This window comes from Pseudochaenichthys georgianus, chromosome 21 (genome assembly GCF_902827115.2).
Source record: "Pseudochaenichthys georgianus chromosome 21, fPseGeo1.2, whole genome shotgun sequence".
Taxonomy (NCBI): Eukaryota; Metazoa; Chordata; class Actinopteri; order Perciformes; family Channichthyidae; genus Pseudochaenichthys; species Pseudochaenichthys georgianus.
Genome location: NC_047523.1, coordinates 23,607,149 through 23,726,887, shown reverse-complemented (window position 1 = coordinate 23,726,887; position 119,739 = coordinate 23,607,149). Strand labels below are relative to the sequence as shown.

The 119,739-nt window shown below is 40.1% G+C and overlaps 6 protein-coding genes across 6 annotated transcripts; 2 read left to right on the top strand and 4 right to left on the bottom strand.

The window, feature by feature from the left end:
* The first annotated feature begins 12,026 nt into the window (after positions 1–12,026).
* Positions 12,027–16,347, top strand: tbr1b (T-box brain transcription factor 1b). Its single transcript, XM_034110333.1, has 6 exons — positions 12,027–12,735; positions 12,931–13,085; positions 13,290–13,411; positions 13,694–13,852; positions 14,100–14,161; positions 14,808–16,347. Exons 1-6 carry the CDS (start codon positions 12,044–12,046, stop codon positions 15,649–15,651), a joined length of 2,034 nt encoding a protein of 677 aa, XP_033966224.1. The 5' UTR covers positions 12,027–12,043; the 3' UTR covers positions 15,652–16,347.
* Positions 16,348–18,441: 2,094 nt separating this feature from the next.
* Positions 18,442–47,263, top strand: slc4a10b (solute carrier family 4 member 10b). Its single transcript, XM_034110184.2, has 25 exons — positions 18,442–18,702; positions 31,149–31,230; positions 32,919–33,071; positions 33,215–33,353; positions 33,775–33,935; positions 34,655–34,810; positions 35,861–35,949; positions 37,186–37,343; positions 37,438–37,525; positions 38,187–38,333; positions 38,440–38,543; positions 39,343–39,517; positions 39,650–39,783; positions 40,013–40,258; positions 40,387–40,492; positions 40,850–41,011; positions 41,253–41,366; positions 41,476–41,637; positions 41,724–41,975; positions 42,121–42,189; positions 43,889–44,062; positions 44,465–44,584; positions 44,668–44,732; positions 44,835–44,929; positions 45,882–47,263. The coding sequence occupies exons 1-24, from the start codon at positions 18,655–18,657 to the stop codon at positions 44,917–44,919; spliced, it is 3,189 nt and encodes a 1,062-aa protein (XP_033966075.1). The 5' UTR covers positions 18,442–18,654; the 3' UTR covers positions 44,920–44,929; positions 45,882–47,263.
* Positions 47,264–48,488: 1,225 nt separating this feature from the next.
* On the bottom strand, positions 48,489–49,938 carry gcgb (glucagon b). Its single transcript, XM_034110652.2, has 3 exons — positions 49,833–49,938; positions 48,784–48,939; positions 48,489–48,609 (listed from the first exon to the last, which is right to left on the bottom strand). The coding sequence occupies exons 1-3, from the start codon at positions 49,925–49,927 to the stop codon at positions 48,489–48,491; spliced, it is 372 nt and encodes a 123-aa protein (XP_033966543.1). The 5' UTR covers positions 49,928–49,938.
* A 983-nt stretch (positions 49,939–50,921) lies between these two features.
* On the bottom strand, positions 50,922–59,274 carry fap (fibroblast activation protein, alpha). The gene is made up of 26 exons (XM_034109620.2): positions 58,920–59,274; positions 58,656–58,737; positions 57,418–57,507; positions 57,202–57,296; positions 57,017–57,091; positions 56,814–56,866; positions 56,611–56,683; positions 56,276–56,396; positions 56,036–56,190; positions 55,293–55,390; positions 55,052–55,181; positions 54,911–54,949; positions 54,736–54,834; positions 54,569–54,639; positions 54,419–54,472; positions 54,196–54,320; positions 53,984–54,034; positions 53,473–53,571; positions 52,924–52,993; positions 52,649–52,843; positions 52,402–52,456; positions 52,215–52,314; positions 51,796–51,854; positions 51,637–51,709; positions 51,409–51,482; positions 50,922–51,287 (listed from the first exon to the last, which is right to left on the bottom strand). Exons 1-26 carry the CDS (start codon positions 58,920–58,922, stop codon positions 51,186–51,188), a joined length of 2,241 nt encoding a protein of 746 aa, XP_033965511.1. The 5' UTR covers positions 58,923–59,274; the 3' UTR covers positions 50,922–51,185.
* A 77-nt stretch (positions 59,275–59,351) lies between these two features.
* ifih1 (interferon induced with helicase C domain 1) lies at positions 59,352–77,607 on the bottom strand. Its single transcript, XM_034109619.1, has 16 exons — positions 77,073–77,607; positions 76,541–76,712; positions 76,293–76,409; positions 75,906–75,971; positions 73,918–74,135; positions 73,120–73,330; positions 71,605–71,822; positions 62,930–63,031; positions 62,721–62,844; positions 62,397–62,612; positions 61,847–62,103; positions 61,599–61,748; positions 61,282–61,443; positions 60,817–61,004; positions 60,572–60,671; positions 59,352–60,153 (listed from the first exon to the last, which is right to left on the bottom strand). Exons 1-16 carry the CDS (start codon positions 77,508–77,510, stop codon positions 59,959–59,961), a joined length of 2,934 nt encoding a protein of 977 aa, XP_033965510.1. The 5' UTR covers positions 77,511–77,607; the 3' UTR covers positions 59,352–59,958.
* A 590-nt stretch (positions 77,608–78,197) lies between these two features.
* LOC117466241 (voltage-gated inwardly rectifying potassium channel KCNH7) lies at positions 78,198–114,301 on the bottom strand. Its single transcript, XM_034109382.2, has 15 exons — positions 113,935–114,301; positions 113,321–113,551; positions 104,549–104,704; positions 100,223–100,657; positions 98,733–98,944; positions 96,303–96,728; positions 93,676–94,075; positions 93,114–93,313; positions 90,059–90,311; positions 87,812–88,017; positions 87,304–87,391; positions 87,001–87,159; positions 85,830–85,986; positions 83,510–83,690; positions 78,198–82,582 (listed from the first exon to the last, which is right to left on the bottom strand). Exons 1-15 carry the CDS (start codon positions 114,008–114,010, stop codon positions 82,289–82,291), a joined length of 3,474 nt encoding a protein of 1,157 aa, XP_033965273.1. The 5' UTR covers positions 114,011–114,301; the 3' UTR covers positions 78,198–82,288.
* Between the last annotated feature and the right edge of the window lie 5,438 nt (positions 114,302–119,739).

Here is a 119,739-nt window from a genome sequence, read left to right as displayed (position 1 = left end):
AGACAGGAGAGTCACCGGCTTCAGGGGACCAGCCGACAAGAGAGGGGGGGGAAGGATGCACAGTACGGCTGTCTGCGCTTATTTGACTTTCTAGTTTATCCGATGCATCGATTGATCTATGTGGCCTGTGTCATCCGCTTGGAGGATTAATGCCACTAAAAGTTTAAATCAGTAAAATAGAAATAAATAGTATACATGTTAGGATTTCAGACAGTGACAATGTTATTTAAATGCCGATACAACACAATGTCTATGAGACTCAATAAATGCACATTCAGTCTATATACACAAATTACATTTAAATGTATGAAAATGAAAAATAAGGAAAAAGGAGATGGAAAAGTAGTAGTCAATAAAATGACACAAGAACAGGCTAGATAAACCAAGAAAATAATTCACTACTTTATTGTGAGTACTGCAGAAATAATTGATGAAACAATTCAAATCAGAGTCATCATTATAATTTCATAAAATACACATAAAACAAAGGTTGCAACACATTACTGATGGTGTCCCTTTCTTTGTCAATTTGTTCAGCTGTACTGAGTTCTGTGTTCGTGTAACAATGGTGTTCAAAAACTGATAAAAACAGCTTTGTGTTCCTGAAGAAATCTACACTCATTATCCTAGTGTGCACATAAGCATATAGCCACAGCAATCACACGTTTTCTAATGCGTGATGAAGGTGTGTTAGTGATTGTTTACAAAGCATGCTTTTATTTTGGGGTTAGCAAAATAGTATTATGCTTATTAGGGTGGTCCTTGTTATGCTTTTTACACCTATTGACAGTTTTCATTAATATACAAAAAGTACTTTTCCTTCTTAAATTACCTTCAATAGTGCCTGTATTCATATATTATTATGAATAGTGATTGTATTCATCACTTCTGTTTATGACTGGTTTGTGACAACAGGCTTAATAGATATCAAGACATTTGTGCTTGATATAAAATATTCAAACAACAATAATATTTAGAATTTTTGCCAGTAATTGGATCATAATTGCAGTAGTAAAGAGACAGATGAAGTCTTTTTTTCAACAATTACCCTTCTTAATATTCAAACAATGGTTATCAGATCGTGCCATTGCCAAGAAGGTCCAACACGAATGGGGGGGAAAAAAGGTGATTGTTAAAGGGGTTTCATCAGATCGTAAAACAAAACAAAGAGATGGCAAGTGGACTAAGGTCACCTGACTAGAATGGCCTCTTCACATCAATGTCATTTAGATAATTAACAACTTTGGAGAGAAGCATATTCAACTGTCTGTTCACTGGTCACCGTTGGCATGAGAGACTGCCAACTCTCATGGCGTTGGGAGCTGAGAGTATCACCTCACAGTTGCCTTGCCATGCGTTGGGCTGCTCGTGCTCTCTGTGCAGCAGTGGCGGAGCCGACTTTGGTTTCGATTAAATGTGTTGAAGCCATCGCTGCCTGTGCAAAGTCTCAGAACGGCCTCCCCTCTCCATTGTGTTTGTCTCAGTGCTGGTCTGAGAGCCCTGCTTTCTGGAGCAGAGATTTGGCAGTCACAGCAAGTGATGACAGAGGCAGTGGTGAGATCGCACCCAGAACCCCAGAGGAGGCTCACATTTCAGGGGGATGAGAGGCTTGTTCAATACACAGAACACAAAGGCACTGATCAGAGGAGTCTGAGAATACTATTGTTCTGCAAATCACATTGTTCAGCATCCACTACTTTTTTGTTTACTTGTGGATGGTGGGAGTGTTGGACATTTGTTAACTTCTGAACTTTTTAAAGACACTTGGCTGCCAATTGGAAATAACAGTACGACTGAAAGTCTGGATCTCAAGATGGCATCCTCTTGTTATCTTATTGTCTCTTTTAAATCAGTGCAGGTTGTTTTTTTCTCTCTTCTTGACACATGGGGGTGGGATGGAGCATGGCGATGTTTGCAGAATGGTAACTTGCAATTCAAGGGTTAAGGCAGCATGAAAGAATCCATTCTCGGTTTAATGACCTAGCCTTGCTGGGCGAGGACGACAGGGAACATGCTCTTGACTTGTACTGAATTTGCCAATTAACACCTCTGATAGCAGGCTGCCTCTGAACATCACCAATGTAGAGGGAGGAGGAGCAACTCTCATGCACTTTGTTTTTCAGCCCCTGATCCTGTAAGGATAAGGTCTGCAATTTCTTCATACTCTGAAAATTATTTTGCCTTGTTCACGGCTTGGTAAATTCTCTTTCATAGTAGAAGGCTTTGAAATAAATCCTCCCTTCATGTGCTGTGTAGTCACCGACTGGCAATGATATTGGAAATATTTTATTTTTCCACGTGCTGCTCGAATCCTTATGTAGTTGTTGGACATTCTATTTTTCGCACATGCCCATATGGCCATGTGCAGCTTCAATTAGACACATGGCTGGTATCTAAGATACACCGTGCTTGATTGGCTTTGTCCCTTCTTATTGTTGAAATCGAAAACACAAAACAACAGCGCTGTCCTTGATAGATATATGTCTAAAAAGATATATAAGGTTCCCGATTGCATTCACCCCTCTGGTTTCACACATGCTTATCAGACTCCCAAACAACACCTAGTACAGGTGTGAATATCAAATTCCCCAGTGAAAATCACAGTGGGTACTCGTGTGTTGTCCTCAGGGTCTTTTTACATGCAGCAGTGGTTTGCATTTGGGCCAAGATGCTGCCGGCTAACGGCAACTGCAGAAACACCTTTGGCTAAGTGCAAGGTGGACATCCTTACACCAAATGGGCTTAATGACTGAAAAAAAAATGCCACCCAGATCTAATTGAAAAAGGCGATGTACAGTAACTGGTTTTGCCCAGTAGAATCACACCATAACACAGTAGTTTCACAATTCATTAGCAGGTACTTTAACAATATACAATAATTGAAAGATGGCTGCATAATTGATAGCAGTTCACACCATGGGGAAAGTGCAGCGATCCATCTAATGATAGCAATAAAGTGTAGTGGGTTATGAAGAAGAAGTTAACACTTGAGGTGTGAGCACTGTACAGTTGTGACGAAAAAAGGCCTCGTTCTAACACTTTGTCAACATAACAGATACAAACACTGCGAAAATGTTAGTCATATTGATATCTGAACAGTTTCACAATGCTCAGAGTTATCATAGCTCTCATGTCCTCATGCTGACCACCTTCATGCCATGAGCAGGGATGCTCGTATGTAAGAGATGCTGCTTACAAATCAATTCATATATTCAGTGTTGAGAAACCATCTGGCTTGATTAGAGCTGAAAGTCATCCTGGCAGGCCAGTTTCCTGACTGACACCTCATAGAATTAGTGGGAGGACGGCTTCATTTATCGTCCTTGACCAGCTCAAAATACGCAATTTATCATCTTGCCATATTCAAAACTCAAATTTAAACCGGAAAGTCTTCCACCAGCTCCGCTTACCTCGAGTCTTTGTTACAGTATTAAACAGATTCAGCATATTCGGGTTGTTGTTTATTCGACGTAGACAGTGAGATATAACACTTTTTGTGTTCTCTTTGTGGAAGCTGTGAAAATGGCACGCCATATGTAATACACTTGCTTGCTGTTGGTCTTGCCAATTCCCCCAAGATCAGTCATTTCTGTGCCAACGCTCACACTCTCTCTTTGTCCTTGTGATTCGATTGAGCTTTGTGGATTGGATGGCTTTCTTCTTAAAGCTGTGTCGGGTGTTGTCAAGTTGTTGATTTGATGTCACTCGGGCTCATTTAAAAAATAACAATCTGAACCAGAACATACGTGTTCAGATGCAAACCTACGAGCACATTTCATATAATCAGTCAAAGATAGTTAAAGCACCCAGAAATAGGAAGGAAAAAGCCTGAAGTACACATCGTAAACAGGAAGCAGATGAGAGACAGGTAGGGATAAACCAAATCAGGCTCCTGCGATGTTTTTCCCCCTTCTAATTCTGCACCAAACAAATTGGCTGCATATTTTGTTCACACCTTTTGTAACCTGGGGATAACAAGCGCACTTCTCCCCCGTCATACCTGTGACAACAACCTGCAAAGTGCTCCCAGTGCCCTAATCTGAGTCCTGCTGCTGCGGCTGCATGTAGATGTTGTTTTCATCTTCATAAGCAGCTTGTCCCTGTTTTTTTTTTTACATTTACCACCCACCAGAATCACACAAGGTAAAAGAGAATATGCGAGTGTCTCACAAGCTACCAATTTTTTTTCACGAAAACATGGTCGCGCTCGGTAGAAGGCAAAAAAGGCATACTGATGGTGTTTGATTTAGAAATGGCAGTCAGACCATGATTTTAGCATCAACAGATGGCCAGTAGCTTGGTTTAAATGAGTAACACCACTGCCTGCTTTAGAGTTGGCTCAAGTAGTAGAGTAGTGTACTACCGTCTGATCATATCTCCCTGTGTGAATGATGATGTCACCATGATAGATGCTACTCAAGTGGGATCAGACCTACTCAGTGATGCCTGTAGAGACCAGCTCTGGGAGATCCCTGTCTGGCTGCATTATTCAACAATACTCCTTACCTCTCCTAGGGAAAAGGGACTGTTGAATATTTGAAAGATAGAATTTTATTTTTTATTTAAGTGTTTAGATGTTGATGGGAGAGAAGGGGGGAAAAATAGAGATAGTGCCAGTCGGTGCAGCCTGGATGGTCACCAAGGCAACTTGCCGAGATTTTCTTACTGATCTACGGGACTTCTTGGCCGTCTCACTTGGGGGACGTTTTGGAAAAGTAAGCTTTCTCGAGCGCCTTTTGACAGCGACTACGAGTTGCTGGATCATTGATCATTTTAGTCTCATAATTATGGACACCAATTAGTTTGGATTTCTGATGAAACCTTCTTGCAAAGAGATTTGTAGTCACCTGCATGCATGTCTATATTTTTCTGGCATTTGCTACTCCCTTTACACTTTGTCGACGAGGGCTCAAACTGTAGCTTAAGTGAACTTTTTTCTAAAATCTTAAAAATAGTAAAAGGTTCTGAGTCTCCTCTCGACTCCTGGGGTGTTTGGTGAAATTGACTATATCAATATTTCAGCTGCAACATAAGAAAGGAAATCTGGTCATTGATAACATACCAGACATTGTGCCAGACAGTTATGGCCTATTTTCAGAATGACAGCGTAAAACAAACAACAAGAAAAAACATGGCTGCAGAACCACTGCTCCAAGTTCCTGACGAGCCACGCTGAGTATCGATCCATCTGGCTCCGAAGACACTGTCATGTCACCTTTGCATTTAAGTGTTATGGTGTCAGCTTCAAATGATCTAGCTGTCAGATCTGGAAAAAGCCGGCCTGTGTGATGATGCTTTGTCTTTAAGTCCAGCTGTTACAACAATCTGCGAGATCAGCGATAGATTTGTTATAGTATTTTTACCTTTAATCTCTATATTGGATGTTTTTCTAAATATTTTTTTTATTGTTTTGTATATTAAACGTAATTTTAACATAAATTCAACATTGGTTCTCGACTTCACAGCTTCAGTCACTCTTTATTTTCCTTGGTGTCACCCACTCCTTCTCATTACTAAAAAATGTTACCAGAAGCTAAAAATGAGTGCATATTGCTTCAAATTGGATTCTTACTGCAGATGTAACTGATTGCTAAAGGTTGGGAATTCAGCTTTGTGATGAAAGGGCACAGTCTTTCAACCAAGGTGTGGTAACAGGGTGAGAATTTGAAAGCAACTCCCTGCTAATGTTGGTCATATCACCCCTAATGACAACACACCCACTGCATTGCACTTACCTTTTCCTATTTTCACTACTAATCACTGCGAACACTTTCAATCGGTGTGTGATTTATCTTCTCCTTTTTTTCTTATCTTTACTAATACACAAATCAGTGTGTGGTTTCTAATTCAGTCCCTGTAGGCGGCTTGGTTTGCTGGTCATTTAGAGAGCCAATCACTTCCTGCAGGTGTGGAGATGCTGCGGGCCGGAGAGCGTTTCATCTGCTATGAGGGCAGCAGTAGGACACCAGCCAGGGGTTCACACTTGTTGGAGCACACTGGAGAGGCTCTGGAGACGTATATCTTCATGACTATACGACACTGTGTGTAATTCTCATCATTCTCATCAGTGTGAAATGATGTCACTGTGTGATATATTCTTTTCTCTCAGCCACTGCTCAAACATGAAATGTCTTGTAGCACCTGTGCAGATGTATGGATTACACGTTGATAATGCTAAAGAAAGAAAGAAAAAAAGAGCAAATGAATCACTGCATTGATTACCATTGTTAAAGTTTGTGAAGAAAAGATAAACTGGTTTCCATATGTTTGTTTGTGACAGCCTGGATGTGAGCGGTGGAGACAAATCATGTCACATTTATTTTTCCTCTCAACTTGGAACATGGTTGTCTTCCCTGTAGAATTCAGAACTGATCATTAACCTTTGCTTTAGCTCCTTCCCTTGCCTGGTCACATTTCCTCTCTATTTGGTTCCTGGCCCCATATGCCACTTTCCTATTTCCTGCCTGCAGACAGCAGGGAGTAGCTCTATTATCACCTTCCTAGAGCTGTCTTTGAATGTGAGAGGCAATTCCATTTCACTCAGCCATGGGGAGGAGGAGGAGGAGGAGAAGGAGGAGGAGGAGGAAAAAACACACACTACAGAGCACACAGAAATTGGTTTAAGATACTTCTTAAAGTTGAATGTAAGACTATGTTGCTTTTTCTGCTCGTACTGCCAATATCTAAGGATTATTCGATAGTTTGCTGTGGAGGTGCACTTTTTTGTAGAATACTTCAAAATCAGAGCAAAGGTTAAGTGCTGTGTATCATGTCTTGTTGTTGCGGGAACACTTTATCGTCAGGTCCATTTAGAAGTCATCTTTTGAAATATTTACAGTCCGAAAGCAGCTATATTACTGTTGTGAAGCTGTGCTAAACATATCAAACATGTCTCTAATGCTTCCACTCTCGAGTCTGTTCTCTCCATTTTGCGACATTTTACTCGATGCCTGTGTTCTTTTTGGGTTTCCCTGTGTCTTATTCCAGCTTTTCTCCGCCTCTAGTTCCTAGGAATGGTAGGGCTCTTGACAATATTGCTCCTGGATAAATTAAACATGAGTTACGCAGAGTGATAATCTGTGGGCCTCTCTTTTCACGCTGCATTCCCAATGAGCTGTGTGTTGGCCTGGTGGTGTTGCCTGTGATTTTAATGAAGATTATTCTTGTAACACGACAGTCGCCTGTTTGCTCCGATTGTGCCCCAAAATATTTGTCTTCAACCGGAGAATTTTGTTTATTTTTTGAAGACATCTGTGCAGCATTTGTATTTTATTTGAAAAAGTATTTTGGTAAATCACCCGTTAGATATAATGAAGAATATTTATGTAACACATTGTGTTGATCTATCAGATAACAGGTTTCTAAGTTGTTGTTTATAGATAATTCATCATCATGTCAAGCTAGTTATTGATAACAAAATTAACTGGCAGACACAGCAGTGACTGGGTCTTTATTTTCATCCTGTTTAAGCAATGCAGTTTAGCATAAAAGCTTCAGTCACTGGATTTGCAGTCTTCTTTCTTTTGTTTGACATATCAGTGTTCAGCTTTAGGCTGATATAGTGCTCGAATGAAAACCTCAGAGGATGCTCAAAGGAGTAAGTGCACACTTCATGGCATGGCCATTCTCTTAAAATGGAACTGATGTTTTATAAATAATTTCAATGTTACAAACATCAGCCTCACAATCACAGCGATTCAATGATATTCATTTGGCATAAGTCAGTTTAATTTCTGTGTGCTTTTCATCAGAAATGCCTTCAAAAGTAGAGTTAGTCTGCATTTTTCATGCCTTGGGCTTACTGGGGACAGGGGCCATGTTCTTCGCTTGCAGACGTCTGACAGTGCATGGCAGCAGAAATAACAAAATGGTCACAAACCCCAACTGCACTCCTCGGGTCACACAGGCTCTTTAACATGTAAAGAGACTAGCAACAAACCAAACAGTTGATAACAGGTCACTCGCAGGTGATACAATAAGTTTTCGTAGTGACATTAGCCCTTCCACTAACTTTGTGATTCCTGACATTATATCCTCACCCTTTGTTAAGCATAATATTACGCATCAGAGAGCATGAGATTCGGCACTGCTCTCTCAGGGTGTGCAGCACCCAGAGGATTATTATATTTCACAAGTGTCATTTGCTACAAAATAGGTATGAAATAAAATTCACACATTTATAATTATGCATTAATTTTCCCGTCATCTCTAGTCTATTTTTCCAAAGGGGAGGTCTCAATTGAGCGCTGAGTTGAGAGCTCATGGTGCATTCTTTCATAAAGAGTAGTAGTATTATTTCCATAGGAGTGTTAATTGCCACACTGTCACTGTCCGGTTATGTAAAAAACGACTAACACAAATAAAGACAGAAGATAAAAATAACTAACAACATCTGGTTTATCCTTTTCCTTAATCAAGAGATAAACACATGTGGTGCAGGAATATTGAAAAGCATAGTGCTGATCTTTTACACAAGACTGTGGTTAGAGAAGACCTTGCAACTAAAAAATGTACTGAATTTAATTTAAGTAGTGCATTGTCATGTCATAAATCAATAAAGTGAATTTAATTACCTGAAATAATACAGTTTGAGTATTATTCTTTCATTTTTATTTTTGTAAAACTTGATTTGCATAGAATACACGGTGAACTGATCAGAAACTAAGTAGTATAGCTAAATACATCAACAATAGAGAGATCAATAATATTATTAAAATAGAATCTCTGTTATCTTGCATTGTTCTCTGTTCCAGACAAATCAGCAAATGTATAAATATTTGTTTTGGGTGAATAATCTCTAGAGAGCAGGCTCAGGTATTAGCACAGGAGCCATGTCACTTGTGCTTCCAGTGAACATCACGATCACCTGTCCTGAGGTTAATTTGCTGTGAGCTTTGTGGTAAGGTCCGGACATCAATAATGAGCAGGTGTAGGAGTGCACTTCTGCGTAGACGCGTGTCTTGTTGTGTCCAGGGAGGACAGATAATAAGGGTTTAAAAGCCACAAATGTCCACTCCGCCCCTTAGCAGGCCTCCAGCTGTCTTTCCTGTCAAAGAGCACCCTGATTCCCTCTGACAGAGCAGATCACTGATGGCAGGAAACCACAGGGGGCAATAGTTCTGTTAGCAAAACACAAAGCACCCCCACACTTGATCAGATTGGTCATGCTAGGTAATTAAACAACTAAGGTAAATACAGCTATTGCCTGTTTTCCTAAAAAATCTAAGAGCCTTGAAGAAAGGAAGTAATACTTCACTTTGATTTATTGATGGAAATTGCAATGTGACGTCTGGCAAACAACATATAAATAACTTAAAGGCCATCTTAAATGCATTCCCATGAAATTTTTAGTGCCGCTGTAATATAAGCCACTACCTGTCATGAATCCCAAATAACCTTGGCTCTATCCTCTTAGTTCAGCCCAGTGTGCCTCATTCCTTATTACTGGCCTGACAAGGAAATGTTTACCCATCCGACAAGAGACAAGCCATTTCATAGTCGGAAAAAGCAATTTCACCTGACTGGAGTAGCACACTATGTCCCCATATCCTTGCTGGCTATAATTTTGTTGTCATTTTGTGTGCTGTGATCATATCATTGAAGTGACAGTGCTGGGCATTAGGTAAAGTCCCTGAGCCGGTGCTCACTTTCAGGCTTTTTCTCTCCTTGTCATTCACATTGATTAGATTAGACCCAGGTGGCAAGCAGATTTTTTTGGCACAACAATAAAAAATGGTGATACAGCGGCCTGGAAAAAAAACACACACGCTGTGTTATGCTCAATTTAACATTGTTAACCAGAACTGATTTTATTTAAAAAGAGCCTTTTTTGAGTTATTTCTAATGATCTTTCAAATCGTTTTGTTACAATTGTGTTTAGGCTTTAGTATTATACCCTATCTGCATTAACAAATTGAAAATGTGGACATGGATTATGAGAATTAAAGTTAAAAGGTGATTTTAGAGTAGATAAAGCATAAATACTGTACATAGGGACCCAGTGAATTAAGCTCAGCTGGTCAATGGAGGGGTTGGTACAAGACAGGGGGAAGAGATCCTAATCTGCACTATGCCATCTTCCCCAGGGACAAGGCTGGCCACCAGCATAACAAATCAGCCCCCCCCCCCCTAACCCTCCCCTTCTTTGGTTATGTCCACTAGCTGGCTGAGCCAATAGAAATACAGGACTTAGTCTGATAAATAGGCACCAGAGCACCTGGGGAGACAAAGTGTGTTGCTGCACGGGTGATTCAACAATTGGTTGGTTCAGGGGGTGGGGGGTGTGTGTGTGTGTGTGTGTGTGTGTGTGTGTGTGTGTGTGGGGGGGGGGGGGCAGCCCATTTTGCTTATTAAAGATCAGTGATGGAAGCGAACCATAATCCTGTAATGAGCAGAGCAGAGAGTGGCCTCTTTACGTGGGCACAGACAAGCCTGTGCTTGCATTTTTCACAGGAATAGATTGCTGGACCCTATAGCCCGACTGTAATGACCCCTCTTGTTAGCTTCAGAGATTCATGGCAGTTCCTCAGAGAGACAAACTCGTGGATGTACCGAGAAATAGACCCTGATTGGTCTTCTTACCATCATCTGGTCCAGATAGTGCTGTGCAAGTTAATGACACCGTAGCAAACCAAAAGTTATTTAGTGAAGGGAAAATAATCAGTTATTGGCCACATCTTCACTACTTTTTATTTAAAGTTTCTGTTTGGTCTACCCCAATTTACACACACGAGAAGAACCTTTTAATAGAATGCAATTGAATACAACCACAAAACTAACAGTTAAGAGTTCAACACCTGCCTGACTGGCTTTATAAAGGTTATATTGAGTTACATTATTGTTCAGGTGTACAATGCACTAGAAGTGTAAAAATCAGAATGAAATGATTATCACCAATTTAAAAAAGGTCTTACAACCATTAAATAAACTCTAAGCACCTTCCCCTGAAAAACAGTTTGTGTAAATAACCATCAAGAAGACTGCAGCTGTTCTAGGATTTTAGTGTAATATTCATACATTTATTGAATCCTTATCAACATCCTGACAATAATTCATTAAATGACGTGAGGTCTTCAGGTACTTTTGGAAAGATGATATTAAAAATGTTTTGTTGTTTTGCTTTGCTCTCTTTTATTTTCATTTCGATGACAAATGACAAGTTATCAGAGATGTGCTTCATGCTGACATTTAATTAATCCTTTCAAATATTATTTAGTGGAAAATGCTTCATTAAGTGCGACCAATCAGACTTAATGTGAGTTAATGAGCCTCTAACTCGTACATAACTTCTCCAAAAGACAGAAAAAAGGAAGTGATTGTATTAAATAAAATGTAATTCTAACCATTTTGAGGTTTTCTTTTACTATCTGAGATGTATTTACCCAAGCAGCCCTGTTATCAGTCCACGGGTTCATAACTTTAGGGCATTACATATTTATCAGCACTGGGACTCATAAACACATCTTCAGTGGGACGCCATGATTTCACGCTATACCACAAACATTTTAAGGCATCAGATGCACTGCCTGTCATGGACTGTCATTTTTGGTGTGTTAATAATATATCTTGGTTTCCTCGGCAGACATACTTTGGCACTTTGGCGCATAAATAGGTAAATAACGTGGACAAATAGGTAAATGACGCAGCTGACGCGAGAGCTGTCAGTAGAAAACAATATTTAGAACCGTTATACTTTTATTTTTCCTGCTCATACTACATCAGAAACAGTCGGGGTCCATTTATTCTAATCAAATAGGCCCATGTCACACTACAAACAAATCACTATGCTCACAGCGCGGCTCAGATTGTTCTAATTAAGAGCTGTCTAATTAAATTACAGCCTTGAGTTAACCAATGACAATACTTGTTTCATTAGCAAAGCAGGGAGCCTGACGGGTAGAAAATCCGTTCCGTTCGCAGGATGGTGTCAATTGGCTAATTTGCTGCCTTCAGTAGCACAAGGCGTTTTCATAATGTTATATTAGGAAAGCGCGTTTAAAAGCTTGTGATATAGGTTGAGCTAATAGTGGTTTCATATTGAGCAATGCAGGTCGAGAATTGCATCTCGCCAGCGAGTGATCTCTCCAATAAATTTATGAATGTGGGCAGTGGCTTCTCGAGCTCCGATGGATCAGAGCTTTCGTTGCAGGACCATCCTATTATATCGGCAAGTGACAACCTGGAGAGAAGTTCACCTCTTAAAAAAAACTCTGGGGAGATGACGAATCAGTCAGAGGCAGACAATTTTCCCGACTCCAAGGACGCATCAGGGGACGTCCAGAGGGGCAAACTCTCTCCTGGTCTACACGGAGTCTCTGACATCCGTCATAATTTCGATGGATCTGCAGGAGAAAGGTGCATCTTTTCTCCATCTACCCAGCCACAGTCAATCTCAGCAGCTCCCAGTGCCATGTTCCCTTACCCGACGCAGCATGGACCAGCGCACCCGGCATTTTCTATCGGAAGTCCCAGCCGGTATATGGCCCATCACCCGGTCATCACTAATGGAGCTTACAACAGCCTTCTGACCAACACTTCTCCTCAAGGCTATCCGGCAGCGGGCTACCCGTACGCGCAACAGTATGGACACACTTACCAAGGAGGGGCTTTTTACCAGTTCTCCACGGCGCAAGCAGGACTGGTTCCGGGGAAAGCGCAGGTGTATCTGTGCAACAGGGCCCTGTGGCTGAAGTTCCACAGGCACCAGACAGAGATGATCATCACAAAGCAAGGACGGTACGTGGTGAAGGTTTAAATACATTACTTACAAGCGTTTATTTCCAAAGTTAAAACAAATGTTTTGATAAGCCTATCATCAACACATCGTTCCATAAATAAAAAAGCATGGTGGAGGAATCTTACCTATTTTATGTCCATTTTTTGTCATGGCAGGCGTTTTCTAAATCTGTGTTTTTTCTTTATTTTCCACAGACGAATGTTTCCATTTTTAAGCTTCAACATCTCTGGCCTTGACCCAACTGCTCACTACAATATATTTGTGGATGTAATACTTGCTGATCCAAATCACTGGCGATTTCAGGGAGGCAAGTGGGTGCCATGTGGGAAAGCAGACACAAATGTTACAGGTAATACAAATAATAAATTCCTACATTTATTGTACAATTAACATTTGTTATTCCATATTCAAATTGTTTGGGATTTTTTTTATTGTACAGTTGCACTGTGTAGTTTGACAACATTCAGATACAAAAATAAAATCCTGGCCATGTTTTTCTTATTATTATTTTTTTTTAATTAACCCCGTTTTGATTTTGCGTGTTCTTTTATAGGAAATAGGGTTTATATGCACCCGGACTCACCAAATACCGGAGCTCATTGGATGCGTCAAGAAATATCATTTGGAAAGCTAAAGCTTACAAACAACAAAGGTGCCTCCAACAACACGGGACAGGTAATGCAACATGTTTGATAACAAACTTTTAAAAAAAAATTATTTACGTAATAAAAGTTGTACAAATAAAAACATGTTTTCCCTTCCTATCTTTTGCATTTCAGATTATTATTTTTAATCTAGGTGTTTTAGTTGTGTTTTTTTACAGTGCAATTTCACTAGTAATGCGTTATAAAAATAAGTATAGAATAAAAGAGCTAAATCAGATCAGCATGCTGCTTTAATCATCTATCCAACGTTTGGAGCTGAGTTTCTGACGCGCGTCTTTAATTGGATCTCCAGATGGTGGTTCTGCAGTCTCTCCACAAGTACCAGCCCAGGCTCCATGTGGTGGAAGTAAGCGAGGATGGGACAGAAGACACCAGCCAACCTGGAAGAGTCCAGACTTTCACCTTCACAGAAACGCAATTCATCGCAGTCACAGCCTACCAGAATACCGACGTAAGACCACTTCATATCCCACACAACCCTGAAATTGTTCCCCCAAACGAGGCTCATATTAATTTGTTCAATGTTGTTGAAAATAAACCGAATTTTCTGCATTTTCAAATTATAGTTATGTTAAGCTCGTTGGTTTGTAACAATTATGTGGATTTTAATAAGCATAACACGTATAAGAAATATTATTTTTCACATTGAAAGAGCTGTAGTCCGCATATTTCTTAATCATGGCGTTATTTCTCCACAGATTACGCAACTGAAAATTGACCACAATCCGTTTGCTAAAGGATTTCGGGACAACTATGACACGTAAGGTTTTCCTTATTATTTTTACAATACTTTTATTCAATGTAATTTTATTTGGTATTGTCTCTTTGTTTGAATAAATCCATAAAACTCCTAAATCAAGAACCAGATAATATCTTAATACAATTGTTTAATGCAACTCTAAAATGCAGCTATAGGATAGGTTAAAGGGTTATAAGATTTAAGAAAAATCGAGAAAATAAAAACATGGGTTTTTGTACTTTTAAATTGATTATAGATGAACCGAGGAAATTGCAAACAATTTAATTTGAGCTTGGCCTATCTGGTTTTGAAAATATAAGCTAATTAAACACTTGCAATATTAAACTTGTAAAAGTAGTTGTAAAACAACTGAAACAATACGTTTGTGGCAATGCAACTTTGCATAGATCAATGTTTTAATAATTTGTATAAAGCTGAGGGCCTATTTGGAAACACTTTACATGCGTAAAGATATGGGTGTGTTGCCAAAAATGTTTCAAACGTATGCAATTGAGGGGAATTTTATCCCTCATAAGATATTATAATCTAGCCATACTAAATACAGCATGAATATTATATTCACCTACATTTCACTAACTTCTAGAAACCCTGCTTTATCGCACAGTTGATTAACTGAATTGTCTCTGTTTTTCTCTGCATCTCTCAGTGTCTACACAGGCTGCGACATCGACCGCCTAACTCCATCACCGGGTGACTCTCCGCGTTCACAGATCATGCCGGGTGCGAGATATGCCATGCATAGCTCTTTCCTGCAGGACCAATTTGTCAGCACTTATGCCAAATCTCGCTTTCACCCTGGCGTGGGGACTTGTCCTGGCACGGAGCGCAGCGTCCCACTCGGCAACAGCTTGCTGTCCCCGCAGCAAACCGACGAGCCCACTGTTGCCACCCCCCCGCAGCGATGGTTTGTCACCCCTGCCAACAACCGACTGGACTTTGCTGCCTCGGCATACGACGCCGCTGATTTCGCCGGTAACGCGGCCACCTTGCTGTCCTACGCAGCGGCCGGAGTGAAGGCTCTTCCCCTGCCGACTGCGGGCTGCTCCAACCGGCCTCTTGGCTATTACGCAGACCCGTCAGGCTGGGGAGGACGCACGCCGCCGCAGTACTGTGGCGTAAACAGCAAACCCAGCGCGGTCTTTTCCTGCTGGCCCGCTAACTCTCTCGGTGGCAGATCGGGCACCAACTACCTGAGCGAGGAGGGAGACCCCATCCCAACAGAGAGGTCACCGATCGGCGTCTCCGAGGAGCCCAAAGCCAAAGACATGACATCAGAGTCGAACTGGATAGAGACGCCGTCCTCCATTAAGTCCATCGACTCGAGCGATTCTGGTATCTTTGAACAGGCCAAAAGGAGGAGAATATCACCTTCTGCCACTCCGGTTTCAGAGACAGTGTCCCCGTTAAAATCGGAGCTGCTGGCACCGCGAGAGTGTGAGAAAAACTGCACAAAGGACATTGGGTACTACAGTTTCTATCCTCACAGTTAAAATGACAAAAGTGATCTGTGAATCAATCAACCTATCTCTCTCTCTCTATCTATCTATCTATCTATCTATCTATCTATCTATCTATCTATCTATCTATCTATCTATCTATCTATCTATCTATCTATCTATCTATCTATACAGGTTAATTAATACAAAAGTTGAAAAGGACTGTCACCTCCACAGTTATGGTCAAAGTGTACATTCTTCCATGGCTCGGGCGCCTTGTTTCCAGAAAACACTGTAATTGTAAATATATTGTACATAATATGAACATTTGGTGATAGTGATTGGTTGTACACAGAATAGATACAATCTGATTTATAAGTATAGGCAAGTGTTTTAAAAACCTCATATGTTAGCCTACGCTGTTAGTGAAGAAAGATATCGATAATCTTGTACATGAAATGTTCTTGTGTAGCATATGCTGACATATTAATCCCTGTCAGTGAAAAAAATGTGTATTTTGTACTTTATCAAAGCTGTAGGCTACCAAAAGGTTATGACGATCACTGCAACATTCATGATACCTGTGGATTAAGAAATTATAAATGTTGGTAATGTAGATTTAGTATTTTTTCATTTTCATTTTGTATTTAAGGTTATTTTTCATAGCCTGTATGCTAATGTTGTTGTGGAAATCTCTGTATCTGCTGTAATGTGATGTAAACCTAATAAATGATGTTCTCATCAGGTCAACCATTTCTTTATTTCTAAAAAAATATCATGCTCCTATTTTAATAATTGTTATTCCAACTATCTTAAAACAGACCAATAATTATTTAAAAAAAAATTATGAACGCATCATCATTTTTCTTCATCCCATCATTTTATTAGATGATGCTTATGAGAGACAATCTTGTATCTCATCTTAAAATATTGAGACATTAAATAAAAGTGAGAGCCTGTCCTCTTATGCGTCCACTGATTTGTCCAGAATATCCCAACAAATTTATATTTTGGATTCAAATTTCAGTTTATTAAGACTCTCCCGTGGCAAAAATGACATCTCCTTTTTGCTATTATCAAATAAAAACTGCAAAAAATCATGTGAGATATTAACAATGCAAATGCATTGAAATAGAGCTACACGTTGTTATGCGTATTTAGACACCCTATTTATTATAGGCTGATTTATAAATAATATTTTCCGGCAATAACATTTGGTTGGAATGATATTGTTTGCCAATCTAAAAAAGGTGAAAACTTCATAGTTACACTGAAAAAAAAACCTGTGAAAATGACCAGTTTTCTGTTCGGCACCCAAAGGAAGTGACACAAGAAAAGAAAGTCTTGTCCGTGTAAAAATGTGCAAATGGGTAAACATCACTTGAAAATACACGATTTTGTTTTTACTATAATTGACTGCAGGATGATTGGTTTTAGTAGGCTATTGCTGCTCTTGTCATTAGATTTTGTTAATGGCTTAATTTGAGGGGGGAAAAAATACCGACATACAAATCTGTGAAGTTAAGAAATATAATTAAAACGGATGCATAATAAACCCAATGTGTACTTGGTATTTCGTTGTGAAGGAGATGCTCACAGCTGCCAATAGACGTGTGGTGTTTAGCCTGCATGTCTTAAAGTGTGTGCGTGCGTGCGTGTGTGTGTGTGTGTGTGTGTGTGTGTGTGTGTGTGTGTGTGTGTGTGTGTGTGTGTGTGTGTGTTTGTGTGTAGTTATGCACTGACGGGCAGCGATAGACCTTCCCAGGGATACACAGTAGATGGCGATATCTGAATGCATGATCAGTGATCATTTTGTTGGTGTGTGGTCTCTCAGGTCAGTCGGGTCCAGTGCAGCTTTAATACAAAACAGTAACAAAGTATATCAAAACTTATTTTTATGACTCAATGAAAATACAGATGTTTCCCTTTTGAATTCAACGACACATGGGATCTACACCAGATGGCGATGCTTTACTATTATTCTATCAGCGGAAGAAACCCCTGCTGTTGAAAATACTTAAATCTGCAGGGCCAAAAATGGTTTCAACTGCAACCAACAAGCTCTGATGAACAAGTCACCCTGGGAAGTAAACACTCTTCCTGAAAACAAACACACGTGAAGCTATAAGGACTTTGATATGAAAACCGCAAATCCTTATAGAAAACGTTATGAAGACTACTTTATGTATTGGGATGGAACAGTGAAGTTGGACTCAATACGTTTGAAGATCTGTTTAACCCTTATATATAGTATATAGTTTAACCAACATTTCTAATCATAGAATAAAAAAAGAAGTATATTGAATGCATATTGGTTGGTAGAGCAGCACATTTGATGTGGCTGCTTTGTGTCTATTGCTCAGTTAATCGGAATATTAAAACACTACGAGAGTGGTCTCCACATTGGGATTATTTCAAGGGTTTAAATTGTAAGGGCAGAACCATTGAGGAAATGTTAGAGCAAGTTTTAGTAGACTATGCCTCTATACCAAAATAATAATTTAAACTATAAACTGTAAAATCCAACAGAATAATGCAAGCCATATTTATATGCAACAAACATTTCATCTTTAGAACACATTATGAATAGCATGAAACATCTGCAGTTTTCTGACATGGTTCGATATCAACACACTTTTTTGGGGGGGATAAGATATTACAAGGAAAATGTGGGGAAAGCACTAAACACATATAAGCGCATGAGTCTGAGTACCGCAATATCTGCTAGGTGTCAAGGGATGGCTTAAACCCGCGGAGTCATGGTCTAAAAAAGCATACATTGTTATATAACTTGCACACGTGACCTGACAACAGTTTACCCAGAAAACTCTGCGTGTGAAACAAGGGCTAATCGTTCAAGAGTGACGCGACGGTCAGCTGGCAGAGATGCGCATGTGAAGGGAGAGGAGCGCAGAGAGGCGCAAAGCACCACGGAGCTGCTGACCGGCGGTGAGATTAACATGTGACCGCTGTGAGCTCGCTCAGTCGCTGCTACACCTGCAGGATCATATCAGCGGAGGTTTGCGCCATCATCTCTGTGACACGGCTGAGAGGAGGATGGACCCCACGGAGCAAGGTGCCCAGATAGAGCCGCTGCTGAGAACGGTAAAGAGCCCTAAACTCTTTGGAAACAATATCTCATATCTCTTTTATCCTGAACAGCTATTGGTACAATGTAATGTAATAATGTAATGTACAAAAAAAAATGCAACTATTTAATCAGAAGGCAGATACTAAATATTTAATTCAACATGTTTCCACATGAAACCTGTGGAGCTTCCAGCAGGTGCAGCTCACCTGCAGAGCTACTCACCTGTAGAAAGGGAAGCGGTATCTCCAGATATATGATATTGCATTACTGAAAAAAAGAAAAAAATCTACATATTTTTTTTAGTAAGCTAACATGAGACTTAATCTGGACAGGATGTAAAGGTTACTTTATGAATTGAAACAGGCATCATGAGGAGGCTTATGTGTTAGGATTCTGTTTTACAATATAACGTGACTGTAGAGTGACTAAAGGAAGTCAAATTACTTTGTGCTTTATGATTTTATATATGCCGAATCCGTGTTTGGACAGATGTCAGATTAATATGGTGAATTCATGCAGAAGTGCCCTGATGTTATCTGATAAAATTGTGAAATGATTAAGTTTATGTAAATGATTAAGTTTATGTAAAATAAAAGTGGTGTGATACTGTTATATGAAGCTTTACAAATGTATGCGTAGGCAGCTAGCATACACAAACATTATTATAAAAACAAACTCTACAAGTAATTTTCAAGGAAATCCTATTGATATAAAATAAGTCTCACTCTGGGGATGTTCTTAGAGATGCGTGGTGGGCCCATCCCCATTGGTCCATGCTGACCACTCAGGAGGAGATTTGTTGTTATTATCCTTATGCTGTTTACATCAAAACAGATTTTCCCCATTTAGCTGAAGGTTTTAGACTGACTCAGCTTCTTTACTCCGGTAGTACTTTAGGTAAAATGTGGCTTTAGTTTAGAGTGTTAAGCTTTATCTGATTCCGAACAACAAACATCTAAATGGAGAAGTGTCCTGAGTAGATTTTAGTAATGATAAAAACACTTATTTCCAAAAGGTTAAAACAAATCTGTGGCTTTCCAGTTGAGTGCAGAAGTTTAGGTCACGACCAACGACCATGTATTTTTCTGCTTTTACAGCAAGACTATGAGGATAAAAGTTGAAAAGAAATGTGTTACATTGAGGTAACTGATTTTTTCTTGGACCTAATTGTGAAGAGTGCAAGTAGAAGACAGACTCACAGGTGGAGCTTAGGAACTGCAGGGCCCACGTTGATTTGACGCAAAGTGAAAAGTTTAAGTATAACTTTACTGTGGATACATCAAGAGGAAAGAGAGGAGGGATGTATAATGAATTAGTCTTTAATGAGATGCTGCCGGCCAGCCACAATGACGTCGCCACTATAATCTCATGATGAGAAACTGGCTCTGTCGATAGATGCTCAATCAGAAATTACAATTGTTTGGCTCAACAGAAGGGGATCAGTTTCTAACATGGTCTGCAGCGGGAGTTTGCACTGCAGAGCTCAGCTTATAGACTGTGTAGCACTCTGTCTTAACTGATTATAAAGCAGAGGACACAGAGGAAGAGCTCATGGATTCGGACAACTTGGAAGCTCCTTGGCTTTGTAAAAATAAGGTAGGAAAGAAAAAAACCCTCTTTGGCGAAATAAATATTCAAATCGTTGTGTGGTTAGGGTAGGAGGTCTTTCACAGTATGACATTTGGGATAGTTTGTGGAAACGGAACTCTCTCTCTCAGAGTGTCCCAAATGAGCGTAAAATCCTGGCAAAAGTAGAAAACAACTTTCTCCAGCTGAACTACTGATCCATATTGCAGTATTGAGATGGATTCAGACACTAATTCTGCCAAAAATAAGTGTTCAGATCTGTTAAACACCTTTAATAACATAAAAAAATAAGGAATATCAGTACTAATGTGTGCTCTGACAGGATGTTGACATTTAAAGCATTAACATTTAAGGATTACAGTGTATTTTGTGCCTCACGAAAGCCTGTGCAGTTAATGATATTGCTGCCACTAATGCCTCCAAAAATTGCAACAGCCATCTGTAGGGATCAGATCCAAGTATGTGCAACATCCTGTGATATCAATTCAGCTTTGAAGTTTGCCAGCCTTTTAACATGCTTTTGCTCATAAATGGATGATTATTGGACTGCTTAAAAAGTGCTGGGGAGAGGGTGGGTGTCGTTTTTTGCCTGTTGGTGACAGGACCTCTACTTGAACTCTTCTGTGGATTTCTCTATTTCTTCAGTACCTACTTGGGCTTAAGAACCAATTGTACTGATCTGATCTTGTTTGAATCGCCATGTCTGACTCAGTAGATCAATCCGTCATGGTTATTTGTTAACATTATTTTTCAATCAACCCCCTTAAAAGGAAATGCAACATTTAAAATGCACTAATGCAACCAAAATATTGTTATACTGTACACATCTTAACTCCCAACAGAAGGCCAAACGCTTTGCAACTTATGACACAATGACCTGAAACAATTCAAAAAAGATATGATAGGTATGGATATTCTCTTTAAGGTACATTTCACTTATTTAATCATCTATTTAGCATAACATTAGATTCCATTAAACCAAAAAGGGATCTTCTTTATTGCATGGATTGTGCTACCTTAAAGCATACAGTACGTCACATACATGATACAGAAATAAGGTGATATGCATCAATGGGCTTTTTTAAGGGGTAAACATATGCAAAATGGAGGGTATATGCAGAGTTTGGTTGGTTGAGTTTGAAAGAGAAAACAGCTCATGAACTTTAAAAAGATGAAGTCACTGAAGGCATTTTGTGTCAAGGTTTAGTGCACATTGACATCTGTTATGAATTATGCTAAGTGAGCATGGTGGTCGGTCTAATGGTGTTCTAGCAACAAATACAGACAGTTTTAATCTGACCAGGGATTTTGATCCATGCCATCTGTATTTGTAGACAGATTATCAACTGCAGCTTTGAGCCCATGTGGCAATGCAGCTGTGAACAGCTGTGACCTTTATTATTATAATGCCTTGATGTTCAACTAGTCAAAATGGCCCATGAAAAAGCTGATGTCAAGCAAACTTTCTAGATTAAAATTACCTACCCTAATAAGTGCTTCAAATCACTATGTAAGAGACAGGATATATTCTACAGTGCTCTATTGTTCTATGTTTAGAAGTAGAAGCCGTAATACTGTAAAAAGTACAACCAATCCGTTTAGCCGGGCCGGGCCGACTAAATGGGATGGCCTACCTGCCTGTCAGCCTTCCATCGGGGCACAAACTTATCTCGTGCCCTCATAGAGAGGCGAAGTCACGCCCATCTACTTCCGGCCCATGGGACCCCGGAAGCGAAAAATTAACATTGAATTCAATGGAGAGAGAAAACGTATCTTTTGATCCCGTTTGAATTGTGCCACGAACTACACATATGATGTTTGTCAATCTTAAACAATAAGTTCCATGTCAAAAAAGTCACATTTTGTCGTAAAACTGTTGAAATATAAGACTATGAAAAATACGCGACTACAAAGACTACAAATCCCAAATCCCATTCTGGCTCGCGTAAGTGATGTCACAGGCGATAATGCTCCAAGTGGTTGCGACTCGTAATTAAAGCGAAGAAGAAGAAGATCTCATAACTGATTATTCCCTCCAATAAATAAGAGATTGCTAAAAATAAATTCACTTTTACAAGATGCCTGTGTGCTTTGTACCAGGTTGTAATCACATAAGTGATCATACTTATAGATCATAGCTCGTTCTATCGCTTCCCGTCTGATGAAAGGACCAGGAGTCGTTGGACCATACATATCAGGTAATACACATGTTGTGCATGGAACACAGTCAAGCTAGCTACATAGCTAGTAGCGAGCACGTTAGTTAGCATCACATTACTTAGCCTTGTCATTTGTATTAGCCTTAACATGAAGTGAACCCAAATGTTAAACAGTAAGAGTAGTCATGATGGTAAGTATTTTGTGAAACATTTGAAGAGGAGCCTATCGCCCCCTCCACCAGGTGCTAAGGGGGCGGGAGGTAGGCTAACGGCAGATTAGCATCTGCGATCTTTTCTACTTAATGCTATCTGCTCAAATGGTTAACATTGAACATTAAAAGATCAGGCAGTTCAGAGAGAGTCGAAGGAAGGAAGGCAGGCAGGCAGTTTTGCATGACATGTATTTATTTATAGAAGGACCATGCATACAAAAACATTAATCTCAGCAAAGAGAAGAGATGCAATATGCCAGATTATAGCTAATAGCTAATTTCCATCTGTGGTCCATTCTTCTGGACGTGTTTCATTGTGATGATAGTGAGTCAATCTGTTTGTTGGAAAGACAGTAGTTGAGTGATTACTGAGAGAACATTATTAAAAGAGATAATTCTTTAAAGTGTTGTTACTGACCTTTTTCTCTTTTATTTTCTTTACCTCACCTGTAACTGCTGAGACCCTGAGGAACATGCACACTGGACTGACCTGCTCTGGCAACCTGATTTCCACTGTACGTAATAGTATTTGGTTATGGTATATTATTTATATACATCAAAGGCACAATGCACCCCCCAGAGACACACATGTATTGAGTGTGATATTTTGATAGGTCAAGTGAAATCATCTTTACATACTAGAAAACTGTAGGAGTGGCAACTTGTTTTGAAATTGAATTTTTAATATCCGATAATAAAGTTGTTCTGTTTTCTTTATTCTTCTCTTCCCAGCTCCATCCATCACCGTGCTCTGTTCCTGCAGGTCCTGCTTGCTAATCAATGCTTTATTTTTGTACACAATTACAAACAAAGTCAATGTATTGTATGACATGAAGTTGTGCTTCATTCGGAGTCAATAATAAATTAATTCTGCCTTCAACTGCACAATGATTGTGGAGCACCAAACTTGCTGGCTGTCAACCTGCCCCGCCTGTGTAACTGCCACTTTGTCCGCTGTCCTCCGGTGGCTGTCTGGATGGCAGCTTGCTGGTCTCTGCTCAGTCGCATTGAGGCAAGAATTGCCTCAAGTCCCCGACCCCCATGCCCCTTCACCAGCTCCGGCACGGTGACAATGGCCTGATGTTGAGGCCGCGGCTCTGGCTCAGGTGACAAAAGCCACGCCATGCCACACTGTGCGCCCCTCAGTGCAGACCTGAACCAGTCTACATCCTGAGTGGCGATGTCTCTGGCCAGTGGGTTGTATGTCTCCTCTCACTGTTGGTAGAGTTGAGACACCGGCTGGACTACTTTGGAAGTGCCAGGCTTCCTCCACTGGCACTCAACATCTGTGGAGCGATCTGCCACATGGCACATATTGCCAATGCTGCAGCGTGGCTGCATTTGTACATCCCCCGTGCACAATCACAGACAGCGCTCTGCATCGCGCCATCGTCTCCCATGCAGATCTGTACAAATAAAGTAAGTACCATGTTTGTTAGCATGCTATAATAGATTGAATGAGCAATAATACAAGGATGGTCCGGATCTGGGGGTGGGATGGGTTATTTTTCCATAGTTTTGTCTGATTGTTGTTATTGTTTGTTTTTTCTGTATTTTTTGTAATGTGTGTTGTACTGGTTGTGATTGTACATTGTATTTTTCTAAATGTGTATGAATACATTTTTGAAAAACATTTGATCAACAATAAAAAAGGATTTGGTCAGGATCTAGAGTGTGTAGTTTATTAATTAATCAATGCTCTCTACATTAGGAAAACACATACCAGTGTACCCGAGGGAGTCACACACAGCTGTGCCTGGATAACCAAACAAATTGACAAGATAACCAAAACCCTTGACTCTACACACAGCAAATAAACTCAAATGACACAACGAGATCACACATACAGTATAGTCGATATAAAACTGGCCGCTTCAATCTGAAGAGCAACTAAAACAAAACACGGGAGTTTACCTTGTTCTTGTGAACACTAATGTTATCCACAGCATACACACAGACCACGAAGTTCTAAAGGAGAACACTAGTTACTGAAACAAAACACGTTAGTGTACCATGTTAGCTAATGTTAGCTAGCTGACATTAACGTTACACATTGCACTCATATTACTCACCAACATCTTGTAAAGCCGGTCCCGCTGCTCTTACAGAACCGACTAACTCCCCTTTCGTGTATGTACAGCTCTCAACGTGTCCAGACTTGTAGTCACCTCGTTTTATACTTTTATTCTCATTCTGAAAGAAACAGGTGAAATTTGCTAACGTGACGGCCATCTTTGTGATGGTGACGCGTATTGTGCGAGACCAAGAGACCTGTAGTTCACTCAGCGGTTTCACACAAAAAAAATTGTAACTTCACAGTTTTACGACACATTTAAATTTTTTTGACTTGCAAAATATTCTTTTAAATTGACAAACATCATATGTGTCATTCGTGGCACAATTCAAACGGGATCAAAAGATAACCTTTCTCTCTCCATTGACTTCAATGTATAATTTTACGCTTCCGGGGTCCCATGGAGGCTCCCGGAAAGGGAGGGACTTCGCCTCTCTATAGGTCATGTGCGCGTTCGTGTGTGTTGGGGGAGGGGCTCTATAAGGAAGTGGCAGATTTTCTCCGGTTGTGTATTTTCAAATTCTAGCGATCTCGAGCCGGTTTCTCAAACTTACCTACCCCACCTTTAACTTAATCAAGCCCCACTAGCACAAGACACAAATACGTGTCCAACTCCACTACATAAAAGTGCATTTGAGCTTGCTAATGCTAACATGCTAGTGTTTGTAAAAGGCGTTCAGGGAAATTAATAACTCACTCGTAAGGTTGGGCGTTTATTAACCAGATGTACACTTGCCAAACCGACCAGTTAGTCTATTTTCCAACACACTCTCACTCCATAAGCGTCCAATAGCGACGTTTGGTCAGTGTCCGTGGCGTCCAATTGTAACGCTCCTAGGCTCCTTCAGCGTCATAAAGGGACGCAAATAGCTTTCAACTGATTGCAATGTATTCCCATCTGCGTCGGGATTTGACGCTCATGGAAGCACGGCATTCGTTTATGCCGGCTGCCCTTAAAGGCAATGTGAGCATCCATTCCCATTGGATAACGGAGAATTTTACACCCGGAAGTAAGTACTCCTCTTACTGTCGATTGATTTTACAGTGATATCTGCACTACTCATCGACTAAAAAACACCAGATTATCCTTGTTAATTACACAACATTGATTGGTTTAAATTGTGTGCAATGCTTTTGTATTTTTCCCCTTCGATTCGGAGAAACAAATATGTTTTCTGAGTAAAGGATGGCAGAAGACACTACACTACCCAGAATCCCCAGCTATAATTTGGCCTACACCATGTGCTCTGTTTGACAAACCCCGTTTTTTTCACCATTCATTCCGATGGCTGGTCAAATGGCCGAAATTCGTTTTATTCTGGGTGTAAAATGCCTATTTTAAAGTTAGTTTGGCCATTAAAATGCGTTTTGATGTCATTTGATGTGAGAAATATGAGTTGTTATTTCAGATATTATTTCTGTTATGTTGTGTAACTGTTTAATGGTGTTATCTTTATTGCTACCCCCTTCCCCGTCAATGTATAGTGTTGGTCCACAGCCTAAACATAGGCTATTAGTTTAACAAAATCCGCATCTAAAGATACGTTATTTCCCCCCTGTGCAATTCCAGGCTCACATCTCAGAGCACATCGTCATTAACAAATATCGGAAACAGACCAAAATAATAATAATACCTTATTCCGAGTGTGCTTGCTTTTCTCTTTGAAAGTCATCACATAACGGCATTGTAATACACGGTTCGGCTGCATTACATATTACATATCTGCCGTAGTTCTGTATTTATAGAGCCCTGATGAGAAGACAAACATGAGGAACTGATAACGTGACGTGGATCATAAATATATCAGCCATTAAACAACATCGTACATTTCTTTTCACACAATACGTCTCCTTGCAGTATCAACACTAATTCGGCTCACTTTTATATTTGATCCAGTTGGTAGATAGGCTGTATTTACACCATAAAGGTGCACAGCTGATATAAAGGGACACCTGGTGGTTAAAGCATGTTATTGAATTTCAATATTTTTATTATTAGATATTAATACGATCCCTATAAAGTATATTCATTACTCGTTATTCTCTACTAATTGTTAATTAAAGACTGTATGTAATGACTATTTTGCACATCCCTTTCAATATTTCATGATTTTCTAAGGTTTATTGACATATCATATAGGCCTACACAACTGTGGTGTAGTTCTGCACTGAATGAAAAACTTGGGTTGCAGGTTCCTCAATAGTGCATTACAAGACATATATCAATATGTGTGCATACCTCCAGCAATGTTAACTATGTTGAAGCACTTATTTTAACTGATATTATACATAATGTATTATACTCTTATGAGATGTATGTAGATATTTCATCTCCGGCCTTGTCAGGTATTGAACAATCAATAAATAAAGAACACAGAATTGTTGAATATAAAACACAGAATTTATGTGATTATACTAAATGATTTTCAAATAAACACAACTGCATATTTAACTGTTACACATGCTGATGTAACGCAAATGTTCCAACTTTGGATCAATAAAGTATATCTTATCTTAAGCTGATCGATGGCTACTGCCATATTTGCAAAATGTGCCTCTGAACCTTGACAAGTGCATGTTTCAGGCTTATCAATTAATGTAATGTAATGTTATCACAGGGGTCACACACATAAGACCAGCTGTTAAATAAAGCTCTTCTGACCTTAGCTGGCATGTGGGTATATATATTAATACTGCCCATAATGGGCACCATTTATTAATTATATGTTTTAAATGTGAGTGTTTCCTGTCCCCTAAACCTCCAGGGATGTACACAGTTTAATACTGGCAACTTCTTATTATGGGAAATACGAAAACGTCTTTTAAAACTACAACTCCCAGTTGAGACGTGCCATAGAGAACATGTTGCGAAACAGAATAGCCAGCATGTGTAGTTCTGGGGACGGGGTGGGGGAGGGGGGACGCGGTGGACCCGTTCAAATCCAGTTTTGGACAGTCTGCCGTGGTTCCATCCCATTTCAAGTGCTGTTCGAGAATCGGCTTAACCCTCGGAGCACACTCTCCAATCACAGAGCTTGAGGACTATCACGGGTTTGTCAAGAGCACATGGTGTAGTCCAAACGATAGCTGGGGATTCTGGGTAGTGTAGTGTCTTCTGCCATCCTTTACTCCTGGGAATGGACGCTCACATTACCTTTAAGGGCAGCCGACATAAACGAATGCCGTGCTTCCATGAGCGTCAAATCCCGACGCAGATGGAAATACATTGCAATCAGTTGAAAGCTATTTGCGTCCCTTTATGAAGCTGAAGGAGCCTAGGAGCGTCACAATTGGACGCCACGGACACTGACCAAACGTCGCTATTGGACGCTTAGGGAGTGAGAGTGTGTTGCTATTTTCATGTTCTGTCCTGTAAAACAAAAACAATACAGCTTGAGAACACCTCTGATAAAGCACACATTTCACCTTACGGCCCGTCTACACTACAGCGTCGACAGCGTCGAAAGCTCCAATCTGCTCCAATCTGCCCATTCACTTTCAATGGGGTGACGTCACGTAGCCGCGCTTTTTCGCCGAACTGAATTGTGGGTAGCAGAGCGAGGCGTCTCAGGCGTCTCAGGCGACAGAAGTTGAACAATGTTCAACTTCTGTCGCCTGAGACGCCGGAGTAGCCAGCGCCAGCCAATCAAATCCCGTTTCCCAAAATCTGACAGCTGAAGCCGTAGCCAATCAAACCGCGTCTAAGCTGGGAGAGATATCCCGCCGTTCATTTCTATATTTCAAAAAAAGTCGGAGGAGAAACTAACTATCGCCGTAGCGAATCACCCGGTTTTGTATGACCAGACCCTCTTCACCTACCGGGATACAAACCGGAGGAACCAGGCATGGAGGGAGGTGGCAGAGACAGTGGGGGAAACTGGTAGGTTTTCGCCTGTTTGGGGAGTTTATATATATATTGCTCGCATAAAATCCCCGGGGTTTTTGCTTTGTATGTCGGGGGCGGGAGATTCATGTGATTGGTTGTTGGTCGTGTTGCTTGAATAAAATCCCCAAGCTCCAGACACGCCCAGCTCCAAGCTATTTTTGGAGCTGTAGTGTGGACGCTCCGTTACGGGGCGTCCACACTACAGCTCCAAAAATAGCAAAACCGGGTGATTCGCTACGGCGATAGTTAGTTTCTCCTCCGACTTTTTTTGAAATATAGAAATGAACGGCGGGATATCTCTCCCAGCTTAGACGCGGTTTGATTGGCTACGGCTTCAGCTGTCAGATTTTGGGAAACGGGATTTGATTGGCTGGCGCTGGCTACTCCGGCGTCTCAGGCGACAGAAGTTGAACATTGTTCAACTTCTGTCGCCTGAGACGCCTCGCTCTGCTACCCACAATTCAGTTCGGTGAAAAAGCGCGGCTACGTGACGTCACCCCATTGAAAGTGAATGGGCAGATTGGAGCAGATTGGAGCTTTCGATGCTGTAGTGTAGACGGGCCGTTAGTGTCGCTAGAAGAAGTTTGTGTTGGAGTGTGGTCGGCTCATCGTTGCTCCTCGTGGTTACTGAGAGTAAAGCAGCACCCAGTATAAATGCAGTTATCCCAAACGGTGGGTGTTATCCCCCCTCTAGCCTCAAGGGGCAGTTCTGAGATAGTTTAGTTCTCTCAACGAGGCGAAGAAGACGAACCACTAGAGAAGGTATACACAATAAAAGTATATATTTGTAATATAGGTTTATCGTTATATAGCCTATCGAGGTTACAAAGATTTTCTCTTGTATTTTGCAATGGACAAATCAGTCTAAGTTGGGCTAATGTTTTTTTTAGCGACCATGCTATGTTAAACCAACTGCAAACTTACCTCACATCACCAAAAGGCTGTCATAGCAAACCTAAAGGAAAGTTTTGCACAGTTTCAGTCACTTAAAGGGTCAATTACTTTGGTAGAATAGACTACCATATTAAAATATGGACCTGCAGTCTCTCTACAACTAAGGCATTGAGAGGGGGCTGCATCTTAATCCTTTTTTCTAACTAACACCCCCTTCATATCACTATACCAACACATTTCCATAGGCCTACTACTGTATAAATGCTTTTCCACTAGAGTACACATTTCACAGTTAATGAGTGGGTTGGAATTTCTCCTATACATACAGGAGCACAGTAGTACAGTTGCAGCCATGATTGTGCTGTTAAAACTCAGGATTCATCTGTGTAATTGTGTTGAAAAGCTCCAAGATTGAATGAATAGCATATATTTACACATTGTTTAAATGTTTATGTTAAAACAGGGATTCAGTTTACATTCTTATCCTTGGATGAACTGGTAGGCTAAGTGACAAGAAATGATTGCTGTCGGTTTCACAAATGCACTCTTACCACTCACTCCCCCTCATCTTCTTTCACTAGTATTACATAAGCAGGCTGACTCTCACACCACAGAATGCTGCTACTCTGTGTGAACAAGTAGATCCATGTGCTCTGAGCCATCTCCTGCTATGGCCAAGCCTGAATGTTTCATGTTATTTACTGAATTTACTGGTTATGGTTAACTGCTTATTATCTTGTGTCACATGTGAGGGGTTATCAGGACAGGACAGGTCTGTCTATAGTAACACTTTTGTGCTAAAAAGCGGTCATTTAATATTCTCTTTACTGTAATCTGACTAAAGCTCTGCCCTAAGGATTATATTTCTGTCACTGTTGTAAGTGCTTATCTTTGTACTGTTTTAAAAATAAATAAACATGGAGTTTGGCAAACCTCCATTATGTTACTGTCTGTATAACTTGCTGCTTACTGCAAGGAGAGTTTGTAACACACCATCAAAGCTGAAACTAATAACATGGTTTCATTTATTTGGAAGCATGAGTTTTATTTCTCTCCTCCCATTCAAAACTAAGGAAATGTATTGTTGTTCCTGCATAAGTGTGGGTGGTAAAACAGAGAGATAGATAGTGTTGAAATGAAAAACAAAACAAAAAAACAGCCAGTTAAGTGAATACAATGTTATTTACCTAACCTTTTTATAAATGCATTCAAGCAGTGATTCACCTTTAGCTCAGGTCCCATTAACAATGTCATACAGGTCACTGCAAAGAAAGCACCTTGTACCTTGCACCTAAAGTGCATCTTTAAAAAGTAGGTTATTTATTGTTCCCCTTTATGAAAAGCATTCTGTTTGGACTAAGATGATACTCTTTCTTTTTCAAAATGACACATGCATTAGTTTCCTTGGCAACCGCGCTACTCGGTTGGATAATGTGTTTGTTCACCATGTCATCGACTGTGAGGAAACACCAAGTCAACAATCATTTAGTTTCATGCTATGTTCAGGATACATTAGTAAACTTGAAGATATGTGATGTCATGCTCCAGTCCAAGCTATTATAAGATAGTGTATGACACTTGCGCTCTTAAATAATATTTATAATGTTGAATATGTGTTTCTCTGTGTTTGTCACTATGTGTCCAACAGAGGAATGATGACGAGGCTGTGGTGGACCGAGGAGGAACACGGTCCCAACAGGGGACCAACATCGGGCAAGAGGATCTTGAAGGTACCTGGCCTGCACTGAATGCATCTGGGATAAAAAAGCTTGAAGCAGTTAGAGGCTGCTGGAGCTCAGTCCGCCCACTCTGCCCTTAAAACAGCTGTTTTCCTCTTGACAATGGTTCACAGTAAAAAGACAAGAGCAGAGTGGGAGGTAGAAGCTGTGGGTGAGCTGAGTGTGCATCAGAAATGTAATTATTTCTGAAAAACATGGATATTCAAAACAAGATACTTAGAGAAGGTTTTAATAACTTAAATTAGAAACCAGAAGCGTTTCCCTTCTGTATCTGCGAACATGCATGCATTAAAAAACAAAGCGATGTGTCTGTGTGTGTCAATGCTCTTAACACATTGCTTTAGTAGGTTTAGAAACAAGATGCCCTAAAATATAGAATTACGTTCACCTGAACAAAACTTTACACAAAACTAAAAACTCATTATTTTATCAGTAAAAGGCTGTTATTTGTAATTTGTTTCCAGAGCTCAATAACGTTAAAGCCACAAAAGTGTGTTGAAAAAAAGGGGAAAAAATGATCCGTCATCCTTGTTGTAAGTTGGGATATTTAGAAGCTGCGAAGAACATGTCACTTGCTTTGAAATGTGTAAACATTAATGAAAGAGATTGTTTTTTGGCATTTATTTGAAAGATTACAGCTTGAATTTACCTCATACATACGTAGAAAAGTTCAACATTCATGTGAGTAATCACATGATTTTGGTTTTAAACTCCTTTTATTATCACAGAATACCTTTTTTAATGACTTGTGTCCTGCACACATCATATTTACACAGCTCTTCCGATCATTCCGAATAACACTGTATGTGTTTGTCTGAATCTTCATGTCATGCTGCAGTGCGCTGAGTGGGCAGACTTACTCACTCATGCTGTCTCATCCCAGCACAAACACAAACATGGACACATGACTCTTCATTCCTTCCCACCAAATACATTATAATAGAATAAAAAAAGTGAAGCCTATATTAGATTACCTTTTCTGTTTAATTATTTAAATAATAATATGCCTGCTGACCAAAATAATCATTGAGACATGTTTTTTCACAACTGGTTTAGAGCTTATTTAAAATATGACTTTTTCAAGTGAAAGTGTGAAGTTGCACAAGACTTGTTTGCATGAACCCGAAATAGATCACAAGAATGTCCTATTTTATTTATTTATTTTTTGATAATGTTTCATTATACCATAGAATACAATAGAATGTGTTACGTTTAAATCTTATGTCTTAAATATCACCATTTGATGTGCTATACCAGATAATGACTTTAAAGTAATTCACATCTGTAGTCGCCATAAATAGGTGGTATTAAATGAATGGTCAATACATTATTATACATTATATAGCAGCAGTAAACGTTATTTAACTACATGCTATCTGTTTGAGTGATTATGATTATCTATGGTCACACACACACACACACACACACACACACACACACACACACACACACACACACACACACACACACACACACACACACACACACACACACACACACACACACACACACACACACACACACACACACACCACACACACACACACACACACACACACACACACACACACACACACACACACACACACACACACACACACACACACACACACACACACACACACACACACACACACACACACACACAGGCCTCTAACCACTGTGTTTTAACTCTCTAGGCCACAGGACTCTCTACATCGGGGTCCACGTCCCCCTGGGCAGTACCAGGCGCCACAGCCATCGCAGGCACCATCACCATGGAAACAAATACAAGAAAAGGAGCAGGGACCGGGACCCCACCCTGGCGGAGGGTAGAGAGTCTCCAATTTATGGTACTAGCTACAATCATAGACTTGCATGTATTATAGCATAAAGAAAATCCTTTTATATTTTTTTCACAATATCTTACTAACTAAAGCTACTGCATATTAAGACTTCAGTTTGAAACACTTAACGAAACCGCTTGTGTTTCCAGATACTCCGTCCCAGAGAGTGCAGTTCCTACTGGGCACTGAGGATGACGATGAAGAGCACATTCCTCATGAACTCTTCACACAGATGGATGAAATCTGTCTAAAGGAGGCAGAGGATTCGGATTGGAGGGAATCTGCCAGGTTAGACTGCCCTGGCACTGCAGCCTCACAGTCCTGACCTACATGTCATTACGGAAAGCTCTGATTGATTGGACCCGTCATGCCCCCGATCCCACTTACACTGATGAGAGATGTGGCTGTCTATCCAGTATTTGTTTCCATTGCATTTAAGTAATCGCAATCCATTGTTTTAATTGCTTTGGGAATTTTTTTATTGTAATGTTCAACAACATGTAGAATGTATTTATCATATACTGTAAAGGATGGTGTTCTGTTAAAATGGTAAATCAGACATATTTTATTTATAATGATACCGTGATGAGAGGCAATAAGAGAGGGACCTGGAATGAAGGAGTGTGGTTAATGTAGCTAGAACAGATGGCCGGCCTGGTTTGCCATCTGCGGCTCTCTCTCCTGACTGATCCTCACTCTCCTGTTACAGGTGGCTGAAGTTTGAGGAGGACGTGGAGGACGGAGGAGAGCGGTGGAGTAAACCCTACGTAGCCACTCTGTCTCTACACAGCCTGTTTGAGCTGCGGAGCTGCATTACTAACAGCACTGTGCTGCTCGACATGAGGGCTAACACCATTGAAGAGGTTGCAGGTAACGACTGTAGAAGACACGGTTGTAGCAAGTGACAAAGTAACTGTACTTTGTCTATTTAAGATGACCTCTGAACTCAGAAAAGTGTTGACTATTACATTGGGTTTCTCCTTAATGTACCTTTATCTGAAAATAATGATGTAGTTCTCACTTCATTCACTGAAGGGACATTTTTTATTTTTGTATACTGTATACTTTGTACTCATTATATTTGTCTGATGCACAGTTTGAAATCTAGAAATCTTCACAATTTGATGGACCTCATTACAGTCAAGAATAACTAACCTCATTCAACTATATTACAAAGCTCTACTGTTAAGGCTCCTAAATTACCTCATATCTACAGTACATATATATATATATATATATATATATATACCGAATATATCTCATTCATTAAGTAATATTGGCATATAGTTTCAGATATTATCCACCTTTCTAAATATAATTATCTCCAAACTGCCCTAACACTAGAGTGTTGCACTGCATTGAGAGATTATAACGTTTTAGTATTTGACGTTTTTCATGATTCTTGTTACTGTTTTTAATTATTTTTGTTGTTATTGTTGTGTTGTTTCTTTTTTGGTGTTTAAGTTCTGGTGATTTTTTTCTGGTCAAGGTCTCTCTTGGAAGAGAGATCTTATTCTCACTGAGAATGCCTGATACAACAAAGATGAATAAGAACATGAATCTAAATAGCTATTATTTTTCTACCTAAGACATGGTGTTGGACCAGCAGGAGTTATACGCACCGCTGGGAGATGATCTCAGGAAGAGAGTGCATGCCACACTGCTGAGGCAGCACCATCACCAGAACCAGAAGAAGCTGGCTAACCGCCTGCAGATTGTACGCTCCCTCGCTGACATGAAGAATGGTGGGTAAATCACTGCTCTGCATATTAACATTATCACCAATTTTACATCTTCAGGACTTTATTATATTTAAAGGAAACATTATCAGAAGGAATAACTAGTCTTTGGTTAAACTGGCTAAAATATATTGACATAGACTGCTATAAACAAACTGTGAGAAGGGGTCCTAAGAACAAGGAAACATGTTTTAATGTTTTTTCTTTTTTTTTTTAAATAGTTCCCACTGCTTTGCTTGCTTCTGCAATGAATGTGGTCAGTTGTGCTTAAGTGTAGATACTGTGCATGATGTGTATGTGTCTTATATGCATATGGTCTTAACTTAGGAAATGTTCCATATTCTCCTTATTTGTGATTATCCCCACCATCTGCCCACCCACCTGCCAAAGCCCAACGGATGTCAACAGGTTCTGGTTTATACAGAAAGCCCTCATCAGTTTTTAATTATAAAAACATAATGTAGGGAAGAATCTTCTCATTAATTATGTTTACACCGGCAAAATAGGTTGTTTTTTGTTCGCTTGGAGTTGAGTTAAAAGTAGATTCAAAACTGTCTAAAAGTATATTATATAAATATTGTTTTGCTGCTGATCTAAACAGCCTAACATCTATTTAGTTTGAATTCTGGGCTAATTTAAAAGTTGAATTGGAAGCATTGCCAGAATTCAACATGACAAAATTAGTTTACCGATCAAACCAAGCTGTTTGTTAAATCTTTTTCTAGTTTACTAGAATTACTTCTGGCACATCATGAGGAATTTAATGTCACTAATTTGTCATTTTTAAGCTTATTTCAAAGCAACGATCTCTGACGAGCTTAACGCCATGCTTGGTAAACATTATAATTAGTGTTAATTTTTGACCCGGCAGTTTAATAAATACAGAAATTAGGACAAACCTGTCAGGCAGCTAGGCAGTTATCATGTTGTCTTCTCTGGTCTTTTTGATTTCCCCCTGTTTTTATTTTCTTTAAATAATAAGTGAAATAACTTATTGTTGAAATGTTGAGACATTTTTGGAATTGATTCATATTTCTCCATTATGAATTGTTGCAGGTCAGCTGACAGCCTCCACGTCTCAGTTAGCAGCTCCAGACGGGAAAGGGGACATCTCTAGAGAGAACAGTTCAGTGGACTTCAGCAAGGTGTAGTAACACACTGGGCACATGGATATAAAGCACATATAATAAAAGAACATACAATAAAACAATATTATAATATATTATATAATAGTCACATCCAACATTTTCTGCATAATGAATACTTTTTCCCTTTTTACTTGCTGGTGAATGCTTGTATTTGACTTATTTTTGAATTATTTCTAGTATTGATACTTTTAATTATAACGGATCATGCATTATTGTCAAAAGGAAGTGATTGCACTAGTGTGAAGCGGTAAGGGTAATGTGCAATTGTTAAACAAGTGTAGTTCTTACTAAAAGCCTGCCATATTTGACGAATAAGCGCAGCACTGTTGAACAAAGAACAGAAGGTCACTTTTGGTATTTTTAAAAAGAAAGGTCACCTAGGGATTAGGATTATAATGTTGACTATGACATTCATAGACATTACAGACAAGGATAAAATCTCTGTTTAAAACTTTTTGCATAATGTGTACTCTATCTGATTCGTGCCTTTTTCCTGTTCACCATGTGCCTATTCATCCACATTGCACTTAATATTATTTATAAACACTATAACAACCAAAGTCCTGCCTAATATTCAATATATAATTATTTAATTGATGCACAAAGCAAAATAATTAGTATTACTGTCAGACTCTAAAAATCAGCACTATATAGTGTTGACGTCAGGATCCATTAATATATTACAAATATTAATTTGGATGGCTCAGAACAACCCCAGAGCCACATGAACTCCATGAAGGAACAAACAACACTTCAGTCAGCACTTGTCAAACCCACATAATTATCACTGGAAAAATAACACATTTAATATTCCAACATTTTCTGTAGATTGTAGCTCCACTGCATTCAAAAGTAAAAATTTGAAATAGCAGCTGTGGGGCATTTATATGCCTTTAGGCATCATACTTTTGAGGTGTGAAAGATACCTCATCCTTATGCAACATGTCAAACTATGTTTCCATAATCTTTTGTAATATTTTATTTACATCGTATAACACACAAAGTCTGGACATCTGGACTGTATTTAGACTCTACAATCCAGTCATAACAATTAATTTGGAGCTGATATGAGGATACACTTAAACAATGATTTATTTATAGAAAGCACTTTGGTACATAATTGTTCTTTATTTACCTTTTTAAAAGCCTGCCCTTGACGCTAAGCTAACTGTAAAGAATGTCAGGGCCTTCTGTATGATATTCTAACCATTGTATCTTGTGTCCTTTTTCCAGATAGACCTTCATTTCATGAAAAAGATCCCGGCTGGGGCTGAAGCGTGCAACGTGTTAGTAGGAGAGCTGGAATTTCTGAACAAGCCGGTGGTGGCGTTTGTCCGCCTCTCACCGGCGGTCATACTCAATGGGCTGACTGAAGTCCCTGTTGCCACAAGGTGAGGTTACTGCAGGACAAACCAGTTCAATAAGCTATACATATATTGTATTTACTCTGCTGATTCATTGAAATATATGTGTTTTTGCTTTTAGGTTTCTGTTTATTCTTCTAGGGCCTTTGGGTAGAGGGCCTCAGTATCATGAGATTGGAAGATCCATTGCAACACTTATGACAGACGAGGTGAGAGTTCACTAAAGAACATCGTTAGCACCCTTCATAATTTATTCTTCATTAATGTTTTGAAGAGTGTGGATTGTTTCGAATGTCAACCAGATGTCATGCTCAGAGTTTCTGCAGGCGCTATGCATAAATTCACAGTCCAGCAGAACTCACAAATTCCTGAAGTGATGGAACATTTCTCAGCATGAGACACAGCTCCGAGCTTTTTATGACAATTTTGGCGATGAGTCAGCCCTCATGTCCTCCTTTTTGTCCGGGATTTAGGCTGCCATCCATCATCACTGAGGAGGAAAAGATGGGCTTTACTGAAGTCCAAACGTTGTTATACACACTGCGAATATCAGTGATTAACACTGTAATGTCATAGTCAGCAATTCCTATGTTTCTATGGTATATTCTGTTTACATGGGGTTAAGTAAGTCCAGGGCTTACTGTGTGAATGTACCCGTCTGCTCAATTACAACCTAGATTTGCAGACATTCCTGCATTAAATATCCCTAAGTCTGTAAAGTATACATCTTAAAGGAAGCCAAACACAGTGGGAGTGGGGTGAAGATTGTACATACTGTACAGTGCAGCATGTGCACTGCATGGCAGTCAGTCGAGGTTTGAGTCAGGAGTGCAGCTTTTTAAACAACGTTCCATATTTGTATGTCTACAGGTTTTCCATGATGTTGCCTATAAAGCTAAAGACCGCAATGATCTGATCGCTGGGATTGATGAATTTCTCGATCAAGTGACGGTCCTGCCTCCAGGGGAGTGGGACCCAACCATAAGAATCGAGCCACCAAAAAATGTACCTTCTCAGGTTGGTAGGATTTTATTTAGCTTGATGCATTCTTTTCTTTATCTTGAGATGTCTATGTGATGTGGTTCTAAATAATGTAACTGCTGTGGATTTGTTTGTCAAACAGGAGAAGAGGAAGAAATGTAGCAATTTACCCAACGGATTAGTAGAGGGCGAAGAGGAAGAGGAGGAAGATGGACACGGGGGTCCAGAGCTGCAGCGTACTGGCAGGTGGGGGATCACAGAACGGGCAGTGCTTTTGTTGAAAGTAAATCCTGGCACTAGTAAAAGAGTGTGAAGTCTTACAGAGGTGTAGAAATATTATTTACATTTACGTAAGTCAGCGCCTCACAGTAAGTATACTGCAGTGCTGTGGCAGTACAGGATGCAGCCCACTCACTACGCTCACTACTTGGTTGCACAGAATCTATTTGCATTTGTACAACTCAGCCAAAGCCTCACAAATCATCATTTATTATGATTTTTGATATGTACAAAATTAGCTTGAGAGCATTTGCAGTTGAGTACATTATGGGATTTTGTAAGTCTGCTTCTTTAAAAACAGTTATGTTCAGTGCTCTGAGTTAAAAATATGTGTTTCATATATCTATTACAACATATGGCACTAAATAATGCCTGCATTTGGAATATTTAATGAATTTCTTTTTTAAAAAGATTACCTTTTTTAGAGTTTTTCCTCTGTAGACACATAATATGTACGAAGACTGTTCTAAAATGAATCCAGTAAAGCCAGCACTTTGCTACACTCAACTCAATGCTACTTCTGTGTAAACTTGGTTTTGGTCTCATAATGTGGTTTCCATAGAAACATCCTGCCTGGAGATGTCTTTTTGTTGCTCGATTTTTCCATCGTAGAGGCCCATCACACTGAGCCAGACTTAAAAGTTGAACATCATGAAAACGGCATTGGAGGGCTACTGCTCTTTAAAGAAATAGAGTATCTCTGGCAATTGCATTTTAACGTGTGAATAAATCACACAGGTACCACATTTATTTTTGTATTTTCCAGGTGGTTTGGTGGTCTACTTCTAGACATCAAGCGCAAGGCCCCCTGCTACCTGTCCGACTACACTGATGCTTTTAGTTTACAGTGTGTGGCCTCTTTCCTGTTCCTCTACTGTGCCTGCATGTCACCTGTCATCACCTTCGGGGGACTGCTGGGCGAGGCAACAGAAGGACGCATAGTAAATGATTAGCTCTTCCTTTAAATGTTTACAGTGTTTGCCAAGACTAGCGGAACACTGTTGTTGTCCAATATATCAGATATTTAAGGTACCTACTCTCTATTTATCTCTTTATCCTCTCCCACCCCCCAGAGTGCGATTGAGTCGCTGTTCGGAGCCTCGCTGACTGGGATCGCCTATTCGCTGTTTGCAGGACAGCCCCTCACCATTCTGGGCAGCACAGGGCCAGTGCTGGTTTTTGAAAAGATATTGTTCAAATTCTGCAAGTATGATTACTTTTCATATGACTGTATGTGGAAATAATTTCATTAAATTAATTGTATCTATTGTGCACTTTGGTGATTACATTGTCTGATGTTTCCCGGCTCTCTGTGAGATCATTTCAGGATAAATCATCTCACAAACATCTGGCCTCCCATTTGATGTTCTGACTGTATGGACAATGTGATCTCCAATCTGCCCCACTTTGATTTCCCCTCTTTAATTTGCACATAGGGAGTATGGCTTGTCCTATCTGTCTCTGAGAACCTGCATTGGTCTGTGGACAGCTTTCCTCTGTATGGTGCTGGTGGCTACAGATGCCAGCACTCTGGTTTGTTACATCACACGTTTCACAGAGGAAGCTTTCGCCTCACTCATCTGCATCATCTTCATCTACGAGGCCTTGGAGAAACTCATCCACCTGGGGGATCACTATCCCTTTAACAAGAACAACAACCTGGACAAACTCACCTTGTACTCGTATGTGGACAATTATTCTCGCACGATATCCTGTTCAAAAAAAGTGTAATTACTAAAAACATTCCTTGGAGGTACTGTAAATCCCAGGGGGATTATTTAGTCACCCAGATGTTCATGTGCCTCCGCAGATGTTCATGTGTGGAACCTTCTGACCCCACCAATGCTACCCTGAAGTATTGGGAGAACACTAATGTCACTGCCTCAGAAATCTACTGGGAAGCACTGGAGACCAAGGTACTACCAACACGAGCTGGTTCGAAAAAATCAGACAAAAAAACCAAATCTGTCAATCATGGAGGGGTAATAAAACACACACACAGGAGTTATTGAGCTACAATAGGACAAACTGAAAAGAATACTTTCATTTAGATCTTCCACCTTGAAGTGGCATGCCCTCCCAGATGTAGAAATCTGAACAGGGGGGATTAAGCTCATTTGGTCTGGATTATATTGGATTACTCATTGCCAATCACTATAAAAGCACATTTGTCTACCCTGTATAGTTTGTGTGAATTGGTTTCCATGTACTGTATTCGTGGAAAACCGCTAATTATATGATGAGTAGGAATGATTCTGTCCCTCTATTTGCAGGACTGTATTGAGAAGCGCGGAGAGTTTGTGGGCAGCGCCTGCGGCCCTAAAGGCCCCTACATACCTGATGTCCTCTTCTGGTGCGTCATTCTCTTCTTTTCAACCATCTTTCTGTCCGCCTTCCTCAAGGAGTTCAAGTTCAGCAATTACTTTCCCACAAAGGTAATATTTCTCACACATTATCACTACATTAGAGGGCATTATGTATCAAGAATGAAGACTAAAGCTTCTACAGCTGCAAAGTGCAGTGGTACACTCTAGTGGTCAAATACAGGTACTGCATAATAGAAACTAGGACATTTTTGATGAAGTGATGGGTTTTATTCCTGTAAAAAAAAAAAAAATTCATTTAAATTTGATAAAACAAACTGAATGATTGTTTACACATTTTCCTCTTAATCAGGTCAGAGCCATCATCAGCGACTTTGCTGTTTGCTTCGCCATCCTTACCATGGTCTTAATCGACTATGCCTTAGGGATCCCCTCTCCAAAACTAAAGGTTCCCAGTGTGTTTAAGGTGAGCTAGTCCACAAAAGAAGATTTGATCAACACACTGCTGAATTGTATTATTTTCTATCAAGCTACTCATGATGTTTAACCAACAACAATCGTTTTTATTTTCTCAGCCAACCAGAGATGATCGAGGTTGGTTCATTAACCCTCTTGGGCCTAACCCCTGGTGGACGGCAATTATTACGGTGTTCCCAGCCGTGCTGTGTACCATCCTCATCTTCATGGACCAACAAATCACAGCCGTCATCATTAACAGGAAGGAACACAAACTCAAGGTACTTTCATTTCTAGGATTCCTTGCATCATACAGACCCCCAGGATGTCTGAATCAAAGATATTTACTGGTGCTTTCCCCCTTCAGAAAGGCTGTGGGTACCACCTGGATCTGTTCATCGTGGGGGTGATGCTCGGTGTGTGCTCTTTGATGGGCCTGCCGTGGTTCGTGGCGGCCACCGTCCTCTCCATCAGCCACGTTAACAGCCTGAAGCTGGAGTCGGAGTGCTCGGCTCCCGGGGAGCAGCCCAAGTTCCTCGGCATCAGAGAGCAGCGCTTCACCGGCCTCATGATCTTCACCCTCATGGGCTGCTCTGTCTTCATGACCTCTGTGCTGAAGGTCAGACACCGTCTTTTCATTATTAGAGTGTGACGTCAAGTATCTCTCTGCTATTGTTCCATATTCATCCCTGAGTGGTCTGCTTAAATAAAGCAGTTACTGAGCAAATCCATGTTTCTGACACAGCATTTGTATTGTTCCTCAGTTCATTCCTATGCCTGTGTTGTACGGAGTATTCCTCTACATGGGAGCCTCTTCTCTCAGAGGCATTCAGGTACAATTATTATAATGTCATTGTTTTTAATGCATATGTTTTTTTCTCACTTGTTTCGTTACATGAGAAAACACAAGGATACAATATATTTGTCATATGACCTTTGGTATGACAGATTTAAGTGGAACAAATATATTTGACTTATTTAAAAAATGAATTCCATCACACAGATAAATGCACAGTTCCTCAGTTTTAATGCCCACATTATGCATGGGAACAGACTGAATATCAGCACCACCCAATTGTGATACTGTCGGCAGCATTTGGGTTGTAAATAGACTCATTGCACATGCAGATAATCTAGACATGAGATTAAACAGACAGTTGGCCAGTGAGGATAAATTGGCCAGTGTGGTTACATTTTAATTTGTGGATGCTCCAACCTCCAATAATCTGTGTAGACAGTTAATTCTCACCGAGCCATGATCGGGGAGCGCCTCCATATTGTCTGGCTGCCCAGATAAAAAGTGTTAATTGGACTCTAGTGTGTTCCCAGCATTTACAGAACACCTGGCTGGTATTTAATTGCCCCCTTTTAGTTTTGTTTTCCTCACTTTAAAGTACTTTCTATTATTGGATTTCAAGACAAACACTCAAAGGTTTTGATTGCAAAACGGTATTTGTTATGCTTTTCAAGGGTATCCAGCTTGTTGTAGGCACACAGTCAGCAGGCAGAAACGTTTAGCTGGATGTTTGCTTATTGATGCGGGAGGCGGTCACTTCATATTGTATAAGCTTTCTGTTGCCAAAAACGCTGCCAAAATAATAACCTTAAAGAGGCAAAAACATTATGTGTATGTCGGTTGTCAAAACCCTTGTCAAGTTATGCATTATGAAGATAAGACGACTTAAAGTGTCTCTGATTGATCAGCTTCTTGATAATGTATCTAATGACAGCGTAGAAACAATGTGACAATGTAACATTGGCCTTGATGAACCTTCATATAATTATCACCTACAGTTGAAGTAACTCTTGGTGTTACAGACCAAAATAGATGTCAGTTTATTTATTGTTATGCTGTCAGGCATATGACTTAACTGTTGGTTCACTCTCATAATTCACGTTGATGTTTTCATTGGTTGTTAATCTCCAATACACACTATACTATTTCAAAAATACTGCTGCTGGTTTATAAAGCACTGAATGGTTTAGGCCCAAAATACATTTCTGACCTCCTGCTAAATTATGAACCATCCAGATCTCTCAGGTCTTCAGGGCCTGGTCAGCTTTCTGTCCCCAGAGTCAGAACTAAACATGGAGAAGCAGCATTCAGTTATTATGCTCCAAATATCTGGAACAAACTCCCAGAAACCTGCAGGTCCGCTGCAACTCTGACTACTTTTAAATCCAGGCTGAAGACTTTTCTTTTTGCCGCTGCTTATAATTTAACTATTCACATCTTAGACTGCACTGTAACTTTTATCCATGTATTTTTTCTTTTAATGTTTATTTTATTATCTTTTCTTTTTAATGACTGATTTGAAATGCCTGAATGTCTTTCGTTTTTTGTAAAGCACTTTGAATGGCCTTGTGTTGAAAGGTGCTGTATAAATAAACTTGCCTTGCCTTGCCTACCTATTCAGCACTTACTGACAGACAGACACAGTTTGATACAAGCTGGTGAACATCATAGCCTTCAGCTGATAAGGAACCAGATATTTCCCTAGTTAAACATCTTTTTCTATCATTCCTCTCCAGTTCTTCGACCGTCTGAGACTGTTCGGCATGCCGGCTAAGCACCAGCCAGACTTCATCTATCTGCGCCATGTGCCCCTGAGGAAGGTGCACCTCTTCACCATCATCCAGCTCACCTGTTTGATTTTGCTCTGGGTCATCAAGACGTCCAAAGCGGCCATTGTCTTTCCCATGATGGTGTGTAAACTATTCACTTTTTGACCATCACAAGCACAGCATACCTTTCAACACTGGGGTCCATTAGGCACATGCCATGTACACTGTGGTTAATGCAGGAGTTATTAGAGGTAAAACAAACAATTCATTTGATTCTGAACCCTCTCAAAATAGCAGATTGAACATAACAAAAATCATGCTGTATCATTAATATCTTTTGTCGGAAAAACTGTAGATTTCTGCTGCTGTACCTTACTGAAACTCTCTTTAAACTGATTAGTCCTGTATTTTCTTCTGCTCAGTAAGGCGTGTTTGTGTTATTACCTCTTGTGTTAGCCTCTTATTATTCAAAATCTCCAGAGCATCATACTTCTTTATTAAAAAGTAGGATTTTTCAGAGGTTTCTGGTTGTGAATTCTACAGGTGTTGGCTCTGGTGTTCATCAGGAAGCTCATGGACTGTTTCTTCACCAAGAGAGAGCTAAGCTGGCTGGATGACCTCATGCCAGAGAGCAAGAAGAAGAAGCTCGAGGATGCTGAGGAGGTGCTGTCACTCGTCATCACAACATGCATTTCAATTTGATTTATATTTACATGTATTTTAACTCTATGTAATTAAACTTTCAGGAGGAGGAGCAGAGTATAATGGCGGAAGACGAGGGAGTAGTGCAAGTGCCATTAGAAGGGTACAAGTAAGTTGTATTATACTTGCAAAGGGACATTATGACAGTTTTCCTCTACATATTACTCTGTCGCATAAATATGAGAGATTACATTGTCACCTCTTTTCACAGAGGAATACCAGTCATCAACATCACAGATGAAATGTCGAAAGGTTCTTTTGGAAATACTTGGAATGCCAACGACAGTAACACCTAAGATCATTATGGTAAGACTTTCTGCATTGTTGAATATACAGAATAATAACTACGACACAAATGAAAATACAATTACATTTCTTATTAAAAAAACGGAATCATTTTACCTATAATTCTGACAGCCGGAACAAAAAAGATAAGACAACTGAAATCCTACTGTACGTAAAGTTCAATAATAATTGGTTCTAACTATGTGTGGGCACGAATAAGCTGAGGTAAACATCTCAATAGGGGATGGAGCTACAGAAGCATTCATCTGCCAATAGCTCATTAAATCTTTGGCTTCTTGTGATATCGGCTTTACTTTTGTGGCTGTTGTAATTTACAGGAAATCTTTTTTAGGAATCATTATAAGAGTCATTATAAATATCAGGAAAACCGTTTTTTTCAGTTTTTTAACTCGAATACAAATGTCACTATGTATTAACAAGACAATAACTATTGTTGAGTTTGGTTGTTAAGGTTTGTTAATTTTAGATTTGAGGAACAGTTAGACACTTTTTGAAATATGCCTATTCACTCCCTTGTCGAGAGTTAGGCAGTTGGTACCTCTCTCCTTACTCCTTACTGTAAATGTTGGTTAGCTTAGCACAAAGACTGAGGACAGGGGGTAACAGCTCACCTGATTCTATTGAAAGCTAACAAAATGTGCCCATTAGCCCCTTTAAATTCTAAGATTAATTTAGTAAAATAGTACACAGCAATATAACCCTACTGTATGTACAGGGCTATTCAGCATAATGAGTACTCCTACATTTGATAATTACATTTTGCTGATAATATTTCTGGATTTGTAACCTGTGTATACTTTTAATTACAGTAACTTTACTTTCAACTGAGTATTTTGACACTGATGTCACTACATAACAGTGATTGAAACAAGTCCTCTTTAGTTACAGCAGCCTACTTGACTAGTATATTTCTACTAATTTAACATCTATACTTTCTTTCTTTGAATCTCAGAGTTCACTGAAGAGTCACAGTATTCACAACACTGGTTTCCATGAAGGATCATTTTAAGATGAAGAAGATGGATCTTTGTCACTGGGTGATCTTGTAAACAACTATTTTTATGCTGCCGTTAATCAATCCTTTATGTTCATTCTTGAAAATCTTGTGCGTACTGTAAGTGAATAACTGTATAATCTAATGTGTCACAATTAATCTGCCTCTTCAAGAGCCAGTGAAATTTAATATGTTATTGTGTTGTCAAATTATAGTTTATTAATCTACATTTAAAATTGTTTACATTTTCAAGTTTTTCTTATTGGATCAATTTGTATTTTTTTATCCTTGTTTTCTTTATGTATTTATTCACCAATTCCCTATTTTCCTTTATCTCCATAGACATTATGATGTAAAATAAATAAAAGTTTAGTGAATATTTTAAAAGCGTACGGTCATGCTTGACCATAAAGATATACAGTAATAACTTTGTGAAAAGCCATACTAGACGCGTACAATCATATAAAGCTTTTTGTGACTGACAGGAATGAGTGCTTTAATGTGATTAATGGGCAATAGACTCTGATAGACCAAATGCAATAGCACTTTTTGCCAAAATGTCAATACTCAATGTCAATATCTATACGAGAAATATTTATATATCTTTATGTTGTGGAAGAAAATGACTGTTTGCTACAGATTTACAGTATTCTGCCTCCTAGTGTCATCGTCAGTGTATTGCGTATATTGTAATAGTACATTTTAGTTTTCATAAATTGTTTACATTTAGTATAAAGTTTATTGAAACATGAATTTAAAAGATTCATATTAAATATACTTAAACATCTGATGATCATACTGTAATAGAGATGTGTTTGTGAAGGACGAGGGATGGGCTTATTATGCATATCCAATGTCATTTTAAATGAATAAAGAAATACACATAGACTCAAAACTAATGGTGTGTGCACTGCAATAATGGAAAGCTTGGTGCAAACTATACTAGCAGATACAGTATGACTCATGCATTGTTCATGCATTGCTAATAATAAGGCTACAATGCATGAGTCATGGTTTAATGCATTAATTATAAAGTTTGGATGATCGCTACTATCACTGAGAATACCTCTAGTTTGTAAATGTGACAGAGCGGGGTCATGTACTATATATAAATGTTTTTACATACAGCTTCGTTTTACAGAAAGGATGATCGAACGCAATGGCCTCAAATGTACACAGCTAAATTGATATCATTATAGAAGAATCAAAATTCTGAAAATGATACTCCATTAAGCATGAACTTATCACATCAACTCACATACCATTAAGGTGCATTCATTCATGCAACTAACCATCACCCATTCTAGGCATTAAACATGTTTCCGCACCCTTATAATAAAGTGACGTAGAAATCTGTTTAACATTGCTTGATCCGTCACTACAAAACCTTTCATTCATTAAATTGGCTCAAATCCCATCAGAGAAACTGTGAAATGATTAGGTGAATACACATGTTTCATCACACTCTGCATTGATGTAATACCTGCATAGGGGGATGACATGATAGAAACATCCAGTATCTTTGCTGCTCAGCATAAATGTCCGACCCTCAGAGATTTGGCATACAAATAGACGGAAGTGGGCAGAGGTTCCCGCAATCAACAGATGGTTTGATGTGCTAAGGATGACAGCTCAGAGACATCCCAAAGCATGTCAAGCTGCTGGCTCATGTGAATTCCTGTTTTGTCTGAGCGCCAGGAAGAAGTCAAGAGTGTCGACCCATTCATTGTTCAGAACAAGTTTGAGCTGATTGACGTGATTTCATGTTCTTTCGTTAAGTATAACCCTCCTAGGTGTGCTGTCAGAGCGTCAGATCCTTCTCCAGTGACAGCTGACAGGTGACACACATCATCCTCAAACCAAATCCCACAGCACATTCCTCCCTGGGGAGTGACGTGTTAATGGACTTTTATTCTGCCTCTATAAACAGAAGAATAGCTGATGAAGGCGCTCAACATTAGATCTTTCATAATCTATTATGTGGGAGTCAAACTGCTTCTTCAGAACTACTGTTGAATCAATTAAAACAAGTTTAAAAAGTCTATTTTTCTGTGGCCAATATTCATGTATTCTCTGATATGTACGCACTGAGATGTAGATCCTTGTCAAACCAATATATCAAAATGGATTCATTGTTAAAAGAGGGAACTCGATTGATAGATTGTACACATTTCTTTATTGAAAACTAAATATGACTTTTATCTGAATCATAAGAAAAGGTATTGAGACTATCTACAGGTGTAATTATGGAAGTAGCAATTCAGAATCGTGATTTGATTGTAACATTTTAAGTGAGAAGGAAGATGAAAATGCCAAAAGGGGAACAAAATGAACGGTGATATGAATGCTTGATATAAAGTCACACAGCATTTATGATTGAGACACATTTCAAACATACTTCTTGCATTTGAACAACATTTCCTCCAACCACTGAAGGCCAACAGAGCTTCGTATGAAGGGAATTTAATAGCAGGACCAAGAAAAGAAGTCTAGTACAGATTGTGAAACATATAGTAGCACAGGTTCGGTGTGAGTTGCTGCATTATTTAAGGAGATTTGTTGAGTTTACTCTCTTCTGCCTCGGCCGGTCTTCAGCCAGGACACAAACTCCTTGGCCGCCTGGTCCTGCAGGTAGGAGCTTACGTCACTGGTGTAGGTGCCATCTGCATGGCGTCTAAATACGCTCCTGTAGATGAAACACAATGACTCTTAATATAATTGTGTTGTCTGATCCAATACCAGACGCATACAGTTTTAATAGAATTGAAGACAAACTAGTTAGGTATAACTAACTATATCCACTCAAGTTCCTACTATGACACAAAGTTGTAGCGGTCCGGTAAGAAGAGGGCACACTCACCCGTTCCTTTTTGAGTTCTTTAGCCACTGGACAAAGTCTTGTGCTCTTCTTGTCTCCAGATATTTACTGTAGTCGTTGGAAAATGTTCCCTCCGAATGCCTCTTGATGTTTGGGAGCTCAATGGGTTCGGCCAGCATGGAGTTCTCAGCCAATAGTCTGGGAATAATGAAGAGTAATAAAGCTTAGGTTGACAAAATATCCTCTCCAACACTCCATGTCCTCTATATGTCAGTACACACACACCACCATTTTTCATGTCCATCGTCTCCCTGCCTTTTTTCTCTCTCTAGCAAACTCCCCTATAGGCAGTTAGACTATCTGAAGTATCACCACACCACAACTATCCTGCTGCATTGCCCTGAACCAGCAATGATCTTATATATTTCGGAATAAGCATTATTTCTGTAAATGTGTATCTTCTTAATGCTGGTATCCTTGCTTGTGAAATGTAATGGTCAAAACATTTAAAAAACACTATGCAATAGTTTTGCATGAGAAAGTCATATAGCGTCTATTAAGCAACAGATGACAACATATTTGAATTAAAACCTATAAATATTAAAATCAAATACATGCAAAAACACTTAAAGGAAGGCAATAAGTTAAATTAAACAACAAACTAAATGTAAAGAAAACACACATAATCTCCTATGGAAACTAAAATAGCTGTTCCTACTGGTTTTCTCTTTAAGAATTAACATTTACATAATGGTAAATTACATTTGGTCTATCTGCACTGGAAATCATTTTCCTCTTATGTCAATGGTAGTATTTTAAGGTAGCATATTAAGGCTAACTGAAGCTATCTCAACCAAGAAATAAAGACAACAAATAAAGATAAATTAAATAAAAAGTGTCAGGAGGCATTACATCCTGTTTAAATCTGGTTGATAGCTATAACATATTTGCTTCATTTCTTTTTCGAAGCTCAGTTTCGTTTCACCAAAGACACTTAAAGACGTTATTGTTCTTCTCATAAAGGATGCTTGATAGTGGATTTTTTTATGTGAATTTGATGTGAATGAGACAAAGCTGAGAGCTGATCTTACATTTGGTTTCGGTCTGAGTCCTGGTCAGGCACCTGCCAGCTGCTTTGAATCATGATGAGGAGCAGGAATCCAGCCAAAGAGTGAATGCTTTTCATTGTTTGAGCTTCTGAAAAATGAGCAGATAAAGACACTTTGAGAAAGTTCCAATACAGCATAAAATAAATAAAACCTCACAGTTTGGATGTCTAAAGATAGGAAGGGTCAAAAATGCTCACCTGTGCTCCTTTCCGTGGAGTGTCTGAGAAGGATTGTAAAGTGCGTTGATGGTTGCCCTTCTTCTCTCTGAAGCTGTCTAATGGTCCCCTCTTGATCTGTTCAGTCTTATATAGTGGAGCTGAGGAGCGTTCTCCCAGGTGACTCCCCCGTCACTGAGACCTCAGCAGATCCTCTGTTACTCTCAACCCATTAGTCAGCTTCCCTCTCAGTCCACTGAACGTATTTGACTTTGTGGTAAAAGCTGCTACTTCAGGTGTCACAATCAAACATGACCTCTACCCTGACAAATATTGGCATCCAAATGTGTTGAAATGACTTTTTCTCTCATAGTGTCGGAACAAAACTATTTTTGTGTTAATCATGTGCAGACAACAAAGCTTTATTTTTAAGGAAATCCTGGATTCTCTTCACATCTCTTGAATGAGAAATTATCTTTAAAACTTGATGGAAAAATTGACAAGATTAAACTAAAACATGTCTGGCGTTGCAATATATATATATATGCCGTTAATAACTGTTCAATATATACCTGGCTGCTAAATCCTCAGAACTGTTACAGGATGTGATTTTTGTAAGTTGTGCAACTTTTTTTTTACTATAATATATTTTTTTAATCTTTTTTGTTATGCCTGCTTCTTAGGTAACATTAAGCTGTCTTTGGCTCTTTTCTGCTTTAGCAATGTACATTTTCCCTCTGTGGGACTAATAAAGGTATTCTGATTGTGATTTAGAGAGACAATACAATTATTTTTGAATTGTAGTATATGTGTAAAATAGGAAGATTATGTGACTAAATCATGTGATCGAGAGAAAAATCGAACTAATGAAACTGTTATATAAAACAATGTTTATTCAACAGAACATGAATGCACATTTAAACAAATATATTGAATGACATATCAACCATGAATGCATGCAAAGGCTTTAACAATGTTTATAATATCAGATATTCAGAAAAATGTCCACATAAAATACGAATGCTCATGTACAGGTATGAGCAATCAAACATCCATTGCACATACAAAAAACAAATGTACATAGTTTGACCTGACATTTCAGAATATTAATACAATAAAATAAAAAAACATTAGAAATACGAAAGTCTTGTCACCATAAATGTTGTCACATTTTTCACATTTATTTGGGCTTAACAAGGCATTTCTGCAGGAAGTGGCTCATGAGGTTATATGTATGATGGTGGGCTGATCCTCTAAGTCCGTGGTCCTTGTTAGTGTACCACTGAAATCAACGGGAGAATCAGATGAGTGCATATACTTAGTAAAATACCCCATGGCCGTTATTTCTCATTAAATCAACACCATTAAGTCAATACTTCTCACTTCACTGAGCCAATATTTACCATCGCCTCAAAGTCTACTTCCTCCTCCACCAGAGCTTTGGAGATCTGTGCTGCCTGCTGGAAATGGACATTATCTACAGGAAAGACAGTGCTTTCAATACGTGACTTAACACCAAAGCTCAAGGCTAAAAGGGTCCATTCGTGCAAGGCTTTAGTGTGTACACTGTTGAGAAATAGTTCTATCACATGCTCAGAACCTGGAGAAAAGAGTATTTGGATGAAACGTACCATCTGCTGTGCCATGAACCAGAAGATAGTCTACAGTTTTGAAGTTCTTTGCTCTAGCTGTCACTGTAGAATTCTGTAGAAATAATGAAAATGTTGCTTTTATAAACACACTCAAGTCAAAAGAAACATAGTGATTATGCTGACTCGTGAGAAATTTACTTCATAGGAGTCTGAATTATCTGCAGGCATCCCCATGTAGCGTTCAGTGTACACTGCATCTGCAAAATAAACACATCAATAATATGATTCAGAGTTTAAATAGACATTTGAATCTCAAAGGAATCTACACTAGAGTGTGTGTTGGTTGGGGCTAAAAAGGCAAGAGGCTATGATAGCTAGCACTAGCAAACACATCCCAATCTCTAGTCAAACTGCTGGTGGTGGGGCTGCTTTGTGGATAAAATAATGACCAGGTTTTGCCAAGGGAAAAGGTTTCATGGGACTAAAAGATGATATCTCTGGTGCTGCTCCATGATTTTTACTTTTTGAATGATGTTATAAAAGTGTGATGCTAAATAAGTTAAGTACTCTTTACGCTGTGGTAATGACGTGAAAAGGGGAATATAGTGTACACCAACCATAATATTCCCACTTTGCCACGGGGGCAACTGCTATCCCACACTTGAAGAGTCCAGTTCCAGCACCCAAGGCCATTGAGGTGACGTAACCACCATAGGACTGAAGGTAAGAGTTGATGACATTTATTAAATGCAAAAGACATTGGATTACATTTCAGGTCAATGAAAAATAAATATAGCGGCTTACCCAGCCCCATATTGCTATTCTCTGTTTGTCAATAAAACCCATGTCGATGAAATTCCTACAACACACAAATCGTTTATTAGGTAACAAAAACAGCAGACTCTGGACATGTATTTGGATATCCATTGAACCAAACCTTTGTTATACATTCTTTATGAACAAGTGACATCACTAATCAGCCACCAAATGAGATCACCTTACAGTGTATATGATATAACATGAGGTGATTGAATGTTTGGACACACTTTACCTCACAGCTGATATCTGATCTTCCACTTCGTACGTCCCAAGGCGCTTGTAGATTGAATGCATTATTTCGTCTCCTTGGTAACCGCTTCCCCTTCCATCAAAGCTGGCGACGATGATGCCGTGTGAGCTGGAGAGGTACGTGCCCCAGTTCAGCTTGAAGCGATAGTCCACCCGCTGACTACAGGGCCCCCCATACCTGCACAGGTCAGCATTTTATCATCAATTATTCTGTATTCTAAATTATATTGGTATGGAGCATTGAGTGTTTTAACTTACACATCAATGAGAAGAGGATATTTTTTAGACTTCTTGAAATTTGGTGGTAACATCATTTGATACCAAAGATCTGTCAGGTGAAAAAAAGTTGTGACATTTAAAAAAAGACAAACATATGTTTCAAATATAAAATGTCCTATCCATTAAATGTCATACATATTAATGTTTTTGGTCGAGAATGTCCAACAGTTACAACTAAATCAATACTTATCACCAGTACAGTCACTCTTTAAAGCTCATATACAGTATATACAGTATCCTCCCGCATGATAAATATTTTATTTATTGAAGGTCTTCACTTGGTGTTTCACTGTGCATGTTCGGAGAGAGACACTAGAAGACTACAGTACAATTTCTCTGTTCTCCCTTTACATTGCATGATTTTCTTCACTACTTATGGTTTGTAAACCACTCATGGTTCAATATGAAGCTCACGTAACTTTAACGAGGAATCTTAAAAGCTACACAAAAAAGTATGAATATATATTTATATATTTTTTTCTATGTGTGGAAAAAACAGACAAATGGAAATGTACAGTATCGTCTCACCATATCCCGCAATCTTCAGCGTGCCATACTTCATTGTTGGCATTTGGAATTCTGACAGAATATTTTCCAGTCTCTTATTCTCCTCAAGAACAGAGAGCTCTGAAAAAGATAGTTGAATGGCTAATGTCATACTCAAATTGACTGATGTGCAAAAAAACCTTATTCAAAATCGAATATCAAAAATATTTCTCCTTTTACAACGTAGAACTTGTCTAGATTTAGGGTTGTAAGATATGAAGAATTGACACTGAGAGTAGCAGTAACAATGAAAAGCAGATGTGTGTCATTGTGTTGTTACTCTACAAGACCAGAACCTGATCCGGTTTATAGTTATTAATATATTTAATGAGTACAGTGTTATTTCATGAATAATAAGCATAAAGAAATAATCATGAATCTCCGTCTTTGCAAATGTGTGAGTTACACAAAGTCAGATGACAATATAACTTAACTGTAAAGTGATACAATTGCTTTAAGGAATTCAACAATGGGCAACAATACGTCTACGGACCTGCACCGGAGCCCCTGTTGTCCACCAGCGAGTAGAGGGGCAACCCAGGTCCTGGTGAAGACAAGAAAAGAAAATACACAAACAGATGATTATACATCAAGTCATCTGTATGACTTTAGCAGTCTCAGATCACAGCTGCTGCCCACCACGAATAACTCCAACACATTGAGTGTGAGTTATTGCTTAAGAGGAAATGTTGTTGGGTAACTGACCGTAGCAGTCCAGTCGGTAGAAAGAGGCGTTAAAGCTGAAGTAAGCAGAGTTGTACTGACACCTGTCCTTATGCAGGCCGCATGAGAGACACTGAGGAGTAGAAGGGCTGCCTCCAATCAAAACCCTAATAAACAAACAGCTCATGTTGGTCAATTAGCTAATGTGTCTGCTAGTATTCTTTAAATTCAAGATTAAATCACACATATAACACTAATTCCTTACTTGTACACGTCTCTCTTCACGGGTATTCCTTGGTTCTGATTACTAATAAAATATCTGTTGAAAAAAGTTGAAATTAAAGTCAGATTTAGGTATATTGAATTAATATCATGCTATGCAGTTTTGCCAGAAATGTATGGCATCATCACTTACATGGCATCTTTCGTTAGTTTGGATATGTAGATGACTTCCCACTTCCCAGAGGTAATAGGTGTCGCTTTGCCCTTCACACAATGAGGGGATATGACACTCAACTCAGAAGACATGATGACTCACTGTGCAGTATATTTTGAATGTGTATGTAATTCAAATATACTTACATCTTTCACAAAATGAATATGTTTGTAGCCCTGAGCGTCACTCATCACTTTGTAGAAACTGATTTTATCATCAGCAAAGAAAAGTGGTAAGGGCACGTACTAAAAAAAAGGTAATATTGAGTAAACATAAACAGAAAATCCAATTAATTTTGGTGGATACTTTCTGGAAACTTACATGGCCGACCCATCCTGTCTTGCTTGTTTGCTCAAATTTCTATAGAGAGCAGAGACATTTATTGCAGTTAATTATAATTTCCTCACATGACCCTGAAGTCAACACGTTGGTTGTGATTCAGAGAAGCAGAGTGACAGCTACCTGTTTTTCTTGCCAGCTGCTTCCATCAAAGTCATAGATCTGTACAACCACGTAATTCTGTTTCCTTGTGACCCACTGCACAGCCACACGCTCGTCTGTAACCCAGGTCACTGAGCACAACATGTGATCACTGAGCAAAGGAAACAGAAAGTGACAAGGTAAGGAAGGCAATGAGGATATTGTATTTGCTTCTATTTTCAATGCTGTTTAAGTGATGCTATGAACAGAAGAATATACAGACCCAGAAGATACAGAAGCGGGGGCAACCACCTGCGAGCGGATGGATGGATTTGTGGCATCAACCACAAACAATTTCACCTTGGTAAGGGGAGAGCCAGCCTGCAACAAAAACATCAAATGTTATACTCTTGATAAACAAAATATAACATGAGTGTCAGGAAGATAAGTTATGGACCATTTAAACAGAGAACTGCCTTTAAAGGTCCCGTATTATACTGTTTTTCATCAATATATTATAGGTTTCAGATATATACAAAACAAGTCTCTGAAGTGTTTGAATCGAAATACCAACAGATCATTGTAGCATCCCATAAACCCCTGTTTCAGCCCTGTTTCAAAAGTGCTGATTCTCTGTCTGTTACTTAGATGAAAATAAGGAGCCCCTCCCCACGCCCCTCTGAGAGATATTTGGTTAAAAAGACACAATGGTGCTCTAGGAGGAGATTCAGGTGATAAGGTTGGCGGGGGATACCTTGGCTGGTTATTGGCTGATGGTTACACAAGCCAAACAATCGTTATGACATCACAAGGTGGCCAAAATCTGATCAGCTCATTTTCAGACAGGTTTTTATATAAATGGATCGGGACAAAAAGCGAGCGAATATTTTTTCCTGAAACCTTCAGAATCTCTTTACACAGAGGGGACACATGTTTATGTATAAAAGACATTACAAATTGTATTTTGCATACTAGGTGACCTTTAACTAAATATTGACATATCAGAATACTGCATGAAACCCCCACCTTCGGGTATGGGAAAGCTACTGTTTCAGGATACTGCGCAGCCCCATACCACGAGAACTCCACTTTGTGAACATCTGTATCATTAAACTCTGCATACGCCAAGAATTTTCCAGTTGATGACCACCATAATGCCCCGTTTGATGCAAACACTTCCTCTGAAATAGATGGAGAAAAAGAACATGTGTAAGCTTCCTCCATATAGAGACACATACAGTATGAAGGAAAGTGAAAGGAACTTACCCTCATATACCCAGTCAGGGACACCATTCAGGATCTCATTATTTTTCCCATTGTTCGTGACTTGTACAACTTCAGCAGTGATGTTGGATTTGAAAAAAACATTATAGTCTGACACGTAGGCCTGCAAAATGTAGTTGATGATTACAAATAAAGTACACACCCATACTCACAGCTTTTCTTCATCAAATACACTTTCTGCAATAGTCTAATGTTTTTTTTTCCTTTCCCATTTTTCCTCACATACTACGGCAGTCATGTGGAAACAGCAGTCATTTTGTTCATTTCAACTGAATGTAAAGGACACAGAAAGCAACTTGAAGAAATAGTTTACTTACATATTTGTTTCCTGTTGGGGCGAAGGCAAAGAACTGCACAATAGTTGGATGATTGACAGGTGTAACAAATGTCCTGGAAAGATATGGAAACAATTAAGGGTGATACTAAATTAAACCACTGCCTACTGTATAAGTATTCTTCTGATATATTTTTCCATATTGTAAGATGAAATACTGTATCTCTCAATAAAACAACCACTTACGAACTCTCCCTGTTATAGATGGAGTAAGACGCTGTGTATGAATGTCTCCATTTCTGTTGGAGTTCAAACAAAAAACTAGTTTTCAGATATTTACTATCAGGATTTTCTTTAATGACGATTACATTTAAGGACCTCCTAAAAAGACAAGCTTGTGTAAAAACTCTGGTGAACAAACTGGGGAACATCGATTAGAAGTTTCTTACCTCTGTGAAATTGCTTTCAAAAGCGATGTATTTATAATCACCCGACAACATGTAATCTGTGGCATCCACTTGAATCTTTAATCAACACAATTTGGGAAAAAAAGTATAAAATATGAATGCTTATTTTTGAATGAACAGGGTTAATTGTTACAAAATGTGTACATTTGAAAATCAAAGTATATTACAAAGGTTGAATTGCTCAAATAAATGGACTCCGTATTTGTTTCAGCATTATGGAGAAAGATATTCCCATCTCTTGTTTTATGCAGATATTCCTTGTCTGCAGAAATAAAAGAAAAATAAATATGCTTGTGAGAGGTTTGTTCACACATTTTTTAAATATTATTTTCCTTAATAACAACCTACTGTATGTTAAATATATGATTGACCGTTTATGATACCTGATATCCAATACAAATTGTAGGATTTCCACCTAATGGTGTCGTTGAAGTAATCGTCAAAGGAGAAGGGCTTTTTGGCTCCGTCAGATTCTGAAATGATGCACATATGCTGCATGAGGGCTCACGCCAATAACAGTATCAGGAGTCCAGTTGTGAAGGAAGTGATCAGACTTTCAATATTTAAATGTAACTATTACAAATAAAAGCCGTGCCTTTAAAACATTACTCCAGCAAAAGTAAACAAGTATTAGCACCAAATACTCAAAGTAGCATTAAATGAAAATACTGAAGCTGAGTACTGGTATTTGTACATTGCAGAGGTGGGAAGTAACTAAGTACATTGACTCAAGTACTGTACAATTTTGAGATAGTTGTACTTTACTTGAGTATGTCCATTTGTTGCTACTTTGCAGTTCTACTCCACTACAATTCAGAGGTAAATCGTGTACTTTTACTCAACAAAATCTATTTAATACCTTTAGTTACTTTGCAGATTTGGATGAATGATGTGAAATATAATCAACACTTAAATCAGACTTTAGTTACACCTGGATTCAAATCAGTCTACAAAGTCATTAAAACTAGCTGCACCTTTTTCATACTATGATCAAGACATATGGCTAATATATATTATTCTGCAATGGACAGATCTGTATAATAAGTCATTTGACTTTTGATACTTAAAGTATTTTGTTTATGTTAATACGTTTGCACTTTTACTTGAGTAAGCTTTTGAATGCAGCTGAGTAGCCTATACTGCTCCCACCTCTGGTAAATTGAAGCCTACTGGAGTGTGCTTCTCACGACTCCAACTATCTAAAATGTTGATCTTTGTTAAAAATGAAAACAACGTCAAAGGAGAAGGGCTTTTTGGCTCCGTCAGATTCTGAAATTCAGATCTTTGACACGAGGTGGCGCTATAACTTCCAACAGCAGTCTATTGCACTGTCAATCCTCATAAAACATAGTTCATGAATGATATCCCGTTCCCCATTGATTTTTCATACACAATTTTGTCAATGAAAGAAAACAAACAGAAAACAAAGAAATTAACTAATTTAGACCACGAAAACTCTCAAAACCAGAACAAATACTTGAAATGGACCAATCAAGTGCAGACACATTGTAATAGTTGATTTGGAAATTAGCGTTCACAGCTGTTTTTGGTTAGCTTCAAATAGGCTGCACAGACACGCAGATTGGAAGAAAAGCACAGACAGGCCTGAGCGTTAACTTACTGCCGAAATAAACTGCTGGGATCGTTATTAACGTGATGACGACAGCAGCCCCCACCACAACCCACAGCATCTTGTTGCAGCCCTGTGAAGGCGACAAAGTTTCACAAACTGCTGCTGGAAATCTCACAAAACACGCGGACGCTGCATGTTGTCCTGTTGTAAAGTGAGCTGCATACTGTCAATAATAAGTAGCCTGTCCATTTGTCCATTTACTAATGTCATTTGTATTTCCTCACTATTTAAGCTGATACATCCTTTACTGACCATGATGCAGAAGTAGTCGCCGCGAAGCTCGCAGTCTTTAATAATCCTTGAAGGTCGATGGTGTGAAGTTTAAAGTCTTGGAAAAGCAGCCTGGTCAACATACTCTCACAGCCAAACGCCAGAAATAATGGCTTTACACTACATTTGGTAACATGAGAAAAGTGAGCTCCTTCCTACTCCTCACACTTCCCGCTGCATTCCTGAGAGGAGTCCGACAGCAGAGATGCCTCCCTGAAGTCTGCAGCCTGCACAACTTGCTGGTATTTAGGAAGTGGCTTTTTCATCAAGGGCGCAAGTCATTCCCTCCACAAATCTGAGAAAGCAGGAGTTAGCTATAGCTACAGATGTTCTACCACCTGGGAAAACAACTATAATAGTGTTTATAATCTTTATAATTCAGCACATGTAATGAAAAAGTGAAAGTACAAGCCAGAGAGTGGACACACCTTTATTGATTGATAATACAACTGAGAAGCATTCCTCAGACAGTCAGGCACACAGGTGACTTTCTGTATGAGGAAACATTATTTAGAAATGGTTCTAAAAATAGCCGCTGTGACTAGCTCAACAGTTGGATTTCATGGAAAATCAGCAGCACCTGTTTATCTGCATTTATGTGACAGGTGGGCTCTGAGGGGCTATCACAGGCTCAGCGGCTGCAATCTCATGAGACCACAGGGGTTTGAGAGGACATTTATTTTTTCATTTTTGCATCAGTGATGCCGATTAAATGAACACACATTTTGTAATTGCTTGTTATTTCAGCAACAGTTATTTCAACATAAAGCAAATAATACCCAAACACCACCAATGACGAATGTATATTTTGACAATCTTACATAATGTGAATAAGCCTTTTCCCCAAAAAATGATGCAAATATTGTTAATGCTTTGCAGCACATGCTTACATTCGCCACTATCAGTTATCAGACACTTCAGGGAACATTGCAGTGGGTACAGCATCTCATGCTGTCCAAGCTAAAGAGAAGATACAATATGCTTTTGTGAGAATTACCGAGTGTGCACAGTTGTGATTCAGTCAGTCATCTTCGTCTGAGCTTTTTCCCAACTGGTCACTCCCATATTTAATGTAGTCAAAGTCAGGAAACCTCATTTTGAGGTCAATCCAACTGGTGCATTTGGTCTTCTTCTTACCGTTGAACGTCACCACAAAGTTTTTCACGTGAAGGGAGGGGCAATCGATTCCTCGGTAGAGCATCATGGAACCCCATCTCTACAACAGAAATCAGGTTTTCTAACATGAAGGGGATGATATGGTAGAATACAGCATGTATACTAGCATATTTTTAGATGATTTTTACATTTGCACTAAATGCCATTTGTGCTCTCAGCTGAAATAGAATTTGGGAGGAAAATGGCGACCAGAGAACACGTGGCAGTCCTGGCCTTGAATGAAAATATATGGAATCATCTGGTTTTAGTTTACATCTTATGGATTCTGACTCATTTCTCCCTCACTTTTTAAGTGCAGATGAATGGTCTCATTTCCCACTTCCCACTTATTCAGTTTAAAAACAAAACTGGTCCCTCTAAGTGAAATATGCAGCCTTGAGGCTGTAACTTCATATTAAGTGAAAAGAAAGCAACACAGTGTGTTTCCCAAAACTTATAACAATGCTGAATACACTTACCTGTCCACAGTCTTTGCATGCTATGTAGTCATTGGTCTCAGTCTCAGAATCAAAATGCCGCTCCTGAAGAGTAGTGTTTTCTCTCTTGATGAACAGTTTTCTAAACAAAAAGGTTAGTATTTAATATGATGTTGGATACATTTGATATGCAGGCATTGTAGAATTCCTCATCAGAACATCAATCCAACTATGGTTATTACATCATAGAATAATATAAAAAGTCGACTTTGTATAGTAATCATTACCTGAACTCTAATGAGACATTGACTCTGTGCACGTCGACCATCTCGATGTCCTCGCCGGTGCAGACATGCTTGCTGCAGCTTCGGCAGCTAAACTTCACTTCACCCTTCTCAGTCTGCATTTGTTGTCGCTGCTTCTTTTTCATTCGCATCCTCCCCTCCATGATAGCCTGCATCTGATACTCGAGCATCTGAGGGAAGGAAAAAAAAACATTACTGAGAGCGGTCTTATGTCAGCAGCACCTGTATGTGCATATGTATATGCAAGAGTGTATGAATTAACATATTCATTCTTGAGTTATGGTCAAAAACGTTGTGATTGTTGTCACACCTCTAAACACCATCATCTAATAAGTTTTTCTTGCGCCAGATTTAAAATAAGTTGACTTAAATCCCTTAAGTTTATCTGAGCTATGGCACTCAAGAATGGACATAAAGAAGGAAGGACACAGTTTTAAGTCGACGTACCCTTCTGTCATAGTCTTCTTGTTTTAAGGTTCTGATTTTGTCGATGGCTTTGTTCATCATGGTGATGCGGTACTCATTGACACACTCCTTCTCGGCAACTCCAGAGTTCTTCACATCGACCAGTGTGTAGCTGCTGTCCTCAGCTCTTCCTCTTCCTCGAGCCTGCAAAAGGTTATGATAAAGTCAATGGTAAGCAACCACCAATATTTCATTGGTGCCTGTCCTAATGAAAATACAAGTGATAATCTGCAACACACAGCACAGGTTATTATTATTATTATTATTATTATTATTATTTGACCACTGAAATCACTGACCTGAAGCATAGCAATCTCATTGGTCACGAGGCCGTATCGGATAACAAAGTTGCACGCTGCGATGTCCAAACCTTCCTCAGCCACTGTGGTGGCAATCAGCAAGTTGACTTCACCGTCGCGGAATTTGGTCAACACATCCCTTTGCTCTGCCTAATATATACACATTTGTATTTAGAGGGTTAGGTATGGTATGAATTAGATTTGAAGTGTGAGACAAATGTGCTGCAGTTTGTGTAATGTGTACTTACAGAGGTCATTGGTTTTACAACGCTCTGATCTCCTGCTCCGATCACATGGTAGGCTTTCACTCCAACATCAGCAAACTTGGGGTTTTCCTGAATCCATTGGCTTAGAGCAATGGCACTGCGTCGGGTTTTGGTGAAAATGATGCCCCTGGCCTTATCTCTGCTAGTGAACTCATGCAGGACTTTACCTCGTAGTTTTGACAGGCTGTCATTTTCAAACTCTGGTTTCTCTGACAGCTGCTTCAGGTCCTTCTTCTTCCCTGCAAGACACATTTCAAAGAAAAAGTAGTTCATTCTTTGCATCATTTTAGAAGTTAAGTCATCCATTAATTTCCTTCTTTAAGACTTGTTCAGGCATCAGGTGCCTTTATTGTAGAGACAGAATTAAATCAGGGAGACAGAGGGGAAGGGATGCTAAGCTAAGCTATCACTAAGCCTTATAGTGTATTTGCAAATATGAGTAAACCCATTATTTTTTATCTATGAGCAAGAAAACATTCTGATTAAAGGACATACAGTATGAGTGTATTGAAACAAAAAGTCACAACAATACCTTCAAACAAATCGAAGAGGAATTGCTCGGTTTCTGTGGTTTTTATGACTAGCTCGGCATCTGGTGATTTTTTTTTTTTTTTCTCTTCCTCCTGGTATTCGGTCAGGAAATTCAAGGCATCACGCATGCGAATGGTGTTGCAGAGGTTCAGGCCCTCGCTGTACTGTTTGAGGTGCTCTGCACAAACCCGCACTTTCGGATTTTCTTCCGTTGCAGCTAAAATAGATTGAGACAAGTTTTTAGATCCAAGATGCCAGGTAGATTGCTCTCAAAAAGAGAAGTTGGGCAAAGGGTTTTTATAAAAGCACAACAGATTTTACTCACCTATCCGCTCTTTTTGAACAACCCACTGTTCATAGGTCTGAGAGCCAAGGTCAGAGGTGGGATTCAGCTCGGCATGGGTATGAATGTCATTCATGATGTTCTTGATGACATCACCAAAGGGATCCTGAAAGGACAGTGTTAACAGTGTTAATGCCATTCCTCACAGAGATACTGTATCAAAAAGCTGCCATGAGGCCAAACTACAATACCTCTTTTCTGTCTTCAACAGTTTGAATGCTTTTCCTTGGCTCCCTTTTGAATTTGCCAAGGTCAGTTGTCATGATTTTGGAAGCATCCAAGTTTGCACAAATCTATCAAAGAGAGACACATACATGCATTGTTGGAATTAATCAACATCAGACATTGATGCATGTCAAAGATAGTTGAAGCCAAAGGGCTGTTTTCAATGTTGGACTTTTGGCAACAAGAAACGTTATGGCCTGTGCAGGGGTCGGATCTAGACAAATATTCATGGGGTGGCAAGAGGGTGCCAGGAGAATTTCAGGGGTGGCATCCCCTGGCAGAAGTATATGCTGATTTAATCTCAGTCATATCAATCAATGTTAACTTGGAAAGCCACAATATTAATATTTTAACTCAATAACATTAGGTGACATTATTGTACCAAATCTATGCAGACTGCTGCAATAAGTACATTAATTAACTGTCTCATCGATGTTTGTCTGTATAAATATGATAATATTAACAATCATATTATTCCTATCAGCTGTCAATCACTGTTATGATTCACATATTCAGTGTTATTATTAAATAAACTATATTTTTTGGAGGAGATAATGATGAATGTTCCTCAAGATGCTTGCTCACCCTCCTTCAAATTTGAAAGACAAGTAATTACTATCATAAATCAAAATAATCAAAAGAACAGTTCAGCGCCCCACAACTTCATTGCAAACAGTTACAACCTTGACTTTACATCAGAAAGAACAAACATTAAAGAAGTGACTAACTGCATCAGTTAGGGTTAAAAAACGTGTATTCAGCTAAAACAAACATCGCTGCAGTTATTATCCAGTGGAAAGTCCTTACCTACTGGCCTAGTTAAATCAAAGTGGTTACTTTCTGTTGGCTGGGCAGTGTAGTTTTACACATCGTCTTATTTTTGGGGGCAGAACCCCACAAAGAAGAAAAATATTATACACACGTAAGGTCATCATCTTAACAGTTTATTATTCTCATCGACTCATCCGTGAGCAGAGCATCAAGTTGGCATGTCTATAACAGCTGAATGTGGCGATTACTATCTTGATCAGCAAAACGCCTCACAAACTTATTAAGATTTAAAGCTATGGTGCGTTTTGATTCAATGCTGAGTACAGCCAAACTTGACAGGCTCTTCTCTGTCATTGTAGACCGCAAACGGTGGCGGCTCCAGAGTATTTGTGTTGGGTAATCTATGGTAGGGCTAACCCATACAATGGTTGGCTCGACATTTGCAGTGAAACGCCACGCGTGAGGGTTAGATTATTTCCCTGTCTCAATCCAAATTGAACTGTATGAAATAAAAAGGCACATTTGTCTTGTAATAAATAAAAAGGGCGACCTGGAGCCAATCCTGCAATTTCCCCACAGGTGAAAGAGTTGACATGCTGAAAACCCAACACCTGCAGGGGGGTCTGGGGGGATTCTCCCCCAGGAGATCTTTTGAAATACTAACATAAAATACACATTCTGGTACTCTCTTGAGAAGAAAAATAAATAAATCTATTACTACACGACATATTTAAAAAAATGAATAGTATTTAATTTTTTGTTACTTTGTTCTGAAAGCTGAACCTGCTGCTCCTCACAGAGAGAAGAGGGAAGAGCCTGTGAATTACTTTACATTGTGGATAAGGGTGGATAGCCCCCATTGTTCTGTGTGTCAAAATGAAAGACAGCCCACACACCTATCAATCATCAAACCGTGGGGTCTTATTTCATTACGTGTTGATTTCTATCAACACGTAATGTTGTATCGATGTATCGGGACTTCCTGCAACAACACCACGCCGTTATCGTGATTCTGATTGGCCAGAAGACATTATCAAAGATGTTTTATTGAGAAGACGATCACTACGTGACAAAAGTTTTCAAAACCGTTTCTAGTCTTCAGTATTTCCAGACAAGTGGCTACTGAAATCAATCTTACTAACTGCTGTCTGTGCAATTTACTCCGCGCGAGTTGGCGGACTTTATTTTGCTTACCTTAACATAATTTTTCATGGTGGGGCTAAGCCATTTCTTGGTATGGCTGTAGCCTACCCCAGCCATACCCTGGCGCCGCCACTGACCGCAAATACCTCATTCCTTCCGTCTACTTGGATCCGAAATGCTTCTCGTTTTGCGCTGTCCCCCATTCAAATGAAATCGCCGCCAATCATATTTCCACGCTCGTTCCAGGGCCCGGAGGAGGGGTTACAAGGCTCGCGTCTTGTGCTGCATTCACTTGCACTCGGACATTAGAGATTTTCTCTCATAAATGTCCGATGAGCCACAACTTTTTTTTAAAAACAAAGCTGCCAACTGGGGTGGCAGCTGGGGTGGCAAGGCATTTTTCTGAGGTGGCAGCTGCCACCCCGTGCCACCCTGTAGAACCGCCACTGGGCCTGTGTGAGTGCAGGCATTGAGGGGAACATTTGAACCAGCTTGGCAGGATGAACAGGATCTGTGATGACTAAGGCGGATAAACTGAGCTACGATTAAGATGAACAAAAGATTTAAAAGTGAAACTAAATTAAGATGATGTTGTTTATCATGCACACACAGCAGTAAAATGTAATGAAATGATCATTGCCAAACAAGATCAAATAGTGATTAGACAAAGGGTCTCCTTGGTGATTTCCGAGGCCATAGTAACTATAGGTTACTTACGTAACCCCAGCACTCAGAGTAACATGTAGTGAGATGTCTCACTATGGGATGGGCCTCATCGCGGAGCAAACAGAAGCATCAATCTCATTATGCCAATCCTGATTGGCTGGTGATCTTGACGTCAGCGTCAGGGAATCCACCCCCTATAAGTAGCTTGCGCTAAAATAAGCACCTCTTCTCGCTTCACCATAGCAAGGAGGGCCGTCTGGTGAGACATCTCACTACATGTTACTTTTAGCCCTGGGGTTACGTAAGTAACCTATAGTTCTCATTCATAACACTCCGTTCAATGTCTCACTATGGGATATTGTAGCTCCCGTATTGCCAGACGAGCTTATCTCGAAATTCACCAAACCAACCAGAACTTAACAGGTAGAGCTCTGACTCAACAAGGTGCCCAGCACTGCTCGGGCCACACTAGGAGCAGAGACATCTAGCCTGTAAAAGTCGACAAAAGTGAGCGGCGAGGACCAGCTCGCCGCTGCACAAATGTCTTGGATGGAAACACCCTTGAACAAAGCCCAGGGTGTAGCCAGACCACGAGTCAAATAAGCACGCAGACCCGAAGGTGCCTGCAAACCCTGACTCGTATAAAGCAATTGCCTCCACAATCCAGTTGGAGAGCCGTTGCTTAGTAACGGGCTTGCCCTTCTGAGGGTTAGCCCAGGACACAAAGAGTTGGTCATTATGACGAAACTCTTTTGATCTGTCCATATAGGTGCGTAAAGCACGGACTGGACACAGCAAATCCGGCTGCTGTTCCCCGGAGGAACACAGCGGCGGAGGAAATGCCTCAATGTCAATTGGGGTACATGAACCAACCACCTTAGGTATAAAGGCAGGGTTGGGCTTCAACAACACTCTCGTTTGCCCTGGGGCGAACTGAGTGCATGAAGGATGTACAGATAGCGCATGAATGTCACTGACTCGCTTGGCGGATGCCAGGGCCAGTAACAGCACTGTCTTGAGTGACACGTGCTTCATGTCAGCTTCTTCAAGGGGTTCAAATGGGGTTAGAGTGAGCCCATTTAAAACCACTGCCAGGTCCCATAAGGGCACCAGTGACCTGGAAACAGGGAGGATCCTGCGAGTCCCTTTCATAAAACGGAAGACCAAAGGATGTTGGCTAGCCGTCTTTCCTTCAAAGCCCACATGGCATGCAGCAATAGCAGCCAGGTACACTTTGATCGTAGAGAAAGCTCTGTGTTTATCAATCAAGTCCTGTAGAAATGATAAAATCACCCCGACAGGACATTGAAAAGAGATGTGCCCTCTTTGAAGGCACCACTCCTCAAACACCCTCCACTTACAGTCATAGAGAGACCTGGTGGAGGAAGCTCTCGCACTCTGAATAGTGTTTATCACCTTCTGAGGGAGTCCCACTGTATTCAGATTGTACCACTCACGGGCCAGGCCCATAGTGCCAAGCGCTCTGGGTGTGTGTGAAAGATCGCCCCCCCCCGCCTGACACAGTATGTCCCTGCGTAGTGGGAGCTGCCATGGCTGCCCGCCAGCCAGTACATTGCAGGCCAGTGAGGAGCTATCAGGATAAGTGTGTGGCGTTGTTCCCTCACTCTGGCCAGAGTTGGGGGTATCAGAGCCAGGGGTGGGAACGCGTACAGAAGGCCCGGAGGCCAAACGTGCGCGAGGGCGTCCACGCCTAACGGAGCGTTTAAATCAAAACAGGTAAAGGAGTTTTTATGTACAAATGACATCCTGTCTAAACATCAGTCAGGATTCAGAAAGAAACACAGCACCATCACTGCGACAATGAAAGTGGTAAATGACATTACTAGTATTTTAGATAATAAGCAGAGTTGTGCAGCTCTGTTTATTGACCTTTCCAAAGCGTTTGACACCGTTGATCATCGCATTTTAAAGCAGAGGCTACTCAGTATTGGCATATCCAGCCTTGCAGTGGGGTGGTTTGTGAACTACCTCTCTGAAAGGTCCCAATGTGTTCATTTTGATGGACTGTCTTCTGAGTGGTTAAACATTTCTAATGGTGTACCACAAGGTTCTGTTTTAGGACCACTTTTATTTCCATATATATTAACAGCGTAGGTGATAATGTGGATGAAGCTACTTTACATTTTTATGCGGATGATACTGTAATGTATTGTGCAAGTCCCTCCATTAAAGAGGCTGTTGTTAAATTACAGGCTGTTTTTAACACTATTCAGACTCAGCTCTCTGAATTAAAGCTTCTTTTAAATGTGGATAAAACTAAAGGTAATGCTCTTTTCAAAAGCAAAAAAGATACCAGAGCCTGTTTTTGATATTGTAACTACGCAAGGAACAAAACTTGAAGTTGTTGCCTGTTACAAATACCTTGGTATCTGGCTTGATGATTGTCTTACTTTTAAACTTCAGGTCACTAATCTGCTTAAAAAGCTGAGGGTTAGGCTAGGTTTCTTCTACAGGAACAAGTCCTGTTTCTCATTTGAAGCCAGGAAAAGGCTAGTCACTGTGACCTTTTTACCTGTGCTGGACTATGGTGATTTGATATATATGAATGCACCTGCCCATTGCCTGGAAAAGTTAGATGCTGCGTATCACAGTGCTCTGAGATTTGTTACTAACTGTAAAGCACTTACTCATCACTGTACTCTGTATGCCAAGGCAGGTCTGCCTTCACTAACTGTACGGAGGCTCAGTCATTGGTACATGTTCATTTATAAAGCCATGTTGACCCAGGAAGAGTGCAGTCTGTGCTGGGCACAACATGCTCTTCTCTGTGTTTATTATGAAACCCAGGTTGAGCAGGTGCTTTACGAGGACATTTGTCTGCGTAATAGCCTCCTGCTCCGACTGTGCGAGAAGCAGCCAGTCGTCTTGGTAGGTCGCCAGGCGAATACCCTGTTGTCTTAACGGGGCTATCGCGGCTTCCGTACATCGTACAAACACTCTTGGACTGAGAGACAGACCGAAGGGAAGTACTCTGTATTCGTAACAGATCCCCTGAAATGCGAACCTCAGATATTTCCTGTGTGGGTAATATACTGGGATGTGGAAATACGCATCTTTCAGGTTGACTGATGTAAACCAGTCGTTTTGTCGCACGAGACGCAGCAGAGATGTGTGAGTGAGCATTCTGAATTTGTATCTTTTTAGATATGTGTTCAGAACCCTCAAATCCAGTATTGGCCGAATCCCGTTCCCTCCCCGTTTGGGAACGAGGAAATACCTGGAATAAAAGCCGCTCTGACTCTGCTCGGAGGGTACTATAGATATAGCCCTCTTTTCTAGAAGTGAGAGGATCTCTCTCTCTCTAGAATATGGGCTGACTATCCTCGGGCTTGTGAATACAGAATGCCCGAGAAGCGAGGGGGGGTGACAGCGAATTGGAGTCTGTAGCCCCGTGTTACTGTCTTGAAAACCCAAGCAGATGTTGTGAGCATCTCCCACTGTGTGCTCCTTAGAGCCAGCGGAGATGTCATGTCTCTTAGCCTCTGAGTCTCTATTTGTTGTGCTATGGGGCCCTCTAGTGTCTGAACACGGTGGTACCCCATTTCGACAATCCCCACCGACACTGCGCATGTGCATGACGGTGGTGCCTTCACAACCTCAGCCAGCACTGCGCATGCGCGTGACGGTGGTGCCTTCACAGACCCGTCTATGATCCGCCTTTTGAGAGAGGCCGTAGCTGCTCTCAGAAGGGGAACAGTTGACGGACTGTTTATTGTTTTTATTGTTTTTCTTTTCATTTTTTTGAGCTGCGCCCTTGGCCTGAAGCCTGGATGCGTCAGCGGAAAATGGTTTATGTGAGACTTGAGGATGGTGTTGAGGCATCTCTCGAGGCAGCGGGAACACATCTAGAGCTGGGGAACCGTGGACTTCCAGATCTGTCACAGAGGGGAGAAGGGGGGGCTGTCAGGCCGCCCGCTTCTTCTTCCTCGACTGCTGTGAAGGCAGCGGCTGGACCCTTCGAGGGAGACAGAGGTGGAGGGCCTCGTCCTCCTTCTTTTTCGACTCGCATCTCCTCTGCATGGAGGCGAGAGCGGAGCCGAAAATTCCCTCGGGAACGATGGGCATGTCTAGCACATCCTCCTTTTCCCGGTCTGGGAGGTTGGTGAGGTTGAGCCATCTAGCTCTTTCCTGCACCACCATGATCCCCATTGCCTTGCCCGTGGCCTGGACGGTGCAGCGTTGAACACGAAGACACATGTCTGTGATCGCGGCCATTTCGTCCAGAACGGCCGGTCCAGGATTGCTTGACAGATCCTCGCAGAGCTCCGCTTGGTATGCGGTTAGCAGCGAGGAAACGTTCAAAGCCCTGGCGGACAACGCTGCGGCTCGGTAGGACCGTTCAGTCATGGTCGACTGGAATCGGTCCGCCTTCGCTGGCAGCGTGGGGTTCCTGCTTGGTGACGGGACCAGCCTCGGTAGGAGGTGGGCTGCCACCAGCGGTTCCATGGGCGGTATGCGGAGCAGGCCGAGCCACTCCATACCGTCACAGTCTAGGGAGGAGGCACCCTGGATTGGGGCCTTGTTGCTAAAGGGCCGGTCTCTCCACGAGACCGACACCTCATCCAACATCTCCGGGAAGACCGGAAGGAGTTGCCTCTTTGTCCTCGTTGCTTGGGGGAAATGTTTCCCCTCGTAACGGGACCTGGAGGTCTCCTTGGCCATTTCGGGCCACGGGATGTCTAGTCTGGACGCGGCACGCTGACACACGGCCTGCAGGTCCATGCTCAGACAGGGCGAAGCTGGTGTGCTATCGCCCGGGAGAGCAGCCATCGCTCCCGGCTTTGCAGCCTGAGCCGATGACACGAAGATGTCGTCTTCTTGCTCATCCGAATCAGACAGGAGGAACTCAGAGGCACCCTCTTCGTCCTCCATATAATCCAATTCCAGGACATCCTCCGCGGGTGAAACCATGGTGAGGTCCAGCCGGGAGCCCCAGCTTGGTAAAGTGTGGGACTCCGTTCCCGCGTCTCTTGCCGCCACCGGGTCCCAGCCTGACACGGCGCGGGACTCCGGTTCTGCAGCTGCCGCTGTTGATGAGCCCCAGACCGACACAGTGCGGGGCTCAATCTCTGCGGCGGACGCCCCCGCATCTTGATTGCCAGCCGGCAAATCAACGGACATGAGGGGGTCCTAACCGTCGGCGGAGGCTCTTTACGGTGAAGCGGGCACAATGCCCGCACGAGCCGGGGTTGTCAATAGCCTCCTGGGCGTGTTCCAGCCCGAGGCAGGACGAGCAGACCTGGTGTGAGTCTGTGCCTGATATTTTCAACCCGCAGCCGCAGAGTCGAGCCTCCGAGTCCCTGACTCCTCTGGTGTGAGGGAGAGAGGCGTCCATCTTGTTCGCCGCGTGGCGTGAAGAGGACCCGCTCGTAACAGGTATCCGGAGAAAAAAAGAACGGTGTAGATCTTTTTTCTCAAAGAATATTAACTGGTGTGTTAATATTTTTTAATCTTTTCCTCCTCTGTGAGAGAAAAAGAAAAAACGTCCTCGCTACCGTGGTGTCGGTAGTGAGGGAAAGCAAGCTAGCAACAGGTGTGTTGTTAGCTTGAAAAAATCAAAACCTTACCTTAATTTCCGAGGAAAGAAACGGCGAGGTCAATTCTAATACTAACTGGTGTGTTAGCATTAACAGTCTTCTTGCAAAGCAGAAGAGTAGCCGGCGAGCGCCCGTCGACCGAAAGTTAGCTTTGGGTTCAGTCTGTGGACTGTTAAGCTAGCCCGGCTACCATCGAGATGTGCTCTGAAGCGAGAAGAGGTGTTTGAATGACGCATGCGACGTAGCGCAAGCTACTTATAGGGGGTGGATTCCCTGACGCTGACGTCAAGATCACCAGCCAATCAGGATTGGCGTAATGAGATTGATGCTTCTGTTTGCTCCGCGATGAGGCGCATCCCATAGTGAGACATCGAACGGAGTGTTATGAATGAGAACTACTATTATTATAGTAGATGCATAAGAATGTAACATGTAGTTTATATGTCATACACATAGGCTAATATGTCGTCTTTGCTTCTATGGAATCTGAGTATAGTAGTTACGCGCAGTATGTGGTCCTCAGCTTTCTCCATTTTGGTGGCCCCCCCGACCCCTGGTGAGGCAGTCAGGCCCAGAATCTGAGGGAGGGGCAAGGTCTTCTTTTGCTCTTTCTTCAGCCTTATGTTCTTGTGCTTCTGCTTCAGGTATCGCATCATTATGTGGTTGTACACTCCCCCTTTCTGAGTGTGGTGACACTCATCTATCACGATCAGTGTCAGATCTACAAGAAGAGAAGACGTGAAAACCAAGCATATTAATGAATGTGTTGTACAGCAGAATGGTACAATCTTGATGCAAAATAGTCTAGTTGTAACAAGAATTATTGCCTTGTTGTTGTATGGCTCGGCCAACCAGTACAGTTTGAGTTTACATCCATAGCTTAATCATTTGATCCTATTGGAAATGTGTGTAATAAAAATGATTTAGTTTTGTAAGGTCACAGCGACTTGTTAACCAAATTCTTATCAGTTCATCTTTGTGTCCACGTGCCACATTTGAAGAAATTCCCTACACTGCTTGATATATCGCAGTCACAAGAATGGGACAGACGTGATGTCACCAATGCAGAGGGATAAAAAGCAACGTGGAGGAAAAGAATAACAAAAATGACTGGTAACAATATTGTTAGGCAAGATTACTGCTTGCTTTCCAATAATATTTCCATTTCTCCATTTCATAGTATTACATTACTGTCCTGGGACTACACTTTTCTAAAACAAGCAGTGCTTTTTATATGTCCTTTGTTTGTGTTTCTCAAATAAATAGAGGTGAATTTTACTCACAGATTATAACAACTTTCTGTAAGATAGTTCCTCCCACACAAACCAGCACTTTTCTAGGAACCTGGCGCTGCAGTTTCAGCCACACAATGAACTCTTTAAAAATAGCGTTAACTTGTTTCCCATTTTTGTGTGAGAGGGGTGAATTATATTCATTCACACAAACAGTACAAGTTTAACCAGATAGACACAAATGTGTCCCCGGAGGAAAGGAGTATGGAGGAGTGGCAGCTTGATGTACTGTGGGTGATAGAAGCTCTCATGTGAATTTGATCAGCCACACACTGATGGCTTGAACAGACGTGTGGCCTGGAAGGCAGGAGATTGGAAAAAAATAAAAAAAGGACATGCTCTCAGGCGTTTCAACAAACAGCATATGTTCCACTGAGGTGGCTATTCCACCTTGGACTGGTGAGTGCCAACAAGAGTGAACAGCAGAGCCAGAAGACTTTGACAAGATCCTGTCAGGTATCATCAGGGGAGATGTTATGAATCCTCCGGATGGCTTTCTATTCCAAAACCTGTCAAAATCTGTCGAGGCTTAAACCAATACACTACTAAATGTTTTAGAAAGCCCCTCAAAACAGTGTTGTTGTGACCTTATTTCCATTTTAAATGCTTGCGTTTTGGACTGGTACTCAAGTTTACTAAAACAAAAATAAATGATTGAGCCAAGGAAAAGTAATATACATTCTTGTGTGAGAAGATTCTTTGTCAAATTATAGTGTAAATTCATACCACTCAAGTCCACCCCTTCGTCCTCTCCAGTGTTAGCCCTCTCCAGGTAATTCTCAAGGATCTGGGCTGTGCAAACGATGACGTCATTATTCTTCACGATCTCTGTGAAAGAGATTTTGAGCTGGGAGTCTCCGCTGACTCTCTCCACTTTGTACGTGTGCTTCAAAAATGGTTGGAACTCTGCATTAAAATGCTGCTCAACAAGAGGAACCTGCAGGACAACAGAGTAAAGCACATTTAACTGTATGACATCATGCTACAAATCTAAGAAATAACCTAAATAACTCAATAAAAGAAAACAAGAAATATCTGCATTTAGACAACGTTCCTGTGGATTTAGGGTGTTTGTTATAATCACAATAACTGCTGTTATGACTTTGTTGTCATCACAAGTTGTGGTATGATCGGGATGATTATGTTGTTTAAGGATCAGAGTGAGACGCTCCTGCTAAGACACACCTAGTTAAGTTTCATTTAGTTCTTCCCAGAATGAAACACTATGATCAGTGTGAGTAACATACAGTCACGGTTTCTCAAGCTGTTTACTAAATAGTTTTATATCTGGATTAGCTGGTGATTCACTCCAGTGCAGAGAAAATCATGTGAAGTAGTACCAAAGTGCAGGGGAATATCTAAACCTTATAGTATGTAATTTGTGGTGAGCTGACCCACAAGTATATATTGACTGACTGACAGAATCTTTTCTTTGGAATTGAAAAAGGACATAAGTAGGTCAACATTAAAGGGATAAGTAATGAGTCAAGTATACTGTACAGTACAAGACTTGGGTTGCTGTACCTTGTTAACCAGGATGATAACTTTCCCTGAACACCCCTCTTTCCTCCTGTGGTCCAGATGTTTTTTGGTGATATAAACGGCAACTCTGGTTTTACCACTTCCTGTCGGGAGGCATATGATGATGTTTTTCCCCTCCAAGGCAGGTCTAGCCACATTCATCTGATAATCTCGAAGAACAATATCATCATTTTCTGGTCCTCCGGCTGCTTCTACAGGATCTGTATTTCAGAGCAGAGGGTCAGACATGCAGACAAAACCTTCTAGTCTATGTCAGCAACCCACAATTACAAGGCATTACCAGCAGGAAGCGACTGTGCTTGTCATTGTTCGTGGTTTTAGTCTTGCGGTGGAATGTTTTTCTTAAAGCAGCTATAAAAAATGCCAACTAAACGATATGCACACACACTGAATTCATGGAATATGTTCTACCTTTAAACCATAAGCACTGAGTTTTCCAACTGTTCACTTTCATTGGTAAACCAACTGATTTAAACCACAATTAACACTCTGAACACTTTACAACACATGAATAAGTACTACTGTACGTGACACACATATACAATCATGTATAAGTTAATAAATAAACACTGTAAAGTATAAACATCATAACAATTCTATAGCTGAGTCACAGCTAAAGGGGGATAAGAGGCAATTTAACTGCCTAAACTTATACAAAAAAACAGACAGAGTACTTCCTTGCACCAGCTTACATCTGCATGTATTTATTAACGTTTTAGATTTTCTTGAGTTGAGTTTCATTTCATCACCTGTAATTCTCAGCAATGTTTTTCCTGTTCTTGTGGCCTAGCGTGGCAGCATTTTGTCTAATTTTCCTGAGTGCAAGGACAGTAAATTTGCTATGATCCACTTCAGTCAGACTTTAAGTCGCCGGCAGGCTATGAGTCATTTGCTCTTTCTTCTTGGCAGTGGATAGAACATGACTAAGGCACCATGCACAAATACGTGTACCCCCTTCTTTGCTACCTTCAACTCCAGATTCTACATTTCTACCTAGTTATGAGTTCAAACTCCAAGAAATTGTTTTCCCTTCACTGCAGACAGCTTTTAATTTCCCTTGTCAGCCTTGGTATGCCAGAGGTTAAAGTGCTATTTCCAGCAACTTCATGGGAGTAAATACGCATCTGTGCCGATGGCAAGGTAGAGCTTTAACAACAAAAGGAAGTAAACAGTGGCCCGTGTGGCCCCCCGAGTTTCACCAACAGATCCCAGATGCTAAACTTATTAGAGCTGGAAGTCAACAACCAGCTATGTCTAAAACCGTTCCAATAAGAACAGAAAACTCACAGGCCTATTTTTCAGTTTGATTTAGTGCGGTAGAATGAATCTTAGAAGAGTAAGAAAAAGGTTACACATGCATAAGTTTCACAATCTGGTCGAACAATCTTACAAGTAATCATTCCTGTTCAAACCTGACACTCTGGCCAGTCATGCTATTGAGACAAACTGTACTGTTATCTCAAGTTTAGAAAGTCAAAGACACTTCCTCCTTTTTTCATATTTTCTAAATATATCCAGTAGTCATTAGTCTCTATGCCTCTTCTTTTGTGTCTCTACTCTGCCTTGATTATTCTGAAGGCAATTATCTGTTATGCAAACAGAGAGTCGGAAAGGCACTTAAATGAAACCCTTCCTTTACAATGCGGCAATATAGCATATGGTTTTCATTTTGAAATGCTTGCTATGCTCTGTCCTCTTTGACCTCTGTGTGGTTAATCATGGTACACACATGGGACATATTCTTTGGTGTGGAGCAGGCAGAAATGTTCCACTTGCAGGATGTTCAAAACACACTCCTTCTACTTTTATGTTGCAATATCATCGGCTTATACACATAAAGCATATATTTATCTCGCTCTTGGTTTATGTTGACTGTGTATTTTTCTGGACCATAACTTGCTTTGTGAATACTGTCCTAAAAAAACATAAAAAGTATAAAATAAGCGTGAGCAGGGGTAAATCAGTCCCACCTGATGTTGAGGGCTCAACGCTGTCTGGCAGTTGTCTGGATTTAGCGCTCACCCCTTGGTACAGGTCTGAAAATATATCAATTAGGGTATAAAAAAATCATATTCAACAAATGCAGTACTTTTGTTTCAGCAAAAATCCATCTTTATAGATTCATATAAAACTTGAATGAAATGTATCTACATAGATAGACACCACTGAGGGTACTTGAGTAAATATATGCTTGGTGACCTAACCACATTTCCTTCTAGACATTATTAATGTCCAAATTCAGTTAATTGGCTTAATATGTTCAATATATACTAAATCAGGACTGCTGTAAGCTGTTATCCCTGAGATCTAAATATATATATTTTTTCACTTTGTTGAAAGAAACAGCTCTGTGAGACCTTGCTCTTCAGGAGGCTCGTTGGTAGAGCTGATGACCATAAACTCGGGGCTATCCTGGCTTCCAGCTGCTGCTTCACTTTCCATCGGTTCATCTTTCAGCAAAGGCAGTTTCCCAACTGAGGGTTATACAAAAAGAGATAAAACACACTTTGGTAGTACTATAATTAATCATTCCTACTCAACACAGATACTCAACATGTCCTAATGACATTCCCTGAAATGATTGTGTTTTATTGTACATAGTCACCTGTCTTGTCACAGTCAGATGACCCTCCAGTGAGCTCATACAGGTGTTTGTGATCAGTTCCACGCAGAATTTCAAGAAATTGAGAAAACCATCCAGGTCGACCTCTCACGATACTTCTCAGAAGCTCACGGGCTCCACCCCTGTTCCCCTCGTTTGCTGTTATAGTTTTAATCTATAACATATGACAATAACAGAAAGACTGGTTATGCAATCAGATTGCAGTGCAGTCGTCAGCAGAGGAAATGAGTGCATTCGTCTGCCATCTTGTGGTAAATCACCGCAAATACATCTAATGTACAATTTTTACAAAAGAGCTGGAAAAACAATACCAAGTTTTAATATTCATGTATTGACAGTTTTTACTACACCTGTACTGTGAATGCATAATTGTAAGGAATGTATTATTATTTTATATCAAGATCATGTGATGCTTATCAATCAATCAATCAATCAATCAATCAATCAATCAATCAATCAATCAATCCCATAAGAGCATCAGAAATACATTTGACAGCTCAACTTCACAACTTACTTTCTCAACGTCATCCTGGGTGATTAGTTCTTTAGCAGAACATTCGAGGTTCACCACTCCCGTCTTCATGTCCATAAGACTGGGAGAGAGTATTTCAATAAGCTTGACAAAGTAATCATTTTCTGCCTCTACTGCCGGATCAACAGGGTTGTCAGGCTGGATGCAGTCCGCTGCATATTCACAACCTGAATGTATCAAAGCGTCCACAAATGCTTGGAACCAGCCAGGGGCATGAGGCTTCCTTAAGACTGCGGAGATGAGGAGATCAGCAGCCGCTAACTCGCTAACGCTCCTGGCCTTTTGTCTGATCTGCTCCTTCTGGTCGTTTTCGATTGTATGTAATTGATCTAGAACCCGCTCCACCACAATGCGCTTTCGCAAACTGGGCCTAACGTCATCAATAAGACGCTCCTTTCGCTCATCGCTTTCTGAAGCCATTACGACTCACCCGACCGAGAGAACCGGGCACAGAACAGGCTACAGGCCGGCTTCACGGAGATACAACGACTGGCAGCCAAACTTATGATTCGCTCTATCAAGGAAAACGAAACCATTTCAGTTTCGTTTCTCCTAGTAATTAATATAGCCACTGGGGGACAGTATTGGAACATAATAAGTAATGGTTTGAACGTTCACAAAAACCTGCACACATGTTCATGCATTTTATAGCATAATATTACCCACTAAAGTTTTTCATAATTTACAGACTGTTAAAGTCTTCTCAGCAGTTAATAGGGCTTTGCATTCGTGCATAATTGTATATTACTCTTTGTATCAATATATTATAATATAAATATTGGGAAGTGTGTGGAATTTCTAACTATTTATGCTTTTATTAATGTTTTTTATTTATTTATTAATTTGTACTAATGATGCATTTAGTTAAAGGCTGTACACACCAATTGCCCCCTCACAGAGGTGTTTTTAATTTAGTGGCTGATTAAAACATTTTTACTAAAGTAAAGCGCTTTGAGGGGTCTTAAAGACTGGATAAAGCGCTATATAAGTACAGTCCATTTACCATTTACCATTTACTAATTTCTCCTCGAAGTTGCATGTGCCAAGTACGGAACACTTTTGTACCATTGATACATTGAACACACGGTGAACTAATGTTGTCATTTATTGCTCCCACAGCTTAAAAACAAACATATGTAGTACTGTTTTGCTAAAGAGTTTCTCATATAATTTACTCAGTTAAAAAAAATACTTTCTGCAATGTGATGCATTTATCTTCTAACAATTGTCTAACAACAATTCAACATTGACGTACATTGCCACCAAAAAAATACAAGAATCGATATGCTTCGTCTATGTTATTGTTAGTTATACATGAAGATGCTGACTTTGCATTTGGATTAGTAGTATAGGCACAAAACCCTCTCTGGGGCCTGCTTATGCACAAGTACTAACTTTCCAGGTGTCCCCGTCCCACCTCTCCCCCAACACACCAAATATGTGCATCCTAAGAAGAGACAAATATGCTGACATCATTTTCATATTGTAATATGCTACTTTGGGCTCATAAGCAGTGCAAAACAGTAAATATATAAATATAAAACACATGTTTGTCTGAGGCAGCAGAACAGCAGAAAGACTTCAAGCTGCATGTTATGATATCTTCCCAGACAAGCATGTATGGTGCATTCTGTTGGCTTGACCTTGTGCAGTAGGTGTACATTAGTGACGCAGTAATAATGCACATTGTTTAAAGAAGAAAAATACAGAATACTTTATACTGTACTGTATATTGCAGTGCAATTTTCCATAACCCCTGAGTCACACTTCAGAGAAGATGGGCACAATGAATAAGAAAAACTGTTGTCACACCTTTGTAATAATGTTGCGCTTCACTAATAGCTGCAGACATTTTTTGTATAGTCTGTATCTGTATAGCACACGGGCTTGTCACTCTTATGGGCTCTAACAAGATATTTTTCAGTATTGACTTTTGCCGGTGTAAACATGGCCAGTATCCCAGAAGTGAAAATTCATATTATGTGTTTTAACCTATGGCCTGCATCAGCTTCAGATTCTACGCACATTTTTCAGCAAAGTCCCCCTCTCATAATTTGGTTATTCAGATCCTACACATATAATGGAAATGAGTACACTAAGTAGTTTTGGGCCCTAACTTTGGCTCACACTGCTTCCAAGTTTCAGGTTGGACTTGCAATCTGCCTCGAAACACTGGTGAGAGATGTCACCATCGTTTCTAATCTTTATTTGTGGTCTCCATCTCTACTTCCCTTAAACTGACTAGAGTGTTGTCACTGTTGTTTGCCCTGTCTCTTGGGACTTTTAGGGAGTGAGGTGTACAGTAGCCGTTCTTTGTTAACACTTAGCTGCTGGAGAGATCCTTCTTCTGACGACAGACATGAAATGTTGGGTGGGATAAAGCCTACAGTAGTAAGGACATTAGCAAACTCCTGTCCGAAGAGATGGCTGCTGTCAAACATGATTAACTATTACCAAATCGTTCAGGATGGGCAGGATCTGTGTGTGTGGTATTTTCCTGCTGGCATCATTTGATTTCCAGAGGTTTTCAAGTGTCACCTTGTCCGTCAGGTGTCTTACTATTGGGACCTACATGCACCTTCATTAGGGATGTTGAGGAGCAGGTGGTTTCATACTGTGCATACATTTTGTGGTTTCCTGGGAAGGACTAATATGATGGGTGTTGGGGAACTAAGCTTATCACAGCTGTGCAGCTGACACCAGGAAGTAACCCGAAGTATGATACATTGGACTGAAAATTGAGACCCTAGTCTTGTGTGAGGTAGGTCAGTTGACTCTGCTTGTTTAGCAAGTTATGATGGGGGAAGGGACACATCTCTCTGATTCTCAAGATTGTCTGTTTCCTGGGGTCCAGTGGAACGCAAATTGTTAAGGGTACTGTGTGGTGGTTATTATGGCTGAGTCTTAGCCCAGCCCTCTGGGACCAGTAATGTGTCAGGAAATAAAATGAAAAGTCACATTGTACAGAATCCATTACAGTCCATTATGGCGCGTTTCCACTGCTGGCCTCGCTCAGCCTCGCTCGGTTTGGTTAGGCCTTATTAGGCCCGGCTCACTTTAATGCTGCGCTTCCATTACAGTTTAGGGACTGGGGTAGTTACTAAGTAACGCAGTGTAGGCGGAGCCGTGACGTCATCTTCAATGAGCGCCCCAAAAAACAACACAGCCGTTAGCTCTTAGCACTCAGAGCTCACAGCTCCTCATATCTGTTCAGAAACTAGACACAAGTTAAACAAGTACAAACCACAGACGGTTTATTTATGTCTGTATAGGCCGTTGTTGTGAGTGTGGACGGTCGGAGCATATATGGGTCATTCCAGAATTGGAGGACAATTTAGACACCAACATTTTTGAAAAATGAACCTTTTATTTTATAATTTTTTTTTATGTATTTAGGAAAAACAGATAATAAACCATCAAAAAGAAATGATTTGCCCAGCTAGGCATCAAATTAATATTTTCCAATGAAGAAATACCCCTGTTACTCTAATTAAAGTAACAGGGTTGAAAGTAACAGGGTTGAAAATCAATGCTAATTTGAGCTTTAACCTCAGGAATTATTGCTACTGTAGATGTAGCATGTAATGCTACTTTCAAGGCAAGGACAAACTTGGATATCTAATGCAAGAAAGATAACTTTTAAATGAATATGCTTTATTCTGATAATATCAGTAACAGGGTTGAGTGGGTCAGAGTGCCACACTCTTTTAAGACTGAACAGAATGTAAAAATATGAAAAATAAAAGAGAGGACTTAGTTTTGGTCTACCCATGGCACTAGCACATGGCTTGCTGATGTCACTTCCACTGTGTCATCTGATTTACAGTTTTTTCACTTCCTGTGCCAATCTAAAAAGGTTTGGGTAACAGGGTTGAACGCATGTTGAGGGACACACCTTCTGTGCAAAATTACTGTTATCTAAAATATGTTTATGATTTAACAAATTGATTTTACCATTACAAGAGACATATATCAATAGAATAATCCCAAAAAAGTAAATAAAATCCCTATTTTAAATGTTATATTTGACATGCAAGTTGGTCACCAGAAGCGGGGACAAGAGAAAAATGCCATTTTAGGGGATGTTCGAGAGCTATTTGATAATTTAAATAATATTTTGAAACCACTTTTTCTTCAACTTTATATACATTTTGTCTCAATACAAGTATGTTTAACACAACAAGTGCATGTTTTAGCATTTTGGGCATGGATTATTAGATTTTTTATATGGGGGACATGAAATGTCCTCCAATTCTGGAATGACCCATATAACGTTAGCTTAGCCAAGCTCCATTTAGAAAGCACGCATTTTAAAAGGGTTTCGCCTGCCGTCTGTCTGCAGACTTGTCAAAGCATTAATTCATGGTTTTTACTAACCGGTATCAGTATGTTGTTACTTCGGCATCATTTTGAAACGTGTATTACAATTAAATCACGGTCAAATATGTTCATCTTGTTGTAGTTGTAGCCCCCTTGCCAGCGATTCTCTCTCTAGTTTAGCATACTCAGCCCGACTCAGCCTGGTTGTTCCTGGCCCGAGAACCACGATTTAGCCAGAAAAAAGGTGAAAAAGTAGCCTCGGGCCAAAACTAGGCCAATTTGAAACGCAACCAAAAACGGGCCCCGCACGGCTCGGCACGCTTAAAGCGAGCTACCCGCTGCAGTGGAAATGCGCCATTAGAGTGCAAAGCTTGAGTGACACAGGACGCTGATATGATGTTGTAGTGCTAGTTCTAGCACAACCAGGTAGTGCCCTTTAACCAGTTTACATGCAGATGAAGTTGAAATTAGTTAGGAAGCTGTAAACTTAATAAATAGTTCATTTCTGTCCTCTTATTGGACCACTCTTTGTGTGGTTGAATAGGTTCATCTTGATTGGTTGGGCATCAACATTTTGAGTGTGATGATGCTTAAAGAGTCCATCAGAGGGCTTCAGTGTTTATAGACTGTCGTTACAATATGTAACCATTGTTACTAGACTGATAACAGTTAACCAACTGTTAACTGTAGCAAACTAGGTTTTTTTTTATCCACATGCATAATGAAGGAAAAAAAACATCCTACCAGGCCTACTAATACCAAGCCATTGCAAATGAACAATACAGATGCCTGTGCCAGCATGCTGATAAAAAGCTGCTACTTAAAAAAGTAATAACAGCTTAACAACCCAGGTATAAGAACAACGTGCCTCTGGAAGATTATGGCCTTGGAAACTCTGAGTCTGAGACAGGTGTTTGGAGGCCAGTGGTGTGGAGGTTGGAGTCAGAAGGGGCTGCTGAGGAAGAGGAGGAGATTGAAGAGGTTTCAGTTGGAAGAAGCATCAGTGCTGACTGTTGATGCAGGGCGATCTGTTTTTGTTGTTGTTGAGTCTCTGTATGTCTTTGTACAAGCGATGCTGTAAGGCTGCCCTCGATGGGAGCATTCACGTTGGCCAAGCTCGACAGAGAGTCTTTGGATTCCTGAACGGCCCTCCCCAGTTCCTGGTTGGGGCCCTTTGAAGAAGATCGTCAAAAAATGCATTGCATTAGATTTATCGAACGTGTATGTAATCTAGAACTAAATCATACAACATTTTGTATTGATTCATTGTTTTTTTCAACTTGGTCCCTTACTTGTAGTTAGTGTACCAAAAAGGTCCAGTTTTCTATCAGAATAGTCAAATGCAAACATATGAATAGCACAAAAGATACATTATTGTAAAATTAAAAAAAACCTACTAAATAAGAACTAATATTAAGTTCAACAGTTTCAAAAATCTATACTCCCAGCAGAGCAGTCAGAATATCAGATTATTTTGGCAATGACTATCATAACATAATACATACATCTTTGACTTGACTTTTTTTTGCGTTTTGTAGAATTGTCTACATATAAGAGTGGAGGGATAGACTACAATCCATGATTTAAGAGGCGCTACATTAATACATGATATAATCATATTTGTATTATTAACATGATATCAATATAATATAAAACTATTCGGTTGTTAAGAACATAGTACTTGTTTTAGCATGCATCGACTCCCTGACTGGAGAAGCTTATGTCATCTAGACAATTCAGATGGTGTCAGACAGAGGCTGTGATTAACTCCTTTGATTGTCCAGACTTTCTGGCAAACACTACGGCAGACCAACCAATAATCAGACAGTTGGGAGCAAAGCAATAAGAAACAGCAGGAGCTTGTCAGATTACAGACACCACCTGTAATCTGATATAATATAATATAAATATAATAATAAACATTGTCTATAATAATAAACATTTAACACCCCTGCTGACTGGTTGAGAATGTGATTGTTGATTGTAAAAGCCAGCTGATGCACGACTCCCCTGCTCTGCCAAAAAGATGTGTGCAAAAATAACTTATTGTGAGAGGGGGGGGGGGGGTGTAAAACTGTCTCTACCAAAGACTTCCTTACTTGAGTTCCTGTATGGCTGAAAACATGGCTTGCAGTCAGAGCAGCTGGCTGAACCTTCACAGCAGGTGTGTGATAGTCTAGGCTGGCAGTCACTGTGCTGTAGGCCGGAGGTCCCAGTGTCGGCTGTCTTTGCAGCAGCTGCAGGATGGTCTGAATATCTGTCACCATCTGATTCTCCAGCCTCAAGAAGAACAGGAAAATAAAAACAAAGTAAGAAATTACCACAAACAAGAGGTGATTAGTGCATAAAACGGACAAGTCTGCACATACAGTATAATGGCTGAAAACGCCCCTCACTGAGCACTAGATGGAGCTTGTGCTCCCCTGTAGACAAATGAAGAGACGTAGAGGTGTGAAAACCCATTGTGCCAGAGTAGTGGATGGAAGACTCTGCTCATGCTAGGAGTGATAATGAGCTTTCTGTGGGAGGTGTGATTTGAGCGTTTATTGTGGAAATGTCTATATCACACTTATTTGGGCAATCTAATTATGAGTAGAAGTCATCCAAGCTCTATATTTAGAGCGTCAGGCAAAACTGAGTAAAGCTGAGCTAACCTTTAAATACATCTGTATTCCCTCATATATATAAATATATAGACATTTATAAATGTGTTCCAGGTTTACTGTGCTGCTCTATTATTACGAGGCAGCATTTTGTCCACTGCCTTATGAAGGTGTAGGGATAAGGTAAAAGCAGCCACACAGTAGGCATTCATAACAGGTGCAGCAAATGTTTTTTTCCAGCTATTTTTATATATTTGTTGAGGAGAATGCCACGCTAACTTTTTTTCTGTCATATCTTTTTTCAACTAGTCAAAGCCAAGAAAACACAAAAAACCCAGAGAGGGCTGTTCCTCCTCCAGCCAGCTAGCATCATACTGTAGATAAAAAAAAACATGGTTTGGTACAGTGCAGTTGAAAAATCTCTTATTTGTGCTAAATAAAATGAGCCAACTCTGTATTTCCAGAACCCTAATGCCATCTCTTCTCTGTGATTATTCAAGCTAAAAATACCCCCTGCTGTTCACGTGTCTGTTTATCTAGGTGGCCTGCTGGCTGCAGGTGTGCTGTAAAAACTGTGGCCAATATGACTCTCCACTACAGAAAATAATGAGCCTGAATATAAATGTATACACTCTGGAGCTGAGCTTACTTGCATATATATTTGTTTGAATTAGAGTGAGTTTATCTAGCGAGTGGCTTTTGTTCCATGATGTTTCAGACATACTTTGTTTTCAGTCGTCAGTTTTAGACTCGGTTCGGCAGCGGTACATCCTGCTTCTAGTAGATCCAGCCGCCCACTCGGAGTCCGACAACAGCTTCTGCCAGCTAGTTGCCTTTCTCTACCTACTCATGTACATTGGCAATTAAACTACACATTGCCAGTGATCGCAGGGGACGTGTGACTTAATTTTAGCTGTGTGGGAGGCAACAACTTAAAAAAATGAAGTGCCTGTTAATAATTAATCAGTGACTGAACATCTCATGGCAATATAATAATGTGAATAATTAGGAAATATCATATTCTATACCAACAGTTTTAATTGGGTTGTTTCTTGAGAATATGATCAAAAACTATTTAGAACATGCCAAGTACTCATGCCTGAAAAGTACCTTTACACATTTCTGCATTGACTGTATTCAATTCCTACTTTTTCTTTGAGTAGCTTTGAGGAATCTTCCTACATTTTGAAAAACATCTCCGGGTTTGAACAACATACAACGAGTCAGAGAGTGTATAACACTTTGCATTCTTAAAACCAATAGAAAACTCAACTGTGTCAAAGGTGAAAATTGTACAACAGAAACGCATGGAAATTCTTGGTTTTAAAAAGTCAACTAAGGTCTTCCTGTTGTAGTTAATGGACATTTATGAGACATCTGGTCAAATGGTCAAATGAAACTGTTTTGCTTTTAACCAGTGGATATAAATGTCCCCTGTGTTAAGTTGTACCTTTTACTATTGTCAATGTATTTCCGTGTGTGCTCTTTATCTGTTCTGGTCACAATTATCCTGCACGTTGCCTGACGTAAGGCAAGATGATATCCACCATTATTTAATACATCCGCCAGGTACGTCTGTTAAACCGTTACACCGTGTCATAAAAGCAAGCGTAGTAAGTGGGCATGCGAGTAAGAAATTGAGTAAATAAATCAAATGATAAAGCTATTATAAAGAAAACATAATAAAACACCTTTTGTGCTTGTTACACAAAGAGAGAAAAACACTTTCATACCATGTTCACACTCTGGTGTAATTCATAGGTTATGACAGCAACAAGAGGACAACCCTGTGTGTGCTGACTCTGAAGACACGTACCTGTTTAAGTGCTCTTGAAGCTGACCTAAGCGCTGTTCCACCTCTCCATACGTGATCTCGCTGGCCGAGTTATCGTCCTCTCTCAGGTCCTGGAATTGTGCTGACTCATCCAGGTACTCCGCAGGCTTCTTACAAGCCCATTTATCACAGCACAGATCTGGAGAGCCAAACCAACACGCTGGCTTTACATCCTCACATGTGGGTCAGATGAACGTCATCACTGGACAAAACAACCCTCCCCCTGAAATAGGACGTAATTAATCTCTACAGGAGAGCTGTGTGTAGATTCTTTGTTGTGATCTATCAAGCTTGTACTGGGACTGGGAGAATCAAGGCAATGTTTTCCAATAGCAAACTAACATTGTTATCTCTGCTGGGCACCGGTTAGTATTCAGCTTGCTGTCTGCTGATGTATGTTGAGCTTCTTTGTGAGTTTAAACAGAGAGTAGTGTGATGACACTATCTGGAGCAGCAGTCTGGGCAGCAGGCTTTTGGACTACCACGGTGAGCCGTATAGATATGAGGTGGTTCAGTGTGTCGTTACCATGAAAGGCACTGACCTTTACCCTCGTGTGGCCTTTTGTTCTGTATCCTTCAAGCAGTTGAGATCAACAATAGCTTTCACTATTTGGCTTGTCAGATGGAAGTGTATTGCAAATCCAAAATCCTGAAATATCTTTTTCAAGATGATTTATTTTGAGCCAGACTCCACAGATAAAGAAAGGAGACTATACCTTTCAAATGTCAATGTTCTTCTTTCCTTTTCTGTATTCCTTTGATTACAAATATATGTATTCCATTATAACAAATAATATAAATGTTACCTAATTATGTAAATTTGATTCACATCAACATTTGCAATTTCACCTTTTTCTCCCTACATTTGGAAAATTGTAGTATAGTATTAGAAACCACTGTGCAGCGTTTTTGCGTATGAGTGTTTAAACGTATGTTTGTATTACTCAAAACTATCCTTAATAAGCAGCCATTTGCTCCAGCCAAGCAGTAGTAGCCGCTAATCTAGAAACAAAGACAAAAACCCACCATGGCTTCTCATCGTCCCCAAATATGTCTTAGCTCTGCACAACCCAAAACAGCCTGGCAATATTTCCGAGTTCTTGACAAAACATTGAAATTGTGTTCACATAAAACTGAGAACAAATTAGACTACCTTCGAAAGATGGTCTTCTCTCCACGTTGTCTCTGACTGCCAGATGTGAGCCCAGGATGGCGTTGGGTGTAGAGGGTTCCAGGACATCTGTACTTCTCTTTAGGGACGAGTTAGACTCCCGCTCCCTCCCTAAGTTTGTTACCTCTCCCTTGTTTTCCACTGTCAAACAACAATCAACAGGATTTAGTGGAACACTGAACTGTATTCTGTAGGGAGTGAATGCTCCGCTCAGGGAACAATAACAAAGAACATTTGCTAACGCCAGAGGATGTGCTTAACCCGAGCAAATGAGCTTCCACCCACCTGCAGATACATCTGGTGTGAAGGAGATCCTTCTTTTGATGCTCTTACTGCCCTCGCCGTCTGAATCCCCGCCATGGGAGATGGAGGGCTGCAACATGTGAATTGATGAATTGTTTCAGATTAACTTTGTTTACTGATTATACTCTTATACAAGGTGACAATAACACAAAAGCATTTGTATAACAACAGAAGCAGCAACACATTCATTAAAGAGCAACTACAAGGCAAACAAATCACAAACATGGTCACATTTCCCATAATGCAAAATAAAATAATTGGTTACTAGGAAGGGAATATTCCCTACATAAGCAAGATAACGACCCTACATTTTATAAAATAAAACCTATAACAAAACCATTAATGGTCAATAATCTTCAGTTTTATTATTCTAATTTTTATAAAATCCTGCAACATTAAAGAAATGTCATGATTGTAAGTGTCATTTTGTATATCCTTGGTCATCGATTTGTTAAAGGCCTCAGTTGAACATGTAGCTCTTATCATCTACCTTTGGAGACTCATCTCTGAGGTTAAAGGTCAGCTCCAGGTTGTTGAAGAAGTAGTCGGCAAACTCTGGGTACATGTCTATCACCTCCAGCAGATCCTCCCTCTGAATGGTGCTCAGGTCACAGTAGCTCAACGCGCGCACATCAGCATTGGACTTCCCAGGTTTGGCAAGTACATGGATAATTTCCCCAAATATGTCATTTTTTCCTGGGATCAAGACACAAACAGATGATACATGTTGCAGATGGGTTCACTTGAACATTGTCAGTGTTACCTGCGTTGACTCCTACAAGTAGCCTTGCATGTTATAGAGAATCATTTATTTTCTATCGGGAATTGTCTTGCTATTAAGTAGGCTCTCACGAAAGAGCCCGGCGTGTTTGTTGTTGTGCAGGATAAAAATCAAACAGTGTTTCCTCTCCGTGTGGATATTCTCCAAAGGCCGAGCTTTGATCCATTATTTATTCCGAGGAATAACTGCTAACTCAAAGCCACTTTGATGTGGAAGGAAAGAAGGCTTTGATTGTGATTGACATACTTCAAAGTAAAAAAAGGTTGATAATGGCCATCACATAATGAAGCCAATTACTCCCAAAACTTCCAGAAAGTCACAAGTTGTATCATCATCATCATCATCATCATCATCATCATCATCATCATCATCAGACTGTCCTCTGCTGGATTAAGGCTTCATTTGGCAAAGGACTATATTTCAGGTTTAATAAATCAATAAATCATTGTATTGGTCCCGAATATCACTTAATGCCGCAAGTCCGGCAGTGGCTCAGTCAGTAGGGGCTTGGACTATGAACGGTCGGGTCGCTGGTTCAAGTCCCCGAACAGACCTAAATATGGAGTGTGGACTGCTACATGGAGAGATCCCAGTTCACCTTCTGGGCCCTGCCGTGGTGCCCTTGAGCAAGGTACTGGATAACCCCTATTTGTGGCTGACCGGTGAAGGAAAACAGAAATACTCGTATTCCTAATGAGAGAGATCCCTATTCAGTATCAACTGACGCAAAATACTATTTGCATTTAGAGCTGGCAATTAGTTTATTATTTTACTGCCCTTTTTTATCAATGCCACTTTGCAGCTGCTATTCATTTCACTGTGCTGTCAAAAATGTCAGCAGCGTTTTTGAGATTGCCAAACAACCTTTTGTGGAGCCACTTAATAGAAATGTCAGAGTCTCAAAGCTGTCTCATGAGCAGCCTTACTGCCCAGAGGACATCAATGGGGGGCGGCAGGCACTCCTTGCAATTCTTGTCAAAATCTGTGAACACCATAGGGTACAGCTGCTGCAATAACCTGCTAATTATTCGTGTTTAAAGGATTCACATTACATAATGCTTTGATGTGCACACAAGTCATTCTGAGCCTACTTGCACGTCTTACTGTATTAAAGTAGTGTTTGTCCATTGGGAAACTACACTGTTATGACAGCAGCATCACTGCATTTATAATTATCAAGCATTCTGGGCAGAGTAGGGGGTTAGCTCAATCAATAATTTAACATGTTCCGTCAATCTGAATAAACTACATAATTAATACACTTCACAAAAAGCCAAATGGGAAAACCCACGTGTGTATACAAAGGTACAGTGTGTTTTCTAGTCATTTGACATTCTGAAAAGCATACTTTACACATATTTATGCAAAATGTGGAAAATATGCATAACACAGACATCCAATCCTCAGTCTATCCAATACAACCGTACTGTATGCATATTCACATGTGGGTATTAGCAAGACCTTTCTAACAAGTGCTTCCTCTTGGACTACAAACAAAAAATAAATCTTAACCTTTTATGGCAAAACACGTAGATTTGCTTTTGCAAGCTCACATAACTAATACTAAGGTCAAAGTAATATACATTTTTCTTTTTCAAGATCAAATTTGACCAAAAGCAGAGAAATACGTTTTTTTTATCCATTCTCTCAACAGATCTGTCATTCAGTTCACAATCATTTGGCAGATCTTCAATACAGCAGGGAGCTGACTTTTACGGTTATCTACATGGTGGACGTTTTGATATCAATAGAAAACACATGAAACGGATGATGGACACTAGCAAAAGGTCAAACTAAAAATATTGGCTTAAAGAAGACGAATACATTAACTTTTAACATGCTTTACTTTTAACTGCTTTTGCAGCATATACATAGCAGTCGCTTATTAATTTAGCACCCCCTAACACTTGTTTCCCATTATCATATTTCACATAATCAACAAGGGATTGTATTTACCCAGGATGGCTACCACAATGTCATCTTTCAGGATCTCAATAGAGCCACGGGACATAAAGTAGAGAGAGGTGAGCACATCGCCACAGTGGACCAGAGTATCTCCAGGAGGGGCGTGAGTGGTTTTGAAGTGCATGGCCAAGGCCCTCAGGCAGCCTTTGGAGGCTCCTTGGAACGCTTTGCACTCCTCAAGAAGATTCTTGTTGAGATGAAGGCAGATATCCGCCTGCAGGCACTCAGGAAAACCTTTTAACACCTGTGATGCAGAAGAAAAGTGTGATTAAAATGCACACAATGTTGAGTTTGATATCCTCAAAGAGGTCGATATACATTCAAGTAGATAGCTGTGAGCAGCAAATGTGTTATTGTGATGTATACTTTTACTTTAAAGAAAATACAGTGGGGCAAAAAAGTATTTAGTCAGCCACCAATTGTGCAAGTTCTCCCACTTAAAAAGATGAGAGGCCTGTAATTTTCATCCTAGGTACACCTCAACTAGAGAGACAGAATGGGGGGAAAGAATCCAGGAAATCACATTGTAGGATTTTTAATAAATTAATTGGTAAATTCCTCGGTAAAATAAGTATTTGGTCACCTACAAACAAACAAGATTTCTGGCTCTCACAGACCTGTAACTTCTTCTTTAAGAGCCTCCTCTGTCCTCCACTTGTTAACTGTATTAATGGCACCTGTTTGAACTCGTTATCAGTATAAAAGACACCTGTCCACAACCTCAAACAGTCACACTCCAAACTCCACTATGGCCAAGACTAACGGCCCGTCCACACAGCGGCGTGCGTTGACGCTTCCCCATTCACTTTGAATGGGGTGATGTCACTTTTAGCCGAAATGCATCGTGGGAAGCGACGTGGAGCGTAGCTGGCGTGGCTCGCTGCAAAAGTTGAGCAATGTTCAACTTTTGACGCCTCGGTGAGGCGTCAGCCAATCGAATCATATGCCAGTACAAGCTCTAGCCAATCAAACCGCTGCTTGTGTGTCAGGGGCGGGAGATTCATGTGATTGGTTGTTGGTCGAGTTTCAGACACGCCCGCCGGCAAGCGTCAACGCACGCCGCTGTGTGGACGGGCCGTAAAGAGCTGTCAAAGGACACCAGAAACAAAATTGTAGACCTGCACCAGGCTGGGAAGACTGAATCTGCAATAGGTAAGCAGCTTGGTGTGAAGAAATCAACTGTGGGAGCAATTATTAGAAAATGGAAGACATACAAGACCACTGATAATCTCCCTCGATCTGGGGCTCCACGCAAGATCTCACCCCGTGGGGTCAAAATGATCACAAGAACGGTGAGCAAAAATCCCAGAACCACACGGGGGGACCTAGTCAATGACCTGCAGAGAGCTGGGACCAAAGTAACAAAGGCTACCATCAGTAACACACTACGCCGCCAGGGACTCAAATCCTGCAGTGCCAGACGTGTCCCCCTGCTTAAGCCAGTACATGTCCAGGCCCGTCTGAAGTTTGCTAGAGAGCATTTAGATGATCCAGAAGAGGATTGGGAGAATGTCATATGGTCAGATGAAACCAAAATATAATTTTTGGTAAAAACTCAACTAGACGTGTTTGGAGGAGAAAGAATGCTGAGTTGCATCCAAAGAACACCATACCTACTGTGAAACATGGGGGTGGAAACATCATGCTTTGGGGCTGTTGTTCTGCAAAGGGACCAGGACGACTGATCCGTGTAAAGGAAAGAATGAATGGGGCCATGTATCGTGAGATTTTGAGTGACAACCTCCTTCCATCAGCAAGGGCATTGAAGATGAAACGTGGCTGGGTCTTTCAAAACACTGCTCTAGAGGAGATCTGCATGGAGGAATGGGCCAAAATACCAGCAGTGTGTGAAAACCTTGTGAAGACTTACAGAAAACGTTTGACCTCTGTCATTGCCAACAAAGGGTATATAACAAAGTATTGAGATGAACTTTTGTTATTGACCAAATACTTATTTCCCAACATAATTTGCAAATAAATTCTTTGTGATGTGATTTTCTGGATTTTCTTTCTCACTTTGTCTCTCATAGTTGAAGTGTACCTAGGATGACAATTACAGGCCTCTCATCTTTTTAAGTGGGAGAACTTGCACAATTGGTGGCTGACTAAATACTTTTTTGCCCCACTATGTTGTATTAAAACTTGACAATAACACAGAGATCAGGATGTGTTACAGAATCAGAGACCCAGTAAACACAGTCATATACACCACATCTTTAGTGTATCATGAGAAAAACTGAAATGTAATTGGACGCTCTAGTGTTTCTTAATCTAGATTAATGCATATACATTTTTATCAAGTTATACAAATTGCTACTCGTGTGTAGTTTACAAATGATCCACCTACATTTGTGAAACCACCCCAACACACAAAGCATGCTTAGTTTTGGCTTTACTTGAACTGTAACACATGATATTGAAGTAAGGAGATTCCTCTTAGTTTTATTCTTCAATCTGATGGTAATTGAGAGGGAGTTTCTACAAAAAAACATAAAAAAACCTGGTAATGACAACTTTGTTGTAACAATATCGGACGATATCATATCAACGATAACGAGATATCTTCTTGAACATGAAATGAATATGTTGGCAGAACATTGCCACATTTTTGGTGAGGATGAATATATCATGATATTGTTGACTGTTAAAAAGATGTAACAGATCAAATGATTATAAATACATTCTAGATTAAATTAAAACAAGACGAAATGCATGCTACTACACAAACAATGCTCTCAAATCTGATTTGTTTGCTTTACGATATGAAACTATGCTATAAAAATGTAAAATAATTCACACAAATCATGCACAACTAATGATGTTCATTTCTTGTATTGCTATGAAAATGACAAGAAATATAAACATGTACCTCCTGCTCTTACCAATGTAGAGATGTTAATCCAGATGGAAAGCAGACAAGAGAAAGAAAGCTCTTTTTAGAATATTGCATATAAAGTGTTTCTTAAATCATTCAATGAGAGAAGTTAATTTATGTTATGAATGCTATACAGTTAGCAGATACATGCGCTGATTATTTTGTATTTACCGTGTTCATATCAATGCCATTGGTGTAGGCCCAGGAGTGTTGGAAGTACTCCTCCAGCCTCTGCCTCAGAGGGTTGGGTATCTGGTGGAAGCGTATGAACTCCCTGACCCGTAACATCTGAGCATGATACCTGGCCGTACTCGAGTACAACCTCTGGATGATGGCTGAGACGTTTCCGAAAATACTGGCATACATGAGGGCTGAAATACAAACAACGAGCAAAAGGTGAGTTACATTGTACAGATTGCTTTGCATGAGTATTGATTTTGCCAACAGAGACCCGCTGTTACATTTAATAAGTAGGAACAAGTGCTGCAACAACAAAGACAATCTGCCCTTAGTCCCTTGCTTCAAAAATATGAATATTCTCCTAAAAACTTTTAATGGGGGAAAAAGGAAGAAACACTGCAGGGATGTTTCTCCCACGACACTCACACATGCAATAGATAGTCTAAATAATGATCAAGAGAAGTTACTGGCTCATCCACTTTAAGTGCTGCACCAGATACAAGCAGAATAAAGTTCTGCTGAAAGAAGTTATAAAATATAAAAAAGTACTCACAGCCAATCAACATGACACAGATGGAGAAGATCTTCTCAGAGTTGGTGTTTGGGGAAACATTTCCAAAGCCCACGCTGGTCAGACTGCTGAAGGTGAAGTAAAGTGCGGTGACATACTTGTCCTTGATGGAGGGACCAGAGTTAGGGTCGCTGTAGTTGTATATCTTTCCTATGGACACGCCCAGATTGTCCAGCCAGCCAATCTTGTGCTCCAAGTAAGGCTTCTCCACATTGCCAATGGCGTACCAGATGCAGGCTAACCAATGGGCAATGAGGGCAAAGATGCACATGAGCAGCATGAGGACCGCAGCACCATACTCAGAGTAGCGGTCCAACTTCCTGGCTACACGCACCAATCGCAGGAGCCTAGCTGTCTTCAACAGGCCAATCAGAGTGGTGGTCTAAACAGAATGTACAGAAGGCAATTTGATTAGTAAGAACAGCACCAGCTTGAATGTTGAAGGGATAGTTGTTGGATGTTTTGAGCTGGGGTTGTATGAGGTACTTCTCCATAGTCAGTGTATTTACTATCACAGTGTTAATAGTATTACAATACATTAACATATATCTTATTAGGCATATTACCCTATCTATCAAAGCTGCATGCTCTGACATGTTCTCTCCATTAAAAACAAATCCAAAGCAGATACAGTACAACACCAGAGAATCACTTCACAATCTGATGTAAGTAGGTTCCTTAACAATGAAAACAAATTACTCCATTGTGGCAACTCCCAACAGCCCTTTGGTCAAAGGCAAATGAACACAGGGACGTGAAGACACCAGCAGCCCACAGATAAATCCTCATTTATTCCACACCGAGCGGGCAGCAACACTCTCTCAGTGGCTCCCTGGGACTTTCCTGCCGCTTCCTTGGCATCAAGCAGGGTTTTAGCAACACTAACCACCATTCCCATTGGCATGGTCATTTATCTAACTGACAATTACTGAATGACCTTTGACGATGAAGTTAATGTGTGCACAATGCACACTCTCCTTCCTAACTACTCGCTTAGTTTTGCCGTAAATCAAGATTTTCTTAAGACAAAGGAATCTCATTCCCCTAATGGAATTTCTATAGTTCTGCAGATTACTTGAAAAAAACAGACTCCTAAAAACTTCCTATAGCTTTTGACTTCGGCACAACTGAGCATCCCACCTGAATGGGTTTGAACAGTATATTATTTATAAAAGTAAGAAATGAACAGTAACAATGTTACTTCTGGTATTAACTAAACGCATAGCTCGCCATTTTAAACATTGTAAGGATAATTACTACAAAAAACATTTTAATTTCTAAAGTTCAAAGATAACAATTAGTTTCCCCCCAGAAATTCCTTAATTTTTACGCTTATTTTGAGTAAAATAGAAAAAATAAATGTGTGTCCTTCTCAACTGATCATAATGTAGGAATGTTTCACTGCTTGGTTTACAAATATCACTGACCCAACAACTACTACAGAACAAATTATAATCAAAATCTTAAACATGAAATACTACATACAAGACTCAAAGTATGGCCTTTCAAACCCTGCTTCAGTTAAACCTACAGTGACACTGCATTCTACAATGAAAGCGCAACAAAGTAACCATGTAGCGGTTTACATTTTGCATATAGCAATTATTGTCCACTTTATTCTTACTAAAACAGCTTGAAATCACACTTTTGTTTTTAGATTTCTATCATAATCATTATAATTAACAAAAAAACGATGTGGTGCCGATTTTGCATAATGCTTCTCACAGAATGTTCATTGTTGTGGCAAGACCACAGTAATTTATTTTGAAAACTACAATACATTAATTAAAATCTATCTCAAAGAAATTCGCTTCTCAAATCAATTAGTTAACTTTTTTACAAACCGTTTTCTTATGTTGCATAATTCAATAAGCATTGTGAAAGCCATCTTGCACAGTTTACAGAAGAACATTGTGTCCTTTAGTTAAATGACACATATCGTGCTTAACAGACCTTTCACTTTAGTTAAAAGTGTTTAATAGTCACTGTTGCATTTACCAAGAAAAGTTATTTTATTTTTAACTTGCAACTATCAAGCGGACGGGCCAGGACTGTTAAGTGATATGTTTGTTACACTGTCTTATGAGAGAAACAAACGTCCATTTTATTTTTGTTTTGTTGCCGTTCACTGGGCTGACTCAGCAAAAAAAAAGCGTTTCTGTTGTAATGGAGTGCCTACAAAGCATGATAAAGCACTGAAGTGGATCTAGAGCCTGAGAGGACCTATCAACAAACAAGCCAGCCGGCCTGGCAGCCAGTCTACCAATGGCCATCTCACATCTGCATGTAAGCTGTGCACACACCCCTGTTGGCCTGCTCCTCATATAAATGCATCATTGATTGCCATTTGGTAAGCCATTAATCCTTGTAAATGGATTCTAGAATGAGGACCATTCAAAAAGAAAAAAAGATAGAAACAAGTATGAAAAAACATGCAATTTAAAGTAATCCTTTCAGAGCCGAGGCAGAACGATTCAGGCTTAAAGTAGTGGGCACAAGTCTGGACTTAGTGAATGGGTAACTCTGTGAGCATGGCTGGGTTGATGTACAGAAAAGCTCCCTGGGAGAAAAAAAAAACAGGTACAATATATGCATTAGCGATAACATACCTCATCTGATCCTGAGCCAAAGATAAGAAGGTCAAATGGGATTGCCGCCACCATGTCTATGAGGAACCAGCCTTTAAAATAATGGATTGCTATCTTAGCTGGATCACTGACCACCTCTTCGTTTATGTTTACGTAGGTGGTCCTGAAGTTTATGAGGATGTCGATGATAAACATGATGTCCACCATTAAATCCACCACGTTCAGAGGGCTGCAGGAGTATCCACATTCACGCCTCTTCTGCTCCTCCTGGTCATTGAGAAGGAAGGCAGCGGAGTAAGGAGTGAGGATGGCAGTGTAGATGACCAGCAGCAGGATCAGCCAGTCCCACACAGCTTTGAAGGGGCTGTAGTGAAGGATGGTGAACTTGTCAATGCGGGCTGTCTGGAGTTTGTACTCTGGCAGCACATCAGCTCCAAGTGACAGGACCTGGAGGAGGGGTGAGACAGGGTCAGAACAGGAAGGAGACACCCCCCTGATTATGCATGTTTACACTTCTTACACATGTACCTGCACAAAACATACACAACACCTCAGGGCTGCAACATCTGTCTGCTCATTTGTATGTTAAAGCACTTTGTAAGCTATGTTTTGAAAGGTAAATAAAGTGTATTATTATTATTATTACATTTACCTTACAGAACATGATAGTTGTGGGTCTACATTTGTCTGATTTAGATGGAAGATATTTTAAATAAACCGTACCCTTGAGCTTATATTGATTTCATAGGTGTTTAAAATATTTGTAGCTGTTGCCCAGGTCCACAGCAGTACATTGCTCTGTTCTGTCTCTGGTACTTGCTGCTTCTCCAAACTGGGGGCAAGCTGACCTCCATCAACAGTAGGTAATACTCTGAGTATGGATAAGTACCTCTTAAGCCTGTGACTTACGTTTTTCATTGTCATACACTGTAGCTATGACACATGACAATAAAGCCTTGAATCTTGAATCCCTATAAGCCAGTAAATGTCATATTGTGAATGTCACAATATTAATGTGGATCAACATCTTAGATGACTGTGTTAAAAGAAAACCGGTATTTTCTGACACCTGTTTAAAATGATGTTGATAGTGTTTCTCTTTGTTGATCAAAGAAACCTTCAAGTACTTAATTCTTATGATAATTATTACCGAAGCCCACCAGCTTACAGACTTCAAGGACTGGTTTGACAGGAGCTAAGACACACAACTATAAGTGCTCTGCAGTCAAACAGTATTAAGTAAAGACAGCCACTCTAGTTTGAAAAGTACATTTCAAAAGTCCCAGCCCCATGAATAATCTGACTGTCACTGTCTTATTCCACATTTTCAAGAGTTCCACATCTGTATTCTTGGTAAAAACTGTTAATAATTTAGTGAAGTGTTAGCTGATTAATATTCTTCTACATATAATGACACAAACTTTTCCCTGTGTAAATGAACTCTGGCTAGATATATCAATTATTCAGTGTGCTTGGGAAGGCCAACATTTCCCCTGTTTTTGGCTTAATAAGCAGTGACAGACAAAGAGAGAGGGTTCTGCAATGGCAGAAAATAGTGCAAGGGTGAGGTTCAGGATGAGTGTGGCGGGTCCCTCTTTATATTTCAGCACATTCCCCTATCTTCAACACATGAATTATAGATGTTCTCATGATGGCAGTCAGGGAGTAGATGCGGTGTTCACATCTCAACGGTTTCTCTAAACTCAACACAAAGGTCAGCAGAGAGGGGGAGCGTTTAATCATGATGATGGTTATTTTTCATGTATGAATGAGTGAGGTCTGTTGAAAGATTTACCAATATAAGGTTTAGGCCTATGTATTTTTGTCTTTCTATTGAATACCCGGATGAAACATAGGCATCCAACAATCAAAATGATGGCACATTTTTGAACTATTAGCTTTCTTTGGCAACAGGGAGAAGAAGGTCAAATGTAGTGCAACTACACAGCCCTTGCCTCATCACAGAAAGTGTTGGTCCTGCTGCATTGTCCTTGAGCCAGAAACTGAATCCCCTCTGAATCCCTGCAGAAGGCTTGCAAGTGAAAAGATGAATTTCTTTTATAATGGATTAGTAGAATATCCTTCCTCTCCCTTTCCGAATCAATGACCCCTAGCTAATGTTAACGAGTATGAGTTGTACCAAGCTTCCTCAATATTATCCAAACTCTCTCTTCAATTAGGAATGCCCAATTACCCTTCACCCTTTTGCCCAATGTCTCTCCTCTACGGCTGACCTGGGTAAGCATTGGACAGACAAATGTAACCTAGGTGAACCTTTGAATCACCAGCTGCTTTTTATTTTTTACCAGCCAGCAAGACATTTCCCCAAACGTATGTAGGAGCCAGTGCCATCACAGAAGCAAGGATGATTGGTTATGATGGTGGGGGAACATTTTGACCATGGTTCAGTCGATACTGCAATATCAAAGAGAGTGAAACTTCCTGACTTACCTGTGTGACTTTCTCTGTGACATTGTGAGTTCTTTCTTTGACCTTTGGTGCTATGATGGTTGTCTCGGATGTTGGTGGAGAATGAGCCTTATTTTCAGTCCGCTCGTTGAAGTTCAGTGCAATCAGGGGGATCTTATGGATGGTGGTATACTTGTTGATGTTAGAATCAGAGGTAGAGCCAAGCAGGCTGGACTTCACATTATTAAAAGGGCCTGGGTGAACAAATAACAGTCACATTAGTCCCCTTGGTAAACATGGAAAGTTGACACTTCTTAGTTAAAACCCAAGCAATGGACGTGTGATAGGTTTGAAAATGAATGTCAGTCTGCTCACTCAAAGCTTAAGAATACAAAAGTTATGTTTTATAAAAGGTATTGGAGTATGTCTTAGCAATCATTGATCTCACAAAGCTGTACATTAACAGCAAAGCACACTTAAAAGCGTAGCATTGTTTTCTAGCATCAGTGGATAACGGAAATGCTACAGAGAAAGTTGGGCTATATTCCCTATAAATGGCAAATGCAATACGAGTACACTGTGGATATTGCATATAAGTTTGCAGGTCTCCCTTGTAAAAGAGATCCATGATCTCAAGGGACCTATCTGTCTATATAAAGGTTTGAAATGAAATGAATTGCACTTGGCTTTGAAATAGACCCACATATTAAGTGAGGTACTAGTTCTTTTCATTTAGAGACATTAGTTTTTCAATGTCACATATTCCTGAACAAAATATTCATAGGAATGTATGTGTGGCAACAGAGAGCTATTGAGTACAACATAAGTGGTTCTCTTACTGACATGATTATGGTAAATTGAAAGCTCCGCAATTCTTAAATTATTTGTTCAATATTTAATGTATACTTAATGGCTTGTGTAGCTTGAAACAATACCTAGTCAGCAGAACTAATACAAGCATAGATTCATGCCGTTTAATCTAATAGCAACGATTTGTAAGCCCATGATGAGAGCACATAAAGTGTGAAGCTTATATGATCGCTTTATATGATTTTAAAGACCGCTGATATGATAACATCTCTCCGGTTGTTGAAGGGTACAATCATTTCGAATAATTGGGTCCGCTCAACCCATTCACCAAAAGAGGATCTGTGAAGAGCATTTATGCCGATTGCAATTCTTGAAAGTGGTAAAAAACAGAACTGAGCAATAAAACCATTGGCAGAAATACAGGATTACCTCCAACATTTTCTAAAGGCAGTCTTTGAATATAAGTATACACATTTAAGAAAAGCTGATAAAATCATAGATAAGAAAAGCAATTTAGACAAAACATACGCCTCTTAAATAACACATTTGTAGACCTACTCTGCAATCAATGTGTACATTGCCATGCTGACCCTAGTGGCACATAGTTGAGGTAACATTGGTCTGCATTCGAGGCTAACTCAAGCATAATGTAATGTAATGGCTGGGCCAGTGTGCTGCTGTACACTAATCGCAGATTGGAGCCATTTGTTTTCCTTACATACCTTCGCTGGTAGTACGATCCCCGAATATGCTTTTGGAATTGGAGCTGTAGGCCTCAATTTCATGGACAGATGAGGCTCGTCTCATGCTGTTCAAGCTGCCTCTGGGGAAGGTGTTTGACAGGGTGGTGGAGGACTGGTGCGGCTCCGTCTGGTACAGCTTCTCCCAGAGGAGTATGGGGGATGAATGGTCAATTGGTTCAGGCCCGACGCTAGCCTGGGAAGAGTGGTGGCTTGAGCCTATGAGGCCATGTGTGTCATTGGTCTCAATGGGACTGCAGATGCTCTTGGTGGGTGAGGGGAAGCTCTGCAGGGCCATTGAGCCCTCATTCTCTTTGGGTTGGTCCACCATCACAGCATCAGGGTCCTCTTGCGGAAGTGATTGCTTGGTGTTCATTAAGCTCAAAGCAGCCTGGCGGAAGCGGAAGAATCTACTCCCTAAAAAGTGAGAACAAATTACGAGAAGGCTTGTTAATTGTTTAGAGTACAGCACTGAAAAACAAAGTCATCCGTGAGCCATATTTTTTACATAATGAATAAAGTAAAGTCATAATTGGATAAGAGTTTTTTGCCGAACAAATAAGTCCAAATTGGCTGTAGATAGGATCACACATCCACACATGTATGCATTAACATACACATAACCTCACAAGCACTTGACGTCCATGCTAATTGTCAGCCTCCTAGGAGAGAACTGTGACCAACAAAGGGTGGAGAAATGTTGTTGGCCGAGAGACAGAAGAAGTGACCTATAGTATAAAGCTGCAGGTTACATTACAAGCACATTTTTAGCTATTGCAAAGGTCATGAAAGTTAAACCAGAGGACAACCACACTCCTTTCTTTGACTTTAGGACAATCTATTATTATATAATTATACCTTGCCCTTAAAGTTCTGTCTAGAAGCCCTTTAAGCAACATTATTACTAAGAAAGTACATGGAGTCTCTAAGTTGAGAACGGCAGGTGCTGAAACATATCCCTTCATAAATAATCAAAAGAAACACATTTTGGCTCTGATGGGACAAGTGTTGAAGCCTCAATGTACTTTTAAAAAAGTAATAGTACAGGATGTCCGCACTGGATTTGCAGGAGTTATATATATTTTGTGTTTCTGCACTAAAGAAAGGTAACTGACGCTTCACATCTTTTTAAGAAGTGTTGAGCAGAAAAAGATACAAATGTGTTCAAAGTTTGCCTTTTAAAGAAGATCATGGTTTTGCCATATTGTAACTTATCTTTTACAGCATGAGAAGGAGCAGATAGAACAATCGATGTATAATGCCCCATTAATTTGAGAGAGGAAACTAATGTTTCCACAGGAGCTACATCTTCAGAAAGGACACAGTAGCACATGTTAATGACCTCTTGGGACAGAGTGAAAGTTTTGACTCATTAACAATAGAAAGAAAGTGAAAGTGAACCCGGTCTCACTCACGAGACACCCATCCCTCAGCAGCCTCCTTAGATAACAACATTGCCACCTGTTTCCATTCCCTGGCCAAATGTGCTAATGTTACAACTATAGCAAAACAAAGCAAAAGAGCAATGACACTCAACACGTTTCCCGGAGAGCAACATAACGGCATGCTGAGCCGGCAGGAGATAAGGACAACCTTCCTGTTTCTTCTTTGCAGGGAGACTGTGACATCTAAAGCTACTAGGTCCATAAATTATCCATTCATATTTTAGAACATACCTTTCTCTGGAAAACTGACATTCCAATTAGCCTCTTCTAAAATATTCATATAGGTGCCTCTTATTGTAGTTTTATATATATATAGCAAGGCTGCAGAGTCTTATTATTACAATTTGGGTTTCCGGTCATTAGAGTGGAGTGCAGGTGTTTGCATTAGTCTGTTGCTCGGTTCAAATGGGATGCTGTGTTAATTGGACAATCCATCTGCTGTACGAGTGGAACAACTGCTCTGTCTCTCCCCTTTGTGTGTGGCCCTGGAGATTTTACTACACCTTGCTGCTATTTTGACAAAAGCCTTTTGAAGGTTTCCTGAAAAAATCTTATCAGCAGCTTACAGTGCTCTGCCAAAATCTCCTGTGAGGTGTTTTCAAACCAATTCACACCTGATTTCAAAGGACTCTGAGGACTAGCACATAACAGGCCACACGCCAATTGATCCTAACAACTCACATGCCGACATTTCCTTTAAGTGGTAAGAGGTTTGCATATTTGGGACCCCCTACTGATTAAATTCCTAGGTTAATTGCGAAAATGTCCTAAAATAGCATGTGATTTAACCTCTAAATACCCTATTATCGGAAATGATTCTTATAATCTTATAAGGTTTGATTTTTCCTAATACATGTCAACCTGTCTTCCCCAAATTCATGTTTATTCTTGTTATTGGGACAGCTTGCGGCGCAGAGTTTAATTGGTTGAGGATGAGAATCAGCATCTCCAAGGCCATTGTTTTCTGCTGGAAAACATTGGATTGTGCCTTTTGAGCTTTGAGTGAGAATGCTTCTTCAAGTGAACAAATTGAACTCTCTCAAGGTCTTGTTCACAAGTGAAGGAAAGATTGAGTGCAAGATTAACAAGGCGATTGATGCGACATTAGCAGTGACAGTCTTTTGTGGTGAGAAAAGGGAGGCAAGCCTGAAAGCGCAGCTCATGATTTACCAGTGGATGTTCCAGACATCAGCCATGCTAATGACATGTGGGTAGAAGAGAAGCAGCAGCAACAGTGTGCCCATGCTTTTAAAGATGGATGAGGAGCTACATTGTTTAGAAAGTGTAGAAGTGGACTTTATTATTGAAAGGAATTTAGCTGGACTGGGCCTCTATTTCAAAAAAGTTTGGGGCTCTCTGCTGGAACTGCTACCCCCGCGACTCGACCATGGATAAGCGGGAGAAGATGGATGGATGGATGGGTCTCTATTTCAAAAGTGTATAGCTTATAAAGCTGTTGATTGAACAGAAGTCCCTGTGCACTGAACAGTGTATCTTTCTGCCCAGTAGTGTGTAAGTATTGTTTCTGGTTTGGGGCCTTGAAGGCATGTGGAAGTTGCTGAGTGTTGTGTTCTAAATTGCAGCTCAGGGAAAGAGGGATTACTCTCTTCCAGGCTCAATATTGGGCTCGTTGACACCTGCAGTTTTATTGCCTGCTATCAACAGCACCTCATAATAAGCTCCCCAATGTACAAACATCACTTTTCATAGGCTGCTTCACCAAGTGTATGGTTGGGCTATATGGGCATTGTCTGGCTATTTTCATACACATTTAAAGAAATACTGAATTTGTGGTGTGGAGAAAAGGCATTGTGTGCAGATAATACCGTGGTGATATCTAAAGGCTGCTTGAAGACAAAGACAACAGTTAGGTCATACTTCAAGTGTAAAGTGTACAAGAAGTCAAGACTCCTTCTAATCAGAAGTCACATCACATGTTTGTCTGCGCCAGCTACCCACAGGTCTCCTCGCCGTAGCACGGTCACAAGCAATCAACTCTGATTAGCAATGTTAGCAACAGACAGAGACACACACTCACACATAGCCATTCACACACATGCATGCACGCAACACACACATACGTCTGAATGCATACACGCACATACTGTACACGCAAACACACAGTACAGCACAAGCAGAATGCCAGAGCTCTGGAGGAATTCATGCTGAGTGAAGTGGATAGCTGAGCTGCGGTCAGAGAAGGGATGCTGAGTGCCTACAATCAGGGAGGGGCTGGAATGTCTCACTGACATTTACACCTACTGACACAAATCCAAATAAAAAAATAAGGGAGCCGTATATTCTGCTCTGCGGAAATACATAAAACAGCTATAACAATTAGGAATGCAACATTTCAACAAGTGAAGAGTTCGTAAGCAGATCGCTGCATGTTATCATTGTACATGTATACTGCAATGTACTGAGCACTAAATAATGCATACTGCTGGAATAATAGAAGTTTGAAGGTTATACTGAGCATCTCAGGGGAGTGAATAGATCGTATTGAGTGCTTAATTTGGGTCGAATAGCCTAATATGTGTAATATGTAAAGGGTAGGTCGATTGCATCCCTCTTATGCAACTTGAATTGGTTGTTTACGAATGGTGTTATCTCAGAAAAGGTGCACAGGTTTTATTGGTAAGAAAAAAAGAGAGGAATTGTTACACATCAATGAAAGATGCATGCCATGCAAACTTCACATTCTGATTTATTATTGCCTACGTCAAGAGAGAAAGATTTTCCCCTGACTTTACTGGTGCGGGTGAAACATTTAATTCCAATTCAGAAAAATACCTTACCAACAAAGATCAAAATACCCCCATTTGTGTAGCAGTAAAGAAGGAACAGTATATCAAGTACTCACTTTGATCAGACTTTGAAGGGGATGTTGGGCTTATCTTCTCTGTGGAGTTGTCACTTTCCTCCTCCACGCCATATTCAAAATTTAGGATGAACATCATCACCAGGCCTTCCTCATTTCTCACTGGGATTACGTGAATATTACACTGAAAGTCGGATCCTGAGAGAGAAACAAAGAGTCATACATTAACTTTCCCCCTGTCTTCTGCAAGTGTACAAGGCCCCAACATAGATCCCAAAACAATTATGCCAAAAGGAAATTTATTTATTTAAAGAGATACTATCACAATCAGGCTTTTATTAAGAATGGAAATTAAACGTGACCGCCTCCCTCTGGTTTCACATGAACGTCGGGAAAAGAGAGGAGAGGTTCATCCGATTTGAAGGTCAATGTCAGAGCAAATGAAATAAAGAGAGCGATAAAATAAGTAAGCCAAAACAAAGTGTATGTGCGTGTGTTCATGTGTGCTGAATGCCCCATATACAGTAGATGCACTTAAAGTATTTTAACGAGCAAAACAAAGAATCAAAATGAAGCTTAGCAGGGGACAGATATGATGCAAGAGCCACAGTATGGTGCAGACAGCAGGGTTTAGTAGAATAGATCAAACAGGCAGCACAGATTACAGCCAATTTAGAGGATTGCAGTGTGCTCTTAGGAACAATCAGAAGAAGAACTGAGCAACTGAGCATCGTGTGAGGCTTTGAAGCAGAAAACAATCCACGATCTAAACTTAGTCTGAAGCCGAGAATATCCCAATTTTTCAGCTGAACTGGTTATAGCTGTGTTAGTGGAAGCAATTGATGCCTGGGGGTGCAACTGCCCACTAATACAACTTGCCACTCACTGGACCTTAAGCTACACCCAAATAGCTGTACAGCAAGGGGAGCATACAACGCAGGCACTATCTCTGGTACAGGAGAAAGCTTTATTGGAATTCCTTACATTTTTATGTTATATTCAAAAGCCGTAACATCCTTTTATTAGGGAATACAAGAAATGCTTTGTGTTGCCTGACCTATGTCTAGTCACAGTGTCTAGTAGTAACTGACACTTTGCCTATCTGTCTGTCTTTCAGTCCGGCTTGTTGTTTTGCTCCTATAGCCACAGAGGACACATATTACCAGTGTTCAGTGTAATCTCCGCAGGGCTCACAGACACCCTGCCAGCAGCATTCATTAGCAGTAGACTTGCTGTCCGACTAAATATAACAAGATCCGCCGGCCCCGACATGCCAAAGTTCTGTTGTAAGGATTTACATCAAAACTCACATAAATGATTATTGATTGTCACCAATGAAAATATGATAATGTAGTTTCAATACAATAACAAAACATAAAACATTGGGACCTAATTTGAAAATGCAATGTCTCAATGGTAGCATTTGAATGAAAGGATATATATATATATATAGCACTGCATGTGTGTGTGTGTGTGTGTGTGTGTGTGTGTGTGTGTGTGTGTGTGTGTGTGTGTGTGGTGTGTGTGTGTGTGTGTGTGTGTGTGTGTGTGTGTGTGTGTGTGTGTGTGTGTGTGTGTGTGTGTGTGTGTGTGTGTGTGTGTGTGTGTGTGTGTGTGTGTGTGTATGTGTATAATAAGACCTGCGGATGTGCACTCCACACCAATCTTGTCTAGTGTCAGGTCTGCCTGGTTATGTTGTAAAGCAGAAGAGCGGTGCTTTGAGAGCTGGACAACTGCATGTCCTTAGACAGAAAATCCCTTCTTTTTTTTTCATAAAAAGCCATTTTGATGCATTACCTAGAAATCGGTCACTTAAATCTTCATTGTCCATTCCCTAAAAAGGAGCATTTCAGGTTTGACTTTGATCAGTTTGATGTAACAGAATGCTTATTCTTCAGAGTGAGAATGTTATTCAGTATCAACCTTTTTTTCTGATAAATCCTGAAGGAATTAATCTCGTCAGTGATAAATCCTCATAATCTTCCATCTAAAATAGTGTGCTCATTGGTGTGTTTTTTCTGGGCATCTTTCCCTTTTTTCAAAATTGGACTATTGAGATGCAAAAAAGAATCCTGGAATGGATTCAGTTCACTTTTAAGCAGGACACATTTATAATTACAAATAATAATTGTAAGATCTAACCACATATTTTTATAAATTACATTTTACCCAACACTCATGTGGTTCTTAACATTATGAGAAAGATATACATGTATCCAATTACATTGAGACCTTTCTACTGAAACTGAGCCACTCAAGAATAGACAACTTAATGACTAATTAAAATATATTTCTATATTAGTAAACATTTGGAAATGTTAAGTTTCCCTGTCTGATTGAATCAATAGTCTCACTATAGAGCAAGGCAGTGATGAGTTATGTGTACTGTACAATTAGAATACAAAATGTTAACATTCCTCCTCATTATATTGCTTAGGCACGCATCTTAATTTGGCTCTCTGTCAGTGGTTTCCTAAGTCTTCTGATTAGAGCAATAACGCCTGCATTACATATGAATTGAAATGCTCACTGAATGCAGCTGTGAGCAAATACAACTTGCTAACAACATTAGGGGTTTCTTGCTACATGATTGCATGCTTACTTGCAAACATATTCATTATCTTAAGTATATTCTTTTACAGCATATTCTTGCATCTTATAGTTTTGTGATGTAACTACATTATCAGCCGACATTATATATTTACAAAGGAATGCAAATGTGAATGAAATGCTATAAATAATATAAAGTGAATTGCTCTAAAATAAGTGGAAAAACTAAAAAACATGGAATATTTATATAAGTTGATAACAACAGGGACATATAGCAGCAAGCCACAACTGTAAATTCAGCAGAAATATTTCTGGGCGGGAGTTTATCTTACCAGATGGGAAAACAATGGTCATGCTTAAAGGCTAAGCCATGGGGGTCTCCTCTCATCTGGTCTCCTGCTAAATGTCACCTCTACCAAAATGGATCAAAGGAAAGCCTCATCATAACCGCTATGTTAAATCAGCAGAGACTGTGCAGCTCTATATCTATGGTGCTTTTCTTCCCTCAAATCAGTGGCAGAAAGCCATGTGATCCGCAGAGCTACACATGACCTTAAGAAAGATGGCCTAGGCCATTGATTGGGAACAACTGTGTTATTCATCTTCTTTTAGACTTCCAACAAATCCCAACAAATGCCAACGAGACGCAAAGCATTGGATTAATATCTGTTCTATTTGTATTACACTTATTCTAAAACCCATTCAGATTATCCAATAGAAACACTGACATCCAAAGCATCCCATGATTTATGTGTAGTTAAAATAGTGTTATTGACATGAATATTAAGGTTTATACTATGAGCCTAAACCAAATGTGATATAATATCCAAACTTTCCAAGTCAACATAAAACCATAGGATGCTACAGATATGTGAGAAAACCCCAGATACTAACATTAGATCTGTTATGTCAGCCCCTGTTGAGGGACTAGCAGCCTTGGCAGACAACTTATCAGCTGCAGTGCCATGATAAATAAAACTATCAGACAGTTTTATTAAGAAGCTATGGTCTTCCCAGATTAATTGGGAAATACTATTTGTTCTTTAAGAGGACCAATTTAACATTTGTGATACTACACGTCATCGTGCAGATACAGAATGAAAGCCTCAGGAAAATGTTTTTTCCTGTAAAAAACAAAACCATATTGGTTTGGCTAAACCACTTCACACTCCAATAGTAAAATAAGCTATGTTTACTAATGAGAATGACAACAAAATGTACTAGAAAAATAAAGCATTAAAAGGGAATACACTTAGTGTTTCCTTACTGTACGTTTCATTTTCTATGACATGAATCACAGTATATTTTAAACTCAGCCATGTTACAGATTGTCACAATCACGTTTGCATGAATGCTGTTATTTTAAGCTTTGTTTTCATCTGGTATCACCCTCAGTTTGATAATTTGACTTACAGTAAGGTCCTGCAGCATGTCTCTTATCTTAACACTTCAGTATGCTTAAAGTTCTTTTTTCATCATCAAACAGCATCTGAATTCTGTTTTCGCCTGCAAGGAGAGGCTCCCAGTAACTTATTTGTACTATTCATTATTATGTATTGCTCTTAATTATGGTGGCAAGCTTTCATCCCACTTTGAAGTTCAGCTTTTCTGAACACTTTTGTCTTTAGACACATCTGTAGAGAAAAGCAACCCGCCTTTATAATGCCATCCTTTGACAATGCATATATTTATTAACAGTATATCAAGACAGCAATTATTTCAACAGCACTATTGTTCACACCGGGAAAATTGGGTACTCTTGTGGGAAATTAGAAAACAAAGCCTAAGTGCCATAGCAAATTAAGAAAAACACAAACAGCCGAAATGCTAAATGTTTCTCTTAATTGGCTTATGTTTTGTTTATTTGCAGCACTTTATTTGCCTTAATGCGATACTCAAACTACCACATAGATATATCCGCTACTACTGTATGTAATCATGCATCTTTAAGACATGATATAGTTGTACCACCACAACTCTGTTTGACCTGTGAGTCGTCATTGTAACAGTGTCCAGAGGATCACTTGGTTAAGCAGCAATGTTTTAATAATTGATGATGGAAATAGAATCTTCAGTAATGACATTTACATCATGAAAAGGGAGCTAATCTTAATACACAGCCCCTTTGTTCAAAACAGGTGTAAATAAAATGTCTTGGCTTGTTGAGAAACACTCTACGTAGAAGGTCAGGGAAATAATAGACACTCACTGATAAACACTGCTCTACTGTCACTGATGTTAACCATGTCCGGCAGCTAAGGTCATGTTTGGATCGTATTGCATTTCAAATTTTTCATTTAGCTTGGATAGCACGAGTACTAAATGGTCAGCTACAGTATACATTATTATTTCATTTCATTTTAATGTGTTCCGTTCATGGTATGCACAACTTCATTTATAATAATTGTTAACATAACATGCCTCTGTAAACATACCATTGACCAAAAAGGAGCAGGGAGAAGAAAATAATCTTATATTACCTGCAACTTTTATAAATCTTATTTAAAAACAAATCTAATATGCGTCCAGCCATTCCATGGATGTATTGAGGCTTGATATTAATCAGCATGAGCCGATCTCCTCTAGGGAGAAACATGAGTACTATTTTTGTGCGCGGTTTATGTATCTTTCTACAGATGTACTATCAACAAATGGAGCTTTTAAAAAGTACAACTCCAGACTACTGCCTGGTAGTAATTCCTGTATAATGAAATCTGACATATTTCTTGTTCAGGGCTATTCAGCTTAAGCCAATACACAGCGTTATTGGGGCATAGCCAATTGGTATAGAGCATGTAGGGAGAGGTCATGCAAGCTAACCCTTTGTTTAGAGTCCTTAGGCCTTGTGGCAACATCTCGCCTCAGAAAGAGTGCTGTAAGCTACACAACATGGCCTCATTTCATTTTAAATCAGTGTCTCAGAGCAATCACGGATAACCAGCAGCTATTTCTCAAACTTCATTTCATCTGTGTTTACATTTATCAATTCATAATATTGTGCTCCATGATCTTTGATTCTGTTTAATTTGGCGCAAAAGTTGGCGCATTGGATGCAATAGACTGGACAAAATGTAAGTCAGCATACAGTGATTGATTAAGAGGAAAACACAGATGGTATGGAGAGGAATATTAGATTAACACCTCCAGTATAAGCATGCCATGAGATAAAAATAGCCCAAGGATGAACATTCCTGTGCAAATTTCAATTCCAAAGCGAAGTTGGACCTGTAATTTTCTGGTGTTCAAAGCTCCATCTGCTACTCCTCGCTACCAATAAAATTGTTTGACATCGTAATTAAGGCAACGGTAGCAAACCCTCCAATTAAAAATAAATATGCAAATGAATCTATAATGAATGCTATATTCATGCTCTAGTAAATGAGCTTAAGTTACAGCGTGTTATCTGCACTTTCACTTGCACAGAGAATGAAAGCCCCACTGGGCTGATTTAAATGTGTTACATTTAACTGGACAAGCTGATTTCAATCTAACAAATGAAACCTGAGGAGGAATGCTCCGTTTGTGTTTCACCTCGATGATGAAAAATAGATGTGCTCTTTGGGAGCGTGGCCATCCAAGCGTCCTGCAGCATGCCTCGTGCAGCGTAAGGCACCCCTGCCACTAAACCCACAGCAGGGGTACACGGCCCTTCAGTCCCCTCGGTGGGGAGTCACCTATGAAACCCTGCACCCACGCATACCACATGTCCCAGATCATTCAGCATGGGTTAGCCGAGCTGCCACTGTTATGTAGCCATTATACATTTAACTTCTCTCCGCACGGTGTCAGCTTCCTTTTGTTAAGACTCATTCAGGTATAAAGTATTATTACACCCTGTGGAATAGGATAGCTTTAGAAAGCCTTCAAGGGAAAGCATTTATCTAATTGATTATGTATCATCGCTGGTTGAAGACTGCGCCTGTGGTATCTTCTCTCACAACCCGTTTTGGTAGTGAGCATAGAGGAGAACACAAATATGAAACGAAAGTGCCCTCATGCTAAAGGCCTCTGCCACTGTCCCAATTGTTCCACTACTTGTAATGTCTGAGCATACGCATAAGCAGCTTAACTTTTTGCCTTTTCAGTGAAACAAGCCAAAGCTTTGTTGCTCCTGATGTCACCCAGCTTCCTTAAATCCTAGCCTTACTTTTTTTTGGTTTTCCACTGTTGTTATTGCTGGGAAATGAAAAACAAAATACTCTATGACGCAACACAATCCCTCAAAAAAGGGGCATGTATTGTAAGGCGTGTCAACAGATTTTCAAACTTCATAATTCATACTGGGATAAATAGAACGAGCCAATATCGGAAACATGTCGTAGCTGGTGTATTTGAACCTGTCTGCATTATTTTGTATATACAGTAGGTGCATGGAAATGGACATGGTTTAATACAATGGATTAAGTGATTTGCACGAGGACTGAAATAAAGTTACAGGAGAGGAGACATGAAATACATCAATTTTCCACCCATCAGATTTCTGAGAGCGACATGAATCAATATTGCCATCCGTCTCAAGGATGCCATGAATCTTTCATTCCCCTATAGCAGTGAGAGCACAAAGATTGTGTCCCTCCTTGCTACTGTAGTTTAATGCATTTACCCTGTAAGCTGCTCATTCCCAGTCCCTGCACTGTCAGCCCTGACATCTTTATTCATAAGCACACATGCTCACTGTAAATTCCTCCGAGGAGAATTAGGAGTTATGTTTTGAAGCCGGGATGCACACCAGGGAGGATTGAGAAGACATATAGAGCAATGATTATGTCAGAAGGTTTCAGTAGCTCATCCACCATGCTTCAAACATTACAGAAACATTCTTTTTTTAGGGGTACAGCATAATGTGTGCAAGATTGGAGAATCAATTAAGTATTAAAACCCTACTCGTCAAAAAGCAAGCTGTTCAAGCTCTCACAAACAGACCCTGGAGTGTTTTATGTAATTGTCTTTCAGGTTGAAACAATCTATTTTAGCAGTGTAGCAGCTGGCTCTTGGTTTCTTCCTGATGAGCAAAAAAAACAAAAACAAAAATAGTACATGCCGATGGCTGCTGATGGTAGATTAAACATGTATCCATGGCCTAGAATGTAATCAAACTCGCAATTAAAAATTAAAGACATGGCTACTTATGATTAAATAAAATATTATGTGTCTTATTTTCCATCTTAGACTCCTCATATAGATTATGTATGTACTGGAAGTAAATACAAGGTAAAGAATCCGAGCTAACAATATTACGCACACACACAGAAACGCTGGCTCTGTTGGTGCAAACAAAGGCACATAAGAAATGCATCTTCTTATTGTGTTGCTTTCTAAGAGTTTAACCTTGTTATTGACTCTACAGGTCACGCAGACCATAAAAAGTCCATGTGAGTGTACAGTATGGCAGGAAGTGGTCAATCCAAGGATTTAATCTCCTGAGAGGTCACATGGTATTTATTTTCTGTGGTTTGCTCTGCGGAGAACTATTCATACTGGGTATGAAAATCACAACGTGGCTAAATACATCATGGATTCTCAAATTCACACCGAGTGTACTTAATTTGGGAAGTGTAAAACAGATGTATTTTTGGTAAAGCCAGAAGACATTGCAGACTTTACAGATCAGCAAGCTCTCACTTTGTCCATCAAAGCAACTGTGGATAATGTTATCTCCTGACTTCACACCTACTGCACCATACTAATTCTAAGTTTGTGAGATGCACCGCATCATTTTGGCAGCCAGACTTTTAGTGCGTCATCCAGGCACATGAGGCTTTGAATCATGGCACTTTCCAAAAACTTCATAATTCTACCACTGTGTTTAAAACATCTTCACATGGAGGAGTCTGTCATACATCTACTGTAGTGCATATAATTATAATGCAATTATCAAACCTCATGTCATATCTTTGTTTGGATATTGTTTTTGTTCTGCTTTACAAGGTGTCTCTTCTGAAATATCTATTCATAACTCTGGTGATGTATGAGTAAGAAGAAAGTGATCTGTAGCTGTTTATTAAGTACCTAAATAGCTTAATAAACAAACACTTACTAAAAGGATTTACTTTGACTACCCTCATCTTAATTCTCCATCAGGGATAGTGTCTGAATGTGAAACACATGTTGCTACTGACTCTAGCTGGTTGGTGACAGACTTACAGTCCACATCCCGAGTGAACATAGAGAGGATCTGCATGAGGTGCTTCCTCAGAGCAACGCATTACAAAGGACCCCTCTCGTATTTGGGCATGGTGCTTTCGTGCCAAGTCAGTGACTTACCATCCTTGCGGTAGTAGGTTATATCCACCTTGCGCTCCTCTGAGCCAAACACAGCCTGGGCCACCTGGCTGATGGCCTCTTTCTCTGTCAGGTTGCCATGCATGAAGTCGCAGGTGCATGGTTTCTGCATGATGTCCGGTCGAGAGAAGCCTGTCATCTCACAGAAGCCGTCGTTGCAGTATATGATTGCACAGTTTTCCACCCTGGCGTTGGCTATGACAAATTTCCGGTCTGCATGGGAAAAGAAAAAGTATGCATTGTGTTCTACCTGCTGTGATAGCCTACATTACAGCCTTCAGTGTTCTCAGTTCACAAATAAAACCAATCAGCAATGACGTTGATAAAGTTCACTGAAACTGCATAGAAAAATAACCAACTGTTAATTTTGTTAAGCAAACCTTATTTAATAAAAAACAAATAAACAGCCAATGTCTTTCTTTTTGTTTTCTCATTAAGTCTTTCAATAGATTCTTTTTTTGCAAACATGTTTTATTTATTTTTTAATGGGACGATCAAACCACAAAATGAATGTAATTATTCGAGCCTAAAGTAGTGTCATTTACTACGTAGTCTCTTATCAGGTAACAACAATTGTAAATTAAGAAGATACTTACTCTCTCCCTCGAATTTCCGAATAATCATTCCAAGGAATGTATTTTGTGGCGCAACGTGTCCTCTTCTGACAGGCATGTTTACACACAGATTATCCCACGATCTCCAGAAAGAAAAAGTGCCTTTACAAGTAAATCCCGAAGTTACTGATGTTGGCTCTGTGTGATGTTCCCTTGTCCACAGACCATACTCGACGCGAGCTCTCTCTCCACTTAAAATGACCTTCCCACTTCGCCGAGTTCTTTAGCCCACTTGTCTGCCTGCGCATGTGAATTCATGCCTCCTCACCGAAACGCACGGAATCGGGGAGGATTGCTCTTGTTAGATTCAGTTCGCAAAGCATTTCGCGTAGCTGGATGCGATCCTGACGTCCTCTGTGGCAGTGTGTTGTGTGCTTCCAGCGGGCAGTGGTTGATTTGCCGAGGGGAGTGACGTTGTTCCCATGGGATTTAGAACCCTTCCCTCCACCTCGGGTAAGGAATAAATCCATGCCTCGTGCACAGATTGAGCATTATGAGAATATGCGTTTATTGGGAATGTTATGCCTTTCAATACACTGGCCTGCACGACACAACACGAAGGGTACATTTTCAGCATTCTTGGTGAAGAGTGATACAATAAAAACTGTAGGCTTTCTTGGGGTTTATGTTCGAAACACAGATTATCCTGTTACCTAGTAGACTATTACATTACATTACATTTAGCTGACGCTTTTATCCAAAGCGACTTACAATAAGTGCGTTCGACCAACAAAATACAAACTTGAAGAAAACAGAATCATATAAGTACATCAGGCTTCATAGAGCAAAAACATTTCAAGTGCTACTCAACTGGCTTTAGATAAGCCAGCCCTTTATTAGTATATAAGTGCTTTGTTAATAGTTCTATTGCTCGAAGTGGAGTCGAAAGAGATGAGTTTTCAGTCTGCGTCGGAAGGTGTGTGAGCTATCTGCTGTCCTGATGTCAATGTGGAGCTCATTCCACCATTTTGGAGCCAGGATAGCAAACCCACGTGTTTTTGCTGATGGGAACTTGGGTCCCCTTCGCAGCGATGGTGCAGCGAGCCGTTTGGTTGATGCAGAGCGGAGTGCACGTGCTGGGGTGTACGGTTTAACCATGTTCTGGATGTAGGAAGGGCCAGATCCATTCGCAGCATGGTACGCAAGTACCATTGTCTTGAAGTGGATTCTAGCAGTTATCGGAAGCCAGTGGAGGGAGCGGAGGAGCGGCGTGGTGTGGGAAAATTTAGGAAGGTTGAAGACCAGGCGAGCAGCTGCATTCTGGATGAGCTGCAGAGGTCGGATGGCACGTGCAGGTAGACCAGCCAGGAGGGAGTTGCTGTAGTCTAGGCGTGAGATGACGAGAGCCTGGACCAGAACCTGCGTGGCTTTCTGGGTCAGCTGGGGACGTATCCTCCTGATGTTGTAAAGCGTGTATCTGCAGCAACGGGTTGTAGCAGCGATGTTTGCAGTGAAGGACAGGTTGTTATCTAGGGTCACACCCAGATTCCTTGCAGTCTGAGTCGGGGAAACAACAGAGGTGCCGATGTTGATTGTTAGGTGAAGAGTGGGACAATCTTTTCCCGGAAGGAAAAGCAGTTCAGTCTTGTCAAGGTTGAGCTTGAGGTGATGATCAGACATCCACTGAGAGATGTCAGCTAGACAAGCAGAGATGCGTGCGACGACCTGGGTCTCTGAGCGGGGAAAGGACAGAATTAATTGGGAGTCGTCAGCGTAGCAGTGGTATGAAAAACCATGCGGGCTAATGACTGATCCGAGCGAGTTTGTGTACAAGGAGAAGAGGAGGGAACAAAGAACAGAGCCCTGAGGGACCCCTGTAGTTAATTGACAAGGGTCGGACTCGGACCCTCTCCAAGTAACCCTGTAGGTGCGGTCTTTGAGGTATGAGGTGAGGAGGGAAAGTGCAGAGCCTGAAACTCCAAGTTCTTGGAGATTGCGAAGGAGGATCTGATGATTCACCGTGTCGAATGCAGCAGACAGGTCCAAAAGGATGGCTATAGGCTACATTTGATATTTATACATGATTCAGCATTTTAATTTAGCACGTGTTGAAACTCGTTTGGACCTGCAATGTTAAGGGCCAAATATAGCCTACTATAATACTAAAGAAGGGAAACATTTTCCTTCAATTCTACTTATTCAGTAACTGTTCCCAGTAGATTGTGCTTAGATTGTCCTCATAATAAATCAGTTCCTCTTTCATCCTGGCAATGCATTCTACGTATCTTCTCAATTTCTTGGAAATGTTGAACTATTCTACAAAAAATACATGCAATGACAATTCATGGTTATACCACATGTTATGTGCTATTTCTCCATCATCAGCAGTTACATTCATTCACCTGGGCAGCCACTGCTTCAAATCTGCTATTGGTGGATTTTGTTACCCATAGCTGGCTACATCCAAATGTAGCTGTAGCCTACTCCAAAGTCAGTTTTGTTACACCTATAAGGCGCACAGATTACTAAATTACACTTGATCAGTTATTATTCCATGATATTTGATTATGTCATATTGATCTTCTTGACCACATTGAGCTTGACCCAAGCTATAACCAAAGCAAAGGTCTGTTAAGTGATATTACCTGAACACCTCACCTGCTCAGGTGTTTGACTGCCAGGAGCTGTCCATGGAGGAGGAGGATGATAAATCAGGTTATAATCGGAATCCTTATTCAATTTACATTCGTCACAAAAATGTTCTTGTATTTCTTTCTTTTTGCATTTTACAAAGACACCATTTTGGGTTCCATTATGTGGCAAAAACTCAATTAACGTTTCTGAACATGTGTACTGGAATCAACTGCCCACAGTGTGATACTGTATGTTGATTTCCAGTGAAATATGCAGGACCAGCAGCTACTCTTAAGCAATCAGCTGTTTAATGGTAAAAATATAAATAAATATTGGTTACAGAAAGGAAGTGCTATACCTGATGTTTAATGAAGGACTCAGAATGTTATTGTGACTCTACCTGTAACAATGTTTGTAAGGAATCCACTCAACCATTGTATGAATGAATTAGCACTTACACCCACATTTTGCAGGTTACTAAGTGTTAAAGCCCTACTCAACACAACTTTATTATACATCACCAGCACCTTTTATAAAACAAACATAATGCCCACAATCTTTGGACCAGAAAAGTGTTTTATACTGCAATATTTAAACATGTTAAATTAAAACAAACGTAAATACAATTTACCTTTTTTTTGGGACACGTTTGGGAGTTTTGAGGAATGGTTGGGCAGTTATTTGGATTTAACTAGGGGAAATCTTTCCATGAAAGTCAGCAAGTGTATTTGAATAAGACGCTGTCCATGGTCCTGCAGTTTTACTCTCTGAAAGCTGTGGAGAAGCTGGTATACTACACTCACTTTTAAGAATGGGTTAATGTAAACTAATTAAATAAAAGGTTAGATAATATGTGAAGACAACAGCCAGGTGGTGTACGCATTAAAATGTATGTGTTATGCAGAACCTCACTTAAAGTCTTGTAACATCTGCTCCAATTTTCAGCTCGAGCTCATCACCCATATGGCCAATTGAGACCGAGAAAACTCATGGGAAGAAACAGACGTGTACAAACATGACCATATCTAGGGTCATTGCCAGAGATCCTACATAGTTTATTAATATTAAGAGGAGTTGTGTATTTCATTGTTATTACCACCCCATACAGTATGTGATTCATTGTTTTTATATTATAATCTATCTGGTAGGAAATATTTTCATGTATTGTTTAAAAAACAGTGATGTTCAAGGCTTATAATAGGCTGGTGTGATATTTACTAGTTCCTAGTTTGTGTAGAGCTACAGATGTGCGTCTTACAGGGGAGGGATTTCTGCTGTTTTCCCATCAGGTTTTTTTGGCCTACATTTAGAAGCCTGGGGCATAAACCTGTGGCAGTCTGTTTTGTTTTGAACTTCACTGGTAATCTTTCAAACTCAGCTTGGAAAAGCATTTTTTTTTGCAAGTAACATACATGCAAGATAATCTTTTGTTTTATCCTCCTGTACCCTGAAAAACAGAGCTCCCCGGGCCAGAGTCTGCTGTATTTTATCAAATCACTGTTGTGTTAGGCCAATTTGCAGCTCCTATCCATTACTCATGACAAGGCTTCAATTGAACCTTTTGGAGGGCTCTCATTACTCACTGGCAATTAGGTTAGAAACTCATGACTTGTTTGTTTACTGTTGTTTGTTTAGCTTAGCATCTTAGGATGACAATTCATTTAATTGATTTGTCCATTTTAGGACCTGAAGTCCAAACTATTAGTTACAGCATTATGACTGATGTGAGGAATATCATTGTTCTGGGTATTTCACTTGTAAAAACAAAATGAATGTATTCTGGCATATATACTGACTGGTGAAGAGAAGGGTAGCACTGGGTGGGTGAGAGGTGATGCTTAGTGAGGGCTGCAAAAAACAATATCCCATGGAGAGCTGTGTGCCCTTGGGTAATGGAACGTTGTTGTGTTGTGTACAACTACTCCAGCATGCTCGCTCAGCTCACAATGCATCTGCATCATGCATGTGAACAACACTTCTATTCTGACAGGATTCTTTTTCCATCTATAATTGCTAAAATGGGCACAAAAGTGTTTGAAATAGAAGGGCTTCATTGTCATATCATTGTCTGCTACAGCGTAATTGTTTGCAATGCAAATCTTAAGTCTGTCGCTTCTCCAACAATGCAACATACTTAGAAACAAAATAAATAAAATAGTACAATAAAAGAGTGCAGTAGTTCAGTAAAAAAAAAAAGCTTAATTAATGCGCAAGTGAAACACAGGAATAAGTAAAAAATATATAGATGTTAAATAAAATAAAAAATCAGTATACAAAATAAAACACTGTATGTAGTTATAATATATATATATATATATATATATGAGATATAAACAGATATGTGTGTGAGATACATAACCCATGTTTGAACTTTATCTCTTTAATCCATTTCTTTAAGCATCATATGTTCCAGATGTTGTGGGGTTTGCACGTGTTATATACTGTGTGATGTAATGTTTAAAACCCTATATGAAATGACTGGTTTGCAATTTACAGTAAAGAGGATAGAAGTTGGGATCAGCACTCTGATGAGCAGCACTCCACTCAGCTACGGGAAATGAAATTAAGTGAGTAAAACCCCAAATCAGTTACCAGGGAGGTTTTAACATGTTGATGTTCAGAGACTTTACGCTGATGAGCATAGTGCTGGACCTTTTCTCTTCCAATAGAGCAACTCAATGAATGCATGAAATCTTCCATCAAAAACAGGTAAGGCTGTCTGTGATGGTGTATGATGAGCTTCATCTCTCTGTGGCTCCTGGACTGCTGATTGGCCTGCCAGGTTACAATAGTTGCCGCTTTGAGTGATTTCAGAAAAGAGACAGTGCCTTAGTGAAGAAGAAGCACCGCATTTCAAACCTACTTGCCAGAAAACATCCATCATTTTACAGTAGGAACAAAGCGAATCTCCCAATTCAATGCTGAGCTCATCTATGTGGAAGGGAAACTTGGAAACAATTTCTGCATCAAGATCATCCTCGTGACATATTATGTAACATTCCTAAATAGTCAGTGACACTGTAAATAAATCATGGGATATTTGCTTTTGAGTAAATGTACATCTTCCAAGGGTTCCAGCACTAAGACTTTCTTACTGTTCGGTTGTTTTGAAATAATGCTGCCACCCATTCATTCAACCATTCATTCATTCCACTTAATCTCTGAGAATTTAGAGCAATCTGAAAATCAGCAGTCGCCACAGCAGCATCACTG

Excerpts from the sequence above, each read along its gene's own strand:
- gcgb (XM_034110652.2), bottom strand. The coding sequence starts at position 49,927 with ATGAAAAGCATTCACTCTTTGGCTGGATTCCTGCTCCTCATCATGATT. Across the intron at positions 48,940-49,832 it reads GACTCAGACCGAAACCAAAT|ACTATTGGCTGAGAACTCCA; the intron begins GTAAGATCAGCT and ends CATTATTCCCAG. Across the intron at positions 48,610-48,783 it reads AAGAACTCAAAAAGGAACGG|GAGCGTATTTAGACGCCATG; the intron begins GTGAGTGTGCCC and ends TTTCATCTACAG.
- ifih1 (XM_034109619.1), bottom strand. The coding sequence starts at position 77,510 with ATGGCTTCAGAAAGCGATGAGCGAAAGGAGCGTCTTATTGATGACGTT. Across the intron at positions 71,823-73,119 it reads CGAAGGGGTGGACTTGAGTG|ATCTGACACTGATCGTGATA; the intron begins GTATGAATTTAC and ends CTCTTCTTGTAG. Across the intron at positions 62,613-62,720 it reads TGTTCAAAAAGAGCGGATAG|CTGCAACGGAAGAAAATCCG; the intron begins GTGAGTAAAATC and ends AATCTATTTTAG.
- slc4a10b (XM_034110184.2), top strand. The coding sequence starts at position 18,655 with ATGGACCCCACGGAGCAAGGTGCCCAGATAGAGCCGCTGCTGAGAACG. Across the intron at positions 18,703-31,148 it reads TAGAGCCGCTGCTGAGAACG|AGGAATGATGACGAGGCTGT; the intron begins GTAAAGAGCCCT and ends TGTGTCCAACAG. Across the intron at positions 44,585-44,667 it reads AGCTCGAGGATGCTGAGGAG|GAGGAGGAGCAGAGTATAAT; the intron begins GTGCTGTCACTC and ends TTAAACTTTCAG.
- LOC117466241 (XM_034109382.2), bottom strand. The coding sequence starts at position 114,010 with ATGCCTGTCAGAAGAGGACACGTTGCGCCACAAAATACATTCCTTGGA. Across the intron at positions 93,314-93,675 it reads CTGTGTCATGTTGATTGGCT|CCCTCATGTATGCCAGTATT; the intron begins GTGAGTACTTTT and ends TTTGTATTTCAG. Across the intron at positions 87,392-87,811 it reads TCAGAGATGAGTCTCCAAAG|CCCTCCATCTCCCATGGCGG; the intron begins GTAGATGATAAG and ends CACATGTTGCAG.
- fap (XM_034109620.2), bottom strand. Across the intron at positions 54,035-54,195 it reads CTACCGACTGGACTGCTACG|GACCTGGGTTGCCCCTCTAC; the intron begins GTCAGTTACCCA and ends TGTCTTCACCAG. Across the intron at positions 52,994-53,472 it reads GCTGAAGATTGCGGGATATG|ATCTTTGGTATCAAATGATG; the intron begins GTGAGACGATAC and ends TTCACCTGACAG.
- tbr1b (XM_034110333.1), top strand. The coding sequence starts at position 12,044 with ATGCAGGTCGAGAATTGCATCTCGCCAGCGAGTGATCTCTCCAATAAA. Across the intron at positions 12,736-12,930 it reads ATCATCACAAAGCAAGGACG|ACGAATGTTTCCATTTTTAA; the intron begins GTACGTGGTGAA and ends TATTTTCCACAG. Across the intron at positions 13,853-14,099 it reads CAGCCTACCAGAATACCGAC|ATTACGCAACTGAAAATTGA; the intron begins GTAAGACCACTT and ends ATTTCTCCACAG.